At 35.2% G+C, this 144,179-nt stretch overlaps 2 protein-coding genes across 4 annotated transcripts; both read left to right on the forward strand.

Moving 5' to 3' along the window:
• The first annotated feature begins 54,224 nt into the window (after positions 1-54,224).
• Positions 54,225-107,865, forward strand: LOC131152364 (carbon catabolite repressor protein 4 homolog 6). Its single transcript, XM_058104206.1, has 15 exons — positions 54,225-54,486; positions 54,585-54,963; positions 70,503-70,669; positions 87,650-87,715; positions 92,017-92,069; positions 94,225-94,306; positions 94,432-94,481; positions 102,523-102,604; positions 104,441-104,533; positions 104,673-104,705; positions 104,808-104,896; positions 104,997-106,164; positions 106,481-106,566; positions 106,802-106,886; positions 107,385-107,865. The coding sequence occupies exons 1-15, from the start codon at positions 54,403-54,405 to the stop codon at positions 107,466-107,468; spliced, it is 2,601 nt and encodes an 866-aa protein (XP_057960189.1). The 5' UTR covers positions 54,225-54,402; the 3' UTR covers positions 107,469-107,865.
• Positions 107,866-115,734: 7,869 nt separating this feature from the next.
• On the forward strand, positions 115,735-120,414 carry LOC131152365 (3-ketoacyl-CoA synthase 11-like). 3 transcript variants are annotated; one of them, XM_058104209.1, is made up of 3 exons: positions 115,736-116,020; positions 116,261-116,493; positions 118,233-120,414. In XM_058104209.1, the coding sequence occupies exon 3, from the start codon at positions 118,465-118,467 to the stop codon at positions 120,001-120,003; it is 1,539 nt and encodes a 512-aa protein (XP_057960192.1). In that variant the 5' UTR covers positions 115,736-116,020; positions 116,261-116,493; positions 118,233-118,464; the 3' UTR covers positions 120,004-120,414. The 3 variants fall into 3 exon arrangements, with proteins under 3 accessions (XP_057960191.1, XP_057960192.1, XP_057960190.1); XM_058104207.1 differs by having other exon boundaries at positions 115,858-116,020; positions 116,361-116,493; XM_058104208.1 differs by lacking the exon at positions 116,261-116,493 and having other exon boundaries at positions 115,735-116,020.
• The last annotated feature ends 23,765 nt before the right edge of the window (positions 120,415-144,179 follow it).

The following is a 144,179-nucleotide window of genomic DNA, read 5'->3' on the forward strand; positions in this document are numbered from 1 at the left end:
CCTAATTTCAAGTTCGGTCGCTCATCTCTTGGTTCGGCAACCCGAATTAAAGTCAGTAGCATTTGTTCATAGGTTTGGGTGCCCGATCCTAGGTTCGGTTAGCCGAACCAGCCAATTTGGTTGCCCAAGCCCTATTTTGAACGTGATCGTTCGAGCACTTGGCCAGTTGATAAGGAACCTGACACAGGTTTGGGTGCCCAAGGGAGATACGCTCAAAATTTGTTCAGTTGCCCGAAGCATGGTCAAACTGTTGAGAAGTCAACAGTTTGGGCGCCCGAGGTGATTTGTTCACCTGGGGTTCGGTCGCCCGACCTCACTCATTTTATGCTTATTAAGTTCATTTTCATTTCAATTAATTCCCCTGATATGTTAAGTGATTATGGGGACTTTGTGCACAATGTGTAAGAACCTAGGATCTTTTCAAGTATGCCCAAAAACCTAGCGTCGGTCGACCGAAGGGTGCCCTAAAGTCATTCAGTCTGTATGGTCAAACTACGGTCTTTTTGAGCTTACAAATCCTACATGCATGACATGCAGAGATTATTACAAACCGTTCTTTCTTAAATATTACAGACCCAATAATAGTGAAATGAATTATACCATGAAAATAGTCTTCAGGGTCTTCAGGCTTCACTTTAGGTTGCCACATGTCATTATATGAGTATTTGCCAATAAGAACCTACACACAAACTTAGCAACCATTAAATACCAGAGTATTTGTCATAATCAAAATAGGGTATGAGCCTTGGGGTCAATAATCTCCCCATTTTTTATGATGACAAATACTTGCCTACTTCTCCTCCTTTTGGCAACAACAAAAAAGGCCTAGATATGACATTTAAGTATGTAGAAAAATAAAGGAAAATATCATTTTTATACATAATAAGTTTGGAAAGTTTTTGAAAAATTTCCGCAGTTCCATTTGAAAATAGGACTTTCCAAAACAAATCTTGTATAAAAAGGATCTGTTTGAGTTCATAAAACCTAACAATTTATCCACAACTATTCAAACATTTCAGTGTTCTCAATACATAAAATAGAAGTATAACTTTTAGTCATTCAAGAAATATAATAGCCATACAATGCAAAATGAATGACAAAGATAACTTCAGCAATTTAAGCACACAAATTGTATAACTGATCATTAAAATATTCAAGTGACATGAAAAACGGAGTTAAACCAAAAATATACACAAACCATTGCAAATGAAATATATCATAAGACCCGTGGAAGATTTAAGTTAAGGGTGACACGACATATGATACCAAAATAGTAGGTTTGAGCATAAGAATGATCTAACAAGTTTGCATGCATTTTCATGTAAGATCCATGAGCCAATTATGCAACATTCTTTGTAAATTTTAAAAAAATCTTCATGACTTAAAATTTTAAATTAAAGATAGCACAAGTCATGATAACATTTAAGGACATAAGCAAGACATAAAATATATTCTATATAAGTTCAATTCTTGTTGTTGTAAATAGATATACATATGTATATAATAAATATATATCCCCCTTTGATATTTGCAAAAAGGTATTAGGGGTGCTTGTAGAAACAGAAACTTTAATTTAAAAACTCATGCAAGCAAGCAACAAATTTTTTGGTTTGTTAATAAAGCACATACTAAAAATTAACTAGAAAACCAAAACCATAATGATCCTAAAAGTTCAACAATCACATGTAAGATCATATGGAAAATACAAAAAGTTGTGGCAATATAAACATGCTTCAAATTATGATTTTCAATAAAATCTTTTCATTCAAGTACATGCCACAATGAATTCATTCAATATCTAAGCTAAACATATGGGTAAGCAAAACAGGGTAGTAATTTAATTCTAGATGCCCCTCCTATCAATTTAAATATGTGCTTAGATTCTTTAACTACTTATACTAACCAAAGAGTAATTTCATTATGCTTAGTAGTATAAGCCATCAATCCAAATCTTTAAAATCAACTATATTGAGTATTTGTCAATTACATGTTATCATTTGATTAGTATAGTTGTCCCTATAGATCATGGATGCATCAGAGAATATATATTAAGACGTACTATAGAGTTCATGACCCAAGAGCATTCCATATCAAATCATAAAGCTTTAAGCGCAAGATATAATGTTCGGGGATTTTTAGAAGAGCCTCAATATTTCAATAGATGAAAGTGATGCATATAAGTCATTTATGTGTTTCCTATAGGGATGGATTTGAGCTCCCCTAAGTATGTGATGATGCAAGGATGAAAGTGTGTTATTTCTATTTAAGTTTTCACTCATCCTTTCAAAAACATTTTAACATTTTTATTATCATAATCATCTTTAACACAAGGTTTTGGTTTGGGAAAAATCCTGTCAAAATTTCGGCAACATGCCGTCTGGAAATTGGACATTTTCCCAAATTTTCATGCACCAAAACCTGATAGATTCAAGCAATCAATTCAAAATAATTCAATTTGAACATGCGAGAACCTATATCCACTACCAGCATGCAATACACATCACTACATCCACCATGCAGGAGGCTTTTAATAACAAGCATGCAATCAGGTAGTATAATCAACTCAAGATATTCAATATAGCTCAATAGAAGTTCGTCCTAGAAAATTATAAACTATCCATTAAAGAGATTATAACCATTCATTAAAATATGGATAGTGCTACAATGCGATACACAGAAAAACATAAAGGCATAAATAATATACGGATATGAGAGCATTTTAATTTATATAGATATGAAGAATAAAAGCTGCCCCTGAGTTCTATACTCAATGCATTTAATGCCTTTTTCATTTTCTAATTTCTTTAGCCAAGAGTAATAAGATTGTTAATGGATTAATCTTGGCATGAATGCTTTAGGCTTATTGGACCAACAGTCACAAAGAATATTCATTAAGGTGATAAGCCTATGTCTGCCTCTTTTCTTATGAATCTAATACATGTGAGAGACACAAGTTTGAATGACTTTTAAATTTAACTCATCATGCATAGGTTTCTTTCAAATTTCATTTCATAATCTATATTTGAAGTCTAGTGCAAATAATTTTAGTCATTCAACATATCTCTAAGTATATAAAGCTCTAATGGGTTTGACTTAGAGTTTAAGAGCTTTGAGTGATAAGTAAAGAATGAATACTCTTAAGGATTAAACATTTATTTAAGTTAAAGAGAGTATTCAAAAGTAGGACATTTTTCAAAAAGTATTTATGCTAATTAATTTGTTCTAGAGTGATAACTTAATGATGATTTAGGCTTTTAAGTTCAATGATGGGTTTAGGATTAAATGATATCTAGTGTGAGGTGGATTCCCTAAACCACAACCTAGTGTAATGGACAATGCATGCTTAAATTAAGATGTTTGCATTTAAGTATAAGTTAAGCATTTGAATTATTTACCAAGCAAAAATGCTTTGTCCATTTTGCAATGGATGTGTGTACAAAGCTTCTACATTTTAAACCTAAGCCACTTCCCAAGCCTATTGGTTACTAACCCCTAAACCTAGGAACTAAGGGAAGATTAAAATATTTATACAATTCGATCTTCCTTAGATCCTGAGAGATTCACCATCATGATAATCCAATTTATTTTCTTATCTAGGCCTCTAGCACTACTAGATGGACACGAAGATTGAATGTGCCATTTTCTTTTACAGTGTAAGCAGGTTTTGTAAATACGTGAAAGATTATGTTTACACATCTTTTTTTTGCTCGATGAGGCATAAAAATAGCTATTGGATTCAAGGGTTGAACCCTTCTTGAAAATGTTTTTCTTTTTAATTCTTAAGGGTTTATTATGATTATTCTTTTCATTTTCAACTTCAAGTGTAGCTCTAGAATAATCATCCATTTCTTTTTCTAAGCAGATAATTTTTAAGATCTTCTTAATATTTCTATTTTCTAAAATGGCATAATAATATTTTATTTTTCTTAATTGCTTTGCCATGCTTTTATTTTCCCTTTTCAAAATGGATTTCTGCTTAGATGTAAGCTTAGTGATGTGTATATACGTGCAAATAAAACTCAACAAAATATGATCACAATAATCTTCAAGAGTGTTCTAAACAAGCAATACTTTGCAATTTAAGCAAAGCACAAATTAATAGCACATCAGTATTCCAAAGATATCAATCAGATATTCAAACTAGTTCAAGAAGATTTTCTTAAATGAAATAGGCATACTATTAGTTTGAAAATATTTTACTTGTTTGAAAATATCTTTGCACAACCAAAAACAAAGCTATTGGACACTTGCAATAACAATGCAAATATCCTAAGCTTGCTAGTTTATCCCAACACAAGATTTATTATATTCAAATATGTGGGATAAACTTTGCTAACTCCCCAAAAATAATATCACACTCAAACAATCAAATGGGAGTATCTAGCACTATCTAATGAACACAAGGACAATCAATATACTCTCACACTATAAAGATGTATCAAGGAAGTGAATATTTGAGAGTATTATGGGCAAAATGTGATTTTTAGATAGAGAGGATTTTCGCTAATGATTTCAGCTAATCTCTATCTAATCTTGCAAATGAACCCATATTTATAGACAAGGTTAAAAATATAATTGTTTGGGACATGTTGTGAATTATTAGAAAAGATTCAAAATGTTTAAACACCATTAACCCCACATAACCCAATTTTACCACGGTTAAAAAAATTTTAACCCGCCGAAGTTTGGGTGGCTGAACCGAGGTTCGCTCGCCCAAACAAACACAGTAATAAAAGTAATTTAAATGAGTTCGGTCACCCATGTCTTGGTTCGGCAGCCCGATTCAAAGTCAGTAGCATTTGTTCGTAGGTTCAGGTGCCTGGTCCTAGGTTCGGTTAACTGAACTAGCCAATTCAGTTGCCCAAACCCTATTTTGAACGTGATCGTTTGGGCACCTAGGTAGTTGATAAGGAACCGGACACAGGTTCAGGTGCCCAAGGGAGATACACTCAAAATGTGTTCGGTCACCCGAAGCATGGTCAAACTGTTGACTTCTCAATAGTTCGAGCACCTAAGGTGATTTGTTCACCTGGGGTTCGGTTGCCCAACCTCACTCATTTTATGCCTATTAAGTTCATTTTCATTTCAATTAATTCCCCTGATATGTTAAGTGATTATGGGGACTTTGTGCACAATGTGTAGGAACCTAGGGTCTTTTCAAGTATGCCCAAAAACCTGGCATCGGTCGATCAAAGGGTGCCCTAAAGTCATTCGGTCCCTATGGTCAAACTACGATTTTTTTGAGCTTACAAATCCTATATGCATGACATGGAGAGATTATTACAAACCATTTTTACTTAAATATTACAAACCCAATAATAGTGAAATGAATTACACTATGAAAATAGTCTCCAGGGTCTTCAAGCTTCTCTTCAGGTTGCCACATGTTATTATATGAGTATTTGCCAATAAGAACCTGCACACAAACTTGGAAACCATTAAATACCTGAGTATTTGTCATAATCAAAACAGCGTATGACCCATGGGGTCAACAGACAGCTAAATTGTTCATTTCAAGGACATGTTCATTCATTCCATGGCTACCATCAAATTTCATGGTGGTAAGTTTAGCCATTAATCTCCTTCCAAAGGACTTGTCTGCTAAATGAAACCGATCTTCCACAACCTTGATTTATTCCTTTGCATTTTCAATTTGAGGAAGCATTGACTTAATATTGTTCGCAATACACATTCGCATAACACATGATGCTTAATCTGTTCGATCTTTCCCATGACTTAGAAAAAGCTTGCCGCTCTAAACTGCTTGTTTTAGTAATAACAGTCGATTTGTCAATTCGGAGTGCTAAGTCAAGATCTAGAGCACCAAGGTGAAACTGGATCTCTTCCTTCCAGTCAAAGAGTTTAGTTCCTTTAAAGATCATAACATAAGAAGCTAGCGAATGAAGCGAAATAAGAACTGACACTATAATAAAATCATCACAACATTAATGCTTTGAGAAAAATTGTTGACTTTTTGAGTTTGATCCCTATTTTGATAATGACAAAGCGCAATTTACTTATATGTGTATTCAGTATGTGAACAGGTTTATAATTTTGCACACACGTAAGGGAACGTAAAAAGGAAGCCAAGATAGAACTTAAAGCGTATACAACTTGGCATATTCCACGATGGATTGAAGAGCAAAAGAAGACACATTTGTTTTATTTCGTATATGCATTTTATTTAAATTTTGTCGATCTGTAATAATGCATCTCATGCATGATGTGAATGATAAGCTCTGAACATGACCATAGTGTCCTAATTCCAAAAAAAAAAAATAGTAATTAATTTATTAAATATTATTGAATTGGTTTAATTATATATATATATATATATATAATGTTATATCAAATAATATAATATAATGATTTAATATAATATATAATATACATATACAATGATTACTTTACTGAAGCAGAAGCTTCAGGAAAGGAAAATTATTTCCTGCATTCCAAAGAGTTAAATCTTTCTCTCACAATGCCCTCCTTCATCCTCCTTCTCTCTCTCCTCATTTTCTTGGTAAATATTTAGCTGATTGGAAAACGGAAGATATCGATGGGTGCCTATCTTCACCACAGACATTCTTACCAGAGTTGATTTGTAGTACGAGCGACATAAGCACCACTCTTCGGATAAGGTATACTCCCTCTCTTTCCTTAATTTATCCTTAAAACTTAAGTTAAATCAACGATCAGGCACAACCACGAGGTCCTAGTCTCGATCGTCGTAATTTTGGTTGGAGCAAATTTTCAATTTGGGGGTCCTAGGCACCACTCCAAAGCGAGTGTGAGATTTAGGGAATTAAGAGAATTGGTTATTTTTTGGAGTTTAATTGTTTATTTGGAATTTATGGGCCTAGGAAATGTTAAAATAGTATTCCATTTAGGGTTGATTTGATTGAACTAGGTTTATTGAATCAGGGTTTGGATGAGCGCCACATGCATCGTTTTGGGGTCCCTGCTGGAGTGGTTTTTGGAAACCAAGTAAGGGGAATAGATTAACCCAGTAGATTTGTAAACGGCACAAGTTAAAATGGAAATTTTACGTGTTTATAAATATATATGATTATCATGTGATTTTTTAAAAGAAATGCCAATTGTTTAAACTATGACTTTGACCCTAGGGCTGCATAGATATTATTTGTGAAAATAAAACGTGGAAAGTAATGAATTTTATGGATAATTGTGAAGGATATAAAATGTGTATTTTAAGTAATCTGAAAGATGAACATGGGTTTGCTTTTGTTATTTTAAATGATATGATTATGCGTATTATTTAAAGGGTGTGGCATAAGTAAAATGAAAATACCGTGATGAATTATGATATATTTATGAGATGTTGGGAATATTGAAATGTGATGAGAATATATACTACATATGTATTGTTTAATCAAAGCAGGATGTGAATGTTAAATTGCAATGTATGATTTGAGAACTCTGATGGACCATAGTGAGGCACAGTACTGGTGTGTATGATTTTTGGCAGAGATTAGTGCACCCACACATCTTAGAGAGAGTGTAGAGATGAGATGGTCGATTATGTTGTGTAGGGTAGAGATTCCCCCTGGAGTCTAGACGAGTGTGGAAAAGCCAATCTGACTTACAGACTGAAGAGGTTATTTACTGATTTAACTCTGTTGGGCTTACTAGGATTAATTCCAGCCTTCGAGCCGCACAACACGTCATGGGGGGAAGCATGACAGTGATTATCCATCTGGTAGTGAGTTCTAAATGCATAATTGTTTAATTTAACTAGTGAATAATATGAAAACGGAACATATGAATGCATACGTGAATACATAGTAGCATGAAATCAGAGTAATGTGAAATGTGAAAGATGTGAAATATGGATACGAGATTCACGTGATGTGAACTATGAAAGTGAATTATATGATATGAGATTCACGTGATCTGAGCTATGAAAGTGAACTATGTGATATGAAATACTGAGAACATGAAAAGATGAATATTACAGAGATAACAGATACACAATAAAGTAAAAATGTATTGTATATTGTTGTATCATATTTATTTGGGGCGAAGTATACACTCCGCCCAAGAGCTTTTTGTGAAAGATGAGTGCCCTGATAGGCATCAGATGTAGCCATACTGGTCTGCATAACGTATTAGGACAAAGGGAAGCTACATGTGTAGGCAGGTAATCTTCCTTATTCTCAGGAACTTCTGCTAGGTAAATATTTGTGTGAATGTGTAAGTATGAGATAAACTATCCACCTGAGGGCTTACTGAGTAAGGTAAGAACCCTGATATGCTTCAGTTGTAACTATGGGTTGCATAAGGTATTAGAGCAAAGGGGTGCTACTTGTATGGACGGGTAATCACCCCAATCCTTAAGAAATCTTGTTTTATTAAAATACGCTGCATGTATACAAGGATAGAGAATGTTTTCATAACTGTGATAATTTTATAAATGATGATTATATATTTATACACAAACCTCATGATAGTCACACACTGGTGTTAATCTATTCCGACTTACTGAGATGTGTCTCACTTGATATGGAATTTTATCTTTTTCAGAACCTTCACGTGATCGAGCTTAGTGAGCTCAGGGCTTGGGGTAGCACATTTTTTAGAGTTAGAGGGTATAGTATTTTGGATGTATAATATTTTTGGGGTTGTGTTGTATTTAAGTTTTCTAAGATGTATATATGTTTGTGAATACTGGTTGTTTAGAGGATACCTTTTGAAATTATAGATTTGAAGGAGCTCAGGTATATTATTGAGGAGTCGTTATTATATCCACCGCATAATTGGGATTATGATATCATATACAGGTGAATGAAACACGGGGCACCTGGGCCCAATTGGTGAGTTTGGGGCGTCATAAGGTGGTATTAGAGATATATTTTAAATAACACTCCGAACCCTAGTTTCGGGTTTGGAGCATTACAGTTTGATATCAGAGCATTCAATTTTGGGTTCTGCAGACTCAAGGATGATTAATACTAGAGTATAGAACTAGATGAAAATGAGTATAGGAAATAAGTAGGTTAGGTGTTGATAGTTGTTGGATTTTGTCTTGTAGCTTGGAGATGGAAGTACGTTGATGACTTTTTGTGATTTTTTTGAAGTAGTCGATAGTTTCAGACAAACCAGGACAAATCTTAGATGATTCTAATTCTTAGTCGTGGGACTAGTCCTTAACTTAGAGATTTGGGTGTATATTGGATTTTAGTTGGATGAATGTGTTAAGTAGGTTATGATAATGGAATTATTAACTCTTTTCTATATTTTTTTTTAGGATGGATCCTAGGGGTGAGGATGTAGAGGTTGAAGGAAGAGATGACTCGAAGACTTCTAGTGAGAAGGACTTTGATACCTCCACGATGCTGAAGGGTATAGCTCGTCAGGTCAGGACAGAAATGAGGAAGGAACCTAGAGAGCAAAATTGCCCAACTGCAGATCAAGGCAGTAGCATCAAGGAGTTTATGAGGTTGAACCCTCTGACTTTTAAGGGAGAACCTGATCCATTGATTGCATAGAACTGGGTTCAAAAAATTGAGGAGACAATGGAAGTACTCAGCTGCATAGACGAGCAGAAAATATGCTATGCCACGTTTAAGATGACTAGAGATGCAAAACGTTGGTGGCTTTCTGCGAAACTGCTAGAGGGACAAAGGATAGTGAAAGTTACATTGACTTGGGATTGATTTAAGGAACTGTTTTTTGATAGGTATTTTCCCTCGTTCACTAGAGAAGAAAAGGTTGATGAGTTTACCAACCTGGCCCAGGGAAATATGACTGTTGGATAGTATGCGGCAAAATTTAGGGAGCTATCTCGCTTCGCACCCTTTATAATTCCAAATGAGATAGGGAAGGCATGAATGTTCGAAAAAGGTTTGAGACAAAATATCTTTAATTGTAGTTATTGCATAAAATTTAGATCGTGTATATGCTGAATTTTATGAGATATAATATGTTAGAAAATTGTAGAAATGTGGAAATGAACAGTATGCAAATTTTTTTAGGACGAAATTTCATAAGGGGATAATGTAGTGGTAAAAAAAAATTAGTAATTAATTAATTAAATATTATTGAATTGGTTTAGTTTTATATATATATATATATATATATATATAAAAGTAAGGTTAAAGTAATAAGTATATATATATAATGTTATATAAAATAATATAATATAATAATTTAATATAATATATAATATACATATACATAGGTTAGAAAGCAAAATTGTTTCCTGCATTCCAGAGAGTTAATTCTCTCTCTCAACGCTTTCTTCCGTCTTCCTCCTCTCTCTCTTCATTTTCTCAGCAAATATTCGGCTCATTGGAAAAGGAAAGATACCACTAGGTTTTTATCTCCGCCACCGACATTCCTACAAAAGTGGATTTGACGTAGGAGCAACTTAGGCACCACTCCTGGGGTAAGCTATACTCTCTCTCTTTCCTCAATTTCTCCTGAAATCTTTAGCTATATCGACGATTGGGCACCACTACGAGGTCCTAGTCTCGATGGTCATCATTTTGGCTGGAACAAATTTTTAATTTGGGGGTCCTAGGCGCCACTCCAAAGCAAGTGTGAGATTTAGGGAATTAGGAAAATTGGTTATCTTTGGGAGTTTAATTATTTATTTGTAATTTATGGGCCTACAAAATGTAAAAATAATATTTTATTTAGGGTTGATTTGATTGAACTAGGGTCATTAAATCAGGGTTCGAGTGAGCGCCGCAGGCATCGTTTTGAGGTCTCTGCTGGCGTAGTTTTTGGAAACTAGGTAAGGGGAATAGATTAAGCCAGTAGATTTGTAAACTTCACCAATTAAAATGGAATATTTTTGTGTTTATAAATATATATGATTATCATGTGAGTTTTTAAAAGAAATGTCAACCATTTGAACTATGATTTTGAGCTTAGGGCTGCATAGATATTATTTGTGAAAATGAAATGTGGACAGTAATGAATTTTCTAGATAATTGTGAAGGATATTAAATGTGTATTTTCACTAATCTAAATGACGAACATGGGTTGGATTTTGTTATTTTAAATGATTATGCGTATTATTTAAATGGTGTGGCATGAGTAAAATGAAAATATTGTGATGAATTATGATATATTTATGAGATGTTGGGAATACTGAAATGTGATGAGAATATATATTTTATGTGTATTGTTCAATTAGAGCGGGATGTGAATGTTAAATTGCAGTGTATGATTTCAGAACTCCGATGGACCAAAGTGAGGCATAATACGGTTGCGTATGATTTTTGGCAGAGATTAGTGCACCCACACGTCTTAGAGAGAGTGTGGAGATGAGAAAGTCAATTGTGCAATGTAAGGTAGAGATTCCCCCTAATGTCTAGACCAGGGTAGGAAAGCCAATCTGACTTATAGACTAAAGAGGTTGTTTACTGATTTAACTCTGATGGGCCGACCAGGGTTAAGTCCAGCCTTCGGGCTGCATAACCCGTCATAGAGGGAAGCATGATAGTGACTATTCATCTGGTAGTGAGTTCTAAATGCATAATTATTTAATTTAACTAGTGAATAATATGAAAACATAACATGTGAATGAATACGTGAATACAGAGTAGCATGAAATAAGAGAAATGTGAAATGTGAATGTGAAATGTGAAAGATGTGAAATATGAATATGAGATTCACGTGATGTGAACTATGAAAGTGAATTATATGATATGAGATTCACGTGATTTGAACTATGAAAGTGAACTATATCATGAAAAGATGAATATTATAGAGATAACAGATACATAGTAAAGTAAAAATGTATTGTATATTGTAGTATCATATTTATTTGGGGCGAAGTATACACTCTGCCTGAGGGCTTGCTAAGAAAGTGAGTACCCTTATAGGTATCAAATGTAGTCATACCGGGCTATATAACGTATTAGAGTAAAGGGAAGCTACTTGTATGGGCGGGTAATCTTCCTTATTCTCGAGAGCTTCTTCCAGGTGAACATTTGTGTGAATGTGTGAGTACGAGATAAACAATCCACCTGAGGGCTTACTGAGTAAGGTAAGTGCCCTGATATGCTTCAGTTATAGCTATGAGTTGCATAAAGTATCAGAACAGAGGGGTGCTACTTGTATGGGTGGGTTATCACCCTAATTCTTAGGAACTCTCATTTTATTAAAATGTGCTGCATGTATGTAAGTAAGGAAAGAGAATTTTTTCATAATTGTGATAATTTTATAAATGATGATTATATATTTGCACACAAACCTCATGATAGCCACACACTAGCATTAATCTATTCTAATTTACTAAGATGTGCCTCACCCGATATGGAATTTCATCTTTTTTAGGACCTTCACGTGATTAAGCTCAGTGAGCACAAGGCTTCGTGTAGCATTTTTTAGAGTGAGAGGAGATAGACGTTTGGATGTATAATATTTTTGGGGTATTATTATATTTAAGTTTTCTGAGATGCATATATGTTTGTGAATACTAATTGTTTGGAGGATATCTTTTGAGATTATAGATACATAGAAACTCTGGTATATTATTAAGGAGTTTTTATTATATCTGCTGTGTAATTGAGATTATGATATCTAATATAGGTGAATGAAACACCGGGCACCTGGGTCCCACTTGGCGAGTTCGGGGCATCACAAGGTGGTATCAGAGATATATTTTAAATAACACTCCGAACCCTAGTTTTAGGTTCGGGGCATTACATTTTGGTATCAAAGCATTAGATTTTGGTTTCTGCAGACTTAAGGATGATTAATACTAGAGCATAGGAACAGATGACAATGAGGATAGGAAATGAATAGGTTAGGTGGTTAGAGTTGTAGGATTTTGTCTTGTAGCCTGGAGATGAAAGTATGTCGATGGCTTTCTATGATTTTTCTAAAGCAGTTGAAGGTTTTAGACAAACCATAGCAAACCTTAGATGATTATATTTTTGAGCTATGGGATTGGTCCTTAACTTAGAGATTTGGGTGTATATTGGATTTTAGTTTAATGAATGTGTTGACTAGATTATGCTAATGGAATTCTTAACTCTTTTCTGTTCTATTTTCAAGATGGATCCTAGGGGTGTGGACGTAGAGGTTGAAAGAAGTGATGACTTGGAGACTTCTAGTGAGGAGGACTTTGATACCTCCATGATGCTGAAGGGTATATCCGGTCAGGTCAGGGCAGAAATGAGGAAGAAACCTAGAGAGTAGAACTGCCCAACTGTAGATCAGGGCAGTAGCATCAAGGAGTTCATAAGGTTGAACCCTCCTAATTTTGAGGGAGGATCTGATCCAGTGATTGCACAAGAGTGGGTTCAGGAAATTGAGGAGATAATGGAAGTACTCAACTACACAGACGAACAGAAGGTCCGTTAGGCCGCATTTAAGATGATTGGAGATACAAAACGTTGGTGGCTTTCTACGAAGCTGCTAGAGGGACAGAGGGTAGTGAAAGTGGCATTGACCTAGGATCGATTTAAAGAACTATTCTTTGATAGGTATTTTCCCTCGTCCACTAGAGAAGAAAAGGTTAATGAGTTTACCAACCTGACCTAGGGAAATATGACTGTTGAGGAGTATGCGGCGAAATTTGTGGAGCTATCTCGCTTCGCACCCTTTATGATTCCGAATAAAGCAAGAAAGATCATAATGTTCGAAAAATATCAGAGAAAGAGGATATTTAAGCTTATGGTGGCATTCCAAGTCCAAAATTTCTCGGACTTGGTGGATAAGGCTTTAGTATTGGAGAAGAGTTTGCAGGGCAGTATAGAGTCATTAGAGCAGAGAAAGAGGCCTCCACCTTCTAGTTTTCAAGCTGAGGCTAGTCAGGGACCGTGGAAGAGAGAAAGGGATGCAGTGGGCCTGAGGCAGGAGACGAGGGATCGGGGCTATTTTGGTTATCATAATGAATCATCTTACCCCGTATGCCATAGATGTAATAAGAGGCATAGGGGTGAATGCCGAGCTGGGGGTCCTCTTTGCCATAGGTGTGGTAAGCCGGGGCATATTATGCAGAACTGTCGTGTGCTGCTATCTAATACACCTGCACGAAATCAAAACCGGGGAAACCAGCAAGTACCCCGAGGTGGAGGTGGTCCAGCACGTGTGTATATGATGATCCCGACCGAGGTAGATATTGCCAAGGGGGTAGGTATGAGTTTATGTTTAAGATAATAAATATTTTATTTAATTGTAGTTAATGCAAAAAATTAAGATAGTGTATATACTCAATTGTATAAGATATAAGAAGTTATAAAATAATATAATATAATAATTTAATATAATATATAATATACATATACATAAGTTAGAAAGGAAAATTGTTTCCTACATTCCAGAGAGTTAACCCTCTCTCCCTCAATGCTCTCCTCCATCATCCTCCTCTCTCTCCTCATTTTCTTAGCAAATATTTGGACGATTAAAAAATGGATGATACTGCTGGGTTCCTATCTCCGCCACTAATATTCCTATTGAAGTAGATTTGTCATAGGAGCGACATAAGCACCACTCCTGGGCTAAGGAATACTCCCTCTTATTCCTCATTTTCTCCTTAAAACTTTAGCTAAATCGATCATTGGGCACTACCATAGGGTCCTAGTTTCGATTGTCGTCATTTTGGTGGGAGCAAATTTTCAGTTTGGGGGTCGTAGGCACCACTTCAAATCAAGTGTGAGATTTAGGGAATTAAGAAAATTGGTTCTTTTTGGGAGTTTAATTATTTATTTGGAATTTATGAAGGAAATGTTAAAATAGTGTTGACCTTATAGGTCGCACCCGGTTTTGATAATGACAAATCTTGATATTTGATATTTGTTAAGTGTTTGTGCAGGTTCAAATTAATCTTCCAAGGAAGGACACTTGAAGAAACAAGAAGACCATGAAGCTTTGAAATTTTACATTGTAATATATTAGTTATATTTGTAATAAGGTCTGTAATAGTAATCTAGGATATGGTTTGTATGCTTATCACCTGCCATCATGCACACAAGATATAGTGTGAGCTCAACTTGACCATAGTAAGACCCTAGGCTCTCTCTCACACACACACACACACACATTGCATAAAATATGAGTGTGAAATAATTGTGCTTAAAATTGAATATATCTAAGCAAACCAAAAGGAGTCGGGCGACCGAACCCTAGCAGTTTAAACTGCCTCGGGCGACCGAACCTTGGAGGTCAACATGTTGACCTGTATTCGAGCAACCAAACTAAAAGTGTGCACATAGTCCTCAACCGCCCGAAAGCCTTGAAAGGAGCAACTTACCAACTCGGGCGACCGAGCATTTTAGTTCAAAAACAGACCCAGGTGACCGAACACAAGCGTTCGGGCACCTAAACCATGTACCAGGCACCTGAAGTCACGTAGCTTTGCTACTGACTTTGATTCGGGCTGCCAAACTAAGACACGGGCGACCGAATCATGTAGAAGACCTTTTATTGTTGTGTCTTCTCAGGCGAATGAACCTCAGTTCAGCCACTCGAACTCCAGTTAGTTAAAATTAAATTAACCGCGGTAAAACAGGGTTAAGACAAGCTAATTGGGTTTTAATTGTTTGGAACTTTCTTAATAATACCCATCATATCCCGAATGGTTATAATTTTTCACCTAGCTATAAATATACCTTCATTTGTAAAATTAGCCAAGGATTAGCAAAGTGATTAGCAAAGAAATTCTCTCTATCTTGAAAATCCTCTCTTTGCCCAAATACTCTCAAACTTGCCTCCTTTGATAAAATCTGAGATTGTGAGAGTTCTTCGTGTGTTATTGTGACTGCTACACTGTGCTAAAATCTCCCATTTGTATGGTTGTTTTATATATTTCTCTCGGGGAGTTTTAGCTTAGGTTTAACCCACAGATTTCTTCATTATAAATCTAGCGTGGGATTAAACCAAGGAAGCTTAGGATATTTGCATTTCATTGCAAGTGTCCAATAGCTTGATTTTTGGTGTGCAAAGATTTTTCAAACTAACAAGTATTGCTTCAAACTAGTATTGTGCATCTTTAATTGAGGAAAATCTATTTGAAGCTAGTTTGATTATCTGCTTAGTTTACTTGGAATATTGATGTGCTATTAAGATATCCTATTTAGAATTCCAAGTTGTTGCTTATGTTGAAATACTTTTGAGCATCATATTGATTATTTTGTGTTGAGCATTGATTGAGCAAAACACACTGAGCTTACATTATATTCACACCATTGATGTGTTTGTGATTGAGCGCACTACTTGGGTACAAATTTGCTTTACGTGAAAGCACTATTTCATTGTACCATTTGCTTATAATATCTTAGTGTTTCCAAGCGTGGCCTGGGGGGCGGTAATCCAGTCTGGTAAGGATTGTTGTAAAGGTTGAGGTCAGCCCTATGCTAATTGGCCTGGTTTGTATAGGTGTGGCTCCACCCGGTTAAGTGAGCAAGTGATAGTGGTAATCCTTGTTCTTGTTAGTCAAGGTGGGGACGTAGGCAATTGGCCGAACCTCGATAACATTTCTGTGTGTCATTCTTACTTTATTGTTCTTATGGTGCATGTGTTGTTGATTAAATTGCTTCATTTAATTCCTGATATATTTATATTACTCGCATTAGATTGACCATAGGGTTGTGAACATACTGCTGTTAGGAGGAATACCTAGAGGTCAAATTTTAAAAATACCAATTCAGCCCGCCTCTTGGGATCACGGTAAAGCTAACAATTGGTATCAGAGCCACGTAGCATAGACTAGTTGTTATTTTGCAAAAAGATCACATATGGCTCATAGCTCCGTGACCCCTTTCCCTGAGGGACCATCTTCCACATGACCTCCTGTTTTTAGTAATTTTAATTACACCTTCTAGAAATAGAGGATGCGCATCTACCTTCAGAATACTGATTGGAAGGTGTGGAGGATTGTCTCTAAGGGAAACTATGTCCCTATGAAAACTGAGGGTGCAGTTAGGGTTCCTAAGACTGAGGATGAATAAGATAAAGATGATATGAAAGTTGTTAGTCTTAATGCCACTGCCATGAATATTTTATACTGTAGTCTTGATGTAAATGAATTTAACAGGATTATTGCATGTTCTACTGCAAAAGAAATATAGGATAAGTTAAAGGTCACATATGAGGGTACTAGAGATGTGAAAAACAGTAGGATAGATATTTTGACTAGTGAGTATGAGGCCTTTAGGATGAATGTAGGTGAGTCCATTCAGAGCATGTACACTAGATTCACACACATCATAAACTCACTGCATGCATTAGGAAAGACCTATCCCATATATGAGATGATCAGGAAGATCCTTAAAGGCTTACCTCCTGTTTAGGAAGCCAATGCTACGACCATTGCTGAGGGTAGAGACCTTAAAGCCATGACCTTAGATGAATTGATAGGTTCCTTGATTACTTATGAATTGTCAATAAATGAAAGACTTAATGAGCATAATAGGGCTAAGAAAGTGACTGTACTGAAAGCATCTAATAACACATCTAGTGAGTGCAGTGAGTCTGACACTGATGATGAAATGACCATACTAACTAGAAAGTTTAGTAGATTTTTTAGGAAGAACATGAAGCCATTTAAAAAATATAGAGACTCCACTAATGAGAAGGGAGAGTCAAGCAAAATAAAAGAAAAATCAAATGCCCCTACGTGCTATAACTGCAACAAGGTGGGGCACATGAAACCCGACTGCCCACTGCTGAAAAAGAAGGCTAAGAAAAAGAAGAAAGCCATGAAGGCTAGGACTTCATGGGACCAATACAGCAGCAGTGACTCGGATTCATATCATAGTGACACGGAGGTCGCTAATCTATGCTTGATGGCACACGAGGATGAGGTATTGTCGTCTAGTTCATCATATTCTTATTATTCATCTGATGATTGTGATTTTGACAGCATGCCTACATTTAGAGAATTGCACTTTGTATATATTCGTGTTTCAAAATTGTTAGGCAAAATGATCAAAGAGAATAATGATATGAAAAAGAAGTGTGAAAATTGGTCAAAACTATTTAATATGGCAAAAACCTCTCATGCCTCTATTTTAAAAGAAAAGGATGCTACTATTGTTGAGCTTGAGAGGAAATTGGAGGATAGCTCCAAAATTATTTTTAAATTCACTAAGGGCAAAGAAAATTTTGAAAAATTACTTGGTGCCCAAAGAAATTCCTTGAGTAAAGAGGGTCTTGGTTTTAATGGTATTGAAAATATTAGACGACCTAATCTTTACTTAGGACACTTTACACATGAGTCAAAATCTCATATTCCTCCTAAATAACCAAAGTGTAGATTAAGATGTTTTAAATGTAAACAGATTGATCACATTCAATTTGATTGTCCACTTAGGAATAAGCATGCTAGAATTAGGAAGGTATGGGTAGTTAAGGGAGATCCTGCTACTAACCCCCGTGGACCCAACAAAATTTGGGGACCAGCATCAGTTACTTAGCTTATTTTGCAGGTATGCCTAAGATCGTCCTCCTCCAAGGACAAATGGTACTTGGATAGTGGGTGCTCGCGACACATGACCGGCAACAAGGGAAAATTCACATCAATTGTTCCCAAGGATAGAGGCTATGTAACATTTGGGGACAATGCCAAAGGACGTATCATCGGGGTAGGTAAGGTTGGTAAGGATTCCTCTCTTACCATTGATAATGTTTTGCTGGTTAATGGACTGAAACATAATCTACTTAGCATAAGTTAGCTGTGTGACATGGGATATAAAGTATCTTTTGAAAATGACAATTGCATAGTAGAAAATAAAATAGATCACAAAGTGTTCTTTACTGCTGATAGACATGAAAATATTTATACTACCTCTCTTGATAATCTAGCTTCATAACAAGTAACATGTTTCTCTGCTATAAATGAAGCTAGTTGGTTATGGCATAGGCATTTAGGACTTGCTAGCATGGATTTATTGTCTAAACTTGTTAGAAAAGAATTAGTTAAAGGCTTGCCTAAGATGTCTTTTTTAAAGGATAAAATATGTGATGCATGTCAAATGGGTAAGCAAACAAGATCTAGTTTTAAGAAAAAGAAATTCATATCTACTACTAGACCTTTGGAGATGCTTCACCTTGATCTATTTGGACCTAATTATGTGCAAAGTCTTGGTGGTAAATCTTATGTTTTTTGTAATTGTGGATGACTTTTATAGATTCACACGGGTGTTGTTTCTTGCACATAAAAATGAATCATGTGAGCAATTCACCAAACTTTGTAGGAGAATTCAGAATGAAAAAGGATATAAAATCACTCACATAAGAAGTGATAGAGGCACAGAATTCAAAAATGAAAGCATAGAAAAATATTGTGACTTAGAGTGCATATCACATAACTTCTCTGCACCTAGAACACCTCAACAAAATGGTGTAGTAGAAAGAAAGAATAGGTCACTGCAATAAATGGGTAGAACCATGTTGAATGAGCATAACTTACCTAAATACTTTTGGGCCGAAGCCATTAATATTACATGCTATGTTATGAATAGAGTGTTGATTAGACCATCAATTAATAAAACCGCTTTATGAATTGTGGAACAACTATAAGCCTAATATTTCTTATTTTCATGTGTTTGGTTGTAAATGCTTTGTGCTTAGAGATAATGAACATCTAGAAAAGTTTGATTCAAAATCTGATGAAGGTATTTTTCTTAGGATATGCATTAAATAGCAAAGCCTATAGGGTTTTCAATAAAAGAACTTTAACTATCATTGAATCTATTCATGTTGTGTTTGATGAGTCTAATCCATTTTCTAATAAAGATGATGAAGATGATATTGATATTAGAAAATGCTTAGAGAAAATGTCTATTGAAAACAATGCAAGTGAAAATCAAGAAGCAAATGAAAAATCACCTAAAGATAATAAAAATGGAAATCAGGAGGTGCCTAGAGATTCGAAATTCATTAGAAGTCATCCTATAGATCAAATCATAGGCGAACCATCCCATGGAGTAGCCATAAGATCCTCCTTGAGAAATATAGTGAATCATTCCACCTTCTTATCCCAAGAAGAACCTAAAAATATTAAAGAAGCAATAGAAGATAAGTCTTAGGTAATGTCCATGCAAGAAGAACTTAACCAATTTGAAAGAAACAAAGTGGACTCTAGTTCCTAGGCCTAATGAGCACACCATCATTGGAACTAAATGGGTATATAGAAATAAGAAAGATGAGAATGGGGTAGTAACTAGGAATAAAGCTAGACTAATTGCCCAAGGGTATAACCAACAGGAAGGGATTGACTTTGATGAAACATATGCTCCTATTGCTAGGTTAGAAACCATTCGTATGCTACTTGCCTTTGCTGCTTTTTAAAATTTTAAATTGTTTCAAATGGATGTTAAAAGCTCTTTTCTGAATGGCTACATTAATGAAGAGGTATACGTAGAACAACCACCCAGTTTTGAAAATCATAAATATCCTGATCATGTTTACCGGTTGTCTAAAGTCTTGTATGGATTGAAACAAGCTCCTAGAGCTTGGTATGAGAGGCTTACTAGTTTTCTACAAGAAAATGGGTTTACCCGTGGCAAGATTGACACTACACTCTTCATCAAATCCAAAAATGATGGTATGCTCATTGTTTAAATTTATGTGGACGATATCATTTTTTGGAGCAACTAATGATGAGTTGTGTAATGAGTTTGCCAAATGCATGCAAAGTGAATTTGAAATGAGCATGATGGGTGAACTTAGTTTCTTCTTAGGGCTACAAATAAAGCAAGCCAATTATGGAACTTTCATATGCCAATCAAAATATATCAGGGATTTGCTAAAGAAATTTAATATGGAAGATTGCAAAATTCTTGGTACACCTATGAACCCTTCCATTAAGCTTGATAAAGATGAGCAAGGAATTCATGTTGACGTAAAATTGTATCGTGGCATGATTGGGAGTCTCCTATATCTCACTGCTAGTAGGCCTGATATTATGTTTAGTGTATGTATGTGTGCTAGGTTTCAGGCTGCTCCTAAGGAATCTCACTTAAAAGCTGTCAAACGAATCCTTAGGTATCTAGTTGGGACTATAGAATTAGGCTTGTGGTACCCTGATTACGCGCCAAAACTGTGTAATTGGGCATCTTAACCCGGGTTTTATGGCTCATATTTTAATTAAATGTCCTATTACATCCAATATTTAAATAAAGTGCCGAATTTATCATTTTTGAGTTTTATTGCATAATTTATGAATTTTAGGTAATTTTTAGTCATAGAGAAATTCCTGAAAATCAAAACCGGCATCAATTCGTAATTCATGCATAACTTTTCCGTCCGAACTCCGATTAAGACAATTAAAATTTTTAAAGAAAGAAAAAAGGATTATCTACAACTTTTGTATTTTGAGTTTTGTGAGAAACAGGCTCCAGAAGGGTAAAATGTGGCTTTGAACAGAGAACAAAAAAATGAAAAAGAAAAAAAGAAATATATATATATATATATATATATATTCAAGCTGATGTGACCCGGCCACGCAGGTCGGGTGGGTTGGATAACCAGGTCAGCTTGATGGCTTCACGAGTCTAGGGCAAGCCAATTATTTTTTTTTTTCCCTTTAAATACTCTCTTGCTCTTCCTGTTGTCCTGTTGGGCGCTGCCCCTAGCCGATCTTCTCCTCTTCTTCATCTTCTCTTCTCCTTCTTTTTCCTCTTTTCTTTCCCTTAGCCTTCCTCTGCCCTTTCTCTTGCTCATTATCACGTTTTCTTCCTTTGTTTTTTTTTTTTTATTTTCTTTCATTCTCTCTCTGTTCTTTCTCTCAACTCTCTGTTCTCCCTTTGTCTCCCGAGTTCCCCTCTACTCATTCAGCAGAACACCAACAACAGCTGAGTACTTGGGCCATAATTCCAACAGTCCCACGGGCCTCCCTACAACTTGAGCACAGCACAAACATGAGGAGATACTCCGTTACAACCAGCTCTGCATAGCCACGACCGACCACCAGTAGAGTACTAGTAGTTGCAAGCAGCAACCACCGAAGCTCCACCACAACTACTCCAGCCACGAGTTCTAGCAGAACAGCCGCAGACCAGCCTTTTCCTCAAGTAGATTACCTTCTCTGTTTTGGCCACCAAAGCACCGCCACCCTCTACAGCAAACCATTGGGCTAGAACACCATTCTCTCTCTTTTCTTTCTTTTCTCTTTCTTTCTTTATTACAATGGTTATTATTCTTGCTTTGTTTATTGAAAAAATTGGATTTTTGAATGGTTATTTACTTTTAGCATTGTTAAACTTCAGTTAATTATTTGAATTCTCAAGTCTTTTTAACAGTATTTTTTTTAGTTTGAGTTCTTGATTTGATTAAAGTTTCGGTTTTTAGTGTGTGCGTTGAGTTTGATTGACATGTTTTAATTCCATGTGCTAGGTTACCATCTTTAATTAATGCTTGTTTCAGTGTTTCCCTAAGTAGTCTAAAGTTTCCATTAGTATTCTTTAATTCAATGCATGCTAGTTTTAGGATGTCAATTTACGTGTTATTTAATTCATTAAAAGTGAAATTGAACAATCTTGAGATCCCGAATCTGAACTGAGTTCAGTACCCTTTTTGTTTTCGATTGGACAAATGTAACATTTGAGATTAAAACGCATTCCCTAAGGAGACGATCTAGCCCTTGGGTTGAATATTACACAACAGAACTCCTATACTTGGGATAGCTTCCGAGCTGCTCATTTTTCGAGTGAGTCAAGTTTTTGGCACCGTTGTTGGAGAATGTCGGTTTTAGTCTCAAATTAGCATTTTTCTTGTCATTTTAATTTGGTTTATGAAAAAAAACAAAAAAAAAACAAAAAAGAGAAAAAAAATTGAGTTTTGAAAAAAATAATAAACACATAAATAGGGTTGCACCTGCACTGCACACAATAATGGACTTTTTACAACTTGAATACGCCATTGCATCCTCTTTCACTTTGCCTAATGAAAAACTTGATTTCATGAGGCAGTACGGGAGGAAGTCATTGTTACCTCAATTCTACGGGACGAAATCTGAGTGCCCTTATCGGCACCTGTCAGAGTTCGAGTTGACTTGCAATATTTTTTTCTCTTGTGCTAGAACTAATGAATCTACTAAACTACATTAATTTATTGGCTCTTTGAAGGATAGATGGCAAATGTGGTTTAATTCTTTGAGACCTCACCCTATCACTAATTGGGCTGATATGGAGGGTGAATTTCTGCATGCGTTTTGTCCCTAAGAGAAAACTCAATTTTTGCAAGAACAGATTCTTAATTTTGTGTAACATGATGACGAGACATTTTGAGCTTGTTGGAAGAGATTTAAGGATCTGCTAAGCACTTGTCCACATCACGGGTTTGACTCATAGAGGTTAACTGATTATTTTTATACTGCTCTACCCCTGATTGCAAGTACTTTGTCCAGACCATGTCTAATGGAGAGCCCGTCAGCGAGGATCCAGATCGGGTACTATAATTTTTTGACTACCCAGCTGAAAATGTCCCACAGTGGAACACACGATACACTCAAGCACCTATGACTGCACACCCTATTAGCACAATTAGTGGTAGAGAAGCATATAAGCCAACATATTATCCAGATGATCCTCCGCTTCAATACCAGCCACAACAGATCCCTCAGCGTTGTACGTCGTCATAATTTCCGGAGGATAGCATAACACAGATGGCGAACATGCTCCAACAGTTCATGCAAACTCAAGTCAATCATAATAATGAATTGCAGGATATCATTAATGCGATAAGCACGTGAAATTAGGATAGCTTCCCAAGAGGGGGGTGAATTAGGCATTTAAAAACTTTCTTTTTAATTCCTTTTAAGAATACTTAACTTCTTTTATTGTTTAACCGATTCTTTTACTTGTTTGTTTAATTTTTCAAACACACAATAACTTGGTTTCTTTTATACGATCAACAACACACACACTTAAACAACTAAATCACCAAACAACTTTTCAATCAACCACACTATCCAAACTAATCAAACACAATTTGAAAGCAAACAATCAAACCAAGATTAAGATATATAGTAATAAGAAATTAGGATGGTTGTTTGTTTATGTATGCCTTATAAATATGAATCAAACCCTGTAGTTGAATGATATGCTTGTTAAAATAAATTTGTTTCTTTTATATGATTTAAAACAACACATCCACACTCTTCCCAAAATTCAGAATTCAAGTAAAGTCTTAGTTAATTTTCTTTGGGTGTTTTAACCAAGTAACGTACTCCCGTATGGTTTCCGCAAAGTATGGTTTAATCAACGTACTCCCTTTCGGTTTTTGCAACCCAAATCAAAATTAAACTTTAAGTTTGTTTGATTTCCAAATATACGTAGTGTATATGATTTCAAATTTAAACCATCTACGCAATATAAATATGCTGAAAATAAAGAGTAAGGGAAAGAGAAAGTGAGACACAAGATTTTATGAGGTTCGGCTTCAACACAGCCTACGTCCTTGCCTTTGGCAAAACCACCAAAGGATTCACTAAACCTATTCCTTTATCGGGTGGAACAATACATTTACACACTCCTTCAGAAGGCTAGAGCAGCACCTCTCTAAGCGATAATCCCTCGCCTAGCCAACGATCCAGAAAACCTAGAATCGTCACAATCTACAAGAATATAATATAAATTATGCGTACAAAAAATACTCTCAAAATTTAGAGCAAGTTGTACAAATTGAGATGTAAATTGTACTTCAAAAAAACAAAGCAAATTAGAATATATGAAAATCTAAAGTTTTTAGAAATCATCGATGGTTCGTTTAAAAGAGAAATGGAATTGCAAATCGGAACTGAGCTTTGAACCAAAATTGTAGAATTCCTTTCCAGCAAAAGATGTGAGCAAAGAAGAACTTTAGGAGAATTTCAACACAAGATGAATTTCAAATTTTGTCGGATTTCTCTCTTTTCTTGTGTTTTCTCTTTCTTATTTTTTTCATTACCCAAAGAGGTATTTATAGGCTTTTTGAAAAAATAATGTCCTCATTAAATTAGGTAGCATTAAATTATTGAAATAATTTTGAAATTCAAAATTTTTCAAAAAAAAAATTTTCTCATTTAATTAGGTAACAATAAATTATTGAATTAATTTTGAAATTTAAAATTTTTCCAAAAGAACAATTTCCTCATTTAATTAAATGATTGAATTAATTTTGAAATTCAAAATTTTTACAAGGAACAATTTTCTCATTTAATTAGGTAGCATTAAATTATTGAATTAACTTTGAAATTTAAAATTTTTCCAAAAAACAATTTCCTCATTTAATTAAATTATTGAACTAATTTTGAAATTCAAAATTTATCCGAAGAACAATTTCCTCATTTAATTAAATTATTGAATTAAACTCTTCTTTGCTTAATTAATCTTGGAATATTAACTTGTTTAACCTTGAAAAATGTTTTCCAAGACTTAAACTAAAGTCTCTAAGTCTCTTTGCCTAATGAGCTTCAAAATTTAAAAAAAAAAAAAAAAACATATTTTAAGCTCTTTTAATAAGGTGTTTCTTAGTTTCTTTTGACTTATGAGAGCTTCACATATCTAACTAGCATTTGGCTTTAAAGCACTTACAATAGTTCTTCTAATTATGGTCTTCTTAAATTCTTCAGCCTCCTTCAGTCTTTTGAGGTTCACTTTTGACTCTGGGTTTGCTTGCCCTTAAACTTCTTCATTTGTCATTTATTGCCTTCAACATTCTGAGGAGCTTTCACTAGATTAACATTAAGCTTCAACCTATCAACCTTGGGAGTTCTTTTACCTAAAACACATCACTTAATATCATATGTTAAAGCATCCTTCATTTTGTTGTCATCAAAACAGGATTGAAAAGCCTAGTTAGGTCAACAATCTCCCCCTTTTTGATGATGACAAATGAGGAGCAAAAAATATGAATAAGCATAAAAAAAATCTCCCCCTTTATTGACCTTATAGGTCACGCCTTGGTTTTGATAATGATAAATACTCTTGTATTTAATAAATATCTAGTTTATGTGTAGGTTCATATTAGCATATCATCAATGGCACGTGAAAGCTCAAAACTTGAAGACAAACTCATGCTCTTAATTGTAATAATTTTTAGTGAAATTTTTCTATAATAGTAATTAGGGTATTCGGTTTGTAATAAGCACACACATCACATGCATGATTTATTTTGTAAGCTCAAACCAGATACAAACCAAAAATAACCATAGAAAGACCTTAGGGTTTTCCTTTTGGTCAACCGAAGGTCGATCGACACCAGACTTTTTCGGTATCTTCAAATTGGACCCCAAGTGCCCCTAGGACACTCACACTTTCACATATATTTGTTAGGCACTTGAATAGGGCTCGTTTGCTTCAATACGGGACCAAAATGCACACACGATGCACTTTCGGTCAACCAGCCAAGCTAGTTCATTTTGGCCTGGTCGACCGAGACACCCTAGGTCAAAGTTTGACCACTCGGTCGACCAGCAAAGATAGTTCAAAAGATCCTGGTCGACCGAAACTCCCTTGGGTCAAAGTTTGACCACTCGGTCGACCAGAAAAGGTAGCTCAAAAGGCTCTGGTCGACCAAAACTCCCTGGGGTCAAAAGTTTAACCAACTGGTCGACCGAAACTGGTAGTTCAAAAGGTCCTGGTCGACCGAAACCCTCCTGGGTCAACAGTCGACCATCTGGTCGACTGAGAACATTTGTTCTCCAACTACCTGGTCGACTGAAGGGTTCTCGGTAGAATTCCCAACGGTCTAGTCGACCGAACCAGGCAATTCAAAATGCCCTGGTCAACCGAAACTCGAAAAATTAGGAAATCGCCTTCTCCTGGTCGACCGTGCCCTTAGTTCAATATTTCCTGGTCAACCGAATCATTTGAGACTTGGTTAACCGAAACATTTTTGGTCGATCGGACCTCTCGGGTTGTCTTCATTTTTACCGTGGGTTAAAATTTTTAAACAGGGTTAAATTGATTTAAATGTCATTAATCTTTTCTAACAATCCCTAATAGGTCCCTAACGGTCAAAATTTTCAATATGTCTATATATACTCTTTAATCTGGTGAATTAAGCATCGATTAGCAAAAAGATTAAGAAAATCTCTCTCAAGCAAAAATACTTTCTTTTGATTCTTATTCACTCATACTCTTCCAAATACACTCTAACTTACATTCAATACTCGTAAAATCATTTGTAAGTATTCTTGAGTACTTAGATAGGAAGGTTTACTCTCTCTTGGTTGTGAGTTTGATATATTTTTATTGAAAGCTGAACCAAAAGGATTCTTAGGGTACTTAGCCAATAAGTTCATCCTAAGAAGACTTTACTAGGTCTTCTAAGATTGCATATTTGTTGCAATATCTTAAGAAGCCCATTTTTGCTTTTGGTTGCGAACTATTTTCAAAATCATTTACAAATATCTATTGCTCTTTATTTTGAAAACCATTTGAGGAGATATTTGTGTTTGAGGTGAAACATCTTTGTTGCAATATTTATTCACTCAAATATTTTTGCTGAAAACAAAGATCCTATACATTTTGCAATCTAAGCATATACATACTTCCATGATTGAGATATTCTATTGATTGATATTCTTGAGGCTTATTTGATATTCTGTGTGAACACATTTGATTGAAATACCATGAGATACACAGATTGCTTGTTTGACACTCTCACGTACTTACTACACTGATAGAAAACATAGTTGAGAGTTGAAATATTTAGACCACACAGAGCTTACATTTTAAATCATCTGTGGTGTTTGTGTTTGTGCGCATTTGTGGTACAAATCTGCTTTACGTGAAAGCACCCATATATTGTACCATTGGATTGTATATCTGAGAGATTCTAGGCGTGGCCTGAGGGGGCGGTAATCTAACCCAGTAAGGATTGGTGTAAAGGTTGAGGTTAGCCCTATGGTAATTTGACCTGGTTTGTATAGGTGCCGCTCCACCCGTTTAAGTGAACAAGTTATTGTGATAATCCTTGCGCTGGTTAGCCAAGGCGGGGACGTAGGCAGTTGGCCGAATCTCGATAACATATCTTCGTGTCATCCTCTCTTTACTGCTTTCTAGTGCTTGTGTGATTGTTTAAACTGCTTTATTTAATTTCTGGTATATTTACATTATTTGCACTAGATTGACCCTAAGCTTGTGAACATACTGCTGTTAGGAGGAATACTTAGGAGATAAATTTTAAAAATACCAATTCACCCTCCCCCCCTCTTGGGATCACGGTAAAGCTAACACCCTTACAACTTGCTTTATTCTACTCCCCCTTACAATAAGCATTTCTTTAACAATTTGTAAATTCAAGTCTAATTATGCTCATTGCTCAATTTTCTTATTGCTTAAATTTTTCATTCTAATCATACTCAACATGTTCAAGTTTCAATATCATGCTATCAATATCATGCTTTATCATGCTCAAATACTATCATGTTCAACATGCTTAACATTCAATATCATGCTCTCAATCAAGCCAAAATTAATTTTTGCTCCAAATACTACTCCCCCTTTTGACATCAATAAAAAAGGGTAAACATTTAAAAGAACATATGATCACACACTTCTCAATCATGCCAAAATTCAATATCATATTTCATATTAGGCATTCTTATTTCATATGTGTTGTGACATCTTGGAATTTTCAATCATGCATATGGTGCTCAACATTCATATTTGTGAAAAAAACTTTAAAAAAATTTGTCGTGCATAATGCATCATTCAAATACCAAGATCATAACAATATTACCAATGCTCATAATCATGTTGTATTGCTTAAAGATCAAGTTATATATTCATGGATACCAATATACATCTTAGTTATTCATATTGAAATTTTATCATGCACTTCTCATAGATTCTAATTTTTCATTCTTTCATGTGATCATAAGCATACATGGTCAAAATATTTAAAAAAATAACTTTATGCTTAGATTTTCAAAATACCAATTTCAAGATGCCAATTTTTCAAACATCCACATGTAGCATGCTGCATATCACGTATCATGAGTCTATTTTACAAGCAACAAGGAAAGCAATTCAAACTCAGTGTTGAATTATACAACACATCAAAGTATATGCCAAAACAAATTTTGATCACTTAAAAGAGACAAACCCTATGTGATCCTAGAGATTGTAGATATTTCTTTAAGTCTGGTTCCTTTTAGTTTACTTCTCTACTATGTAGTAGACCAAGTTCTCTTCCTATGGTTATAAATCTATCTTCTGAGAGTAATTTAGTAAAGATATCAGCCCAATGGTCATTTGTATTGATGAATTCTAGATTTATGTCTTCTTTTTTAATATAATCTCTTAGGAAGTGGTGTCTTATGTCAATGTGCTTTGTTCTTGAGTGTGAAATAGGATTTTTAGATATGTTAATTGGACTCGTGCTATCACACTTAATTGGTACAGTTGTGTAGTTTAAATTGAAATCTCTTAATTGTTGTTTCATGTAAAGATTTTGTGCATAACGACTACCAACTGCTACATATTCGGTCTCAACAGTTGACAAAGCCACGGAATTTTGTTTCTTAGAAAATCAAGAAACTAAAGATCTTCCTAAGAAGTGACATGTGTCACTTGTACTTTTTCTATCTATCTTACAACTGGCATAGTCCGCATCTGAATAACTGATCATTTCAAAACCAATGTCTTTAGGATACCATAGTCCTAAATCCATTGTGCCTATTAAGTATCTTAGGATTCTTTTAATGGCAATTTGGTGTGATTCCTTAGGTGCTGATTGAAAATGTACACACATACACACACTAAACTTTATATCGGGTTTACTGGCTGTTAGATATAATAGACTTCCAATCATGCCTCTATAGTGCTTTGTGTCTATGGATTTTCCCTTTTCATCTTTGTCTAGGCCGATGGAGGTACTCATTGGTGTGCCTATGGGTTTACTATTTTCCATACCAAATTTTTGTATCATATATTTTATATATGTTTGACTTATAAAAGTCCCATTTTTTGCTTGTTTAATTTGTAGTCCAAGAAAATAGTTTAATTCCCCCATCAAGCTCATTTCAAATTCTTCTTGCATACATTTTGCAAATTCTTTACACAGATGTTCATTTGTAGCACCAAATATTATATCATCTACGTAGATTTGAACTAAAAGTATACTATTTTCCTTATTTTTATTGAACAAGGTGCTATCAATTTTTCCTCTTAAAAATCTCTTCTCAATTAGAAATCCACTAAGTCTTTCATACCAAGCCCTAGGGGCCTGTTTAAGTCCATACAAAGCCTTAGTTAGTCTAAATACATGGTTAGGATTTTCAATATTCTCAAAACCAGGGGGTTGTTCAACATATACCTCTTCATTGATATATCCATTCAAGAATGCACTTTTGACATCCATTTGGTATAACTTAAACTCTTTGTAGGAAGCATAGGCTAACAACATTCTAATAGCTTCCATTCTAGCTACAGGGGCAAAGGTTTCATCATAGTCTATTCCTTCTTCTTGATTGTACCCCTTTGCTACAAGTCTAGCGTTGTTTCTAGTGATTATACCATTTTCATCATTTTTATTTCTAAATACCCATTTAGTTCCTATGATCAAATGATTTTCTGGTTTGGGTACTAATTTCCGTACTTGACTTCTTTCAAATTGGTTTAATTCTTCTTGCATTGCAACTATCCAGGATTCATCCTTAAGGGCTTCTTCAATATTTTTAGGTTCATTTTGGGATAGGAATGCATAATGATTGCAAAGTTTCTTTAGTGAAGATCTAGTAGTCACACCTCTAGATGGTTCACCTATAATTTGTTCTTGAGGGTGATCTTTCTTATATTTCCATTCTTTTGGAAATTCCATATTTTCTATGAGTTCATCTTTTGATTTTTCTTTGATTATTTCATTTTCCTCCTTGATTTCTATCTCATCCTCCTTTTTGAATACATCATCTTTTTCTTCATTTTTAACCTCTCTTGAAAGAGGGCTAGATTCATCAAAGTCTACGTGTCAACTATGGTTAGAGTTCTTTTGTTGTAAACTCTATAGGCTTTACTATTTGTGGAGTATCCTAGGAAAATGCCTTCATCCGATTTAGCATCAAATTTTCCTAAGTTGTCTTTGTCATTTAAGACGAAACACTTACATCCAAAAGTATGAAAGTACTTTATGTTAGGCTTTCTTCCTTTCCACAATTCATAGGGTGTTTTGTTTAGGTTTGATCTAATGGAGACCCTATTAATTATATAGCTAGTTGTATTTACAGCTTCGGCCCAAAAATATTTAGGTAGGTCATTTTCATTAAGCATGGTCCTTGCCATTTCTTGGAGGGTTCTATTCCACAACTCCATTTTGTTGTGGGGTTTTAGGTGCCGAAAAGTTGTGATTTATGCCATATTCATTACAAAAATTTTCAACATTTTGATTCTTAAATTCTCTTCCTTGGTCACTTCTAATATTTGAGACATAATACCCTTTCTCATTTTGAAGCTTCTTACATAAAGTGATGAATGAGTTGCAAGCTTCTTCTTTGTTAGCTAGGAACAACACCCATGTGTATCTTGAGTAGTCATCAACAATTACAAAGGCGTATTGTTTTCCTCCTAAACTTTAGGTTCTAGTAGGACCAAACAAGTATAAGTGTATGAGTTCTAAGGGTCTACTAGTTGATAATGTTTATTCTTTTTGAAACTTTTCTTGATTTGTTTTCCTAATTGACAAGCATCACACACTTTATCTTTGACAAATTTTGTTTTAGGCAAGCCTTTAACTAAATTATTTTTGGAGAGTTTGGATATAAGATCCATGCCAGCATGTCCAAACCTCCTATGCCAAAGCCAACTATTTTCACTCATGGCTACTAGGCAAGCTATGTCTTGAGAGATTAAACTATTAAAATTTATGCAATAAACATTGTTCATTCTAAGTGCAGTGAATAACGTTTTTTGATTCTTAAAATCTCGTATTATGCATTTGTCTCTCTTAAACATTATTTCACATCCTTTGTCGCTAAGTTAACTAATACTTAGTAAATTATGCTTTAGACCATCTACTAACAAGACATCATCTATAGAAAATGAAGAGTCTTTACCTATTTTACCTATTCCAATGATCTTGCCTTTTGCATTGTCACCCAAGTTTATAAATCCTCCATCCTTTGGAGTGAGAGAGGTAAACTTAGATTTATCTCTCGTCATATGGCTTGAACATCCGCTGTCCAAGTATCATTTATCCTTAGACGGAGTGGTCCTAAAGAAAACCTACAAGAAATGATTCAAGTTGTTACTTTTGGAAACCAAACCTTCTTAATTTTCTTTAAATTTTTTCTATTTTTAGCATTTATCTTCCACTCATCTTTTACTTTAGTATACTTTTTCTTAAGTGGACAATTAAACATTATGTGTCCTTTCCTTTTGCACATGTGACAAGTGGTGTGCTCATGAATATTTGTTGATGAAGTACTTGCATAATATTTAGATTGATTTACAAAAGATCCCATATACAAGTTTTTCTTTCTTTTGTTTGATGCTCCATTATATCCAATTCCTTCTTTGTTGTTTGTCATCCTTTGTTGTCCTACCATCTTTTCAAAATTATCCTTTCCTCAGGTAAAGTTGTAGATGACCTTTTCTTTCTCTAGAATTTGGTTTTTGAGATCATTCATTTCTTGCATTTTCTTGCTATCTTCATTCTCTTGAGACTTAGCTAGTTTTTGAGATAAATTATCTATTTTCTTCTCAAGTTCTTCAAATTTTAGGTCTTTTTCTTTTTCAACATGTTTTGCAGATTCAAGTTGATTTTTAAGTGCCTCGTTTTTTTGTTTCAAGCTAATGTTCCTTTTTGAGACTTTAATAAACTTGTTATGTAGAAAGAGTAATTCATTTTGAAGTTCTTGGTAAGAGGACATACTTTCACACGAATTACTACAAGATTCATTACACAAATTTTCAGAGAGGGAATAATAAGAGTTTACCTCTTCGTTATGCACCATGAAGCACATGTTTGCTATTTCTCGATCACTTGGTTCACTTTCCAATTCACTCGAACTAGTGTCATCCCAAGTTGCCTTCATTGCAGGCTTCTTCTTCTTCTTGTCCTTCTTGAGTTGTGGGCATTCCGGTTTGATGTGCCCGACCTGTTTATAATGATAGCAAGTGGGAGGATCATTTTTATTTTTGTATTCCTTTTTATTGCTTTCTCCTTTTTCAGCTTTTGATCCATTAAATTTTCTAGTGAATTTTTTGTTTCTTCTTAAGAATTTTCCAAGCCTTTTAGTTATTAAAGTTAAGTCCTTGTCTTCTAATTCACTAGATTCATTATCTTCCTCACTTGAATATTCTTTCAAAGCTTTTAGAGCTATAGACTTCTTATTTTTGTTTTCTGTGCTTCTTTCTTTCAACATCATTTCATAGGTTAGAAGAGATCCTATGAGTTCATCTAAAGAAGTTGTTTTAATATTTCTTCCTTCCGTAATGGTTGTGGCTTTTGGTTCCCAAATAGATGGAAGTGCTCTTAGAATTTTACGGATCATCTCATGGGTGGAATAAGTTTTTCCTAACGCACTAAGTGAATTTATTATATGAGTGAACCTAGTGTACATGCTTGTTATACTCTCATCGGAGTTCATTCTAAAGGCTTCATATTCACTGGTTAACATATCGATTCTACTTTCCCTAACATCTACTGTGCCTTCATAGGTTACTTCTAATTTATCCCAAATCTCTTTGGCTATTTTACATGTCATTACTCTATTGAACTCATTTGCATCAAGTGCACAGTATAAAGCGTTTATTGCACTTGAGTTAATTTGTAACATTTTATAATCTGAGTCATTTAGTTCTTTATCTTCTTTAGGTACTTCTTTTCCATCAACTAGCTCAGTGGGGAATAAATTTCCATTTGTTACAACATTCCATGCCTTCTAGTCCATAGTTTGAAGGCAGATTCTCATTTGTTGCTTCCAGAAGGTATAATTTAATCCACAAAAAATAGGTGGCCTAGTTTAGATCTTTATATAGCTGCTTGTTAGGTTTTGCTATAACTGGGCTCTGATACCAATTGAAATTAGGAGAACTTCCCGAGAAGGGGGTGAATTGGGAATTTAAAAACTTTCTTTTAAATTCTTTTTAAGAATACTTAACTTCTTTTATTGTTTAACTAATTCTTTTACTTGTTTGTTTAATTTTTCAAACACACAATAACTTGGTTTCTTTTATACAATCAATAACACAAGCACTTAAACAACTAAATCACCAAACAACCTTTCAATCAACCACACTATCCAAACTAATCAAACACAATTTGAAAGCAAACAACCAAACCAAAATTAAGATATACAGTAGTAAGAAATTAGGATGGTTGTTTGTTTATGTATGCCTTATAAATATGAATCAAACCATGTAGTTGAATGATATGCTTGTTAAAATAAATTTGCTTTGTTTATATGATTTACAACCACACATCCACACTCTTCCCAAAATTCAGAATTCAAGTAAACTATTAGTTAATTTTATTTGGGTGTTTTAATCAAGTAACGTACTCCCGTATGGTTTCCGCAAAGTATGGTTTAACCAACGTACTCCCTTTCGGTTTTTGCAACCCAAATCAAAATTAAACTTTAAGTTTGTTTGATTTCCAAATATACGTAGTGTATATGATTTCAAATTTAAACCATCCACGCAATATAAATATGCTGAAAATAAAGAGTAAGGGAAAGAGAAAGTGAGACACAAGATTTTACAAGGTTCGGCTTCAACACAGCCTACGTCCTCGCCATTGGCAAAACCACCAAAGGATTCACTAAATCTATTCCTTTACCGGGTGGAACAATACCTTTACACACTCCTTCAGAAGGCTAGAGTAGCACCTCTTTGAGCGATAATCCCTCGCCTAGCCAACGATCTAGAAAACCTAGAATCGTCACAATTTACAAAAATATAATATAAATTCTGCGTATAAAAAATACTCTCAAAATTTAGAGCAGGTTGTACAAATTGAGATGTAAATTGTACTTCAAAAAAACAAAGCAAATTAGAATATATGAAAATCTAAAGTTTTTAGAAGTCACCAATGGTTCGTTTAAAAGAGAAATGGAACTGCAAATCGGAACCGAGCTTTAAACCAAAATTGTAGAATTCATCTCCAGCAAAAGATGTGAGCAAAGAAGAACTTTAGGAGAATTTTAGTACAAGATGAATTTCAAATTTTGTCTGATTTCTCTCTTTTCTTGTGTTTTCTCTTTCTTGTTTTTTTCATTACCCAAAGAGGTATATATAGGCTTTTTCAAATAATAATGTCCTTATTAAATTAGGTAGCATTAAATTATTGAAATAATTTTGAAATTCAAAATTTTTAAAAAACAATTTTATCATTTAATTAGGTAGCAATAAATTATTGAATTAATTTTGAAATTTAAAATTTTTCCAAAAGAACAATTTCCTCATTTAATTAAATGATTGAATTGATTTTGAAATTCAAAATTTTTACAAGAAACAATTTTCTCATTTAATTAGGTAATATTAAATTATTGAATTAACTTTGAAATTCAAAATTTTTCCAAAGAACAATTTCCTCATTTAATTAAATTATTGAACTAATTTTGAAATTCAAAATTTATCCAAAGAACAATTTCCTCATTTAATTAAATTGTTGAATTAAACTCTTCTTTACTTAATTAATCTTGAAATATTAACTTGTTTAACCTTGAAAAATTTGTTCCAAGACTTAAACTAAAGTCTCTAAGTCTCTTTGCCTAATGAGCTTCAAAATTAAAAAAAAAAAAAAAACATATTTTAAGCTCTTTTAATGAGGTGTTTCTTAGTTTCTTTTGACTTATGAGAGCTTCACATATCTAACTAGCATTTGACTTTGAAGTACTTACAACAGTTCTTCTAATTATGGTCTTCTTAAATTCTTCAGCCTCCTTCAGCCTTTTGAGGTTCACTTTTGACTCTAGGTTTACTTACCCTTAAACTTCTTCATTTGTCATTCATTGCCTTCAACATTCTGAGGAGTTTTCACTAGATTAACATTGAGCTTCAACCTATCAACCTTGAGAGTTCTTTTACCTAAAACACATCACTTAATATCATATGTCCGATTTGAACATATCCTTGAACTTTGTCATTTCTAATTTGATGAGGTATACCAAGTTTAGTCTTTTGTAATGAAATCCTTTTTCATAACTTTCATATGTTTGATCTTCATGCTTCAATTATTTTCAAAAGCTTTTCTAATGTCCCTAACTCCTTATTCTTTCATTTGGACTTGATAAAGTACTCTTATTACCATAAATATATATTAGGGTTCAAGGAATGGTAAAGGAAAAGATAAATTATACAAATACAAAGTAAACTAGAAGGATAAAATTGTTTACAATAATGAACCTTTTCATTGGTTACAAGCTAAACCAAGGAAAAGTTTGTGTTTAGCAAATCACTCATGCATGGGAACATTCAACCGATGCCCCTTTTGATCAATTATTGGCTTGCCTTCAAATGATTCATGAACATTTTGAACTTGACATCTTTTTCTGGTGCAATCTTAATTACATGATTTATAACACATGTTAACTTAGGAAAGTTGTAACGCCCCGAACCCTTAAACCCGGGTCCGGCGCGTTATACCTGATAAAATTCCTGATAATCCCTAATCCAAAATATACGCAGCGGAAAACATAATCATAATCTTCATATAACATAATACCAGAGTTTACTAATTCTAACTACCAACCATAATAAATTAATCATCCACTAGTATTCAAATATATACATGTCTCCAAAACATTATCCACTAATATCAGTATGTTTCACAACCATCCATATCTTATAAAACTTAAAACATAAATTATAAAACATAAAATTTACATATCAAAATTAATATAAAAATATACCATTTTCTCTTCTATTTACCAAAAATGCTATAAAATCCCAAGTTCTCTGAGTTCGATCTCGAGGAACTCCTGAAAAAGATAATTTCATATTCAGGTAAGACACATCTCAGTAAGGGAAGAAACCATATATTAAACACAGCGTGTGGCTAACATGAGGTATATAACAACATAATATTTAACATTTAAAAATCGTTAACACAATTTTTGAAATCATTCTCTAATCCTAACCAAACACATGCAAATGTTTATTCCACGAGATTTCCTAAGGATAGGGGTGATTACCTGCCCATACAAGTAGCACCCCCCTGCTCTGATACATTTAGCAACCCGAAGGTCACAATTTAAGCATACCAGGGCACTTACCTTACTCAGTAAGCCCTTAAGTGTTAAATTGATCTCGTACTCACGCATTCAACAATAGTTTACCGGTAAAGGCCCCAAGGATAGAGAATTCTACCCACCCATACAAGTAGGTTCCCTCTGCCCTAGTGCTTTATGTAGCTACTGTCACATCTAAAGCTACTAGTGCACTCACCTTACTTAGCAAGCCCTCAGGCGAAGAGTATGTCTCGCCCAATCGTAACATGTTTTACATACATAGACACTTCTAATATCATAATACATCATTCTTTCCATCGTTATTCAATCATTCACATTCTTTTATGTTCATAACTTAACATTTCCTTGTGTTTCACTTTAAGTCCACATTTCACATTTCATGTCATTGCATTGTCATTCCTTGTCATTTCATTTCATAACATTTTCATTTCATTCCTTTGTACTAGAGCCGCTCTTTAGCCGTCATTTGTTAGTCCACATAGAAATGCGCTAGAATCTGCTAACACAGCTCCTTTTAGCTGTCATCAGTTAGTCCACATAGAAATGCACTAGAATTTGCTAACCCAACTTTCAGCTGTCGTACCTTTACATGGTTGCATTTAACATACACAGACAACATTGTCCATATCATATTTTATTCTCATTGCTTTACTTACTTAGCCTACATCTCATACATTTAACATGTAATTTGCACAGATTCTCATACCACACAATTAAGTAGTAAAATTCATACATATTTCTCATAAAATAAGTCAACCCACATTTAACATTTATGTGCTCAAAATACATTTCATTTCTTATTTAATTCATCAGAAAATTATTTTCCTTTTCATTCGTTCACTTTCATATATACATAACTATATCAACAATCCTAAGCTTAGAAAACATAAATTTCATGGCTGACATTTTAAACCCACATAAAAACATATATACATAAATAACACATATTCATTTTTAATTCATGAAAAACCTGATTTAATATATAAATTTCCCCCTTACCTAATTTCTTGAACTCCGCCAACGGGGACTCCGAAAAATACCTACGACACTCACCCGGACCCTGAATAAAAAATTCCTAACTCCAATAAATTATTCCTAAATAAAATATTATTTAAATATTTCCTAGGGCTATAATTCTTAAATAAATAGATATACCCTTAAATTTAGCTAAATTGTCAAAATTTTCAAATCTCACTCTCGCTTTGAAGTAGGGCCTAGAAAACCCCAATTGAAAAATTACCTATGCCAAAATGACGACAACGACGATTAGGACCCCATGGTGGTGCCTGATCGTCGATTTAACAACAGATTAACAGCGAAATTGAGAAAATGGGAAAAAATTACTTTTCCCTACGAGCAGTGCCTAAACCGTTCCCATGAAAAATCTACTCTAGTAGAAATGTCGGCAGCGGAACCAGGAATCCAACAGCACCTTCCGTTTCCTGATCCACCGCAAACCCGTCGAGAAATTGAGATAAGGAGAGAGACGGAGATGGAGAGCGAAGAGGGCGCAGGAACTTGCAGAGACAGAACAATGGAGAGGTGTGAATCAGGCAGAGGTAAGATTAAACATTGAATTGGATTTCAAATTGAAATCCAATTCACTTAATTCTATCTTTATATTATTTTATATTATATATATATACTTATTACTTTAACTATATATATATATATATATATACCCATTATATAATTTACTTAATTAATGTATTTAAATAACATTTAATTAATTTATTAATTCAATCAAATAATATTCAATTAATTAACTAATTAATAATTAGTCTAATTTCATTTTATTTCATATATATTTTTTTTATTTTTATTTTTATTTTTATTTTTTTCATACTATTCATTTTATCTGTTCATTTATTATTTTATTTATTATTATTTTTAATTATTTTAATCATTTTAATTTTTTTCGAGTCTTTAGAAAAGTTGTAGCAAATATTTAGGATCTCTAGTCTGGACTCATCTAAGGTTTCTCCTTTCATTTTGTCCTCCTATTTCACAATATATTTTTGTTGTGAAAATAACGCCTCTTCAAACAATGCACAGCGGAATAAACATTGTAAAGGATTAAACAATACCATATGCAATAATCTAAAATGGTGAAATACATAATTGTTCCACAACCATGGCAATATAAAGAAAGTAAAGATAAGAGCAACGCCACCAGGAGTTACTTGGTTCGGTAAAGCCCACATCCACAAGAGCAATCGGCAAGAGATTTCACTATGAAAATCAAAGGTACACACTCAATGATCTTCTTTCCTTCTCTCACCCCTTTTTTACTCTCTTACATATCAATATATGCTAGAAGAACATATATAACAAGCCCTCAGAGGCTTCCCTTCGAATCCCCAACCTTCACACCGTTTACATTAAAAATTCAAATATTTTCTCATAGTTTAGAAGTACTGGACGGCAAGTATAGGGCACTTGTTGACAAGACATAGAAGACCCCTCGTCAACTAGTCTATCCACTCATCGATGAATTTTTAAAGTCTAAGATTTTCTGGCTCTCGGTATCTCCTCGTCAACAAGCACAGAGTGCCCCCTTTGTTTATAAAATCTCGAAGTATAAGAGTCACACCATAAACAACAATCTCCACCTTGGCGATTATACGCCCCTTAAGAGAACCGAAAAACATATCTAACTACTCCACCTTCAACTCAGAACGCTCGGTTGGGACCGTCTCCCTTCTAGCACTTGGAGACATGCACCAAGTCCAAGCAACACCGCTTGAACTTGTCGATGGCAGTTTTAGCTTCTACCATCAACCCAAATACATTTGTAGATGCAATACCCAAAGACTTCACCTTAGGCTTCCAAAAATACCATCCCACAACAGTAAACACAAAAGCTGCTACGAATCTTATATCACCAAAGCCCCATGTATAGTCTTCAACAAAACTAACAACTGACGGTTCACTTTGTTGCTTGCTGAAACACCCCATTGCAATCATGGGGAACCTTTGACATATCTCGGACATCATAGCCCATCCTTGGGTACCATACGATATACATTCCATATTGATTCTCCATAGAACCCCTTTGAGACAGCAAACAAAGTCTCCTTTTGGTTCCATCCATAAACTCACCCTGAGATAACACTAATCTCCCTATAGCCCTGTCCACAAAACCACCCTGAGATAATACCAATCTCTCTGCATTTTTGTCTATACGAATCAATAAACCAAGAACCATCTTGGTCATACCCAACACTTTCATATCAAAACCTTTCAACAGAGTTCCCAACTGATCAGCCTCAATCAAAGCCTTTCTAGCAAATAACATGTTATTCACACACAACAAATACATCACTCCATGGCATTTTATCACCCTCTTCCAAACTAAAAGCCTCACTAACTCACCTGAGTAGTGGTCTGATAGTGCACATGGGCCCACTATGACTATCCTAGTCTCCCGAGCTGAAACTCATTGCAATATGAACTATGTCATCTTTGCCCTAAGTCTATTGCTCCACCTGCATCACATACCCATTCATACCGTGATACTGTTGACCCGAGATAGAACTCCCCGCATTTTTGTCATGAGTCCCTAAATCCACCTGAATAACATAATTGCTGCTACTGCAGTTTTCTAGCATTTGTTTCTCTTCCTTTACCTGAGTACGCTGCCCCATGGCTCTATCCCCAAAAGTCATATCCTTGATCACCCCTTTTTTTGCTATAGGATCACTCAGCTTACACCCACTTTTCTTATACCCTAGAAAAGTATATTATCCGAACATCACACCAAGCCTAGATCCTCCATCACTAGAATAGTGCACCAGTGGACATCCACTCACAACCAAGTAGTTTACTGCAAAACTTGCCCACAATTCATCTGCAACTTTCCTATCTAGTGATACCTTTGGCAATCGATCACATGAGAAGCTCGTCGTACTCACTGACTTCACTAAGAAGTACCCTGCAAGCCCTGTATATAACTTGCCCTGCTAAAAAAACTCCTTGAACAAAACTAGCATACTCGGCCCCAATGTTTGACTTAAGAATCTCTCTCCCGGTCTAGTTCTCCACCTCAGCCACTACATGAAGTACACCAAGACCCTTCGTGATAAACACACGAAATACATATGTTTATCCCCTGATACTATCATCATTGGTTCCCAAATATATAAATACATGTAGTCATTTATATGCTTTAACCGCATATGCCACTAGATACTTGACTCAGATTCAACAGTTGCAACTCCACCTACAACTGTAACACCCTACTGTGCATAAATATTTCTTGCTACTTTTTCCCTTTTCATCACTATCAAGTTACCTTCACACACTTTCATTTCTCCACATTCAGACTCATAACAATATCCATTACGGTCTAAAGTTCCCAATGAAATACCATTCTTCCTTAGACCCTACCATTCTTTCAACATCGCTATACATTCCGATTTTGACATTTCCAATAACAAACATTTTGCATAAAATATCATTTTCAATCAAAATACAACCAGTATAAACTGACCTGTAGATGTCAAATCATTTTTTAGGATAAAAGCATTCAATATCCAAGATCCAAAAATCACCCGTGAGCCACTCCGAACCCGATGAAACACGTAGCATATCTCTATCACTACATTCTGAGTCTTCCTTTACTACACTTGCAGATTTTGATGAACCCTTAAACATATATCGGCACTCCTGTTTTCACCAAACTAATGCCGGAGAATTCTCATCCATGACGTGATACAACATGTCCTTAGCCAAACAAAAACGAATGATTGCTCCCAATTCATTCCAAGTCGTTGCATCCAAGCTATTCGGTTGAAATTCTGTATAAACCTTTCACCATACCATGTTGCACCAAGAGATCATTCAATTCAGAGGCCACACAACATTCTATGATACCAATTGTTGTGAAAATAACGCCTCTTTAAACAATGCACAGCGGAATAAACATTGTAAAGGATCAAACAATACCATATGCAACAATCTAAAATTGTGAAATACATAATTCTTCCACAACCATAGCAATATAAAGAAAGTAAAGATAAGAGCAACGACACCGGGAGTTACGTGGTTCGGCAAAGCCTACATCTACAGGAGCAATTGGCAAGAGATTTCACTATGAAAATAAAAAATACACAGTCAATGATCTTATTTCCTTCTCTCACCCCTCTCTTACTCTCTTACATATCAACCAGAAGAACATATATAACAAGCCCTCAGAGGCTTCCCTCCGAATCCTCAATCGTTACATCATTTACATCCAAAATTCAAATATTTACTCACTGCTCAGAAGCACTCATCGACGAGAACAGGGCACTCATCGATGAGACAGAGAAGACCCCTCATCGACTAGTCTATCCACTCGTCAACGAGTCTTTAAATTCTGAGATTTTCTGGCTCTCGGCATCTCCTCGTCGATGAGCACAAAGTGCTCGTTGACAAGTCTTTGCTGCTGCCCTGCACCAAGAACACATCCATATGTTTTTCTCCTTTTATTTATAAACCCCCGAAGTATAAGAGCCACACCAGCCATGAACAATAATTTTCCACATATCATGCTAATTTTTGTAAATTTTAATTCTAAAACTTCCAAATTTTCATTGCCAATGACTAAAGATATTGCCTTTATTGTGTAGGACAATCATTGGCTTCAATCCGATATAAGGTATCACATTTGGTTGAATTGCCCCAATGTTCTCTTCTCCTTTTATGATCACCTTGAACAAATTTCAACTTTTAGTGCAACGATTATGACACCGCCCTAGCTACATGGATCCATGCTCTGCCTAATAACATATTAAAGGAAGACATAATTTCCAACACTAGGAATGCAATTGTGAAGATACAAGGACCAATCTTGATGTCAAGATCGATCTCTCTTATAACTTTTCTTATGGTTCCATCAAAGGCTTTAATTGTTGTCCTATTTTTTTCTTATTGAAGACTTTTCTATTCTTAACTTCACCAATGTTTAATATGGACATACATTAAGTGTTGACAAGATATCAACCAAAACTTGTGGTATGATCTTTTGCCCATGTTTTATAGTTATATATAAAGGACTCACATGCCCTCTTCCATCTAATGGAATTTCATCATTCATGCAACCAATGTTAATTACTACCAATATGGAATTGACTATGTTTTCAAACTGTTCAATCGATACATTTTGAGGTACATAGTGTTTCCTTTTTATTGGTTGGGGACTTTGGGCATGCCACGTGTCCCTTTGATGCCACATGTTAACCTCCATCATTGACAATTGGTAGTTTTTTGTGGTTATTTTTGAATTTAAATTTTTGAAATTTAAATTCGAAAAGGGTTTTCCCTCCTTCATTTGGAGGTCTATAAAAGGACCTCTTAATGCAGAATTTTGGGCACGTCCAATGTAGTGATTCCAAAAAAAAAAATTAAAATTAAAATTAATTAATTAAATAATATAATATAACATTATATATATATATATATATATATATATATATATATTAAGTTTCAAGAAGTCTCAGGACTTCCTGAATTCAATTAAGTAAACAGAAACCCCCCTTCTTTCATCTCTATGCACGCCCCCCCCCCCCACTGTGTCTCTCTCGCACTTCTCTCTCTCTTCTCCATCCCTCCTTCCCTCTCTCCTCGATTTCCTCGGATTAACGAGCACCAATCGGAAAATAGAAAATACCATTGGGTTCCATTCTCCACCACCAACATTTTCACCAGAGTGGATTTGTCGTAAGAGTGACTTAGACTCCACTCATGGAGTAAGGTAACCTCTCACTCTCTCCTCAATTTCTCCTTAAATTTTTATCCAAATCAACGATCGGACACCACCACGGGGTTTTAGCTTCGATCCTCATCATTTTAATCGAAGTAGATTTTTAATTTGAGTTTCTGAGGCACCACTCCAAGGCTAGTTTATGATCGTGGAATTAAATCCGTTAATTATTTTTAAAGTTTAATTAGTATTGGGAGTGTGTGAGCCTAGGAAATGTTAAAATAATTGTAATTCTGGGATGTAGTTGACTAAATTGAGGAAATGTAAATTTCAAGGTTTTGAGCTTCGAACGTCGTGGGGCGTGGATTTAGGGTTGTTAACAGGCCTCTTAGTAAGCCAGGTAAGGGGAATAAATTATAACAGTTATTTTGAAAACTACTGATTGAATTAATAAGTGAAAATGAGAATATGATATTTTGTTTGAAATTATTATGATACAAATATTAGATAAAATTGTGTGGCATATGATTTATACTGAATTGTGATGTTTTGGGATTTGAAATATGGGAAATGATGAAAAGTTCTAAATAAAATTGTTTTATTGAGAATGATGAATTATGTTATACCAACGTGTATTTTACTGGGAAGTGATGGAATATGAAATATGAATATAGAAATGTTTTCTATATTAAATAAGGAAATATGAAATGATGATATATTTTATTGAGAAATGTTGAAATACGTGAAATGGAATATATACTGAAATGTGAATACCGCAATGTGAATATTGCAATATGAATACTGAGTTGTGAATGTTGAAATGTGAACACTGAAATGTGCATATTGCAACGTGAATACTACATTATGAATACTGAATATGAATATGTGAAAATGAGAACCCTAGTGGACTGGAGTATTTCTGAAAGCATGGTACCATTGCTAGTGGGATGATAAGTGCAACCACAAGGTCTCATGGAGAGTGTGGCGTGGCAATCGATTAAGCCAGTGAGAAGGGTAGTTTTGCCACCTAACGTTCGAATGAGGCGTGGGCAAGCCAATCGTACTACAGACAGGTAGTGATTCCTTATTTTGATCTAACTGGGTAGGCCAACTGCGGTTGATATCCAGCCTTCGAGCTGCACAACCCTGACCATGGGGGGAAGCATGGCGTGGTGAATATCCTCAGGGCAGCTATGAGTTATAGACGACACATGGATGAGTTACTGTGGACACTCATGGGATAGATTTTGAGAATGAAAATGGGAAATAAAAGCTTATGAAAGCTATTGAAAAATGAATATGAGAAATGAAAGAGAGTGAATTTAATTACATAAATAGTTAGGGCGAAGTAAAACTCTCCACCCGAATGCTTACTGAGTAAGGTGAGTGTCTTGATAAGTATCCATTGTAACCACACTCGAGTTAATCGAGCAAGTTTACAAACGATATTAAATCAGATGGGCGCTACATGTATGGACACGTAATCTCCCCTATCCTTGAGAACTTTTGTTGATAAATATTGATTGCATGTGTATGAATTTAAGAAATGGAATAAAGCTTATAAAAGATTGTGTTTTATATCTATATGATTATGAATACGAATTTGTATATTTTCTCAGATGGTATTATCATTGAAATTAGTATATTATGATATAACGAAATTCATATTGCCACACACTGTAAATAATTTATTCCCTCTTACTAAGATATGTCTCACCCAAATATCTTATATTTCAGGATACCGTGATAGACCAGGTGATGAAGCTCTGTGATAGAGAGGAGTTGGTGCCCTGTTTGACAGGGTGAGTATTTTATTTAGGGATATTTGATTCCTAGTGTATAGTGTGGGTTTTTGGGGATGAGTATGGTTGTATAGAACTATGGGCATTTGTATTCTGGATGGTTTGTAAATATTGGCTTCTGTTGTTAGAAATGTGTGTATATGGTGAACTGATTATCCTATATACCACTTCAGGTCATGTTATGTTTAAATGGTATCAGAGTTTTTGACGTGACCGATATTTGATTAATATTTATTATTTATTGAAGAGGAAAAAAATGGTATGAAAATCGGGGCATCACATCCAAGGGGGGCAATGAGACACTTTTTTTCAAATGAGTTTGGGATTTCATAAGGGTTTATTTTGAAAGAAAAGAAATGGAAATTTCTTTCCTTTTTTTTTTGGGAAGCTTTTGGGGTGTGATCTAGAGAGAAAGGGGTGCTCACTCTATCTATAGAGTAATTATTTTCTACAAGGTTAGTGTCTAACCCTTCCCCTTTTCAATTTCCATTCATTTTCATGAAGGCTTGCATGCATGATACATAAGAGTATTTTTATATTTTTACTATGTTTTGCCACATTTTCAATGTTATTCCATGAAGTTAGTAATGTTTTAGAAGTGCTAGGATATTCATATTTCAGTCCTATTAGTGAGAGCATGCAAAAAGGATTGAAAATGGCATGTATAGGATTTTTTACATTTTAGGCAATTGAGCGGCCCATGTAGACAACCGACTAGTCCCTTTTGTTTTGAATAAGTAGTTGTTGGCCACCAAGCGGTCGACTGACCCTCTGCAAGTGGTTGACTATCAAATCTTGAGAGTGCATTTTTTTTTTTGCACTTTTCTCTTAATTTATTATGGGATTTTGCGAGTTTGAGTCTTTACACAAATGAGAGTGTAGTTGGTCGAGTTTTTGTTGATTATATGATGATTTTTGAGTTTTTTTTTTTCCAAAAAAAACCAAGCTTTTCATGCCTAAAGCAAATTCACTCTGTTGTGCCGGGCACCCCACTTGTGCCAAACACCAATACTACAACTATTGCTATTGAATATAAAAGAAATTAAAGCAATGCAAAAACTAATAATAAAGCAATAAAAAGAACAAGATAAGAAATTTACGAGGTTCGGTATAGAATTACCTACGTCCTCGGGCGCTGATGATCAATCCACTACTTCTTGACAAAGTACAACTTTGAGGTGTGTTTTACAAATAAAGAGTTGAGCTCTTTATATAACTTCAACTTCAAGTCTAAAAAACACTTCTCTCCAATGTGGGACAAATAATATAAAAAATTCAAAACAACCTTTTATACTAAGGTGGAAGTATTCTACCAATGTGGGACAAAAACAACAAATCTCCACCTTGACGATAAATTCAACAAATTTTTCAGTCACCAACATTTTATGGAGTTCCACATCATCGGCGCCTTCCAAAATTATTCAAACTTACAGGATATTGATCAAGTCCAAACAATGTTTGAACTTGATTGTTGTCACAATCTTGGTCAACATATCTTCAGGATTTTCAGTTGTAGCAATCTTCTGAAGAAGTATCTTCCCTCCATCAATAATATCCCGCATAAAATGAAATCGAATGTCTATGTGCTTCGTTCGTGCATGGTAGACTTGGTTCATTGCCAAGTGAATAGCACTCTAGCTATCACAGAATACAACTATGTGCTTCTGAACAACTCCCAAATTTTCAAGTAAACCCTACAACCAAATAGCTTCCTTAATAGCCTCTGAAGCTGCCATATACTCCGCTTTTGTTGTAGACAAAGCAATGGTAGACTGTAAGGTAGACCTCCAACTCACTGGACCATTAGCAAATGTAAAAATATATCTAGTAGTTGATCGACGTTTATCCAAATCACCTGCAAAATCCGAATCCACATATCCAACTTCACGTTGTTCAATAGTATCATTTTTCTCAAATACTAACCAATATCAATAGTATTCATAATATATCTCAAAATCCATTTCACAGCTTGCCAATGTCCTTTACCCGGATCATGCATATACTTGCTCACCATACTAACAGCTTAAGAAATATCAGGTCTAGTACAAACCATTGCATACATCAAACTACCAACAGCACTTGCATAAGGAACTTGTGACATATACTTACGTTCCTCATATGATTTAGGAGATAAAGCCACACTAAGTTTGAAATGAGAAGCAAGAGGAGTGCTTACTGGTTTTGACTGCTCAAACATGCCAAAACTCTGTACTACCTTTTTCAAATACTGTTTTTGAGACAAACTAACTCTTTCTCTCATTCTGTCTCTGCAAATCTCCATGCCAAGTATCTTCTTTGCTTCACTAAGATCTTTCATCTCAAACTCTTGATTTAAATGAGTTTTCAACTTGTTGATTTCTTCCCTATTCTTTAAAGCTATCAACATATCATCAACATACAAAAGTAAATATATAAAAGACCCATTTTGTAGTCTACGAAAATAAACACAATGATCATGTTTATTTCTGATGTACTTCTAACCCATTATAAACTGATGAAATTGTTTGTACCACTGTCTTGGAGACTGTTTTAAACCATACAATGATTTACCCAGTTTACATACCCAATTTTCTTTTCCAGCAACCTGAAATCCATCTGGCTGAGTCATATAGATTTCCTCTTCCAAATCACCATGTAAAAATGCAGTTTTACATCGAGTTGAACTAGTTCAAGATCAAATTGTGCTACCAAAGCCAACAAAATTCAAATGGAAGAATGTTTAACAACTAGAGAAAATACCTCATTATAATCAATGCCTTCCTTCTGTGCGTAGCCCTTAGCTACCAATCTAGCTTTGAAGCGAACATTATTTGCATCTGGAAATCCTTCTTTCTTTACATAAACCCATTTACAACCAATTGCTTTCTTACCCTTGGGCAGCTGGGCTAGCTCCCAAGTCTGATTCTGATGAAGAGACTACATTTCTTCATCCATTGCTGTTTTCCACTTGTCTGATTTAGAGTTCCTCATTACTTCTTTGAAAGTGTAAGGAACATTATCATCCACAACTAGAAGTGCATAGGCCACCATATCAGTGTACCGAGCAGGTTTTCGAATTTCTTGTCTTGGCCTTTGAGAAACAATTGATTCTTGTTGTTGTGAAGATTCTCAAATTGAAATCTCCTCTTCTTGTACATTATTCCCCACTGTAACTGGAGAGTTACCTTTTGTAGTCTCATTTCTCACTGGGTTTCCCAATATTGTCTCAACCTCCACCTGTTGTTGAGTACCACTGGTTTTCTCTTCAACTTGTGACTTCTTGCGTATTGTTTTCTTCATCATTGCAAGTTCATCAAAAGTTACATCTCTACTTAAAATCATTTTTTTCGTCTCTAGACACCAAAGACAGTATCCTTTGACTCCTGCACTTATCCCCAAGAATATTAGTTTTTTGGCTTTTGGATCCAACTTAGATTCTTTAACATGATAATAAGTCATAGTACCAAATACATGTAAAGAATCATAATCACTAGCAGGCTTTCCAGACCATACCTCATAGGGTGTTTTTCCCCTTATTGCAGATGATGGTAGACGATTAATGAGATGACACGCATATCTAACAGCCTCAGCCCAAAACCTTTTGTCTAACCCAGCATTAGACAACATACATCGAACTTTCTCCAGCAAAGTTCGATTCATGAGTTCTGCCACCCCATTCTGCTGTGGTGTATTTCGAACTGTGAAGTATCGAGCAATACCTTCATCCTGACATACCTTCATAAACGGGTCACTCGTGTATTCACCACCATTATCTGATCTGAGCCGTTTAATCTTTTTGCCATTTTGAGTTTCAACTAATTTTTTCCACTTGAGGAAAATATCACACACTTCATTTTTATGCTTCATAGAATACACCCAAACTCTTCTAGAAAAATTATCAACAAAAGTGACAAAATAATGCATACCATCCAATGAAGCCGTTTTTGTGGGCCCCCATACATCTATATGGATGTAGTTTAAAATACCTTCAGTCTGGTGGATTGCTGTGCCAAATTTCACTCTAATTTGTTTTCCTAGAATGCAATGCTCACAAAATTCAAGTTTGCAAACCTTTGCACCTTTTGACAAACCTCGCTTAGCTAATTGTTGTAAAGATTTTTCTCCTACATGTGCTAACCGTATATGCCTTAACTTGGTTGTATCTGAACCTGCATCTTTCTCAGAAACAACAGCTGCTGAGCCAATAACTGTACTACCTTGTAAATAATACAAGTTATTTTTCCTTATTCCTTTCATCACCACCAGCGCACCTAATTTAATCTTTAAGGTTCCATCTTTCAAAGTGATAGTGAACCCTTTAGATTCTAAGGCACCCAATGAAATCAGATTCTTCTTTAGGTTTGGAACATACCTAACATCAGTCAAGGTCTTAATAGTTCCATCTTGACATTTCAACTGTATTGATTCTATTCCAGTTGTTTTACAAGTATTATCATTTCCCATAAAAACAACCCCACCATCTAATTCTTCAAAATTAGAAAACCATTCCCTATTGGGACACATGTGATAGGAACAACCAGAATCCAAAATCCACTCACCAAAATAATGTGACGAAGATGTTCCAACAAGAGAAAAATCTGACTCACTTCCATCATCATTGACTATATTGGCATTAGAATATCCTTTTCCCTTATTCTTCTGCTGTAATTTAGGGCAATCTTTCTTCTAATGCCCTCTCTCACGACAAAAGGCGCATTCATCTTTAGCAGGTCTCCCACGAGATTTACTCCTCCCATAAGATTTACTCATCCTTCCAGGCATACGACTCTGAGAACGTCCCCTTATTGTTAATGCTTCTGTTGTTTCTTTATGGACCCTCTGATCCTTCTTTCTGCATTCAGTATTAATCAATGCAATACAAACAGCATCATAAGTAACTTTATCTTTCCCATACAATAAAGTGGTGGTCAAATGTTCATACTCATTAGGAGAGAATTTAGTAACAATATGACTTTATCCTCATCTTTCACCTTTTCATCCAAATTTAACAAATCAGCCAAAATTTTATTGAAAGCATTTATGTGGTCATTAATCAAAATATCTAGTTGATACTGGAAGCGAAACAATTTCTTTTTCAAATAGAGCCGATTTTCCAGACTCTTGGTCATAAATGTATCTTCCAATGTCTTCCACAATTTCTTTGTAGATGTCTCCGTCATAACACAATATTTCTGATTTTTGGCGAGACACAGACAAATCGTACCATATGCCTGACAATTGATCTTTTCCCAATCTCTGTCACCCATATCTACCGGTTTATCATCCAAAGCAATATCTAGTTCTTGTTGATACAAGATGTCCATCACCTCACATTGCCACATACCAAAATTATTGGTACCATCAAATTTCTCCACCTCAAACCGAGCATTAGCTATCGTCTTCGATGATGATGTCGAAGCCAAAGGGGTTGGACTTCGTGTGGACAGAGTTTCTTCTACTGCTGCACTAGTTTCTGCCATCTTCTATATATTCAATAGCAACCAACAAAGCAAAAGGCCTTGGATGAATAGTACGTACCAACTGTGTCTACTCTATTTTATCCTATGAAATTCCACTTTGACCAGGCCGGCCTCCAAGGAGCGACTGAGCCGCAATGGTCTCTGAGCACTCGCTTAAACAAGGTCTTTCTTAGGCATCAAACGTGGAATCAAGGATCCTAACAGAGGAATACCTCCGTATCAACACTATTCAACCTAACTCTGATACCAATTGTTGTGCCGAGCACCCCACTTGTGCCAAACACCAATACTACAACTATTGCTATTGAATATAAAAGAAATTAAAGCAATGCAGAAACTAATAATAAACAATAAAAAGAACAAGACAAGAAATTTACGAGGTTCGGTATAGAATTACCTACGTCCTTGGGCGCTGATGATCAATCCACTACTTCTTGACAAAGTACAACTTTGAGGTATGTTTTACAAATGAAGAGTTGAGCTCTTTATATAACTTCAACTTCAAGTCTAAAAAACACTTCTCTCCAATGTGGGACAAATAATATAAAAAATTCAAAACAACCTTTTATACTAAGGTGGAAGTATTCTACCAATGTGGGACAAAAACAACACACTTATGTTCTTCAAAAGTTTTCAAGTTCTTCATAAAAGTTTTCCAAAAATACTTGGAGTCATACATCCATGATGCGACTTTTAGACGCTTTTCAAGTTCTAATTGAGTTTTCAAGGTGGGTTTGTGGTTCTCACAAAAAAAATCCATAAAATTTTCAAGTTTTTTTTTTTTTTTACAATAAAAACCATTCTTTCAAAGTAATTACCTATGAAGTGGCTTGAAGATGTAAAATGATCTTTCTAAGTATTAAACTTAATTTCAATCTTTGCTTTTACAGAGTACCCATTGAAAAATGAATTTTATAATATAAAAAATAAGTGATTTTTAAATAAGGGTTTGAGTTGTTTAAGGGTTTTCAAATGTTTTCAAAAGAATTTTTCAAAACATGCATCCAAAATATTTTTTAAACTTGTTTTTTGAAAATATTTTTTGGAACTACACCTGACTTGATTCCTCCATTGGAGTATATGTAGGCAATCTACCATGGTAGATTTAGTCATAACAAAAAACCTCTATGTTTTTTTTCACTTGCGTTGTTTGTCTCTTCCTTCTTTGTATTTTTTGTATATCTTGTTTAAGGATTTGTTAGGGCAATAAGTAGTGCAGTTCTCATGTGGCTTTTACCTCTGAATGAATTCCGTGAAAGTCTTCTCAAATGGAGAAAAAGGATGAGAAGTTTCGAAGTCTAAAAAAATGAAAGGAATAAAATTCAGCACATGTTGATTGACTGCTCTTTGCAATTAGTCGACTATCAGGTGCTACAACCCCTGTTTTGGGCTATTTTTAAATTTTTTCTTCAAAAGCATCATGTTTTAAGGGAACACACACACTTGCATAGGGTAAGTGTTTCAACAATTTTTAGAATGGGTGATTTAGGGTGCTAAGACTTTCAAATCTCAAATTAAAGAGATTTGAAAGTCTATCTTTTCTCTTCACAACAGTGCTTCCAAATCTGAATTTAGACAAAAAAAGTTTTTTCTATATTTTTTACCTTTCTAAAAATAAAATAAAGTGACAATTCTATGTAAGTAAGATAACTAAGGAGGATTATGGTACTTATGTTGGTTTCATACGAGTCACCAACTATGGGCAACCCAAAATGGGTATTCAAAACTCGATGCTGACATTATATAGTCATAGATTTGTTTTTTTAAGTAAGACAATGGAAAAAACTAAAGTCATTTAAATTAATAAAATTTTAGTTGTAGATCATATATTATTTAAAAATTGCAGTAATTTCACACTCCATGGAATTTTGCAACCTTTAGTTTAGTAAATTTTGCAATTTAACAATTTTTTGTAGACCATGATTTAGAAAATTTACAATCATAGATCACTAGCAACAATTCATAGAATTTCTTTGCCAATTAATCAAAATTTCAAAACATATTTCACAGGGGAATTGTGGTATGATATCTTTTAAAGGTTTTTTTTTTTTTCTGTAAATAAATTCAAATTGTTATGACTAACCAAATTCCTCAGAAAAGAATAAACAACTCAGTTTTACATTCATCCAACAACATTTCTAGTTTGAGTAAAAACTAAGAAATTTTATATCATTTCAAAATTTATCTAAATGGGAATTATGTAAGAGGGGTTGTTTGTTTGATACCTTTGCCATATATGATGTATAATCATCATGCTAATTCCCTATCCATTTACTTCCTTGGCAATGCGTACACAAAACTTCACATATTTAATATTGAGAATAAGGAACAAACTCAAGTTAGAATATGTCCTCACCAATTATTTTGATAGCATACTTGGCATAGGATGATTATTGTGGAAGAGGGTGTGAAAATCACATTGTTGAATTCCCATCAAGTGTTAGGACTCCTTTCCCTTTGATCTTTACCCTACACGAACAGAACAACTATAAATGAAACTAATGATTCCTAAAGTATATATTGGCTGAAAAAGTTTCATGAATGAAAGTAATGTGCAAATTTGATCACACAAAGATTATTCTACAAAAGTTTAATTTTATCAAAACAATTAAATAGCTATGCACACATATCTTATAAATCATAGTTAAGCCCATGTTGCTCACAACGGATTTTATTTCAGTCAACGATAAGTATTTCAAAAACTTGAGATGGACATTATGTTTTTTCTGGCTTCCATAAAAGAAAGTGGATTGTCCCCAATGATTCGATTAGTGACACACTCTTCATTATTGTTGATTTTAAATATCTCTATCCCATTTAATAGAGTATTGTACTTCACTGTCTCCATTCAGAAGAGAGACGGGAGTGGAGGGAAAGGAATTTGGGACATATGGTGATAAAAAAATATAAATAAATTTAGAGTGAGAGATGTGAGCAATTATGTAAATGAGGAAAAAATGAGTCGATTGAGAGATGAGGAAGGAGGAGGGACTAATATGACACTTTGGAGTCATATGGAAGGATGGGAGGAAGAAGAAGCCTCAAGAAGATGGACAATAAGAATTGAAAAAGGTGGAGGAAGATAAGGGGCTAAGAAGTAGAGGAGATACGTGTAGGGGTATTGTGGGAACTTCAAAATTTGTCGCTATTACTAGATTTTGGTTATTGTGCTTTTAGAAGTATTTTGATGAAATGTTGAAGTTATTGGGCTTAAACATTCATTTCACGGTGAGATCCCTAAACTTGGGCCGAGACACTACGCTTGGACAAAGCCCAATCAGGATCAGCCCGGCACCAGCTTCGCTCCGAGAAACTACTCACCAGAATCAGAGTAAAGCTGCAGGCTGAAGCTCCAAATCAATGCGGCGCTGCTGCTCTCCCCCTTCCCTCCAACTCCTCGCCGCTGCTGCTACCGACAATCCCTCCATGTCTTCTCGCCCCATCGTACTCTCTCTCTCTCTCTCTCTCTCACACACACACACACACACACACACCCCCACTCACACAGTGACCTTGATAGTTTGGTTTTTCTTGGTTGACAGTATCGAGGAGGTAGTAATCGAGGTCGGAGAGGCTACTGCGGTCGCACAATTGGCGGCGAAGAACAGTTCGTGACCGGAGAATCGCATTTCCAGTCGGTGAGAGAAGCCAACAGAGGGTGCCGACGAGGGGAGAGAAGTAATTTTGGTGCCAGCTCTAGTTGGTTTCAGCGTCAACCGTCCAATCCGCGACAAGCTTTCAATAAAAGGCCTCATTTCAATCCAACTCCGGCGTACGATCGGAATCAGCCGTACCATCAGCGCCCGCAGTTCAATCCAAATCGACCATTCCCTCGACCTCAGATTTTCTGGCCGACATCTCCTAAGCCGTCAGATTATCGGAATTGGGAATATGCTAAATCAGAACCTCCGGCCGATTCCGGTAATTTCCTTTACCCCCTCTTGATTCTTGCATTGTTGTAATTTACTATTATTTATCTGGTGAAGCTGCTTCCAAAATTGGTTGGCATTCTGGAAGTGTTTTTTTTTTTTTTCTGGTTTTAAGAACTAAAATCAATGTCGATCTTAGTTTCGGAAGCAATGACGTATGTTAAAAATGTTCGTAGGAATTTATAATTTGCTAAAACAATTTTGAACAAAACCATACTTTGTTTTCCACTGGAAGAACTGGGGAAAGCACCTATTCACCTGCGAGTTGGAGATTATGAAGCATTGTGCAGGGCTTATGAATTCTAAGAACTGTTGAAATGAAAGAAAGTAAACTGAGTGATGCACTCAGTTTAACCCAAAGACTCATGAACTGGTTGCCCCAATGATTTCAATTTGGCAGCAGATACTGTTTGGCCATGGGCATTTATGCTATGAAGTTAATGCATGTCCGTGATTTCTTACTGCCTCAACCCATGTCCCTTTTGGTCTTATCTTTGTTTGGTCCGTTGGCCCCCATGTTAAACTTTGCTAATAGGAAAGGCCTAGCGTTGGGAGGGTGCAGTGTCTCCTGCAGCATAGTATTTTTGAGCTAGACTGTAGTGTCATCAAATTGTTGTGGGAAGTTATTTGGGGGTTTTCACTTGGGGGACTATATATATACTTATAGTCGAGGGTTGAAACCATACTTTTTGAAGAGGCTTTGTGAACATAGGTACATTGTTGAATCACATGAACCATCTTGTTCTTATTTTCTTTGTGCATAATCTGTGTTTTTACTGCATTTGGTATCAAAGCACTAGGTTTCTATTAGGGTTTTCTAGGGTTTGCATTTTGGTTGTGACAAGGATGTAGGGTGATTACCAGATTTGATAAGTTTGATGAGAAAAGAAACTTTAGTCAATGTTATATGCGGGTAATCCAGGTGTTGGTTCAATGCAAGGCTATAGGGCATTAATAGGAGATAAACTAGTGGAGATGGATAAAGATGATGGGATGAAAGTAGAGCAAATAATTTATTACTATCATAGAAGAGAAGATGACATAGGGTTTGTATGAGAGCTTGCATATGGCAAAGAACATTACCAACAAAATGCTTTTAAAGAAGTCATGAATGTTTCATTGTATGCCAATTGGTGGAGATTTGAATCGACATATGAATTAGTTTAATAAAATTCTTAGCAATTTTCTTTAGGTGGATGTGAGGATTGAACGTGAATATAAGATGTTGATGTTGTTATCTTCTCGTCTTTATTTGGACTCTTTGTTATGATGTTGCTCTATGTGAAGTGGACCCTAAGCTATGAAGAGGTCTCTAGTCTTCTTAAGTCGAATGAAGTTAGAGAGAAACTCATCAAGGAGAACCATTGAACAAGAAGGCTTGGTGTTGGATAATTGATGGAGATCCAAGGATAAGGGGAAGCAGAAGGGGAGTTCTATATCAAGAGCCTAGTTGAATGCTTCAAGTAGAAATAGAAAGGACATACAAGCAAGATTTGTTATTATTAAGAGGTTATATATGTCTTTTAGCATTATTATTATTGAGTGCTTTAGTATGTTAATTAGTGAGAGTTAGTAAGGGTATTATTTAAATTTGTATTATAAATACATGGAGAGACCTATCTTCAAGTTAGGTTATTCATTTTAATCAAATCTTAACATGGTATCAGAGCGTGATCCTATTTAAACACTATTTCCTTCAGCCGTGACCTGAAAACACCACTCCTTCCCTAATCCACCTCCATCCCATACTAAATCACACAACCAACCATATACCCATAATCATACCCCCCCTCCCACGACCCACCCCAAAAAATCCCATCGCTAGAGGGCACTCCACGTGCCCCCATGCGCCGGTGTGTGAGTGAAGTTCTAGCCACTTTTTTCCTTCTTTTTTTTTTTTCCTGCCATGCTTAGATTTCTTCTTTAGACTATATTATCAAGCTGTTAGGCCAGTTTTTTGCTGAAAAATTCAACCCTTTTTGACTATGCACTTGTGGTATTCCGTTAATTTTTGTTCAGGGTTTGTGAAGGCCTCTTTGTGAGTTTTTTGGAGCCGTGGCAGTGTTTGTATGTTCAGTTGTGAGGCTGTGGCAGTGCTATATCCGTTGTTCACCTCGTCTGTGGTTGCGTTAGTGCTTCTCATGGTTTGTGATTGTTCCCATTATTGATTGTTATTCTTGTTTTCGGTGTGGTTGCTGATTTGTGAGTGCTGTGGTAGTGCTATATCTGTCAGTGAGTTGCTCATCTCGTTTGGCGTTGTGTCGGTGCTTCACATAGTTTGTGATTTTCTCGATTAGTTTTGATTGTTCTTCTTGTTTTTGGTGTGATTGCTGATTTGTGAGTGTTGGGATGGAATCTATGAATCCCAAAAAATTGTTTCCTAGATCGCTGCAGCAAATAATGACTCAAAAGTTGGATGGAAAGAACTATGTTCAATGGTCTAAAGCTGTTCGGATTTATTTAGCAGGATTATGGAAATCTAACCACTTGCTCCAATTTGGTTCTTCTGATGAGAAGAGAAAATACGTGTGGTTCAGGAAGATGGCTTGATTGTTTCCCTTTTATGGAATTCGATGGAGCCACAGATTGCATGGATGTGTATGCATCTAGATATGTGCAAGGAGATTTGGGATGGACTTTCAAAGGGTTTTATGGTTACAAAAGGTAAACATGATGAAATAATCTATGAATCTATTGGCTACTGGGTAATACAGTTGTGGATAGTGTAGCAGCCAACAACTGTTTCATTGGATATTGACACACTTGGCACTATGCTATAATATATGTTTGTAGGTCATGAGTGAGTAGGTTATGATGGAGCTCCATGAGAGGAAATTGTTGAAAGGGTTGTAGGAGTGTAGAGTTGATTTCTACTCGTATTGTGCTTTGGTGTAAACAGTGCATGGTGAAATTCAAGTCATCCTCCCAAAAGAGTGGAGGCATTTTAGACTATGTTCACTCATATGTTTGGGCCTATGAGGGTACTAGCCAGGAATGGAGCTTAGTATTTCATTAGCTTCATCAATGATTACTCTAGTAACTTTTGAGTTTAGTTGATGAAGGAAGGTCAAGTGTTCTCCAAATTCAAGCAGTGGAAGGTAGAAAAAAATGAAGTTAGTGAAATGTCTTAGGTTAGATGATGAATCGGAGTAGGAGTTGAGTTTTTGTAAATTTTTGCAAGTTGAAAAGGGAGTTGTTAGACTTTTTATAGTGCATCAGAATCCTTAATGTGGAGAGGACAAAGCTAAGAATATGAGACTATAGGCATGATTGCCTAAGAGTTTTTGGAGATTCCACACAACTTGTTCTATTATTAATAGGTCACTTTCTGTAAAGTTGGATTATAAAGTGACTGAAGAACAGTGGTAGGTCAGTCGACTACTCTACATTGAGGATCTTTGGTTGCTTGGCATATGCTCACCTTTTGAGTGAGCTTTGATCCAACCTAAGCACTAAAAGAGGTGTTTTCATTTGCCGTGTAAAAGATGTTAAAGGTTCAAGCTGTATGAAGCATAAGAAGGTGGTGATGAATAGAGACGTGGTGTTTGAAAAGGTGTCTATGCTCAAGGACAAAGAAGATGAAAATGCAGCAAGGCCAACATAGAGAGACCTGAGGTGCATGTGGAGTCTGGTAGACAATAGGACCACTTACTATAGACATGATTGCCTAAGAGTTTTTGGAGATGCTACACAACTTTTTATATTATTAATAAGTCACTTTTTGTAAAGCTGGATTGTAAAGTGGCTGAAGAACATTGGTAGGTCTAAAGGTTGACTACTCTACATTGGGGATCTTTAGTTACTTGGTAGATGCTCTTCTAAGTGAGCTTTGATCTAAGCGAAGCCCTAAATCCAATAGGTGTTTTCATTAGCTATGTAAAAGATGTTAGAGGGTTCAAGTTGTCCAAAACACAAGAAGGTGGTGATGAAAAGAGACGTGGTGTTTGATAAGGCGTCTATGCTCAAGGACAAAGAAGATGAAAAGGCAGCAAGGCTAACAAACCTAACATAGAGAGACTTGGGGTGCATGTGGAGTTTGGTAGACAATAGGACCACTTACCAAAAGTGCCCTAGATTGTATAGTGTGAACACCAACAACAATGTGAGCACAACGTAGCTACAAATCAACCTAGATGCACCACCTGAGCATCGCAAAGATATGGTTTTGAGGATATGTTCTCTTTTGCCTTAGTCACTAGCATTGCAGATCCATACTTCTTATAGGATACAACTTTAGGTCTAGGGAAAAATAGGTGGGTGCTTGGGGGGATCCTTGTTTAACAATCAAACTTGGGAGCTGGTGGAGCTTCTTGAGGAAAGGAAAGTAATTGATGTGGATATTTAGGAAGAATGATGGTGCTTCAAAAGAGGAGGTAAACAATAGGCTAGACTAGTGACAAAGTGGTACTCTTAGAAAGAAAAGGATAGGCTACTTTACTTGTTCTCTCGAATTGTCATACCTACCTCCATTCAGATTTTATTAGCCATGACTACTCAGTAGTTAAATGTTAAGAAAACATTTCTTCATGGTGACTTGGAGGAGTAGATTTATCTAGAGTAGCCAGGTTTCAAGGAATTCGGGAAGGAGAATTATGTCTATAGGTTAAAGAAATCATCGTATGATTTGGAGCAATCACCACGGTAGTGGTACAAATGGTTTGATTCATTTTACATTAGAGTTCTATTCATCGTATGATTTGGAGCAATCACCATGGTAGTGGTACAAATGGTTTGATTCATTTTACATTAGAGTTCTATTTCGTGGTTCATTTGTCTTCCTAGTGTATATATGGGTGATATGCTGATTGTTGCAAAGAATACTAGTGATGTCAATCGTTTAAAATCTCTGTTGAGTAAGGAATTGGAGATGAAGGATCTTGCTGCTGCAAGGAAGATCTTTGGGATGAAAAATTTTTGTTTGACATAGAAGAATGGAAGCTTTAAATCTCTCAAAAGGCTTATATAGAGAAGGTATTGGAAAGGTTTATCATAAGTAATTCTAAGCAAGTGTCTACCTTGTTGGCTAATCATAATGCCAAGCAAGTGTCTACTTGTGGGATGCTTGATGTATGTTAGTTTGTATTTGTTTGCTCTTAGTATGGTAAATAAGTTCATGGAAAACTTAAGCAAGGGGTGTTGGAAAATTTTTTGAAGGGAACTACAAATTTGGCATTGGTGCAAGCTAAGATTAGCTTTACTTAAAGGGTATGTTGATGCAAACTCTGCAAGAGATTTGGATGTTAGGAGGCAAGCCCACCACTAGTTATGTTTTCACTATAACGGGCAAACCTATTTGTTTGAAATTCATGTTACAGTCAGTTATTACATTAGCTACCATTGAGGTAGAATATATGGTAAGGAAAGAGGTTGCAAAAGTGACCATATAACTCAAGGGATTAGTTACTAAACATGGCTTAGTGCAACAAGCTATTCCTAATAGTCAGAGTGCCATCCACTTAGCAATGAATCAAAGGCTATCATGTTAGGACAAAGCACATTGCAGTCAAATATCCCAAGATATGTGGAGTTGATTGCTACTGGTGAGATTTGACTTATTAAAGGGGTAACAAAGAGAATGCAAAGATATGTTAATGAACGTAGTTACTTAGATCTTGCATTGCTTGAACTTGATGTTTCTAGTTGCTGAATCAGTGATATATCACTTTATGTGGAGTTTTGACAACTCAGGAGAATATTCCCTAAGGTGGAGATTGTTGAGCTGCGGCTCATATTTAGAAGGGTTATACCCTTCAAACCTGTAAATAAGTGGGAGGTTCAGAGTCTATGTGGAGAACTTTCTTGATAGGAGGACCTAGTCATGTATAGGGGTTTGCCCCTATAGTATGGTATGGTATTTTGAGACAGGGCATTGTGTTATTGTATTGTTGTGCGAGAGTATTTTAGGGTTCTCACATACACACACACACACACACACACACACACACTTGTAGTTGAGGGTTGAAACCTTAAAGGCAGTTTTCATTGACGATATAGTGGATATTTCTTGTAGGCTTCAGGGACATAGACATCCTACCAAAGTACGTAAAAAAGTTGTTTTGTTGCTCTTGTTTTCTTTTATTTTTCTTTTGATTTGCTCTTTGTGTGCATAGCCATTTTTGCAACAATATTGTTCATTTTAATTGGTATGATTAATAGTTCCTGTGCTTGTAATAAAGCCATTTAATCAAAATTCAAGTTTTATTTTTAGTCCCCATTTGGTTTCTGCGTAACTTTCCTTGACATATTCACATCCAATTAGTTCTTTTTTTTTTTTTTAAATAATTTTTTTGCTATTCAATGCTTACTATCACAAGATCTGCACATTGACAACACTCATTTCATGAACATTAGTATATTACACTTGTTTATTAAATGTTAAATTTGGGGTGGTCTTTAAAGTTCCCCTTCAATAGGAATACAATGACTTTGTTACACTCAAAAATAGAATTGGCAAAATATATTGTTGGAGGGATGTTCTGAGTTAGGGAATGAACAAGCAACATGACATTCGGTCCCTTTTAAAGTGGTCCAAATGTGGATTTTATCTGAACGTATGAGTCTGAAACAGGATTGATATGAATTTAACAACTTGATGTGCTTGATATAGGTTTACCTTAATGCCCTAATATTTTCATGATTTGACAGGTTCAAATTATTATGCTGTAAATTTGCATACTTTTCATTTAATTTTGCTTTTTTGTGAGGAAATGCAATAAAAAAGTTAATATCTTGTTAAGTTGTGGAAACAATTTTCATTTTCTATTTTCTAAAGAATTACAAAAAATCCCTACTTATTTTTTAGTTTTCTAACATTGGTATAAAAAAGCTGAAAACAATTAAAAGTTCTAGCATGATCACTTGTGGGAAATTGTTTTTTTGTCTTTTCATTTCCAACTTTTAAAATAATTACAAAATACCCCCGTATTTTTCAATTTCTAAATTTGTATGAGACATATATTGATTTTATGGATTTTTAGTCTCCTATATAAATTTTGGAAAATTGAAGAAAAGGTGACATTTTTGTAATTATTTGGAAATCTAGAATTAAAAAATGAAAATGTTTTCCACAACTAAACAAATTATTTATTTTCTGTTTTTTTAAATACAACTTTTGGAAAACTGGAAGACAAGGTTGCATCTGGAAAATAAAACTCCACAGGTGGACAGGCCCTAAACCAAAACATAAAAGTAGGTTTGTAATTTTTTAATGAAATACTCATCAATTTTGCTGGCAGTTGAATGGAAAATAAAAATTTCTGCACCACTAATTAGCTTATCACATTTTAATGTAGTGCGCTTACCCACTTTTTATTAAATTATTATAATGATTCCATGATACATATTTTAACATAAAAATGATTTTTATGCTTTAGAATGCACACATTTTATGAATTACTTTATCAATACTCCATTTAGTTGTTGAATAGAAAATAAACATGCACCTAAAATTAACTCATTATATTTTAGTTTAATGTTATGAATAAGCTGATCTCCATTTTACTGGGTAATGGAGCGAGTGGTATTTGACATTATGGATCCCATTTTGAGTATGATGGTCATTAATCTTTATAGTTTGTCAATGAAGAGTGGATCTAACTTTATTAGTGTCTATAATTGATTTCTTTTGTGTAATACTAACTAGTAGAGCCTCATTGATAAGTGCTACAAGATCTTGCACATTGTAACTATGGTTATGGATCTGAATCCATTAGCATGGAAACTTTTCTTTTCCAAGTGAAATCCCCTATTATATGAAAAAGTGAAAAAGAGCTTTCGTTTTTGTGGAATAAGAGGCCTTTGTATCTTAATGCATGTATTTAATTTATTCGGACTTTTTAGGGAATATGAGTCAAAGTAATAATAAGAATGTTTCTAGTGGAACATCTTTCACATTCATTGGAGATACAGTGAAGGCCAAGGGATAAATCCACCTTCACATTCAGATCATGAATGTTTGGAATGCATATTATGTGAGGAGACAATGGTTTTGACATTGCTTTTGGTAAATCAAATTGAAGGGTGGTATAAAATTGGTCTATTTTTGGTATCATATCCATAGTTAATGCATTCATCACAGTTAGCAACTTTAGCTTCGTATCAAGGTCACTATCATCAATAACAAGACCTTTAGGCTTGTTAGCCAAGTCTTGTTTTGGAATACCATAATGAGAGGAGCATAGGGATTTTTTTGCTAGGTATTTGACCAAATAGGAATGTCCAATTCCTATTGAACCTATCACTAAAATACCCCTAAAGGGAGATGGGGCTAAGTGAAGCGAAAAGCTTTTCCTACGAGACGGGAAATGAAAACTATTAGCCCCGCACAAAGTTTGTGAACTAGTGATTCTCTGATAATGAGCTACTAATATATATCCTTTTGCTAAACTCCTATTTCTTGATAAATGATCACTATGTTAATTAATAAAAAATCTGGTTTGCACGCTTCTTCTCTTTGTTTCCCAATCCTTAGTAAGTTACAAACGAGTTTTGAAAAGGTCAAATCTTTGATGATTCCATCTTACGTGATTGAGTTGTGAAGACTTTTGGATAGGAAGGATACCTCTGAATTGAATCTTTTTAATTAAAAAATATCCTTCTAGTTGCTTTGGGACAATCAAGAGATTCTTTAGAAGAAATATAGGGTTTTGCTTTTGGTGGCAACATGCTACTAGGGGTGGTCCCATTTATGAGGTCATATTAATGCTCTAATAAGAAATATATGATTATCAATCTCATCGATATTCTTGATCTCATAAATGTCATACCAAATCCCAATCACCATTTACTTTTTTGCTCTTTTTCTTTTTAAATCCATGAATAGATCTCTTTGCTTGTGATTAGATATCATGTATTTCTTGAAAAATTGATTCGATTGATGGGATTTGGTATGATAGTCATGAGTTCGAGGATATCAATGAGATTGATATTCAAATATTTCTTCATAGGGTGTATTGATTAGACCCCATAAATGGGACCACTCCCCAACAGCATGTTGCCATCAAAGTTAGAAAGGCGGATGGTCAAGAAGTAGATAGGGGAGTTGGCGACCAAAGCTCTAATGAACAATGGCTGTAACTATGATGGTCCTCAGGTAGCGAAATTCCTTGTTGCGTAGGTTTCGATTTGCATGAAAGTCATAACGATCTGGGCACGGTCTTAGGGAGAGGATTGGTGACATAGACATGTTTGTGAAGATGCAGATTCCAGTTCAGCGATTAGTCTTTGAATCTAGAATCTAGACAGAAAGTAGAAATCGAATAAGTGTCCACTTTCCAATTTACATTAAATTATTATGATTTTGTGATGCATATTGTAATAAAAAAGAATGATTTTTATGTATTATTTTTTTAATTTATATTAAATATTTGAATATATGTTTTATCATATCTGGAACAAACTAAGCCAATTTGTTCAAAAAGGTACCCAGGTCCAACCAGTTTTAATGAAGACGATATGGTTTTTTCTTTGACCTAAGTTTTGGATATGGTAGACTTTTTTAGTTTGGTTTATTTTAGCAGCAACATGGATGAATTTTTTAAATAATAAGTAGTCTTCTAGTTCCTTTTGCACAAAACCCATGCTCCGGACTGGTTCCATTTAGGTTGAGAAATACAATGGTAATGGCTAGGCAAGGAGCATTGCTCCTATTATCTTATTCTGAAGTCCTCCATAATCTCTATCATCTTATGTATAACTGACTTTAGTAACAATTTTTTTTGCTTTCTTCTATTTCTTTAATATATTTCAGTTTTTTTTTTTTTGAAAATTACTTGATACACTTCGTGCTCAATCTAAATCCTAATCTTTGTTGATTGCAGAAAATCTCCACAAATGTAATATTGCAATCCCATGCTTTAGACGATTCATTAATTAAAATTATACTTACTGACCAAAAAAAGAATAGACACTGTGGACAACTTGAGCCTCTTTGGTCCTCCATCACTTTCCTACATGTTAAGATAGATTTATCTGTAATCTAAGGTGAAAAAAATGGGGTTTAGTGCTGAACCTGATGTAGGGTTGTTAGATTCAAAAATCATTTATATGTTCTCGAAATTCAAGTGCCATTTTCCTTTCTTTTTTTCTATCTTTCCAATATAATTTGTTAGTAAAATTATCCAACTCAACACATTTTAGCTGACAATTTTTTAGTTAACACTGGGAGGCCTTTGAAGGCATTATCTTTGGATGATGTGCTTTATGTTTTGATAGCTCAGAATCTGCTTTTTTTTTTTTAATTTCTCTTTTTCTTGGAGGATGTGGAACAAGTTGTTGGTTTGTTTGTAGAGAAATGGGTTTGCCTAGAGGTGACAATTACAGCTCATACCTAATAATCCACCCATACCCACCATAAGTAAATGGGTTTGGATATGCCCATATAAATATATGGATGAAAAATGGTTGACTCATTTATACCCAAAAATTAAATGGGCATATCCACTTTACCAATCAACTTGTTAAATTCCTAACCTAGTACGCAACGTATGGGTGAAAATGGATATCTATGTACATAATGTAATTATGGGCAGTTCGGTTCGAATATTTATGTATTTATGTAATTATTTACGTACTTATTGATTTTATTTGGTTATCCAAACCAATTACTATGCATGCATTATGTAATTACATAATTGGTTTGGTTTAAATATGTTCATGATTATGTAGGTATGTAATTAATTGTAGTACTGACTGCACCATCATTTGAAATTAAATTACATAATTACATAATAATACTATTATTCAGAAATCTATGTACATAATTTGGTAATTATGGACATGTGTAACTGGTTTGGTTCAATTATCTAAACCAATTAATATGCATGCATATATGTAATTACATAATTGGCTTATTTTGGATTTGTCCATAATTATGTAGGTATGCAATCATAGTATTGGCTACAATTATTATATGAAATTAAACTATATAATTACATAATTAATATTATTATTCAGAAACCTATGTATATAATTTTATAATTATGGACATTTTGGTTCGAAAATGCATGTAATTGGTTTAGTTTGGTTATAATTGGCTTATTTTGGATTTGTCCATAATTATGTAGGTATGCAATTATAGTATTGGCTACAATTATTATATGAAATTAAACTATATAATTACATAATTAATATTATTATTCAGAAACCTATGTATATAATTTTATAATTATGGACATTTTGGTTCGAAAATGTATGTAATTGGTTTAGTTTGGTTATTCAAACCAATTAATATACATGTACATAATTACATAATTGATTCAGTTTTGTATATGTCAATTATGGAAGTAGGTAATTATAGTATTGACTACACCTAGCAATTGAAATTGAATTTTACATAATTACATAATTAAAATCAATGTGCGTAATGTTACAATTCTTTTCGAATGTGTACATAATTATGCAATTATATATGTACATAATTGGCTCAGTTTGGTTTGGTTATCCAAACAAATTAATATGCTTGGATGTACATAAATTACATATTGGTTTGGGTTAGATATGTCTATAATTATTCAGGTATGTAATATTAGTAATGGCAACACTTATCATTTAAAATTAAACTATATTATGTAAGTAACTCTATTATTCAGAAAGCTATGTACATAACTTTGTAATTATGGACAAGTTGGTTTTAATATCTGCATAATTTTTTTTATGTCCGCAATTGGTTTTGTTTCATTAACCAAACCAATACATGTGTGTATGTAATTACATGTCTAATTGTGTATGTAATTATTGCATTGGCTACACCTCTCATTTGGAATTAAGCTTCATAATTACGTAATTAAAACTATTATTCAGAAATCTATATGCATAATTTTGTAATTATAGACAATTTGGTTAGAATATATATGTAATTATGCAATTATATGTGCTGCCATTGGTTTGATTAGATTATCCAAACCAATTAATATGCATGCATGTGTGTAATTACAAAACTGGTTTGGTTTAGATATGCCTATAATTATGTATTTATGTAATTATAGTAGTGGCTGCCTGCCATTTGGAATTATACCATGTACATAATTATGTAATTAATACTATAATTTGGAAATTTATATATATAATTTTGTAATTATGGATAATTCTGTTACAATATATACGTAATTACGCAATTATCTATGTAGGTAACTGATTTGGTTCTAGTATCCAAACCAATTAATATGCATATACATAGTTACATAAATGATTTAGTTTAGATTTGTATGTAATTATGTATTAAGAAACTATAGTATTGAGTACACCTATCATTTGAAATTAAACTATATGTGTAGTTAATTCTATAATTCATAAGTATATGCATAATTTTGTAATTATGGTAGTTTGGTTTTCAAATTTGTGTATATGTAATTATGCATGTACATAACTAGTTTGGTTCTGTTATCACGCCAATTAATATGCATATGCATAATTACATAATTGATTTCGTTTAGATATTTTTGTAATTATATAGGTACATAGCTATAATATTGAGTATCTATCATTTGAAATTCAATTATGTAATTACTACTATAGTTCACATATTCTTCCATCAAACAATAGCTCAAATAACCCTCAAGGATTGCGGAAAGATGCGGCGAATCTGGCGATGGTAATGTTTTGAAGCTATAAGTTTAACCAGCTGTCTAGAAATTGGCCTGGCAAGCTTAAAAATAAAATGGGTAAATGAATTGACTCATGTGTAAATGGTAGGCTCGTAATGAGTCAAATTAGTTTGTATAAATGGGTAAATGAGTCATTAATGACCTGACCCATCTTGACCCATACCCATCCATTTAACATATTTAGGTTTGCCCAAGGTCAATGGACTGGAGTTTGGGGCATTTGCATTTTGTGGGGAATTTAGTTGTAAATGGATGCATGTATCTTTACGAGGAAGAAGGTCATCCTTTCTTTTCTATGAGAAAGGATTCATTATGTGTTTTTGCAGCTGGGTGTTTGAAGGGGGTGTCTTTTTTGGATTTATAGCATGATGGGAAGGCAGTGTTCTTCTTTAACAAAATCTCTCTCTTCTTTCTTTTTATTTTTATTTTTTTATTTTTTAAATCAAAGCTAGTTACAAAGAGGAAGAAAAATTAAACATAATGAATATTAAATATAAACATAAACTTCATTTTGACCTATTAGTTTTCATCTCTTCCCTCTACATTAGAGATGAGAGTTCAAATTCTATAAGAGAATGAAGTTTTAATAGGCTTTCAGATGGCTACACATTAGAAGCATTGTGAAGGCCAACAAATCTGAATTGAAAGAGTATAAAATATATTAATGAGTATGGAAAATTCATTCAATACCAAGAAGTAAATTGGCACTTTTTATGTAGGAATTACTAAAGTTATAAAAGAAGATATAAGATTTTTTTAAGGATTCAATAAGTTTTCTTATACTATATGTTGGATGTGCACTGGAAAAAAATTAACGATTAATATTTATATATTTAACATAAAAATTTATTCATTATAAATCTTGTAAAAAACATTGTATAGAAATCTTACTTAGCATAATGAATTGTATTATTTGAACATTAAGAATGTGATAGAGTTTATTTAGAATTAAATTACTTCTTCGTCTATTTGAAATAGAATTATATTTGCTTTCTCGTATTACATGTCGATTAAATAAAATTAAGTATGAGATAAATATTGCATTATTTAAGACAAAGTCATAATACATATTCGATTTACAATTAATATTTATATATTTAACATAAAAATTTAATCACTATAAATCTTGTAAAAAACATTGTATAGAAATCTTTTTTAGCATAATGAGTTGAATTATTTGAACATTAAGAATTTGGTAAGAGTTTATTTAGAATTAAATTACTTCTTTGTCTATTTGAAATTGAATTATATTTGCTTTCTCCTAATATATGTCGATTACATAAAATTATGTATGAGATAAATATTGCAATATTTAGGACAAAATCACAAAATATATTTGATCCAAAAAAATTTCATATTAATCCATGAAAAATTATTTTAATATAAGAAATCAAGATAACAAAAAATTCAAAATGTGAAAAGAGTTTATGATTAAATTACTTTTATCTTCATTCAAGTTGGATGTGGATTTTGTAAAGACTGAAGATCATCAAATCTACTTATTGAAAAAAAAAAAGAAAAAAGAGAGATAAGCCATTTAAGAAATATTTTATAGTATTTCGATCCAAAATTTTTACACTATTCATGTTTTTATATGTATCATAAAGTTGCTGTCTAAGGGATGGAATTCAATACTTTATATTAATATATACAACAACAACAACAAACAACAACAATAAAACTAAGCCTTAGTCCCACTAGGTGGGATCAGTTATATGAATCCTTTTCCGCCAATTTATGCGATCATGGACCATTTCTTTTGATAGATTCAAGGATATTAAATCCTTACTCTATCTCTTCCCAAGTTATTTTAGGTCTACCTCTATCCCTTCTCCTACTCCCCACAGTAATTAAGTCACTCTTCCTCACAAGTGCACTATGTGGCCTACGTTGCAAGTGTCCATACTATCTTAGTCATCCCTCCCTTGTCTTATCTTCTATATAGGAGTTACATCTAATTTACCACGAATATGTTCATTCCTTAACACATGAAATTATTGTATCTAAATATTTCTAACATAGGGAATTGAATTATTTGAACATTAGGAATGTAATAAAAGATTATTTAGGATTTTTTTTTTTTTTGGAAATTGAATTACCTTTTTTTCTCAGGTTGGATTTGGTTAAGACAAAATTTAATAATTTTTATGCCTACTTATAACTTATAAGACAAATATACTATTATATTTTAGCTCATAATTGATGATATCTATTCTATCTAAAAAAGAGATTTAATATTGATTTTTGTGAAAACCTATTTGATGTAAACTATTTTAATAAAATAAATCAAGTTAACAAAACATTAGAAATATTAAAGTAGTTTATTTATGAGGAAATTGCTTTTATTAGTAATTATTAAGCCTATATATATATATATATATATTAAAAAGAATATGTCATTTAGGTAAAATTAATGGTATTGTGGTCCAAAATGATTGCGCTATTTGTACTTTTTATATTATAAATTTTGAGGTATTGATATTGCAGAATCATTGAACAGTCGTATCTGTTTTGAATGGAATTTCATCATGTGTCGCAGCCAATACAAGCTGGAAAATTGCAAAGTTATAGTTTCTAAATCACAAGTGGGCCTAGTTGTTTCATTCAACATGTAATAAAAAAGGAATAGACATCCCATGTGGGAATAGTTATTCGTTGTCTATTCCTTATTATAGACTCATAAAATGTTTCACATTGTTATTTGCTTTATAGTAACATAATTTCTTATATAACTAATTGTAACTAACCTACTAAAACTAATCTATTCCTGGGAATAGGCATTCTACAAACCAAACATAACCTATGAGTTTGAATGAAGGCTCGGTGGTTACTTTTATTTTAGGACACCTAATGTTTTTAACCATTTTATTGATTCACTATGCTGTTTCTATTTGAGTAACCTTATTGTGGCTTGTTGGCGTGGTTGCAGAGCGGTTTAAAATTCTCTCATACAATATACTTGCTGACTACCTAGCTATTAGCCATCGAAGCAAGCTTTATTCTCATATACCCGTGGACATTTTGGACTGGGAGTGGCGAAAGGGAAAAATTATTTTTGAGCTTGGTTTATGGTCAGCTGATGTAATGTGCTTTCAGGTTATTCACCTTTCTTTTCCTTTCCTTTCCATTTATTTGTTATATTCTAAAAAGATAGTGCAAACTCTCTCTCTCTCTCTCACACACACACACTCGCAAACACACACATATACAGTTTGTAGATAATATCACTCTCTTTATATCATATGATTTGGGGTGTTCTGCTAACCTGCTTGCTCTTTTGCAAGTTTTTGAGAAAATTTCTAGCTTGAAGATTAATCCTGCAATAGTAATTTAGAGGGCATTACTTAGAAGAAGGGTTTTGGATTGGCTCACAAATATGGCTGGGTATGCTGCCCATAGGTGATCTGTTTCTTATTTAGATGTTGAATTAGGTGGCAACCGAGAGCCTTGTGCTTTTAGAATCTAGATTTGGAGAAAGGGGCAAGGAGATTAGGCGCTTGGAGGGGGGTTTTCTGCCTTTCTTCGCTCTAGGAGGAGTTCTAGACTTGTTTGTCTTCTATACCTCTAACCTATGAGTGGTACAACGTACACACAGGAATTCATTTTGTTAGTTGGGATAATGTGTGCAGCCTAAGTGCGAGGATGGTTTGTATATGGGAAACTTGCCTAAGAACATTGATTTTGTGGGTGATGATCAAGGACTTAAATTTCAATTTTGATGGAAATTTCAATGGTCTCCCCTAGGTATGTGGTCAGCGTCTTTATAGTCTTTGACGCTAAGTTCTCTTCAACTTTATCCACGAATGGTTGCAAGTCTTCTACTGACATCCAACTGATTTCTTTGTCTCTAAGGCCTTTTTCATTTCACTGAGAACTTGTGTTGCTTCTTCCTTGATGATGTGAATTCTCTGTCCGCAAGGATGGCTTCAACTTCTCTTTTGTTAGGTTGTGCTGTCTTCAGTGGCATAGTAGTCAGAGGCGCGAGGCGAGCCGAGGCGCAAAGGGTCTTTGAAGCCGAGGCGCGAGGCGCGAGGCAAAGGCGCGTGCCTCACGAAGGTGAGGCGCACAATTATTAAAATGGTGTAAAATATCTATTTGGGGTAATTTATATATGAACATATGAATATCTAGTCATATTAGAATTTAAAATGTCAAAACATTCAATAAAAAAATTGGAAATTTAATAAAAATGCCAAGACAAAGCCCAAAAGCCTCAACAATTCAACATAGTTCAACATCAAAAGAAAAGAGTACAATAAAAGATTTCAAAATATAAAATCTAAAAATCCTCCTCAATCATCACTCATCACTCATCATCAACTAGGTCGGTGAAGATATCATCATCTTCCTCTTCATCATTAGAACTGTTTTCTCCAACATCTTTTTCCTCTTCCGTCTCCTCTGCACTATCCACTTGGATTTCATCCTCATCTACAAGTTCCAACATTGTGGTCCGACCCCTAGCAGTGGTTGCACTACTAGATGAAGCCCTTCCTCTTCCTTTAGACGATGATGGCATATTTATACTTATTCTTGATCTAGTGTGATGCGGGGGGTTATTTAGTCCAGTGGCTCTAGCAACAGAATCCCAAGTCAAATTATCATCTTCAAACACAAGTTCATCATCCTCATCAGAATCACCATCCATCCTACCAATCAACCACTCATTACTATCATCAATGTCCTTCAGGAGGATGGGATCAATGGTGTCACGTTTGTCGTATCGACGCCTCAGAGTTCGATTATATTTCACAAATACCAAATCATTCAAGCGTTGCTGGGATAGCCTATTTCTCCTTTTGCTATGAAGCTGCAAAAAGTTTAAAGTAATATGGTTAATAATGATTCTAAAAAGCAGTAGATTGGTAGTTCTTGTTCTTTAATAATTAATCCATGATATACTAATGACTTACATGTTGGAATATGCTCCAATTTCTTTCGCAGCCGGTAGCACTACACGTGAGGCTAAGAATTTTCACAGCAAACTTTTGCAAGTTTGGAGTTGTTGATCCATATGCCATCCACCATTGCGCTGTTATAAAATAAATTTTAAATGAATACCTACTAGGTAAATAGCAAAAATAATTTTCAAAAATGAAGAGGTAGTACAAATGCCACTTTACCTGGTGCTTTTGTCTTCCTTTGTCTCACTGCCAAACTAATTCCAAAGACGCCACTAGCGGCATTGTATTTTTCCAACTCATTTGAAACTTTATCTTGCATTTCAATAGTTGGCAGTAACCTTCCAACACATTTGTACAAACCCGTCATAATTTCTTCATCTTGCAAAATGTTGGGGTTTGAATAGAAAAATTCTGGATTCAAGTAGTGTGCAGCTGCATGCAACGGTTGATGGAGTTGGCATCCCCACCTCGTATCAATAATTTCAAATGCCTCCTTGAATTTATCCTCTCTCTCACCAAAAGCCTTAGCTATGGCTTCCTTAGCCCTATCCATTGCTTCATAAATATATCCCATTGCAGGCTTCTTTTCCCCATCAACCAAACGGAGTACAAGAACAAGTGGACCTGTTAACTTAAGAGCATAGACGATGGTACTCCAAAAAGTAGGCATCAAAACAATAGTAGCTGCTCTTTTGCCAGCCGCCTCCTTTGCCCATTTAGTAGTATTCCAATCTTCAGAAGTAAACATCTTCCTCAAGTTATTCTTTTGAAGATGGATTGAACGAAGAGTGATGAAGGCAGTTGCAAATCTTGTAACTGCAGGTCTTAGCAACTCCTTTCCTCTAGTGAATTGTCTCATCAAGTTGACAACGCCAACACGATTATAGATATAGCCATTCAAAAAAATTGCCCTTTTCAAAGTTGCATGAATTGAAGGCATCTTCCCAATATCCTCCAAAATTAAATCAATGCAATGAGCAGCACACGGTGTCCAATATAAATGTGGCCTCTTTGCTTCCAACAATCTCCCTGTTGAAAAATCAAGGAATGAAGCCATTAAAATATTAAAATAAACAATATATACACTATAGAAAGTAGTTCTAAAAATAAGTTCTTACTTGCTGCAACATAGTTTGACGCATTGTCAGTTACCACTTGAATCACATTTGATTCTCCAATTTCTTCGACCATCTCATCAAGTAATCTATACATTCTATCTGCATTCTTGACAATATTAGAAGCATCAATAGACTTGATGAATACTGATCCCCTTGGAGAGTTCACTAAAAAGTTGATTATGTCCTTATTAGCAACTGAATCTCTCCAACCATCAGACATAATTGAGCAGCCATATTTTGTCCATTCCTCCTTATGGACCTTCAACAACTCTTTCATTCGACTGACTTCCTCCTTTAGGTAAGGAACTCTCACTTCATGATAGCTAAGTGGCTTTATTCCAGGACCATATTGTCCAATCGATTCAAGTGCCACTGTAAAGCTGCTCAAACGTACAGCATTAAATGGTATCCCAGCATCATACATCCACCTAGCAAAATCTCCCATTGCCTTTTTTCTAAGTTCTTTTTTGCACGCTTCATTTATTGATGTTTGCTTCATCTTCCCCTCTTTCCTAGCTTGAATCGCTTTCTTTGGATCGGGAGTAAAAAACAAGTCTATAGGCCCCTTCTGTTTTGGTTTCTTCAAGTTGGATTGGTATGATCTTTTACTTCCATCACTAGTAAACACTCTCTTGCCACGAATGTCAATTTCTTGAACTTCATCTTCTTCATCTTCACCGTAATGATCTATATCATCAAAGTCGGGCAATAACTCATTTTCCTCCTTTTCCATATCTTTCTTCAACATATACTCTTTAATCTCCTCACGTACATGAGTAGGGCACTTAGAGCATTCTTTCACATTTCGAAATCCTCTGACAATGTGTTGTTTTGCTCGAAATATTCCTCCCCTTGTGACTTTAGCACAAAAATTGCAAGTCAAATTATTTCTATTTTTTTGATCCTCCAAATGTGCATACTTCCATGCGGGATCTTTCTTTGACGAGGCCTCACATCCAGAACTAGAATCCATTTAAGATTTTAGACTTGGTATCCCGTATCCTAACTGAAAAAACAATGCATCATATATTTATAATTTAAGACTTACATAATGCATTTCCAAACAAATTAAAAAACAGTACCTAAATTTCAATAAAAAGAATAAATATTATGTATTAGTTATAATTTATAAACTTACATTAATTAAACTAAATATTATAAATTAAAAAACAGTAGCTAAATTTCTGTAAAAAAAATAAATATCATGTATTAGTTATAATTTGTAAGCTTACATTAATTAAACTTAATATTATAAATTAAAAAACAGTAGCTAAATTTCTGTAAAAAATATACATATTATGTATTAGTTATAAATTGTAAGCTTACATTAATTGAACTTAATATTATAAATTAAAAAACAGTAGCTAAATTTCTGTGAAAAAAATAAATATTATGTTATTAGTTATAATTTATAAGCTTACATTAATTAAACTAAATATTATAAATTAAAAAACAGTAAGCTTACATATAAAGAAGAAGAAGAAGAAGAAAAAAAAAAGCAGGCAGCAGTCAGCAGTCAGCAGCACGCAGCAAGCATGCAGCAGGAAGAAGAAGAAGAAGAAGAAGAAGAGAAGCAGCAGCAGAAGAAGAAGAAGAAGAAGAAGAAGAGAAGAGAAGCAGCAGGCAGCAGGACGCAAGCAGCAGCAGCAGCAGAAGAAGAAGAAGAAGAAGAAGACTTACAAAGGTTCGAAGTGTTGAAGGCGACGTGACGAACTCACGTCGTGCTCGAAGGCAGTCAGACGAACTCACGACTGCTTCGAAGGCAGGCAGACGAACTCACGAGGGCTCCGGCTGGTTCGAAACGAAGTTGCGCAGGTTGTGCTTCTTCAAAATGTCGAAGATGAACTCACGATCCTGGTCGAAGCTCGAAGACGAAGTCGCGAAGGCTTCCGGCTGGTTCAAAGGCTCGCAAACGAACTCACGAAGGGCTTCGAAGGGTCGAAAGGGGCTAGGGCTCTGTTCATTTGAGTCGAATAAGGGATACGAGTCTGGCTTGTGCTATTTGTCTCCTTTAAATGGCTTAAAAATACACAAGGCTCGCCTCACTGCGCCTCGTCTCGCCTGGGGTCGCCTCTTGCAGGTCGCCTCGCCCCACCTGGTATGAGGCGGCGGACTCATCGCCTCACTGCGCCTTGCGCCTAGGGGCGCGCTTTTAACTACTATGTTCAGTGGTACTCTGGTTGACGATGAATGGCTTGAAGCTGCTGACTTGAAACACAGGATGCACCTTCATCCAAGCCGTATGATTAACCTTGTGAGAGGCTTTCTTGATTTTAGCTAAGATGGGAATTAGTCCTTCATATTTGTGAAGTAATCTCCTATTTTGATATTGTAGTGATTTGATCTTTTTTGAATGGATCTTAACAAGCACCAAGTCACCCAAGTTGCAGCGCAATGGTTTTCTCCTCTAATCTACCATTTTACCCACTTATTCATCCACTTGGAAGCTTTCTCTAGGTAAGTTCGGATGATTTGCAACGTTCTATCTCCATTCTCTAATGAAGATGTACGCTCTTGGACCCTTTCCTCCATACGACCCATTCACTGTGTGAGGTAACATCAAAATCAAAAGGACTGTTGTTGGTTGTTGAACTCTTTTGGGCGTTGAAATGGAATTGAGCCATGTCAAGTAGTTGCGCCAAATTCTTTTGGTTGGTGGTGATGAAATAGCAAAAGTACTCCTCAAGTGGCCTATTGATTCTTTCCATTTGCCGTCTGTTTGTGGGTGGTAGTTTGAAGAGATTTCAAGCTATGAACTAAGGATTTTGTAAAGTTTTGACTAAAAGTTCCATGTGAATCTTGAGTCTCAATCATTGATAGTGTCTCGGGGGACACCCCAATACTTTACAATATGCTTGGAGAACAAATGTGTTGTCTCCTCTGCCAAATATTACTTTGGTGCAGTTATGAAAGTAAATGCGATACAGTATTTCGAAAACCTGTCTATAACCACAAGTATAGAGCCAACTTCTCTAACTCTCTGCAAGTTGTTGATGAAGTCAAGTGAGACACTCTCCCACGGTCTTGCTGGTACTTGAAGAGGCTCCAACAACCTTGCAATCTTCTTTAGCTCCACCTTATCTTGTTGATAGGTGAGACAAGTACAAGTATACTCGACCACCTCATCACACATGTGCGGCCAATAGTTCCTTTGCTTCAACAATGCCAAAGTGTGATGCCATCCTTGGTGGCTTGCCCATATATTGTCGTGACACTTTCTTAGCAACATATTCCTTAGATATCACTAGCTTGAGGCACAAAGAGTTGGTTACCATGTATCATCAACAATCCATCGTCTAACTAGAATTGATGTGGTTTGCCCTTTTTCACCAATTTCATGAGGTTTTGGGCGTTCTCCTTAATGTGCTCCTACATTGTTGTGCTAATTTTCCTTATTGTCAAGTGGTTTACCATCTGTAGGGCTGCAAGCATGGCCTTCCTACTTTTAGTGCATCTATGACTTGGTTTGTCCCTTGTGCCTTGTTCTTGAATGAGAAATCAAACTCCGCTAGGAATTTCTTGCTAACCAGCTTGCTTGGGTGATAACTTTGGTTGTATAAAGAAGCGGTTGATAGCCTAGTTATTTGTTTTCACTGCGAAGTTTGACCTAAGTAGGTAATGCTACCACAAGCGAAGACAATGTATTATCGCTAGAATCTCCTTCTCTTGAGTTGTGTACTTCTACTCCACTTCACTAAGCTTACATCTAATAGGATGCTTACCCTATAATAAGACTCCACCAAGGGTATTGTTTGATGCATTTTTCTATACCTCAAAGAACTTCATGAAGTATGGGAAAGCAAGAACTGAATATTGCATCATGGCTTCCTTTAAGTTGTCAAAGGCTTCTTGACACTCCTCTATGTGGTTCCACCTATGACATTTCTTCAGTAGTTTTGTCGATGGGGAAGTTCTCCTTGTGCACCCCTCTACAAACTTGTGAGAATAGTTGGGGCGTCCAAGAAAGGAATGCAGTTCCTCGTGGGATCTTCAAGTCTTGAATAGCTCTCACCTTCTCCATATCCATCTGAATACAACCTTGTTCATCCACAAGACCAAGGAATATGATGCTGCTTTCAGTGAAAAAGAACTTTTCTCTCCATATAAAGGCTATTCTCCTTCAACCTGTTGAACACTTTCTGTAGATGCTCTTTATGTTCCTTCATAGTGGGACAATAAACAACAAGTTTATCCACGTATACCACGACAAACTTGTCGAGGTACTCGTGAAACACTTGGTCCGTCAATGTGCAAAATGTCATGGTGCATTCGTCAACTCGAAGGGCATGACCAAGAATTTATAGGCCTGATGCACCGTACTTCGTCATGAAGTAGTCTTTAGCCCATCGCCATCTACTATCCTCACCAGATAGTAGCCGGACTGCAAGTCAAGTTTGGGGAAGCATTTGGCATAACCTAGCTAATAGAACCAATTAGTGGTCAATAGAATGGGATACTTGTTGTGCACAACTACCTTGTTAAGCATGCGGTAGTCTATACACATCCCCATGATCTTATCATGTTTCTTTTGAAACAACACTGGTGCTACAAACGGTGCTTTGAGAGGTACATAGATAGCTTGCTTCCAATAACTCATCAAGTTGTTTCCTCAACTTTTCCAACTTTGGAGGTGCCATTTGGTATTTGCTCTTTAGTAGGAGGGTTCACTCTTAGTTACTAGTCAATTTCATGCTCCCCACTCCATCGTGGGGGCAAGTTGTACGGTAACTTAACTAGCACCGCAAGTTTGTATTCATTCAACACAGCTTGAATGGTAGTAAGTACTCGCTCTTGGCCTACCTCTTCGTTCACCACCAATGTGGTAAGACATCTCTACTCACTCTGTCTCAAATTCTTGACCTACATGGTTGAGATAAACTTCTCATTGTTTCGTTAGAGTAACTTCTGGTTCTTTTGCCTATCTCTCCAATGTGTTGAGTAACCGCATTGCATCCATCCTTGGGGTTTCCACCTCATCCTTATCATCTCCTTAGTCCCCTCTGAGTTGGAAGCTTGTAAGACATTGAGTGATAATTTGTGAGGGATATCAACAATTCTATGAGGGCCTCGACATAAGAAGCAAGGCAGCTTACCCTTACCACTAGAAGTGTTGAAAGACCAAAATAAATCTTCTTTTGAAGTTGATGCCTTGGTGTTGGCTCCCCCACTTTTGGTTGCCCTTTTTGGAAGACTTTCCGCTGTTTCCTCCTATGCTTCTTTCTTTGGACATTGTGGAACTCTCTCCAGTGTGGTCAGTCAAGAGTTTTGTAGAAGCTTGTGTAATGGGCAAGTCTTGAACTCTTTGTTAATGAAATTCTGCCCTTACCCATGGTTTCAAGCCTTCTAGGAAATAAAACAACTTGTCCTTCTATAACATATCCTGGATATCCAACATCAAAGTGGAGAAATTTTTCAAACTCCCTGACTTTACCAATGTTTTTGAGATTTCACAATTTATGCTGAGCATTGTATTCAACATTCTTAGGAAAGAATTGGGCCTTGATCTCTCTCTTCAAATCACCGCCCATTTTGTATCTTATCGTACTTGGTACACTACCAAAACTTAGTGTCATCACTCAAGTACAGTCGCCATGGATACTTTTTCCTCCTCTGAGTCGGTCCTTGCCACAGAAAATTATTGTTCCATGTCATATAAGAAGTTCTCCAATTCCTTAGCATCACGGGCTCCCCTATACTGTCAAGGTTCTGGTACCTTTGTTATTCTATACTTTTTCCTCATAGAGTTGGAATTTCCCTCAAAATGAGCCATCAAGTTCATCTTGGCAATAAGATCGCCTATCTGGATTTATAAAGCTTGTACTGTAGCATGGGAATCCTGACATTTCCACTATAGAATTCTGTTGGTGTTTTCGTGATCTCTCCAAGACGTCTACACATTCAGCAAGTTTGGCCATCTCCATGACCACATTGTTGGCTATCTCAGCCTGCGCTTCTAGTGCCTCAATTCTCTTGGTATTGGTAGGCATGGTCTCTTACTAATAGTTCACACAATCCCACAATTTGAAGGCAACCAAATTCAAGAAGCAATTAACTAGGATTTGATATCGTTATGGACCAAACATTTCACACCTTGTGAGAAGCCGTGCGACACTAGCTAAAACACTCTTGCTTAACTAGTTAGCCGAAAGTATATCGCAGTTTACCACAAAAACACATCCAGAACCATTGAATACAAAGTCAGCGGAAGCAATAAGCAATCATGTAAGCAAGTGAGAATCATGCTCATGCGGTAAACATTAAAACTATGCAATTCATTATCAACACCTCTATAGGCGACATGTGCTTAGCCAAGGAGGCAAGTATGCTAAACATGTTTTGCAAATGCTATTGAGTTTACAATGATTAATGAACACTCACCCTCCATTAAAGAGCTTTCTATGCTATTCTAGCTCTAGCACTAGGTAACATAAAACTAACCAAGGAGTCATACTTCAATTTTACACAAAGGCACAAACAGACGCAATGATTAAACCCTATACTACTATTTCCATGATGGTTACCCATCCCCTGTCATAGTTAAGTATAATGTGCTGAACAAGCTTGGCTTGTGACAGGTGGGGATGCGGTAGTAGTTTTGCACTTATAATTGTTTGATTATTCAGTTATTATTATTATTATTATTATCTAATCCTCCTTTAGTAATATTTTAACCATTCTTTTGGTTTTTGAGTTGCTTTTGGGGCTTAAGGTTACTTTGGCTGAATGTGGTTTAGGTGCTCTTAATTTGAGCATGCAGGTGACTTCTAGTTTTGCTTTGCTTGCTGGTTATGGGGTGCTGGAGTGATCTTTGACTTATTTAGGAACCCCATTGGGGGTCATCCCCTCCCATGTTGAAAGTTTTGGGATCTTGTGGCCACTAAGATTTCTAAGGGTGTCAATGGTTGGAAGAGTGGTCTTTTTAGGGAGTTTGTATTACCTTAATACAGGCTTGTCTCCCATCAGTTCCTCTTTATTTATTTTCTTTAAAATTTCAGTAAAGGTGGCTGATAGATTCTCCAATTATTAATGATTTTCTTTAGTTAGGCTTAGGAGTGGGTGGGAGGAGAAATCAACTTATGAATTGGGAAGTTGTTAGGAGGATTAAGAGTGAGGGGGGGCTTGGGTCTTGGTGTCTAAAATATTGTCCTTGTGGGTAGATGGTTATGGTGTTTTCCCTCTTATATCATGATACTTCTCTTTCCTGTTTTTTGATTGCTGTTTATGCTTTCATTTCTTGGTATTTCAATTTTTATAGAAGTATTAATCACAGGAAAATGGAGGGCCTTTCTTCACTTATTTCTTTATTGGATTTCATTACTTATTCCTTCAGGGTGAATGCTAATATTTGGTATTTGGATGCTCAAGTGTTTTCTCTTCTAGTTCTTTCTATATCCATATGACTCGGTGTGTGCATTTCCCCCTTGCTAATCATATGTGGAAGGCTAAGGTTTCTTCAAAAGTTTAATTAAAAGTCCTTGCAAGGGTTCGTCTCTCATTTGTGCATTTTGTATTGTGCTAGAAGTGAGACACGTACTCATTTGTTTCTCCATTGTTCCGTGGCCTTGTTGTTTTGGTACAAGCTTCTTGGTCTGTTTGGAGAGTGTTGCATGGGTGCTAGTACTTCAGACGATTTTCTGTTCATCGATTTTAGAGGATTTGAGAGGCAGAAGGATGTAAGGATTTTATGGTGGTGTGCAGTTCTTGTCTTGTGGGTGCTTTGACTTGAGTGGAATGCTTATATTTTCCAAAATAAGGTTTCTTTTGTTGATTTAATTTGGGATCACTTGTATTTTTGGCTTCAATGTGTCTTTTGACAGGATGCTTTAGGAGTGCAGAGTTTTTTTTGGGTATTTAGCAAGATTGGTTGTATTTTTTTTTATTTTGATTTTAACTTTATTCTCGTTTTTTGTTTCAGTTTGTAAGATTTCTTATCTTCCATCTATATTTTTTGTTTCTTAATATAGAGTTTTTTTCCCATCAATTTTTTCCCTTCTAGGATGGATAATAGTGTTTTTGAACATTAGATGCCTGTCAGTTTATTTTTATTTTTATTTTTATTTATTTTTTATTTTTTATTTTTTATTTTTTTTATTTATTTTTATATGCAAATAGTTTTAGATCATCTTTCCTGTGATTCTAAATTCTAATGGTGCTAATTCCCTTTGAAATCTCTTATTTGGGAAGCATTATATATATATATATATATATATATATATGTGTGTGTGTGTGTGTGTGTGTGTATTATGTATATTATATATTATATTTATTATTATTTAAAAAATATTAAATTTAATTGAGTTGAATTTAAGTTTTAAAAAATCATTAAGAGATTTCAAAAGGAATTGGCACCATTAAAGTTCAGAATCATGGGTAAGATGATCTAAAAATATTTGCATGAAGAAAAAACCCGATGAGGCATCTAATGTTTAAAACCACTATTATCTGATCTGGAAGGAAAAAAAGCTGATAGAAAAAAAATCTTTGTTGAGAGATAAAGAACACTCAAGGAAAACAAGAAATCTTCCAATAATTAATTAATTATAGCCATGTAATTAATTAAAACATTTTCTTTCATGTTTAACCCATCATTGGAAATTAAGGTAAAGGGTGTGGGATGAACGATGGGATCACAAAATTTGAGGGCATGGAGGGATGCCTGTGGATGAAATGAATGGCATGGATGCCTGTGTGGTGTTGTACCAAGAACCACAATTTGCATTCTCTCCATGTCCTCAAATTTTGTGATGTCATCGTTCATCCCACACCCTGTATCTAATTTCCAATAATGGGTTACATGTGAAAGAAAATGTTATTAATTAATTATGTGGCTGTAATTAATTAATTAATTCTGGAAGAATTTTTGCCATCCTTGTATGTTCTTTATTTCTTAATATTTATATTTTTTCCCCTTCCAGTTCAGATAATAGTGTTTTTGAAAATTAGATTCCTTTTGAGTCGAATTTAAATTGATTTCCTGTGCAACACATGCATGCATACCATTCATTTCATCACAGGTACCCCTCCATGTCCCCAAATTTTCTGATGCCATTGTTCATCCCACTCTTTACCTTAATTTGCAACGATGGTTAAATGTGATAGAAAATGTTATTAATTATGTGGCTATAATCCATTAATTAATTTCATAAGATTTCTAGCCTTCTTTGTACGTTCTTTATTTCTTAATATAGATTCTTTTTTCCTATCAATTTTCCCTCCTTCCAGTCAGATAATAGTCATTTTGAACATTAGATGCCTCTCAGTTTTTTTTTTTTTTTTCATGCAAATATATATTTTTTCTGAAACTGTTTACCTGTTTGCTTATTACTGACTGGAGGGTTATAGAACTTTACAGAGTGTATTTACAACTGATTACAAAAGAACAAAAAGCCCCTAATATATGTTGCTCTTCATGCAAATATTTTTAGATCATCCTACCAATGATTCTAAATTCTAATGGTGTCAATTCCCTTTGAAGTCTCTTATTTGGGAAGCCATAAGATCTTTCCAAAATCAGGACTTTTCCATGGTCTATAGTTCTTAACAGGATTAATAATAATGATTTGCTTCAGGTGATTTTTCCCTGTTATTTGCTTCAGAACTTTTCTCTGAGTCAATTGAACACGTCCTCTTGCACTGCTTGGACCGGAAATCTTTGAAACCTGGCCGTAACTTTGATTAGGAGGCAATGGGTTGCTGCCATAACAATGGAGGGATAATTAGGAGGGAAAATTATGGCCTTGGAAAGGCATTCTCTTGATCAAGTAAAGAAGGAAATCCTTGACTTTTATTCCTCTTGCCATCTTTTGCTTTGTGTGGAGGGAAAAAAAATAGAAGAGCTTTAGGAGCATTGACTATGCCCTTTCATGTTATCAGACTGATGTACTGCTACTGTAACTGTGTTCATGGTTTGAGTAACTAAACCGAACTAGTGTTTGCCGAGCCAAACTGTTGCCATGGTGATATTTTAAACTAGAGTTGAATTGAATTTATTGGATAACCAATAGTTTGGTTAACTGATTGTTCGGTTTGGTTACCTGATCTGAGCCGATTATGACTACCTTGCAGATAAAAACATTGCGGCCCCAAAATTTTCAATCCTTCAAGATCAACAGATGCCTTTATACCAGAACATTGAAAGGAAGAATCAGATGCAACAATGGTCTTTATTGAAGTAGCTTTGGGCAGCACCAGATCATAAACTTTGGAATGAGTTTACTATTTTTAATGAGAGTTAAAGGTTTACAGTTACAGAAGGAAGAAAAAACCAATGGAAAATCCTTTCCTTTTACACCACATTGCAAACATCCTATACCTTCTATGATTTAGCATTTTCATTCTCGGATATCTTTTTTTCGGAAATGAGTATATTCATCTAATGAAATTGTAAAAAAACATTGGATTGACTAATGATCTAATATCCCGTTCATTGTTACCTAGAACATGGAATGTTCTGGCTCTTGGAACGGGAACAGTATCGCAGTACGGATCTCTATGGCAGATCCGCATACGTTCTAAAATGTGGAACTTTAGGGGTACACTTAAATAGATATATTGGTGAAAAACCTGTAATGGCACTTGTATATTCTGGAGAGGATGTTGAGGTGGTTCTAAATCTTAAAGAATTTTTTTTGGGTGCTAAATAGATTGTTAATGAGAGAAATTGAAATAAAATGTGATGATTCCCCACTTTTAACTAATAAAATCATTTCATTACTCGGGAAAAAGGATCAAGCCCCTGCAACACCAGAAATACCATATGCAAATACAAGAGAATTAGATTTACATTTACATTCAAAAACTCCTAGCATCAAGCGTAGCTTTCTTTATCTTTTGTTCCACCTCTTCGTTTTCACCTTGAATCACCATCAAATTCCTTAGCTTCCAGATTTGATATGCAGCTGCAGCCCATGCTTTTTGAACTTTAATATCTTCATTCGTATTCCTCTTCCCTGCAAGCCAATGCGGAATCCCATTTAATTTTAAATCGTATATACGAACGTTCAAATCTTCTAATGCTCCTTTAAAAATCCTCCCACAATCTGACAATCAAAGAATAAATGATCTCTGGATTCCACATTCTCCTCACACAATTTACGCTTAGCATCTGACACTTTACCCCAGCAACCCAGCCTTTCTAAAGTAGGCAGTCTATTCTTAGCGGCAAGCCAGCATATGAAAGAATGACTTGGAACAATTTTCCCATTCCATAGATTTTTATGCCAATTTACCTGTTGTTTTTTTAATCTTAAGACATTATATATATTTGTATGATTATATAATAAATATTGAATATATATATATATATATATCAGTTTGGTTCGTGTACCTGTTAGTTCATGAACATTAACCGTTAACTGAAAAGTGAAAACCATAGAAAATATGAACGAAACAAATCAGTTAACTGGATTTTCCGTTTGGTTCAGATCGGTTTTTGGATTGGTTTGGCTTGTAATTGTAACTAGTTGGCATAGTGGCTTGTTATTTCTTACAATTCTTGACTTTTTGACAACCTACAATGTGGGTGATTTTCTTTTGTCTGTATGTTCATGGGTGGAACCACCTTGATATCTTTTAATGAATTTATACTTTTCTGATAAAAATAAGCATTTGTTTTTGTGCTGTTCAGTCTCCTGGAATATGTTAAGCAGCCATTTTAGCTAAAAGCTTATGCTGCTACAAAAAAGGAGGCCTTACAAAGCCCTTAGTCCAGACATTTGTATTCTGTGCAATGAGTCTAATGAGAAAATTAGTCATTTGTTCATTCATTGTATGGTAGCAAGATGCATGTGGAACAATTTGTTTTCATACTTTGATGAGGTGGCTCTAGCTACAATGCTGGATTTTTTAAACATGACGTTTTGGGATTTTGGAAGGAGGAGAGAGCAAGGATATTTTGGGACTATGCTGTTTTTACAATCTTGTGGTCGCTTTGGCTGGAAAGGAATGCTAGAGTTTTTAAAGATCAAGAGACTTCTCCAAGATTGCTTTGGGAGAAAATTATTTTTCTTGCTTCTCTTTGGGCTCATTCTCTTGGGGTTTTTGGGGGCTTCTGCTGTTTGATATCAAAGGGATCGGAAGGCAGCTTTGATGTAATTTGTTTCATTTGCGTTTTTTTTTTCTTGGGGGATTTCTTATCCTTATTTCATTGTATGTTTTCTTTTTAATAGACTTGTTTTATTATCTTGAAAAAAATAAAAAAAAGAACTTGGACTATTTGCTTGTGGAGCAACAAGGTATATCAAGCCTTAATACTCCCCCACACATGCAGCCTGGTTGCACGTAGAGAGATAAACAAACAATGAATAACACCCATATTGGGAACACGATAATTTTTTAACAAACTTACATAAATGCGTGCATCAAGAATAGAACCTAGGACCTACTAGCAACAGAATACTTGATCACAACGATATGTCTCTCCCTCAATTTATATTGTGTCAATACAAACCAATGATCATATTACCCTTACTCATGTTTATGAACATAACATTAGCACATACGAATAATGCGCAATAGGGATATATTTGAGTCGAGTCAAGTTGACACAGTGAGATACTTGAACTTGTTTGGACTTGAAAATGTTGAGTTTGAAACTCAACTTGAACTTGATTGATCTAAAGAGTGTTGAACTTGAACTCGACTTGACTACAAGTTCTTAAAACTCGAGCTTGACTTGGTTATAAATTAATGTTAAAGACATGTATAAATTATGTATAATATAATGTATATATAATGGTAAAAATATAGGTATAAAATATATATTATGTGACTTATATAATATAAAAATAATAAAATTAGAAAGCTTGATTAGGCTTACGAGTAGTATTTTAAAACTCGAACTCAAATGGAATCGAGTTAAGCTGAGTCACAGAGCAAGTTGAGTCTTGAGTAACTCACGGGTAACCTTGACTAACTCACGGGTAACCTTGACTCACTTACACCCCTAATGCTAAATGACCACAATAACCATTAACAAGCTTTTAGGTAAAGTGGTTGCTTAACATGATATCAAAGCCTTAACAGCATATTTGGAGTAGTCTTTTTGATATATTTGGGGAGCATTGGTGTGTCCTTTTGAGAACTTTCTTCCTTCAGAGATTTAAGGGGTTTTGGGTAGTGGTAAGGATTGGGGAAGATACTTGGGAGATGTGCTACTTTTGCTGGAGTGGTACATTTGGTTGGAGAGGAATTCTAGAATCTTCAGTGGGTGGGTGATGTCTTTTGACCTGATTTCGAGTAGGGCTTTCTTTTTGGCTTCCCTCTTGGTTTTTATGTTTGGATTGTTCAGAGGAATGATGCTATCTGATGTGCATAGAAGTTGGAGAGCTTTGTTATGTCAGCAGTTCGTATTATTTTATGACTTTCTTCCATTTTGTAGGACATATTGACCTCTAATTTTTGCACTCCTTTTCAATCTTAATAAATCTTCCTCCTTTGTCTAAAAACTCTCCTCTTTCCCTCCCTCCCCTCCCCTCCCCCCAAACCAGAAAGAGTGTTCATAATCCAATTTTTTTTTTTTTTTTGACTTTGTGTAGCCTGAAGCATTTATTTTTGGCTGCGTCAGTATATAGAAGCACATACAGTGAGAATTAATTTGGCCCAATTTGAGAATACATGTACCAGAAAGCCCCCTCTTCTTAGTAGTGAATTGGTGACTTCGCATGTTTCCTACGTAAAAATATGTCAATTGCTTTATTTTCTTAGCAAGATGTTTAATAAGATTCACATCTTGATTCGTATTCTCCTGGGATAAAATTGTTGATAAATCTACACTCTACAGATTATGAATTAATTGAAGCATTTTCTTTTTCTGCACATACCTCGTTTCTATTAAATGAATTTTATGTATTGCCTGTGGTAGTTATGTAATTTTTCCTTTTGTTTCTGTTGCATTTTCTTTACCATATGCAAAGAAGTTAGGATGAAAATCAGTCATGTCATGTTATCCTGTTTTGATTTGTTCTCTCTCTTGTATGGTGCAAGACTTTATTTTCTTTGTTTCTCATGGGTTCGACGTTAATTTCACTCCTGCTACAATTTCATTCCATTCACAGGAGGTTGATAGATTTCAAGATTTGGAGGAGTTGTTGAAGCTCCAAGGATACAGTGGCATCTGGAAGGTGTGCTTTGATGGACTCGATGATTGTTTGAGGCTTTGTAATTGTTTGATCTAAATACTTTTCCCCATTTTCTATTTGCTGCATGGATACATGTTCATGTTGCTGTGTAGGAATCTGTTTAAAGCATTGATGCATGCTGCTGGAACATGTTTTTTTGAACCTACATATTAGTAGAATCTTGTCTAATGGTTGCAAAAGCACTATTTTTAAACGTGCAAGGCACGATAAAGTGCAAAGGGCACCTAGTGCACCAGGCACAAGGTGCAGGCATGCGGCTGAGGAAGATGGGGCATTTATTAATGTTTGTATAACATGCTCATATTAAATAAATAATATTATTTAGTTTGTAAACAAATTATCATTAATATGCATAAAAATTTTACATGTAAACTTTACCATATGCTCTAGAACAATCAAGCCAGTGGAAACTAATAATTTGAATTAAGTTATTGATTTATAATTTAATTATATGTTTTTTCTGATTAGATATTTATTTGACTTAATTTCATGATTTTGTTACAGTATTTCAAAATTATCCATATCAAGTTAATCTTAAGGCACGTGGCTAACCATGTCCAGACTCCAGAATTTGTCTAGTGTAAGAATATATATATTTTTTAACCAAAACCTTGTGAAACTTTATTAAGAACAATTTCTTTTCCAGATGTTTTGATTTCTGAACATATTCTATATCTGAAGTTTGAGGGGAAATCTTTATACTTGAAATTGACAGGCAAGCGGTCTTGAAAATCTTTCATTTTGTTCTTAAAAGGGTGTGTCAACCTTTTAATCTTTATGGAATTTTACTTTCTAAACATTTTTATTGGATTCAAATGGGGAATATTTCCTTATCTCCATGTTCTTTAAGTAAATGAAAAAGTAAAGAATGTTATTTACTTGAATGATTTTGAGCAGCAATGAACTGCTCATTGTGCTGAAAATAGGATATATGCTGCCCATTCTGTTAGGTAGAGGATGGTATGCACTGGGCGTGCCTTTTTTGTGCCTAATGCTGAGCGCCATGGGATATGCCTCATGGAGGCTAAGAGGTGCTCTAAATGGAGAGAAAAAACTGGGGTTATTGTCCCACGCTGGAGACTGCCCATACGATCTGAATTGATAATTGTGGAGATGGGAGAGAAAACGTCCGTTTGATTGAGAGAGGATGGGGATACATTTACCAAATCTTTGTGTCGAGAGATTTGGTGGCAGCGGGAAAGGTGTTTGGAGCCTTTGAAAGCAACAAGGGTAGGAAGAGCCTTGATCATCACAGAGAGTTGTAGTGGAAGGAGATGGAGCATCTGCATGCTCTGTTAGGAGCCAACGAAATTGTGCAAGCCTCTGAAAAAAATATTTTGAAGACTTTTTCAAGGATAAGATGGTTCCCAACATGGATTGGGGTAAATCCTTTAAGCAGCAGCTAGGCTGCTATGGGCCAAAGCCAAGCTGGAACCTGGGAGAAATCCACCCCTTGGTCTGCTTTATAATCTCATTGTAGAAGGACTTCACATTAAATTTGCCTCTCCTTGTCAGTTTCAAATTAATACTATCCTCTTAAATTTATCACCTTCTTTCTATTTCTTTCCAAGAAAAAAATTCCCTCTGTCAGTTCCTCATTTTCTTCTCTTATCCCATCAAATAGAGATTAGGCATTTCTTCCTCATAGTGCTTATCTTCTGAAAAATTTGACTTCAGTATTGCTCCATGCTGCAAACATTGTCTTCTTTTTGTATCTTGAATTTCTCTTTCTTGAATAATGGGGTAATCAAACGATTCAAACCTATATTATCCAGGCTTCTTTTATTGTCACTCTTGATCACCTTTTGTTCCATTGGTTTTGTTTTTTGGTTGAAGTCCTTCAAGGAATTATTGTGATATTTTTTGAGCTTCAAGAAGTTCGCAACATCTACTACTAAACTATACTCTCATTACTTAGTCCTCATCATTTTTTTCTTCACTTGAATGGTAAATCTTGGAGGGCTTCAAAGTTAAATCTTTCTTTCCTTTTATTTGTTCATAATCTCATTTGCTCATGGTTATTTCATGTTGATCAAGGATCCTACAAACTAAAATCCTATGCTCCACTGATTATGGTCTTAAATTTCCATGAAATTGTTGAAATTTCTGATTTCCGTCATCCTTGAAATCGAAATGGCAGTCAATTTCCGTCAAAATATCAACGAATCATCCAAAATTTATCGAAATCTTGAAATTTTAGCAAAACTTGTTGAAATTTTAACTATACAATGAAATTTCTTCGGAATTCAAATGAGATATTTAGGAGTGAAGTGAAATTTCTCTTTTAATTTATTTTATTTGTTTTATCGAAACAAAAGATTATTTCAAGTTCTTTTGAAATTATATGAAAAAAAACCTTATAGCAACATTTTATTTAACCATTCATCATTATTTGTATAATAAGTAATATTCAAATGATTTATGAATTTCATTTGTATTAATTGAATATGTTTAATGTGCATTATCTGACAAATATGTTTGATACACATACTATATTACAACTTTTCCACCTCATACACAACATAGATGTATTTAATTTGTAATATATTAGTCCTAAAACTTATATTATTATGTTTTTTAACCATTTCTAAAGTTTCACAAAGAATTGCATGCTTTACTACTGATTTTCGTTATTTTTTCCAATTGAAATCAAAATTTACATCAAAATCGAAATTTCCGTCAAAATTTTTGTACTTTTGGGGCTTCGAAATTTGAGTCAAAATCGAAATTTAAGACCTTGCCACTGATTTCCATTACGTTTGATTTCCATGATTTTGGTAGGAACCTATGCACCTTTTTGACATTTTTGTGTTAAAAATTATATTTTCTAAATGCTTGCAAAGGATTAACAATGTTGGTAAATTGACTAACTGTTTTCAGAAATAGATTCTTGCTACTGATTTCCATTACGTTCAATTTCCATGATTTTCTTAGGAACTTATGCACATTTTTGACATTTTTGTGTTAAAAAATGATATTTTCTAAATGCTTGCAAAGGATTTAACAATTTTGGTAAATTGACCAACTGTTTTTAGAAATAGATTCTACTGGTTTCATCTTGGAGAGTTCATAATTATACATTAATAGGTTTACTTGTGACTTTTACTTGAGTGGTTCCTTGATAAGTGACATTCAACTCTATCTTTAATTTCTTAGAAGACTCATGAGTAGAGATTCTAATTCTATCAAACTCAAAACAATTCAAAGCACAGCATAGCTAGTCCATAGCTTTAGCTTTATGTTGTATTTTTATTTTTTTTCATTATCAGTCCGTTCATCCTCTTGCATAGTCCCTTTCATATTGTCCACAAGTCTAGAGGGTGTGGGGGGACCCCTGGTGATTAATTTCCACAAACCCATATCCATATCTTGAATGTAGGTTTTCAGTCAGGCATCCTAATATTTGAACCATTGAACAAGGTAGAGTTATCTGTGGTTGTCTCTCAGTAAGTACAATGATCACCTTGGATGCCACAGATCAAGCTTTATAGTTTAGCACCCACTCTAATACCAAAATTTAACCTGATAGACACTGAAGAAGGGAAGAGGACGAATTAGGTCTCATCAAATATTAAATGATTCAAAAATCATTGGTGATACTGCAGAAGTTACTAAATTAACTGCATCACATGACACAAACACTGCAACAATTAAAAAGGAGACTGAATGTATTTAGAGCCAAGGTTATGGGTTTGATAATGATAATTGCATCAGCAGCAGCAGCAGCACAGGGGGTGAGGTTTGGATTGTTAGCCAAGGTATGGAAGCAATGTGCCTGCGTGACGAGGCAAGAGGTGTGGGTCAAGTCTGTCAAATTGTTGTGCTTGATCTTTGTATGGTAAAAGGGGTTTGATTAGTACTCTTAACTATCATTTTTTATGTAGTGACAAGCTGTCAGTCTTACGTAGATAAACTCAAATTTCCTGTAATATTGCACATCATTTGATAAGGAATGGTTTTGGCCTGGTTGTAACCTAGCCAGGTTGAGCTGGTTTGTTAATGGTGAAAGCAAATACATTAGGTGCTGTCAGAAATTGTTAGGCTTGGTTAAGTCCAAGTCTATATACATATAAAGTTTCTTATTTTTACAAGGAATTGATGTGATTTTAAGTATATATAATTAATTCTGTTATTTTTCTTCTAAATTCAAAATTTAAATAAATGTTATCATCACTTGTTGAAAGTGAAATTCTTGAGGTGTTACAATGTATTTATAGTGAATGCCTAGCAAATTTTGAAGTGACTTTCTGTTTACGATTCTTTGGTGGATGTATCATGTATAGATACGAACTGGAGATGCAATTGATGGTTGTGCAATATTTTGGCGAGCTTCAAGGTAAATTGCTGCAGTTTTATACAGCCTTGACAACTAATTGACTTTGAACATGTTTCTTTCTGATAATTACTTCTGTTCCTATGCATGATTGTGGAAAAAATTTCCCCCAACCTCTTCATGGATTTCTCCTTTCAGAAATACCATGTTTTGTATAGAACATGCAAGATTGCATATCACCTAAGAATTTTTGTATCTGTACTTATCTCCTTAGATTAAAGTGTTGATAAATCTATTTTGCATGAATCAGGAAAACCAGTCTTGATCACTGGGTTTGTGCATTTAAAAGTTAAAACAGTTACATCTCTAAATGCACGATTCAGTTGTTGTCTCCCATGGCAGTGTACTTACTATTTTAGGTAGTTTAGCTGGTATTGGTTGCCTATTTCATCATCATTGCTCTCTGTCCATGTCCAGATATTTGTTTCTTTTTAAAACGGATTCCGGTCTGGTCTATTTAGAACCATGAATGCTGTTACTGTGTAGACCTCATGACGAAGGATTGCTTTTGCTGCCGTTGCTGACCCACATCACCTGACTTACCACTTTGCCTAAATGTCATTAGTTACTTCTGCCATCACACTTCACACCTTTGCATGTGCTATTGCTATCATTCCAGAATGAACCATTTTAATTTGCTCTGTTTTGTTATTACCTAGTGGGGCTTCCATTAGGTTCTTCAAGGACTTATTTTAATATAATTTCGTCATTGTCTTGTCCCTGATTTCTCTAACCTTGGACACATTTGTTTTGAGGTCATTTATTTTATTTTATTTTTTAAAAAATTAGGGCATATTAGTTGTGGAAAACAAGTTTCATTTTTCATTTCCAATTTTTCATGAAATTATGAAAAATGTCACCTTATTTTTGATTTTCTAACATTTATATGGAGTACTTGAAAACAATAAAAAAATAAAAAATTGTTTTTCAAGTTTCTTGTACAAATGTTGGAAAATTGGAAATAAGGTGGCATTTTTGTAGTTTCTTGAAAAATTAAAAATGGAAAATGAAAAATATTTTCTGCTATTAAACAGTCCATCTACAGGAGTGGCCCTTCAGTTACTTCATCTTGTTTAGATCAACATATTGAGTCTTCTGCTCAATCCTCATATGCCCTGTCTTCTCTCTTGCATTACCCCAAAGAAACGGTCTGATCTACCTTGAGTTGATTCCCGCACAAGCTCAGATGAATAATATTGCTTTGCATGATGAGGATTTGGTGGTTGACTCTTTTTGGGCTGTCTAACTTATAGTTATAGGCAGGTATGAACATTGTGGCAAGCATGTTCTTTGGTTGATGAGTTTTTTTGCCTGGTATTTTACTGTTATATATTTGGGTTTGGGTTGAATTTTCAATGATCCTGCTTGAGGACAGATAATCATAGGTTGGGGTTGGGTAGAGTGGGATTCGATGAGCTCATTTCCCTGAACTTCAGAGGTATCTTAGTCTGGGCAATTGCTTCTCCATAGAGCAATTATATTTAAGATGTAGAAGCTCACTTGAACTCTGTTTCATGTTGTCAAAGACAAAATGAGATGTTACCAAAGAAAATTATGAACCTTAAGTAGTTGGTTTCAACACTAAGTATCATGGAGTTGCCTTTCGTAAATTTTGTATATTCTAACGTATTTCTTCTCTTCGGGTTTTGGTTGCAAACTTGAAATAAAGGATCAGATCTGATGATGCTTTGTTAGTTCAGTTTTTCTAATATGTGTTGTAATTCTCTTCTATTATACTTAATACTTTCTTTTCGGGTTAAATAAAGAATTAGATCTGATTATGCTTCACTAGCTTACTTTCCCCAAAATATGGTTGTACTTCTCTTTTATTATAATGAGCGTTCCACCATGGATGCACACTTGTCCAAGGCGATGGAGTTTCTGCCAGCAAATGGTTTGCAGTTTGCTTTGCAATTATGCTGACTTGTAGGGTAAGCACGTAAATACATCTGTGAATCATACTCATTGATACAGCCACCCCCAGTCCTCTCACAACAATTTATTTTTGTTTTTACTGTCTTTCCTTGTTTATTATTTTCTTGATTCTTACCTTTGTTGTTCATGGTTTGGAAAATTTACCCATGTTGACACCATCTGATTTAGGCAAATTAGATCTTGAAATGTCCTCCTTTGTTCTGATGCCATACTTTTATGCCAGATTCAAGTTATTATATGAGGAAGGCATTGAATTCAATAAGCTTGGACTGAGAGATAATGTTGCTCAGATATGTGTACTGGAGGTATGTTAGATTATCAATTCATTCGTTGAAAAGTTACACGGATACATTGATATTTAAATATGATACTGTTGGTTTGATTTCCTACATTCATGTTGACAAAAGCATGGCTATTTTTTGTTGGACAGTCAATGAGTCCTAAAGGCACTAAAAATACCTCTCTTCACTCAGCCACAAGGTACTCCAGGATTTTCTTTAAATTCTACTCCGTTATATGTGATTGCTTAAATATAATGACAGTAATTGTTTTCTCCTTCAGCTGTATACTTTAATTGTTTTTCCAAGAAACATTGCTCTTATAATTAATAATCTTAATTGTATAGTGAAACAGTTTTTCAATTCTCGTTGACGAGTGATTGTCTCAGTAAGGGCAAGTCACTGAAATTAAGGTGTGACTTGAATACTAATTTCTGGAGAGTACTAATGTGGGATTGGAAACCCTCCCATTCATGCATTTATGCTCACAATATATATTGCATAGAGGAAAGGATTCATTTAGTGGACCTCACTTAGTGGGACTCAAGGCTTGTTGTTGTTGTTGTATATAATATAAAGATAATTATAAACAATATGGATTAATAATTTTATTATTATAAATATAAATATCATCATCATCACCATCACATCCGTTATTATTATTATAATCAATATATTCTATGATATTATTTTAATGATAATATTATATGTTATAATATCATCATCATCACCACCACATCCGTGATTATTGCTCTATTATATAATGATAATATTTATATTAAATAATATTATATTATTATATATATTTATATTTAATTAAATACATGGTTTTTGAAAACTGGACCAATGGCTGACCTGGTAAAGCCACTGGGTCAGTCGGACCGGGCAGATTGGTGGGTCAATGCGGTGGCCAAATCAGAAACGTCAGCTTGATACAAATCAATTTTGGGTTGAAGGGTCTTTACCCACTTAAGTTTCAGCGCAACCCCTTCTACAAACATAGGGAGATCTTTGTGAAAGCTTCTCGAAAGATAAAAATCAAACTCGTGTTTTTTGCCTATATGAGAAGTTTGTGTTCCAGCACAACACCTTATACAAACATCATAAGAAGATCTTTGTGAAAGCTTCTCAAAAGATAAAAATCAAACTCATGTTTTTGGCCTATATGAGAAGTTCTTCAAATATGACCAAGAAGTTAGGATCATTAGTGTTTATTGTAGCACTTTGAAGGGTATGTGGGAGGTACTCAACATCTATAAAGCAGTTAGCTCCGATAGTGAGATGATTAAGAGGCAGAGTTTTGGCTGCCAAGTTTTTACAGATTAAGCCCTAAGCTTCAACCTGTTCGTGATTAGATTCTTGTTAGTGAAATATCATTCATGAATGAAGCATTTTCTAGAATCCAACTTATCACCAAGATGGCTCTGAGTCATCTTCACAAGCTTCTTCCCATGATAGTCAGCCATGGTTAGAATTACCTCTAATCGTGGCAAGGGAAGTGTTGGAGGACGAGGATGGGGTTTGGAAAATGGTTGTGGCAGTGGTAGTGTATCAGGACGAATAGTTTGTTGTAGCAAGTCCCGCATTTGTGTACGTTGTGGTAAGGAAAAACATATTGTTGATCGTTGTTGGGATCGTCATAGGAAATTGACACGGGCCAATAAGTCTATTGTTAAGGGTGATTCCACTATTGGAACCTCAAGTGTACGTGGCCACTCCACTGGAGAGTTGAGTACATCATCTATCGTATCCCGTAACAATCTTGTTCGCATGGTTCAATAACCCCAAACTTAGTTTTCTAGATCTGCTACTATGGCCTGTTCAGGTACAACCAAGCTTCTTGCCTCGTCATCCTCTTCACCTAGGTTATTGATTATGGTGCTTCCTCTCATATGACAAGTAGCCCTAATTTATTTTAGTCCTTGAAACCCACTACTGTGATCTCTAAGGTTACTCTTGCTGATGGTTAAGCTACAACAATTTTTGGTTGTGGCAATATTCTTTCTTTCCTTCTATGTCTCTTTCCTAATATAATGTGACTAAATTTTCCTTGAACTTTTTATCAATTAGTCTATTAACTAACTCTCATTCCTGTTTTGTCACCTTTTGTTCTCATTGTGTTATTCAGGATCTTTAGAGGAAGAAGAGGATTGGGCGAGGGCTTGAGGAGGATGGTTTGTACTATCTTGATGGTGGTGGTTGTAGATCTAGTTCTTGTCACACTGCTTCCTCAATTTCTACTCAAGGTGTTTCTCTTGATCAATAGCACGCTCATTTGGGTCATCCATCTCTTCAAAAACTACAAGTTTTTCCCATGTTCAAGTTTGTTTCTTGTTTCAAATGTCAATTGGGAAAACATGTTCAGACATCTTTTCCATCTAGAATCAAGTTTCATAGTAAATTGTTGTTTTCTCTTATTCATTCAGGTATTTGAGGCCCACATAGAGTCAAGAATTGACTGGTCATCAATTTTTTGTGTCCTTTGTGGGTGACTTTTGTACATGAACTAGATCCATTTGTTAGGTTTGAATTTTTGAAATGTGTTTAGTTAGTTCTACCAAGAAATAGAAACTTAGTTTGGCATCAGTATTCAAATTTTTTGATTGGATAATGCACTTGAATTTGTTCAAAATGAGCTTCTGTCTTGTTATTTGTCCAAAGGAATTATTTATCAAACATCATATATGCATACCCCTCTACGAAATGGAGTAGCTGAAAGGAAAAAATAGATATTTACTTGACATGGCATGGTCTCTACTCCTTCGTATGCATTTTCCTAAAAATCCTTTGGACTGATGCACTTTTTATAGCTTGTTTTTTGTTCAGCATGATGCCCTCTAGAGTTTGAGGAGGACAAATTCCCTTCTCCGTCGTGCATCTAGAAACACCCATGTTCTCTATTGTGCCTTATGTTTTTGGGTGCACATGTTTTGTTCATGTTCCACATATTTGTTAGGACAAGTTCTCTTCTCATGGTGTTAAAGGTGTTTTTATTGGGTACTTGAGAATTGAAAAAGTTTATAGTTGTTATGATCCCTAGTTCCCTACTCTCACAGGAAATATTTTAGCAGAGATGTCACCCTTTTTCTGGGGACACCCTATTTCTCTAGTGTAGGGTCCTCCTTGGACGAATCTATTTTGAGTCCATTAATGATTTATGATCCCCTTGTGTGTGTTGATCCTTTTATTCCTACTATCCCTCTCCAAAAATCTTCTACTCTTCCAAATCCTGCAGTTACTTATCTAGAGAAACAATTAAGGGTTTATGAACAACGGAAAGCAAGCATAGACATGGCTACCACCATGCAGCCACCTCTTTCACCCATCCTTATTTCAACTTTTGGTTCTGGAGATCCATTCCAATGTGACTTGGATAGTTGAATTTACCCATTGCCTACCGAAAAGGTAGTCAAACATGTACTCAATAGTCCTTAGTTGTTTACTCTATTGCTCGTTATGTTTAAGTTCTTCACCTTCGTAATCTTATGCATTCCTTTGCCTTGTCTCTCTTATATTTCTATTCCTTCCTCACATGTTGAAGCCCTTACTAACTCTAGGGGGAAGCACACAATGGATGTTGAAATGGATGCCTTGACCACTTGAGGGACATAGGACTTGGCGGATCTTCTTCTTGGTAAGAAGTTGGTTAGGTGCCGTTGGGTCTACACTATCAAATATCTTCCTGACAGCTCTATTGAACAGCTTAAGGCTCGGTTAGTTATCAAGAGGTATACCCAAACATATGGTATTGATTATTTTGAGACCTCTTCTATTGCTCGATTAAATTATGTTCATGTATTGATGTAGTTGGTAGTTAACTTTGATTGGCTCTTTATACTAGTTGGATGTGAAGAATGCCTTTTCTTGTGGAAATTTGCAAGAAGAGGTATACATGGAGTAACCTCATGGGGATGTGTTGGCCCTAGAGTTGAGTATAGAGAGGGGGGAGGGGGAGGGGAGGTGAATGGACTCTTTTTGCGTATTTAGGCTTTCCTCTACAAAATAATAATTTTTGACAAGATACAAGCAATTATGTCACAATATAAAGAATATAAATCATGCACAAGACGTAAATTAAAGATTATAGCGAAGAGAAACTTGACAAACGATATTAATGTGGTTCAGCCTCTTGCCTACGTCCACGCCTTGAGACACAGTCAAAGATTCCACAATCCACTATAAGCCTCCTTTACCGGTGGAGAAGCCTTTACAACTGGGAACATATCCCTTTCGCTCACCAAGAGCCGCAAGGTTCACCAAGAACCTTCACACGAGAAAGAATCCCTATTGCTCACAAAGAGCCCAAACAAGGGAACCAATCCTTTTAACACTTGGTTCACAAAGAACCCTTACAAAAAAAAGAATTACAATCAAAGCTCCTTGAATGAGCGGATATTTGATACAACACATACCTCACACAAATCTCTCAAGTAATGAATCAACACAAGATTAGAGAGCAAGAGAGACTTTGAGCACTTGAGATGATGAATTAAATGCAAAGTACTTGTGAATGATATTCTAAAGATGTTAATCACTAAGATCAATCATTAAACAAGTCTTTGGACTTGTATTTATAGGCAAATTGGGCTACTAGCTGTTTTATGGCCGTTGGCTTAAAATATTAATTGATTACTTTGAAAACTAGCCATTTATAGTCGTTGGGGCTTGAATCCTGACACAAACCGTTGACTGTTTACCGGTAATTAGTCGACTGTTTCCTGGTAATCAGTCAACTATTTCATCTGGGCGACATTCTGCCCGAAACCGTTGATTGTTTACCCCAAACTGTCGACTGATTACCCAAATCAGTGAAAGTCTTCAACATGAAAGTTGTGAGATTTTTTCTTAACTTTCCGCAGATACCGAGATCACCCTTTTTGGAGTTTTCTAGCAAAAGTTATGCTCCAAATACTGAAGGGTGGTTAGGAAATTTGAGAGGTGCATAACTGAGATTTTAAACCCAACCAGGACCAAGCTTTTAAAAGATTATAACACTAATATGATTTAAAACTTGTCCCATATAAAAATTCATTTGAGTAAATGATATTTTTATAAAACTCTTTGTTTTGTCTTTGAAAACCATGAGTATTAAACTTATGTACTCTTACGAACTAGTATGCACATGCAATTTGCTCAACTCTTGCTAAATAAACTTGCTCGAATCAAAACTACAAGAGTTACAATAAACACTACCTCAAACACTCCCCTTTATACATATAACTTTACATTTGCTTTGGTGGTTGTGCTTGAGCTCTTCTGATTGATTGTTCACTCAATCTTTGCCTATGAGAATGTTTGCTTGATCTTTGCACAAAATCCGTATTTGTGTGATTTCTCCACTTATACCTGCCATAGCTTAGTATGTAAAGATTAGTTTAATTAAGAACCACTAATAGGTTGTTATCATCAAAATACGACAATTAGGATCATGTAGCCACTTAGGCTAATAGGATGTTGCTCAGGGGGAGAATGGTGAAATATAGGTTACATAAGGCCATTAATGGTCTTAAGCAGTCTCCTCGAGCTTGGTTTGACAAGTTTAGTGTGGTTGTCTTTGCATTTGGCTTTATCCAGTGTTACTCTAATCATTCAATATTTGTTCTCAAAAGGGAGATAGGAGTGCTATTTCTTGTAGTTTAGGTCGATGATATCATCATTACTTTCAGTGACCAAAGCAGGAATGCATGTGTTAAGTGGTGGCTTCAAGCCAAAATTCAAATCAAGGACTTGAAAAAAAGTAAAGGACCTGCGTACTCTGCATTTCTTTCTAGGTATTGAAATTGTATGGTGTAGGAAAGGGTTGAATCTATCTAAATGAAAATATACCTTCGACTTGCTAAGAGAGATTGATTTGTTGGTAGCTAAACCAATTGATGCTCTGATAGTCCTAACTTGAAGTTATCTAAGGATGCTTTGAATACAAACGTTGATTTAGGTAGTTGATTGGCAAGTTGATCTACTTGATTGTCACTAGACTTGACATATATTTTGCAGTGGGGCTGGTGAGTCAATTTATTAAAAATCCAACACAACTATATTGGGATGCTGTTTGTAGGATTTTTCAGTATCTCAAAGGTTCTTTCGGCGAAGGTTTGATATTTAAACATAATAAAGATTGTGATATCATGGGATGCCCTTACACAGATTGGGCTGGCAATATTGATGACTTGAAGGTCTACTATTGGATATTGTACGTTTGTGAGAGGTAATCTTGTTACCTGGTGTAGCAAGAAACAAACTTCCTATAGCAAGTACTAGTGTTGAAGTACAATATCGAGCTATGGTTCATATTGTTAGCGAGCTTATGTGGCTAAAATATTTTATAAGAGAGATATAATTCTTGGTAACAAAGCCAATAGATATGTTCTATGATAATCAAGCTGCCATTTATATTGCTAGCAATCTAGTATTTCATGAGAGGACAAAGCAAATTGAAGTTGCCATCATTTTGTGAGGGATGCCATTTTGAAGAAGGTAGTGAGGACTCTGTTTGTAAAATTTGTGGATCAGTTAGACAATATTTTCACAATGCCTTTATTCAAGCCTACCTTGTCTAATGGTTGTATCAAGTTGGATTGGGGTGTTATAGGAAAATACGTTAATTTAGTCATTAAGTTGTGTGAGTGGTGGTATTTTTGTCCTTAAAGTTCTTTATTATTTAATAAATAAGTGGGCAGACTTGGAGCTGTACGTAAGGCTCCAGGAGAAATTTCGATTGTTCTCTTTCTCCTCCTCTTCTTCTCCTCGTCTTTAACCCTGAGTGCTGTATTATCTTCTTTGATTCTTCAATTTATGTCATTTTTACAACATTGAAATCCTTGCTTCTGCCTCTCTTTTTAACGGAAGTTACAGAAGACAAGGTAATTTGATTCGATGGAAATTATTGAGGTCATTGTAGGAAAGTGACCAGTGAATGGCCGACTCACAATTAGCATTCCTCATCTCTTTGATTCTGATTCTTATGCCTGCATATTCTAAACACAACTGTGAATGTCATAACTCAAAAGTGAGGTGATTTATAAAATCCTAAAATGACCATAGAATAGAAAGTTTGTAGCAAAATAAGGTATGAAAATCTATTGGGTAGATTTCAAGTCATTGATTATTTTGGGATGGTCATGTCCTACATGGACCATGGTGACTGTGAGCAGAAGCCAAATGTATTACAGCTGCACCATGGTTTTAAATTGCGGTTGCGGGTAGCGTAACGTAACAGTAACGGGAAGCGGGAGTAGCAGATGTTACATGACGGGAAGTGGGTGTAACGGCTGTGAATTTTTTTGAAGCACGCACAACCTTCTGCATATTAGCGTACTTGCATGTTTTAAGCTTTTAGCCCATTTTAGAAAGAGTTTTAGTGTATTTTGGTTCCTTTAGTTTGAGTAACTAAGTTATTTGGTAAGGGCAATATGTTTACATTTGTTATAAACCACCATTGATAGAAAAATTATGTGTGTGTGTGTGTGTGTATTTATACTTCTCATTGTTCTTATCTGTGATAAATTCTTATGTGTGCTACATTAATTAATAGAACAAAATACATTATACACTCCATTAATCTATTAGACGCATAAGACATACAAATAATACAAATATAAAATAGCTAGAAAAGAAAGATGGTTGAAGTTGAAAAATATAGAACATAAATATCACATTACTAATATTATCAAAATAAAATATTTTCCTAACTAGTATTTTCAAATTGTTAATTGATGCATCTATTGTGAGCATTTAAAGAAATAGTAAATTTTGTATCATTGTCATCCTCATTATAATCTTTTCCCCCTCTCGCCACATGGTATATAGAGAATGATTTATGAAAGAAAGGGAAAAAGTGAAGAAAAAGCAAAAAAATAAATAAATTTTTTAGTGTAACAGTCCTATAGCGGTTATGTAATGGTTGTTGCGGCCTTTACGTAACGGTCGCAGTCCGTAATGGGTTCTACGGCCATGATTTTTCTTCTCACCGATTTTGCCGTGTGTAACAGTATCGGTGACCCAAAAAAGTGTTACGTAACGGTTGCGTCCTTTATTTAAAACCATGAGCTGCGCACTTGCACCCTTTTTGATAGTGTTATTTGATATTTCCCGGACGTTATGACTATATCTGTTCAATGATATGATAGGAGTTTTTCTCCCTACACATTTATTTGGAATTCTATAGTTTTTATTATGCATTAAACATTTTATTGGTTTATAGAATGTACTTTATCCGTGAATTAGTTACTATTGTGTATCTGCAGCTCGTCAGGTTCAAATAAAGTCGTCATATGCAACATTCATGTACTTTACAATCCTAAAAGAGGAGAGATTAAGCTTGGCCAGGTATACAGCTTCCTGTGAATTACACCATGTCCTTGCTGAGCATTGTGTTTGTATATCATGGTTGATTACTGAGTTGCTTGTTTATCCTGATTTCTATATTGATTTACTTGGTAATAACTCTTGATGTTACTAACCTGATTGCGTTCTGACTTGTGCCAGAGAATTTCCTTTTACAAGCACTATCGTTATTCTTAAATTTTGTCTGTGCAATTCTTGCATCCTGTGTGCTTGTGATGCTTTGAGCAGCCTAATGTCTTGCTGCATTGTTTCCAAATGCTTTTGAGTTGTAGGCAAATGCTGATGTATTCTGATTGTGTTCAGGTTCAGGCTTGTGTTGGAGAATTTTCATTTACAAGAACAATTGTTACTTCTGAATTTTGTCTATACTATTCTTGCTTTCTGTTTGCTTGTATGTCAGATTTTGATGCTGTGAGCCGCCAAATGTTCTTGCTGCATTGCTTCCAAATGCTTTTGAGTGATAGGCAAATGCTGATGTGTTCTGATGTAATGTTCACTTTCTTCTGCAAATGTTACTTGAGTTTTCTGTCTACTGCACCTTCTCCCCCTCTGCCATCACCATGCTATGTAGCATCAATGCTATGAGGATCACCAAGACACCTGCCATGCCACCCATTCAAGATTGTCTCCTTTTTTTTTTTTTTTCTTCAAAAAAGTGATTTAGCTTTACTAGAAAGTGCTCACACCCCAGAGAACCACATATTGATATAAACGTTGAGAAATGTGGTATGTTTTCATTTTAATTCAACACTTTTCCTGTAGCATATATATTTTTTTATCAGTTAATGTTATGGTACAATTTTACCTAAAAGCTATTAGGTTATCGGCCAACAATGTATATAAAAATTTAACACTCCCTCACTTGTATGGTCCAATTGCACATGGAGAGAAACAAACTATAAATAGCACCCATTACAGGGAATAAGTTCTAATGACCACATACTAGAACCCAGGACCTCCTGGCGACCCTAGCTTTAAGACCATGTTAAATAACCACTTCACCTAAAAGCTTAAGCTGTTAGGTTGTGAGTCTTATATTTAGTTTAACAGTTAAAAGTGGAGAATTATCACATTATAATTCTATTTACAGTCATTAATCATCTATTTCACAAAAAGACAATCTCTTCTAGATTTAGAGACACCTCATCTAGTGCCATTACATATTTTTCACCAATATATAGTATACCCCTAAGTTCCACATTTTAGAGTGTGTACAATATCAATATCCCATTGCCATTGCATGAATAGAAACATTCTATCTTCTAGATAACACTGGGGGTAGCTATGATATGTAGTCACAGGACATGTTTTCTCTTGAATTTTCTGTCATCAGTGCAGTTTTGACTGAAAAATATCTATTTATTTCTAGTTGGTCAAATAATTAATGTTACATCAAAATCTTGTTATCAAAATTATAGAACTAAAAAATAGTTCTAACTGATCTCCTAGATTTTGGTTGGGGGGTCTTTATTTTGACATTTTCTCTAGAACTGCTGGCAAACTTTATCATGTATCAATTTGTTAGCAAAGAGTTGTTGCTTGTGGCTGTTGGTATGCTTAAATGTTGATATCTTGAAGTACTTATGGCTCAGAAAATCATTGGACACTGAAGCGCTTTTCTTTCTGTAGTTATGGAGAGAGGATTTGCTTTTAATAAAAGCTAGATTCAGTAGTAATATCTTATTTGGATTTAAGTGAAATATGGTTTACTTTTTTATTTATAGATTCTTAATTGAAGCTTAATAATGCCACACTTTTAATGCTTTAGCTACAGTAGAAGTTTCACTAAAAAAAGTTCTGTTCGGTTCCTACCAACAGGTTAGGGTTCTCCTGAACAGGGCTCATGCTGTTTCTAAGATTTGGGATGGTGCTCCAGTTGTTCTTTGTGGCGATTTTAACTGCACACCAAAAGTATACTCATTTTCTTTTCTATCTTCATCATCAGCTGAGGGTTTGCGTGAAGTTCTATGCAATGATTCCTTGCTTTATTTATTTTTGAATTAAATTCTTCTTTTCTGTATTATGACTAGCACTCATACCCTTGTAACAGAGCCCGTTGTACAACTTTATATCAGAGCAGAAGGTATTCGTTTAGTTGTTTTTAAGATTTTAGATTAATGCCTATGTATAATGGCTGATGCAATGTTACCAATCAGTGTCAAATTCATTGTTCTACGTTTTGTAGATAAATTTGATTGGATTGGATCGAAATAAGGTATCAGGACAAGCTTCTTCTGAAATTCATCAACCAAGGCCATACAGCCGTAACCCAAGGTACAGATTGTACCTGTCAAAATGTTCAGCTGGTGAGCTCAGGTGGGCTTTGATCCCTGACCATAAAAAATGAGGATGGAGTGCTTTTAAAATGATGCAGGGCTCAGTCTACTGACAATTCAATTCAAGCCACAGCTACAATTGATGGCAGGGAAGTTGGCATGAAGCAAGGCAATTCTATTTTTAATATGCAGATGCAGAACAGTTATGATAGCAGTGTGAGAAATGCACCAGTTATGAACAGCTTGTCTCAGCCCATATGTGATAAACCTGTGCTTGGTATGCCTGATAATTCCTGCTGGGATGGTCATTGTGCAAATAAGAACGGGACACTAGCTAATGAAGTAACACAAGAATCACAGCCTGACACTATAGATGCCTGCAGGAATCAAAGAGACTCAATTATTTGTGTTCCAGTTGGTAGGTTGAATGAAAGCCAATCTCTTAATGACGATGGGTCTCTTACAGATATAGTGATTGATGGTAATCATAATGAAATCAAAACTCAAGCAGCTTCTTGTTATGATTGTGCTGACTTGATTGAGACAGGATATGGAGAAGAAGTTGATGTCACCTCCACTTCTATTCTTGGATCCTTTAGTCAAGAGTGTCCATCCAATATGCTGGCTCAAAATGAAACCATGAAGTGTGACAAAGCTACACTCTTATATTTGGGTGATGATTATTCAACCGAGGCCAAAGCTACAAAGCCTGTGAATACTTCTAACTCAGACTCTTCTCTGTCACAGCTGCACTGCCAGTGTTCCTTTTCCAGTGTCATTGAAGCATCTTGCTCTGGGAGCACAGGAAATTTGTCCATGTCTATAGCTAATGATAAGAAGTGTGAGCAGTCAGCTTCGTGTCTTTCCTCATCCACATCTACCAGCATCGACTTAGCCTTAGAGGGAAATCAGAAGTTATCACAATGTCATATAGATGAAGCTACAAAGGAAGATGGAAGTTTAGGTGAAGAAAGGAACACCTTTTTATCAGAATTGCATGTCGCTGGAGACCAATCTGATGTTGTGAAATTAGATCACTCTGAGAAATGTGACACCAATACCTATAGCTTACAGTTGCAACTGCCTGGTGAAGAAATTCAGGGCGACTTCTCTCCAGGCATTGGTTCTGTGCCTGTTGAGGCAGAGAAAACTACTTACGATCCATCACAATGGACTCCAATGGAGATGGAAACTGCAACGGGTAATGCAGACTGCACGCTCGTGGAACACCCTCTCAAGCTAAGAAGTGCTTACGTTGAGGCAGAGGTAGATTATGCACACACAAGCTCCTCCATATTTTTCTTCTTTTTGTCTTCTTTTCTGCCACCTGCTTTTCCATTCATAAATATACCAGGTAGATTATGCACACACAAGCTCCTCCATATTTGTCTTCTTTTTGTCTTCTTTTCTGCCACCTGCTTTTCCATTCATAAATATACCATTATTTTACATGAGAATTTGCTTCTTGATGTGCATGCCATTCTAGTTTCTTGTGGACACTTTGCAGCATGTTTAAACATGTATATTTGATTGATGGGATAGGTTAAAAACAGTTTAGCATCCTTTTTCCTCGTCTGTACAGGATTGTTCAGGGGCAAGAGATTCAAATGGAGAACCCATGGCAACCAGTTATAACAGGTGCTTTTTAGGCACGGTCGATTATATTTGGTAAGTACTCCGTATTCTGCTTTTTCCTGGTGTGGTTGTGTTAGGTGCTTATGCTCGCTGGAATTGAAATCATATTCATGAAGATCAAACAGTAATTAGATTGTATATTATTTTCTGTTCCATTATGGACACATTTAAGATGTATCTGATAAATAGTTTTTATATATGAATTTTAGGAGTTATTTTTCCTCCAGAAAAATGTGAAATATGTAAAAACAATTGGATTTGATATCAGGCATTCCGAAGGTCTCCAAACTGTGAGGGTGCTTGCTCCAATACCAACACATGTCTTGCAGTGGACTAGGGGATTTCCAACAAGGGTATGTTCGGTGTTTTAGTTTTACTGGATGCTGTCTATTAAAGCATTACCAATTAAACTATTAGTGAACTAGTATTAAATGTCATTGTAGATGAAACATTTTCAGTTGGTTTGGAAATGCTGAGGCAGCCTAGTGAGAGAATTCCATGATAAATATTGTTGGACATTCATCTCTTCGGTTGAACATTTTTTTTTCTAACAACTCTTTGCATGAACATTAACGGCATGCTTTTGAGCTTTACAAGAGAATCATATTTTTTTCACTTCATTTTAAAATAAAACTGCAATGTTTTCAATTGATTCAACAAAATTCTTTACTTTCTTTTTTGGTTTTATTTTTTTTGGGGGAACGGTTCTAACCCATTGCAGTTTCCATTTTTTAGGGTTTCTAAAAACACAGAAGCCTAAAAGCTTCAAAATCTTTGTGAAGAGTGGAAAGGCTGCAGCTATAATGTTTTTTAAAAGGCTAATCTGTTTTTTTTATAATTTTTCTTTTCAGAAATGGGGCAGTGACCATATTGCCTTGGCTTCTGAATTGGCCTTTACAAAAGGTGTGACCAGTCCTGATGCAGAAGTTCAATAGCAAGATAGGGTTTGGTGGTTTTAGATTTGTAGGCGGACGGAGCTTCCCACCTGTTCTGTCTGCGTCAATCCAAACTGCAAATTTTTCGGTACTGGAAAAATTGACTGGTAGCCCCAGATCTGTCTTGCCTTCTTGTATTCTCTTTGTACATATGAACTTGAGTTAATTTTTCTCTTATTATTTGTAGTAATAGTTTTCGACTAGGGAATTTTTTTCATAAGGCCCCGGGCTCGCATACAGTTTGTTGCTTGATTTATACTGTTGCACAAATAAGAGCTTGGTTGGGAGGCCACTGCTTAGTTTATTACTAGTTTTGTTTGATCCAATTTTTGCATATCCTGTAGTGATTTAAATCTTCACGTACTTCATTTAATGGCATGTTTCCGTTTTAATGTGACGATGATGATGATGATGATGTTTTTTTTCTTGTTAGGGTGAAAGAAAAGTTTAGTACAGAGATTACAAAAAAAATTCAGGAACCTCTGAGATTTACTACAAAGATACATATTTTTTTGAGTACCAAGTGTCCTAAAATTCAAATGTTCAAATTTTAAGGGGCCATTCTTTTTTTTTTTTTGTCATTATTGTGGTGTAAGTTTCCAACCTTGTGTGCTTGGGAGAAGTTTATGTGCGAGTTTTAAATCCATGGTTCATGGACTAGTTTAACTCAACTATTGGTTGGGTTCATGATGAGTCAATTAGGGGTATATTCGAGTTCAGTTAAGTCGATACAGTAAAATATTATAACTCGATTCAAGTTGAAAATGTTAAGCACACAATTCAATTCAAATTCAATTGATTTCATAATTATTGAACTCGGAACTTGACTCGATTACAAGTTCATAAAATTCGACCTCAACTTGATAAAGTTTAATTTGGTTAATAGATTAATATTAAATATATGTAACTATATATAATGTTCATATAATGTTAAATATATTTATAAAATATAAAATATGTGATATATATCATATGAAAATAATAAAATTAAAAGGCTCCATTGGGCTTGAAATTCATTTTAAATGCACTATTAGAGAACTTGAATTTGACTTACTAAAATATTTGAATAGTTTGAACTTGATTCGAACTTAAATAGAATCAAGTGAGTAAGTACTTGTTAGTAAGTTTGATTCACTTACATCTTCAATTCAATTGTCTATAAAAAAATTAAGTTCTTTAGTGGTCAACTTTTTCCTTTTCAATGGGAACACTCCAAATAGTATTTTTCACGGGTTTATGTATAATTAAATGGGACTCATAGTTTGTAATATTTTAATTGGTGGAAGGGTTAGGAACATGTTAATCATTTTGGAGGACTTAATTTTTTTTACTTTTTCTAGAGGAAGAGATTGGTTGAGATAATTGAGCCACCTTGACTGACTAGTTTGGTTCAAGTTTTAAAACAATTTTTAATATATATATATATATATATATATATAGAGAGAGAGAGAGAGAGAGAGAGAGAGAGAGAGAGAGAGAGAAATCGTTTTTATATTTACATGGAAGTTTCAAATAATTAGGCGTAATTAATAGAAGGGTTATAAAAAAATTAGGGTTCTAGTGTGTATCACAGAATTGGGCAGTGGGTGTGAAAAGGTGGGCTCAATGTCAGGGCGCGGAAAAGTTGCTCAGGCTGTGAAAGTGAAAGCAGCACCCCATCTGCTCACACCATGACCAGGTCCACCGCACCGCAAAGCGTCTTCTCTTTCACACCTTAATTGACGTAAGACAACTGCAGTGCATGCATGCGAGGAATAACAGCCCAAGCCATGAACCTGACTGCCATCCATCCGCATCAAATATTTCAAATGCAACACTCAAAATCCCTCTCTCTCTCTCTCTCTCTCTCTCTCTCTCCACACACTATTTGGTAGGTCCTGCTTGTTTAGTAATTAGTAGCTGTTTAATTGCTCTTCGCTCCTCCTTTAATATGCATCCATGCATAATATTGATACTTGCTGAGATTTTACCACATCACACATAAAAATATATAAATAAATAAATAAATAAATTTAAGTTGATCTTCCGCCACTTAATTCTAATGTCCTACAAATATTAAATATGTAATGTTGGAAAAATGAATCTGAAAACAGGATTCCAAAAAGTAAATTTAAGAAAATTTAATGATTAAAGTGTGGGTAATAGTGTCTTTAGGAAAAATTTTATCCCTCTAATATGATGCAGAAAATTCATTTTTGGTTAGTTTGCACGGATTAACTAAGAGATAAGAATAATATGTCTTAATTCATTCGGATAGTGCCCACAAGAAGTCACGATTGGACTAAAAATAAAAGAAAATTTTGCGAGGAAGAAGAAACAGTACTAGTTATGTGTTTCTAAATCTCTACCTTGAGATGTATTCATATATATAATTATTATAAAATAGACAAAAAATAATCACAAAAAAATACTCATAAAAATTATCACAACCATTTTACAATAGTTAGTAAACTAAATATATTTTTTTGTGACCGTTGGAGGAGAGAAATAGTAAAAGCTTTTGAAATATTGTTACAGACTATGCATCTAGAGCTAGAATCTATTAATTAATTAATCATCTCTCTTAACTGTGTCGTTACATGTAAGTTTTTCTCTAATCACTTTTAGAGCTTCGATAGGCTTTTCTAATAAAAAGATTTTAGATGATGTCAGTGGTCCTAATATAGTACTATTGTTAAATATGACTCTAAATATCCTAATGCTTTAAATTATGACACTAATATAATATATATCAAAATACTAATATGAAGGAAATGAGATTTCGCAAAGCAAACACAAATCATATACTCTTCCAACATCAATCTTTCACAATAACCAAATAAAAAATAAAAATTGAAGTACGAAGGAGGTCAGGACAAGAATGCCTTTTGTTTGCAATTGTTGAAACCCCCTCCTTTGATTCTCCTCTAATTTTCTATTTGTTTTCATCTCATCCCTCTTGTCTTCTTTCGAGGTGATGTGTGATTGTCGGTGGTGTTTGCTGTGTTGTGTTAGGCTCGTTGAACCTGTTGATGTGCCTTCCCTTCTTTGCATGTCCATATGCTTATTTGGTTTCATTTGAAAATCTTCAATTGCAAGGATGGCGCAAGTGAGTTGTTACCAGTTTCATCTCATCCCTCTTGTCTTCTTTCGAGGTGATGTGTGATTGTCGGTGGTGTTTGCTGTGTTGTGTTAGGCTCGTTGAACCTGTTGATGTGCCTTCCCTTCTTTGCATGTCCACATGCTTATTTGGTTTCATTTGAAAATCTTCAATTGCAAGGTTGGTGCAAGTGAGTTGTTACCAGTTGTTACCCACTGCCCTTAATCACATGCTCTCTCTCTCTCTCTCTCTCTCTCTCTCTCTCTCTCTCTCTCTCTCATGTACACACATTCACACACATGTATGCATGCACTCTTTTTGTTGAAAATTCCACTTGTGAGTTTGTCTCGCATTAAAAAAAGTGAGTGAATGATGGGTACTCATATACATGGTTGGACCCAAAATCCAATAGGCGTTAAGTTTTTGGGTAAGTTGTGTTAGATTATTTCCTTTCATGTGGAGGAAAGCCCAAGCGAGCTTTATTAAAAGCCCAAAACCCAGCCCTTTTAGTGTGAAAATATAAAGGAAGTTATAAAAAGAGAGGGGAGAAGGGAGGAGCCGTCACTTCTCAAAAGAAAGAGGGAAAAATGTGATTTTTCTCATGCTGCTCAGATTTCATTAAGACTCTGATCCCGCTTTGTCTATGGTCCGATCGAGCTGAAATTTGGAGGAGAGGTTCACGACTTAAGGAACGACAATCTGAACGGTGGAGATCGGATTTGGAACTCAGGAGTTGAGATTTTTGCCCGTGAACAATAACCGCAAATTTGGTATATTCTCTCCAATTTTCTTTGTATTTGCCAAGATTGTCAATATCTTGATGAGAAATATTTGTAGCCTGTAAATGAGATTAGAGAAGACTTGGTGTACCCATTATTTGATTGATAGTGGAGGTTTCAACTAAACTAGATCCCGTGGTTTTTCTTCCTCATACTAGGGAAGTTTTCCACGTAAAAAATTGATTGTATTCTTGTAGCTTGGTGTGATTGATTATTTTTCTTATTATTTTCAGCATATATAAAAGTAGAGATACACTATATTTGCTAACATATAGGGAGAAGAATTATTCCACTATGATTGTTTGTTTATATCTCTCCCAATAAGTTGGTGCTCATTCATGTGTATCAAGCACACTTAGGGACTCCTCCGGTATAACAAATGGTATTAGAGTCGACGGTTCGTAACTCTGGGTGAGCAAAAAGTCTGGAAGATGGATCCGAATAGGGTCAAGACGTGGAAGGTAGGATTAGTTCAAAGGCCCACGTGGAATACAATCCGAGATAAGTAAGATGCAGTGGTAAGGCCCACTTGAGTAAAAGAGGAAATAGTTGGAACTCACAAGTGAGGGGGAGATTGTAGAGAATTCTACTTGTGAGTTTGTCCCACATTAAAAAAAGTAGGGGAGTAATTAGAACTCACAAGTGAGGAAAAGATTGTTGAGAATTCCACTTGTGAGTTTGTTCCACATTACAAAAAGTGAGTAGATGATAGATGCTTATATATATGGTTGGACCCAAGACCTAATAAGATTAAACTTTTGGGTTAAGTTGGTGCTCATTCATGTATATTAAGCACACCTATGAACTCATTTATTGTAACACTTTTAATGTTGTGCCTCTTTATTCTATCAAATGATATCATGCTTAGGATACTTAGGAGTTAAGATCCTTTCACGTTAATTGTAGAACTCACAAATTATAAAAAATTACATTAATATTTGAATGCACTAAAATAATGTATAATTCACATTATTGGCCTTCAAAAGTTCATCAAACGATAATATGACACTTGTCATTAATGGATCTAAAATCATATATAGAGGAGTTGTTCATACTAAGTCTTTCTTCACCTGTACAAATTTTTTTACGATTGTGTCACCTGATTTTGTCAAGCGCCTTATAATTTTATTTTTTATTTAAAAAAAATTATTCAACAATGGCCCAACAAGCCATGAACACATTTTGCATTTCCATGAACACATTTTAAGATTAAAAGGAAGTTTACCATTTGCCGAACTTCTTATCTTTGTCAAGGCTCCTTGTCACATTTAATTCTATTTGTTGAAAGTGTGTGCAAGTACTTTTTTAATGATGAGGTGCATCGGGTTTAGGTAGCGTGATTGATTAAGTATATTAGCCTTCACATCATAGGCTTCTAAATTAGTACTTTATTACACAAGGATACCCTATGAAATAAGGACCGTGGGAGCGAAAAGGTCGTACGATTTGTAAAAATTATAGAAAAGAAGGAAAAAGAGAGGGAGATAAATAGAATTTCATTAGGAGGGGGGGGGGGAAGTTAGAGAGAAGATACATAGAAAGAGAGAGAGAGAGAGAGAAAAAAAATAGAGGCCTATTTAGTATTGGACTAATTGTATTAGATGTATAAGATTGGTTGAAGATTCTCTTAGAGTTACAAATATCCCAAATCATAAATTCAAGATATTTTTAAACATCAATCCAATCATAAATTCGAGACATATCTAAACATTAAAGGCTCCAATTATTATACTTGACAGAACTCAATCTCATGCCATGAATTTTGTACATGATCATGCCCAATGCTTGTCTGCTCTATCGCCTTTTGATTCGGTGACGTCTGTCACTTAATGACTGGACCGACGATCATTCAAGTTGTGTGAGAGTCGTGAGACCCTATATCCCAATGTATTTAAACTTCCTATATGCCATGTATGTATATAGTTATTTGGCCTGAATGTTACATTTTGGGGGGATGCACAAAGATTGCTCAGAGAAGTTCAAGAAATTTGTAGAATAAAATTTGGTAAAAATGAAATTGAATGAAAATTGTTTAAACGAAGAATATGAAGAAATCAAAGTCATATATTCTATTCCATTCCATTTCGCCCCATTTCATATTATTTTCATGTACTAAACATATATGTAGATATGTATCTTACATTCGAGGTGTTGTGCAAATTAATGTGCAGCGGAAGCAAATAATCTCACAATGCAGCACTTAACAATGAAATATATAGAAAACACAATCACACATATTATAATGAAAGTAATAAAATAATGACATGAAAAATCACATGGTTCGACAATGCCTACATCCACGGGAGCAAACGTCAATGAATTTTTACAATCTTGTATCTAAAGACCATAAGAGTTACAACATATAACATACATATATAACCTTCCCGGAGGTCTTCCCCCCGAAAAACCCAACCTATGTAATTTCCCAGTTCAAAATTTGAAAACAAGCGTTGAATAATCGAGGCAAACCGTCGATGGTTTAATACCAAGACCAAACAGTCGATGTAACAAATCCAAAACCATCGACCGTTTCATTGCATCCTGCCAAAATCGTCGATAGTTTCAAGGAAACAGTTGACGATTTGCTCCTACAAACCCCAACTGATGTTTTCTACCATATTTTCTCATTTGTACATGTGTTCCACTCAACACGAGGTGAACACAATTTTAGGGGACTCGGAAACGAACATAATTGCTTTTGTCGTAATTGCCAATTATAGCAATTTTTTTCGCAAAAAAACTAATAGAGCATAAAACACAAGAAAAGATAAAAGAGAGGTGAGCAGAATTTGCCTCCTCTTCGCCATGTCTCTGTTATCTTTTCATCTGCACTTGTTTGCATGCAGCAGTAGTACAGTAATTAAGGTGTGGCTCCTCTTCCTTTCAAAGCCCAAGTGGTTGGTTTCAACTTAATTTCAAGCCCACTTCAACTCGTCCCCTCTTTGCCACATCTTTTCTTAATTTTGTTATCCATTAGTATTATTAAAAAAAAAAAAATGTTCATTTGCAATCTTGCCTCATTAATTATATTTTAAGCATTAATGGCAATCTCATGGTTAAAAAATAATACATCGGAAACCAAATCGAACTTTGTTCGGTGTTTATTGAAATCAATTTCCAATCTCGCAATGTAATTAAGTATGGGCACAAATATCATATAGGTGGAAATAGGATGATAATTCATGCTTGGTTAGATAATTACTAGGCCTCTCATGTAATTTAAGTTATAAGGGTTTCAAAGTACGAGAGTTTGCTTTACCAATATATATACTAAAAAGTAAAAACCAAAAAAACATATCTACTAATTACTGAATTGATTAATACATAGGAGAATACTAGTATAGTTCGTGAATTTTTCTTAAGGTTACCAGTTTATGATTACTTATTTCAGAATGATGCGATTGTTCATTAGTTCTTGAATTCTAAATTTAATAGATGGAGCATAAAAAATATTGAATTATACTTTTCTTTGAAATTTACTTATATATAATTTGAAAAAGTTATGATTAAATGATGTTAGATTACTAGTTTACCTAAAAACCCGACAGTACGTGAAGAGACAAACACATAACAAATTTATAAATGTCACGAGTGCAAGACTAGAACCCGGGATCTCCTAGTAATAAGCTCCGATACCATATTAGATTACCACTTTACCTAAAAGTTTAAACTTTTAAGTTTTTGTACCAACAATGTATATCAAGCTTGAACAAATTACAACTTACAAGACAGATGCCGATTTTTTAAAATTGAGAATAAAAAAAATAATTAGTAAAATGATCTCCTCTTTTGTTGTATAATTAATATAACACGGGCTAATTATAAAATAAAATAAAATAAATTCTTGCCTTACATTTAGGAATGAGCATCCATTTTGATGTTTCAATTTAAATTTATGTGACTCCGAACAAAATGCTACAGAAAATTTTATCGAATTTTTTTAAGTCTAAAAAAAAAAAAAAAAAACTCCCAAATATACTACCTCAATGTCTTTTATCTTAAACTATAATTGGTTAATCCATCGCGTGTGCTAGGCAACACCAATTTTTAGTTTATTAATTAAATTATTGAAGATTTACTTGACCTATATTACATAAGAATTAAAGATTAATAGCACATTTTACATCTCATTTCCATTTCAACATGTCAAACTTGCAAGGATAATCTAAAAATAATAAGATCAAGTGGTAAGAGTGACTTGTGACTTTAATGACTCTAAGATTACGGGTTCGATTCCCCCTTAAGAGTTTACTCCGATAAATTACCAAGGGTGCGTCAATGGATAGACGGCTTTTAACCTCAGATTTGATGCCGACCATAATATCTAAAGTGACAATAATGTTCGGAGTCCCAGGTTATCTAATAGAAAAAACCTTTGCGACTTAAAGCAAAGCAATCACACAGATAAGGGGACACAGGGGCGTGGAGTGGCTGGCATACATGCTTTTCCATGCTGCAACGTGTGGGATGGCATGCAATTTTGGATTGGCTGCTTTCTCCACCCTTCTCTTTTATTTAAAGGGCAGGGCACTGCCTTCGGATTCAATTCATAGAAAACCCAGAGAGAGAGAGGGATATGATCGAGGGCCACATTAGTACAGTGCTGACCCATACAGAAAGTCAGTGAAGAACGATCTGTCCAAAGCAGAAGATTAAGGTTATATATAAAATTCCTTAGTCAAGGAATTTTTGAGGTAAAATAAATAAATTATATATATATATATATATTTCTCTCTCTCTCTCTCTCTCTCTCTCTCTCTCTCTCTCTCTCTCTCTCCATATAAACATTACTTCTTCCAAGCATTTAATTAATTTGCATTTCTTTCATTGATTTTAATTGTGATGAAGGGTATGGTGCATACCACACACTAGTAGAAAAATAATGGAGGATTGTCTTTATTTATATTGATTACTTATTTTGTCAATAACACTAGAGGTGATGGGTAAGACTGTAAACGAATTGAGCCAAGTTTTTACCAATTCCGACACGACTCAAGTACACCAAATAACGAAGCTTGGCTCACTAATTTGCAGCCCTAATGTAGTGTGAACATCGAAAGGAAATAGAGGATTCAAAATGAATATTGAAACAATCAAAAGTATAGGAGAAGAACGAGCTGTCCCAAGCAGAAGATTACTTCTTCTGCTTAGTCAAGGAATTTTGGAGGTAAAATAAATAAATCTCTCTCTCTCTCTCTCTCTCTCTCTCTCTCTCTCTCCATATAAACATTACTTCTTCCAAGCATTTAATTAATTTGCATTTCCTTCATTGATTTTAATTGTGACTGAAGGGTACTGTGCATCCCACACACTGACACTAAAAAGATAATGGAGAATTGTCTTTATATATACTTCATTATATTAATTACTTATTTTGTCGGTAACACTAGAGGTGATGGGTAAGACTGTAAACGAATTGAGTCAAGTTTTTATCAATTTTGACACGACTCAAGTACACCAAATAATGTAGCTTGGTTCATTAATTTGCAGCACTAATGTAGGGTGAACATAGAAAGGAAATAGAAAATTCAAAATGAATATTGAAATAATCAAAAGTTTTGGAGCACATAATAAAATTTTACTAAAACTTCATTAATGAAACATATGTTTCACATTTCCTTTTTAATACATTAGTTGTTGTCGCAAAAACAATATACGACTTTTTCTTTTATATTATGAGAGCTCTAAGAATGCTTGAATACATATGCATTTTTTATATACTTACATATACAGACCTACACCTACCATTATTATTACTATGTAACCATGCATACTTCAGCCAAATGTGAATGAACAAATGCAGATCGAGTACAATATATACTATTATCGAAATAATTTTTTAAAAAAATGCCTTTCGTAATTATCTGTAAAAAAAATTAAGAATTTAAAATATCAAGATTAAATAATGTGCAATACTTGAATATATATATATATATATATATATATATATTTATTTATTTATTTATTTATCTATATTATTGCATTCTACATGTCATTTGCATAGCCTTGTTTTTTTTTTTTTTTTTTGAGAAATAACAGGGATTAAGCGGTTGAGGTAATTAATGAGAGTTGCATTTTTTAACAATGAAAAATTCACTACTCATCTATTATTTTGATACTTTAAACTTGTTGTAGGAGCATTTAAGAAAAATGAGGAGAAAAAAAAAATACAAAGCTAAAAACTCTCTTTCTTTACTTAGGTTTCGTTTAGGTTAATAATTTTATTTGAAAAAAATTAAAAAAATACTTTTATCATATTTTCTCTCTATATTAAATATTATTAAAAATTATAAAATTTATTCTAGCATAATTGAATATTTTAAAAAATAGATATTAATGACCTTGTGAAATCAAATTTTTGTTAATTAATTTTACCTATATATATTTCTAAATTTTTCTTTTTCTTTAATAATCAAATATAAAAAGTTAGATTTCTGCAAATTTTTTTCTTAATATTTTTCAAGTTTTAAATAAGCCTTAGTTAATTTTGTATGTGTGTGTGTGTGTCTATATATATAGGTATGCCAACGCCTTTGCATAGATAATTAATTGGTATAGTTTTTTTTTAGAAAAAAAAAAAAAGGATACCTTAGTAAAGTATTCAGAGGATATTTATTAAACATATTTGAAGTAGACAGAAAAGTGATGAAAAAGATTATAAATCATAATGTTCACCATTGGATAACTCAAACGTGTAATGAGGTTCCGCTTTAAATTCACTTATTTCTTGCAACGCTTAAGAAACTTGTTTGACGGACGTTTGTTTGATCTTATTTTGCCTTCTTTTGGGGAAAAAATGTGTTATTTTCTCAGCATGAAAAGAGAAATCAACCTTTAGTTGTGACGAAAAGTAGAGAGAAGTTCAATTTCTGAGTTCTTCCTGATATTGGGTCCTTCATTTTGCAGGTTATTGGGTTCCGTGCGCTGCCTGCATTTTTTGATTATCCTTATTAGAGAAGTTCCCTGCTTTACATAAATAACACATTTTGGTACATCACCAAATATTCATATCCTACATTCTCATTTTCTCGGGAAACTCCAAGGAAAAGTGCTGCCTTTGATCTTAGAAACTGTTGTTTGCTTCAAGGGATTGAGTTGAGTTAAGGCTTCATCCTGAAAATTTCGAATTTCCACCAAAATGGCTGAACCAAAGCTTGACAAACCCTTGATCGCTCCATCTGCTTCGTCGAGACTTCCTGATTTCAAACAGGGTGTGAAACTGAAATATGTGAAACTGGGCTACCATTACCTCGTCACTCATGCAATGTACCTCTTCCTATCACCTCTGGCAGTCATCACTGTCGTCCAACTCTCCACATTCTCCCTCCAAGATGTTCATGACCTTTTGGGGAAACTCCGGTACAATCTCATTTCAGTAATCCTTTGCTCCAGCACCCTTGTTTTTCTATCCACTCTCTATTTCCTTACTCGCCCCCGCCCTGTTTATCTTGTTGATTTCTCGTGCTTTAAGCCTGATGATGATGATAAAAAATGCTCGTGGCAACGTTTCATAAAGTGTTCTGAATCGATAGGTACAACCACTGAGGAAAATATTGAGTTCCAAAGGAAAATTATGGTGAGATCTGGTCTTGGTGAATCAACTTACCTGCCACCAGCTATTTTGAATATTCCTCCAAATCCATCAATGGCGGAAGCGACAGAAGAAGTCAAGATGATAATGTTTGGTGCTCTTGATCACCTCTTTGAGAAAACCTCTGTGAACCCAAAAGATATCAGTATCCTTATTGTGAATTGTAGCATATTCAATCCCACACCTTCTCTATCTGCAATGGTTGTCAACCATTACAAGCTAAGAGAGAACATACGTACTTATAATTTGGGTGGGATGGGTTGTAGTGCTAGTTTGATCTCTATTGATCTTGCGAAAGACCTACTTAGAGTTAATTCAAATTCATATGCATTGGTTGTAAGCATGGAAAGCATAACTATGAATTGGTATTTTGGGAACGAGAAATCAATGATCCTCTCGAATTGCTTGTTCCGAATGGGAGGGGCTGCGGTTCTGCTTTCCAACAAGATGTCCGATCGATGGCATTCTAAGTACAAATTGGTCCACACTGTTCGGACTCACAGAGGTTCTGATGATAAGTGCTATACTTGTGCTACCCAGCGAGAGGATTCCATTGGGAAGATCGGGATTTCTTTGTCAAAGGATCTGATGGCAGTTGCTGGCGATGCCCTGAAGGCAAACATCACTACATTGGACCCTCTTGTGCTACCAATATCTAAACAGCTACTCTTCTTTGCAACATTGGTCGGGAGGAAATTTTTTAAGGTGAAGATGAAGCCTTACATCCCAGATTTGAAGCTGGCTTTTGAGCATTTCTGTATTCATGCTGGTGGAAGAGCTGTGCTGGATGAATTGCAGAAGAACTTGCAGCTTACTGATTGGCATATCGAACCTTCGAGGATGACACTTTATCGTTTTGGAAACATATTGAGTAGCTCTATCTGGTATGAATTGGCTTATACCGAAGCCAAGGGAAGGGTGAAGAAAGGAGATAGAACATGGCAGATAACACTTGGTTCCGGGTTCAAGTGTAACAGTGCAGTTTGGGAGGCTCTAAGAACTATCAACCCCGAAAAGGAGAAGAATCCCTGGATGATAGAGATCCACCAATTCCCCGTAAATGTTCCAAAAGTCTCAGCCATCTAAAGTTTGAGGGCCTCCTTGGGTGGTAAATCTGTCCTGTCTTTGTTTCACAATGGAATTTATGTTCTTAGGGGCTGTAAGATGGTCGGTTATTTCTGTGTCAGCTTTCTTTTTCCTTATGCTTTGAGTTTAGGTGTATCAAAATATGGGTCAGTAGATGTGTTGTTGCAGATGTTGGGAATGCAAAGAAAACAATAGGATCCATTGCTAGATTAAGAGTTTTTAGGTTAAAAGGGGTTCTCATCTAGAGTGTTCCACTGGATTGGATTCATTTTATGCCAGGGCATGCTGAAAGCAAACTGTCCACTTTGTGCTACGTGATAAGCTCAACGTGGCTTGGAATCTAATATAATTCGCCCAATGTTAAGTTGTTTATGAATGGAACCCAAATTGCCTGTCTGGTGTCCACTTTTAGTTAACTTGTCAACAATTTATTATTGCTCTTTGTTTGCAGCATTCTTGCTCAATGTTTGATGATAAACCTGCAGTTAAATGGACAGTGGTATTCTCACCATGTTTCATCGGGTGTGGTAAGCCTGGTCTAAAAGTTGCGTCCATATGCAATAGAAGTGTTTCTGTTACTTCAGGTTCTTATAAAGACATACTCGGTTTGGTTCATCCCTGTGCTTAACAAGAAATTTAGGTTGACCTCATTTCTGTCCTAACTTCACGCGCCATTTCTGTCCTGGTTTCACATGCCTAAGTCAAACTAGTAATAAGGAACTCGAACTTGAGTAACTTACAACTTGTGGTCTACTCAATTGCAACTTAATAGCAATTTGAGTGGTCTACTCATGTCTTAAGGACATTCTCATGACCTTTCAAGTTGTGTGAGAGTCGTGATACCCTATATCCCAATGTATGTCAACTTCCTATATTACATGTATGCATATAGTTATTTGGCCTGAACGTTGCATTTTGGGGGGATGCACAAAGATTGCTCAAACAAGTTCGTAGAATAAAATTTGGTAAAAATGAAATTGAATGAAAATTATTTAAATGGAGAATATGAAGAAATCAAAGTTATATATGTTGAAATATGTCCTACATGAAAAGGTCAATATGGACATTTTTGAGATTAACGAATTAAGGAAGTTATTGGCTTTTAAAATTCAGTAAGAGTTAATGGGAAGTGGAAGAGTTTTTCCTATTTATGCCTACTTTTATGGGGAGTGGCATAAGTGGTTTTATATTGAACGTAGGAAATTTGCCCTCTCTACCTATCTCTTCTTTTCATCAATTTTCTCCCATATGATCTGGTGAAGCATAGAAAGGCGGTTAAGCGAGAGAAACGATTTCTACAAGTCTTCTTCAAGATTGATTTACGTTATGGCTAATTCCAGTATGTTTGTTTGTGGATCTTTTATTTTCTGCATAAAGGTGATACATGCGATAATCATGATAGTTAAAGATTCCTATTTCAGCAAATAAATTAGAAAGAAAAAAAAAATTCTTACATGTGGTATCAGAGCAGGGTTGAAGCTATTATGATTTTCTTTTTAATATAGAGATAAATTTCGTTAACATCTTTCAATCTTGCTATTATTTTACGTGTAATGTTTTGCGTTCATGATGATCGTTCGTTTGATTCTGAAAAAATTCCTATGAAGTTTGCCGAATTTAATAAAATCTTGATGAAAGCATCGATGTCATCCACTATATTTTATAAAGCATATGAAAGGAGAAAACACCCAAAAAAATCATGACAAAACAACTTCTTGGAGGCATCATATACCTCCATGATATTATTATATACAAGCATGTGTTTGTAACCACTATAGGCTAACATTTTGAGTTCAATTGTAAAATGGAAGGTCTAGAATGGTAGCATCGATTTGTTTGTATGATTTTGTTGTATTGTTTGGTGAGTCTTGTTAGGAACTTGTGAGCATTCAGATCAAAGTGACACCAAGATTTTAACGTGGTTCGGTCAATAATGACCTACGTCTACGGAGCACCTACCAAAATTCACTATCTCGCCTGAAAATATTACAACTCTCTCTCTCTCTCTCTCTCTCTCTCTCTCTCTCTCTCTTCCTCGCTTCTACACTCTCTCTGTGATGTGCTATACATCTTCCACAGCCCTTCTTTTATAGGCTTGGAATTTAAATCATAATTAAATAAAATCAATAAAAATGGAAGTTTATAATGAAGAGATTAATGGAGTAATAATTCCACAGCGTTTTTGACTTAGCTCCAAGCTTGCAACGCATTGTCTCCTGACTGTCTTCTGGCTCCATCTCTAACAATCTCCCACTTGGAGATAGAGACGCCTCCTCAACCAGTATCATGAATAAATGATGTGCTCAAAATATGTCTTCAGGCATGAAGACCAACTGAAGTTGAACACAACTTCAGCTTCTCTGTAGTTGCCACCTTCCTGTCTGCTCAATTCCTGCGGACTAATCTGATGGCTGTCATCTTCACAACTGGTGTAAAAATGTCGGTGTAGTTAATCCCTTCCTTTTTCTCAAAGCCTTTGACTACCAACTGAGGCTTGTACCTTCTGGAGTTGTCATGCTCCTTTTCGATTTTGTACACCAACTTGTTGTGAAGGCTTTTGGGCAACTTTCACGTTCTATTTGAGGTGAGGGACTTCATCTCATCCTTTATCGCAAGCTCCCACTTGATCGTATCTACCACCTGACATGCTTCATCATAGCATTCAGGCTCTCCTCCATCTTTAGGAAGTAAGTAATCAATATACCTTCTGTCTAGTATATGGGACCGAGTAAATTTCCTAAGCTTTGGAGCTGGAGTAGGAGACAGTGGTGCGATGATATGCTCCACTGGTTCCTCCACCTGAGGATTCTCGGTATTCTACTGTTGTGTCCTAACATATTCTGAGTGGACCAATTCTAGTCCCTTCTTCTTTAGGGCATGGGTGTTTATCTGGAAACTAACCCTCTTCTATTTCCTAACTATACATTCCTCACACATGTCAACCTACACTGTCTGTAGACCACTTAATTTTTCCTTTGAGTGCATCACCCTGAGTCCCTTCTCACTCATATGACTAAGTCGTTGGTGCCAGATGTTATTGTCGTCATTTCCTTGAGCAACTGAAATAGACATGGAGGAATTGGAGGTTAGAAAAAGTGTTTCACTTTTCTTACCTTGCGCAATCGTTAGTACACCCTTTGAAACTTTCCATTCATCGCCAATGAATTTCGTCATGTATCCCTCATCTGCCAGCTGACCAACTGAGATCAAATTCTTTCTCGGGTCTGGAATATACCTGGCATCCTTCAACTTCTATACTGACCCGTTTATATTGACCTTCATAACTCCCTTGCCGGTTATGTCGCAAGGTTGATTGTTGCCAAGGTACACCTTACCAAAATTACCTGGTGTGTACTCCTCTAGGCAATCTTTACAGCATATGGCATGAAATGAGGCTCCGGAGTCTAAGACACAAGACTCTTACTTGCTCTCCAAAGAGCAGATCAACATCTCATCATTCTCGGAAGCAATTGCTTCTGAATTTGCCCTCGTCTCAAATTCTTTCTTCTAACTCCTGCACTGGTTCTTGTAATGACTAGTCTTTCCACAATTCCAGCACTCAATAAATTTTGTGCTCTTGGAACCTGTGTCCTGAGTACTTCTGGGATTTCTGGATTTAGACCGCCTAGGCCTAGATCTGCTGCGATTGTTTGATCGTCCATGCCTGTTTCCTCTACCTCGACTCTCCATGTTCAAGGCTGAACTCAAATTAGAGCTATGGTTCGGCTGCATTTTTATTTCCTCCATCAAAATCATGCTGACGACCTCATCGTATACAAGCTTCGATTTTCTTGCAAAGCTACTGATGGCAGTGATGACACCATTCCAATTTTTAGGCAACTGACTGAGAATCAGTAGAGCCCGAATCTCATTATCAAATATTATCCCAACTGAGGGGAGTTGATCAGATAACTCATTGAAGTTATTTAAATGCCTGCTGAAACTTTCACTTGCAGACATGTTCATCATAAATAGTTTTTTCATGAGATGTACCTTGTTTGTGGCTGAAGGCTGCTTGTATATATTAGAGAGCGCATCCATCAGAGACTTGGTGGATGTTATAAGCTTGATATTGAACACCACATATTTCGACAACATCATTCTGATGGCTCCAAGGGCTTTTCAAACAAGCAACTCCTACTCGTCCTCATTCATGGATGTTGGCTTACCCTTCAACGGTAAGTGCAATTCCTTCCCAAACAAATAATTTTCTATCTGCATCTTCCAGAAACTAAAATTGTTCCCATTAAACATTTCGATTCTTGAGCTCTTTTCATTTGATATCTCGATTCGCTAATCTAGAGATGGAATTAGCTCAAATGGATAACGCAGTTGGATCCGTAACGATTGAAAACCCTAGAAATGGTTCAAGTCGCCTAAAAAATGGGCCCAAAACGACTCTGAAAAGTTCAGTCAAAGTTTGGTCAAACTTGGTCAAGCTTGCTAACGTGGCAATGGGTTCCATTGATGACGTGGCAGAGGTGGGGCCCATTAGTGCCGCGGCAGTGCTGACGTGGTAGTGTGGGGCCCACCGGCTAACGTGGCGCTTAGGCGGAGGTCAACCCCGGATCAGGAACCGAATCTCGGGTTACCCCAGGTCTGAGTGTCTTTCTAGGTCGGATCGGGTAGTGGACCGGGTCGGGTCGAGGCGGATCGGGCGAAGAAGATGCGTGTAGCACATGGCCAGTGCGTGGAGAGGCATCTTGCTCCGACAAGGCGTGTGTGGGCTCATGCGGCCTCTTCTGGACTCCTTTGGAGCTTCGGCTAGCACCTTTGTCTTCGTCTCCACAAGCTGAATGCAATGGTGGCCTCAAAACGCAGTTTTGATCTACTGGATAGAGCTCTGAATTTTGGGATCACTTCTAACCTGACTTTTCTGCTCCAACCGAGCTTTGATACCACTTGTTAGGAACCTGTGAGCATCCAGATCAAAGTGACACCAAGATTTTAATGTGGTTTGGTCAATAATGACCTACGTCCACGGAGCACACACCAAAATTCACTATCTCGTCGGAAAATATTACAACTCTCTCTCTCTCTCTCTCTCTCTCTCTCTCTCTCTCTCTCTCTCTCTACCTCCCTTCTTCCTCTTAGCTCTCTTTGAGCTTTTCGCGCTTCTACACTCTCTCTGTGTTGTGCTATACATCTTCCACAGCCCTCCTTTTATAGGCTTGGAATTTAAGTCATAATTAAATAAAATCAATACAAATGGAAGTTTATAATGAAGAGATTAATGGAGAGATAATTCCACTGCATTTTTGACTCAGTTCCAAGCTTACAACGCATTGTCTCTTGGCTGTCTTCTAGCTCCATCTCTAACAGGGTATTAGCTGTATATTACTCTCTTAACAAATAAAATCAACCCTTAGAAACAAACCAAAATAAAAATGGGGAAAGACGCAGTATTTCAAAAACCAAAGTGTAACATCCACAACACATTAGGAAAAAAGTGGGTAACAAAAGAAACACTTATCATATCCAAATCTTCATTTGTGCTATAAGTGAAAGTAGAGTTTAGGAGTAAAATCCTAATTGGTTTTAAAGATGGTATAATATAAGTAAAAGAACACTTTGAATATAATGACCATCTCTCTATTTTTTTTATAGTCTATTGAGCTCTATTGATGGAACTTAACTTTGCTCCAAAATAATAAATAGTAATAATTGTAGACACCCAATTTTGTCCTAAATGAGATTTCTCAATTAATTGAAGAATAAGATATAGTAATTGGCCAAATAAAATTAATTGAGGCTTTTTCATCTCATCCTAAGTTATTTTGTGTGCAATTCAAAATTAGGGTGCTTAATTTCACCTTTTGGGGATTTAATTACTCTAAATGAGTTAGATGTGGGGTTATCCTCAATTGAGTTAAGTTTTCTTCCTTCAGATGGAAGAAAACTTGTTTCCAAGTGCCTTTATAGGACAAGGAAGGGGGTTTCTTGTTTTAAAAGGGTATTTTTGGAGAGGGGGATATTAGAGCAACCTTTATTCTTTTATTTCTCTATAAAAAAAAAAAAAGGATGTTAAAGCCCCTTGGAGAGAAATGCATACTCACAAGAGGCTACATAAGTTGAGTTGAAGAGAGGAGACACTCCAATTGGAAGAAGAAAAGCAAGTAAAAGATACAAGAAAAGATAGTGCTTCAAGAATATAAAAAAAAAAAAAGGAAGAGGAAAAGCCGCAAGAAGAAAAGATACAAGGTATGGTCTCTAAATCCCTCTTTCGTAATCCTTGATTACTCATTATAGTTGTCATCCATATAACATGCTAGAACCAAGTTTCACTTTTTCCTCCATTCATGGTGCAAAATAGGTTCTTTTATTATTTAACATGATTAATATCATAGTTTTTGTGTGCTTTAATCCTATGGATCTATTTATACTTTAGTAGAACTTGTTCTGGTCTTAAAGTGCAACAATCACGAGCATAAGGCATGTGAGATTCGATTTTTGTGAGCTTCAAAGTGAAGAGATAAAATAAAATTAAAATACCTACTTTACTTTTGCAAGGTCATGTTTAAGAGGAAAGGTATGGTTAGAACATGTTTAAGGGTGTTAAAGATGACTTTAGTTGGCCAAAACACCCTCAAATAAGGGAAACTGAGGTTCGACACCTATTTCACTGGTAGCGATGATTCCTCTTGAAATAGAGTGATTTATATGTGTTTAAGAAGTGAATAGGATCATCCGTGAACTTAGAAGAGGGTCTAGGGTCGAAAGACCATGACTTGAAGGACAAAACACTCTCAAGAAGTCAAAATAGGGTGTTGTCACCATTATCGTTGTCACCATTATCGTCGGTGACGACATAAGATGGTTGTATAAATATAGTTTAGTGAGTGTTAGGTAGTATTATAGGCACAAAGGAGGTCACAAGGTCGGAGGGCTTGAGTGCTGATGAAAAAAGGGGTCAGTGGCATCTAGCTGGTTACTATGAAGGTGGGTGCTTGTTAGGGTGCCGGCGTTTTAACCGAGGAAGATGATCAGAGTTCCCTTAGATTCAGTTTGTCCATGCTCTCATGTGGAGCACGTTGTGTTTTAAAAATGGCTTTGGACTAGTCGACTAGTTCGCTTGAGTTGGCCATCTTGTTTTCTTATTTATTTATTTATTATTTTCATTTAATCTACTACTATCAATTTAAAATAGTTTTTAAATTGTTAAAAATTACAAAATTTTGGGGAAAAGTTAGGAAAAAAATCCTTTTTCATTTTGGGATAAGTTTTTATAAAATTTTCCATTTAATTAAGTTTAGTTTATATTTTCTTTGATTTAATTTATTTTAGTTAAAAATTTGTTATTTTGAGTAGTTTAAAACAGTTTGGTCTATATAATAACATGGTTTTGGAGTTCTCCTTTTTAGCTTAGGATTTATTATATTTAGTTAATGCTTAGTTAATTGAATTTTTTTTTTTAAAAATTTTTTTGAAATTTTCCTTATTTTTATTTGTTCTTAATTGGTTAAAAATAATTTAAAATTGTAAAATTTTAAATAAAATGCTAAACCTTTATTGCAAAAATTTAAATAAAGTGCCAAAAATTTTCTACTTGTTTTTTTGAAGTATCTTTTTTGAGTTTTTGGACTGTTTTGGGACTTAGGCATGACCTTAAAATGACTTCAAAGAATGGAAAATATAAACAAAAGGGGTTTTAAAGGTAGGTATAGTCTCGTAATTTGTTCATGTGGTTTATTCTCATTCTATGAACATGATGTACTAAGGTGAGTATGAATTCATTTAATTCTGAAATTAGGTTTTGGATTGCTTTGGTTGAATGGTATGCATGTTTGCTTATTCACCTCGTGTTGCTTCCATGGGATGCGTTATTTCATGGTATACTTGGATTCATGGCATAACGAACTTTGAGATTGTATTTGAGTTGCACATGAATTGAAATGGGTGAAAAAAGAAGCAAATTATGATTAATGAATCTGGCATAGATGCCATAAGGGGATGCAATAGCATTCTCTATGAGTTTTCTTAAGATGAGGGAAATCTTACATCTAAATCTCAATATTGTGAGGATGTAAGATGAATAATATTAAATGGAAAGCTAACGTTAGTAGAAGTAAAGGAGAATTAATGTAAATTGCTGATTAAGCTTCGTTTAGTAGATATTGTTCATAGAACGGGCATATAAGGAGTACTACTTAAGAGAAAAAGAAACTACTTAAATTGAGCAAATCGAAAATGAACAATCTCTTATTAACCCCTTGAAAACTATGCACCCACAAGATTTTACTTAACTTTGACTCAATTTTCAATTTTATTAAAATTTAAGGTTTTGAAAATTTTGGTAAATGAAAAATGAATAGAAACAAGACGTTTTGTTCTATATTAATGCCCCAAATAAAAATATATGTTACTATAATTGTAAACTTTTTGAAAATCTTTATGACTTTACATTGTCACACTAACTTCCATTATCTCCTAAAAAAACAATATATTTAAAGACAAAATACATTAATTAAGTCTTGAAATTTTCATAGACATAATTATGTGTTGGGAGAGATATCAACAAACAACCACAATGGAATAATTCTTCTCCCTATATGCAACCAAATATAGTGTATCTCTACTTTTATACGTGCTAAAAATAATAGGAAAAATAATCAACCACACCAAACCACAAGAACACAAATAATTTTTTACGTGAAAAACTTCCCCAATGTAAGGAAGGAAAACCACGGAAACTAGTTTAGTTGAAATCTCCACTGTCAACCATATAGTGTATAACAACCCCAAAAATATTTGTATGAGATTAGTGTAATAATCTTTAAAAAAATTTATTATTATTATTATTATTGTATTAAATTAAATAAATAAAATAATATTACAATAATAAGATAATACTTATGTCTAAGTAGATATATATACTTGAAGTAAAGGACAAACTAACATATATATATATATATATATCTATATCTACTTAGACATAACTATTATCTTATTATTATAATATTATTTTATTTTATTTTATTTATTATATATATATGTGATAATATAATCATAATATTTATACACTTATTAAAGCATAGGAATGCTCTTCTATAAGCATCTAGAGAACCAAATTGATTTTAGATTCCCCTAGCGCTCACTCCAACTCTCTTTCTCATCGCCTCCCTCTCTCTCTCTCTCCTCAATTTTCTTGGCAAAACAAGCGCCAATTGAAGAAAGGAAAATATCTCTGGGTTCCATTTTCAGTCACCAACGTTTTAATTGGGGAGATTTCGTGATTTGGGCATAGTAGGCACCACCCTTGGCATAAGGTAAAGGGAATAGATTATGTAAGATATTTTTAAAAATTTAATCGATTAAATTATAAAATGTGATTACAGAAATTATTTATAGTTTTTCTGGATATTTTGGTATATGGAAATGGGGTTTCTGGATTATAATTGTTATAAGTATATTGTTGACCTTATAGGTCACGCTCAGTTTTGATTATGACAAATACTCATTGTATCTAATGAGTGTTTGAGACTTTGTACATTAACTTCAATTGTCAAGATCATAATGCACATGGAACAAATGAAGTTTGAAGACCAATTCATGTTTATAATTGTAATATATATATATATATATATATATATATATATATATATATATATATATATTCAACTGTGTAATTGGTCTGTAATAGTTAATTAGAGTCTTTGGTTTGTAATAAACTCACACACATCACATGCATGATATATTACGTAAGCTCAAACCAAGTATAACTAAAATGATCTTAGAAAGACCCTAGGACACTCACCCTTGCATTTATTTGTGATAGGCACTTGAATAGGGTGTTTGTGAATCAAAACAAGACCGAAATGCACACTTTGTACACTTTCGGTCGACCAACCATGGAAGCTCATTCTGCCCTGGCCTATCAAAATCGATCTGAGTCAACATTTTGACCTCAGTCCGGTCAACTGAACCATTACAGTTCAAATACCCCCAATTGACCAAAACCTCTTGAGGTCAACATTTTGACCACCTGGTTGACCAAGCCCAAATTGCATTGCAACTATCTGGTCAACCGAGGGTCCTCAAGAGAAATCTCAACTGTCTGGTCGACCAAATCGCCCAGTTCAAAATAGCCTGGTCGACCAAGTCTCGGTAAAACTAAAAAATCGCCTCGAGCATGCACTTCTAGTCGACCGAGTCCCAAGTTCAAAAATAGGTCGGTCGATCGAGCTATATGAACTTTGGTCGACCGAAAGTGTTTTGGTTGACCGGGCCTCTCGGGTTACCCTGAATTTTTTACCGTGGTTAAATTTTTAAAACAGGGTTAAATTAATTAAAAAGCTATTAAACTTTTCTAATAATACCAGCCTTGTCCCCAACGATCATAATTCATGGGGTGTCTATATATACCCCTTCATTTAGGAAAATTAGCAACTTGATTAGCAAACAAAATCCAAAATTTTCTCTTAAGCAAAATATTTTCTACTACTCATACTCGTTCTCAAAATCACTCAAACTTACCTTCTCTAGCTCCTAAATCCTTTATAAGTGTCTTGAGTGTTTTTGTAGTTAGGTTTACTCTCTCATTGCTTGTGATTGAATTGATTTTTCATTGAGAGCTAAACCTAAGTGTTCTTAGGGGGCTTTGCTCATAAGTCTATCCTAAGAAGACTTGTCTAAGCTTCTGAGTGTTACACTCGTATTGCAATATCTTAGGAAGCTTGTATTTGTTCTTGGGTTGCAAAATCGTTTTCAAACTTACTCAAATATCTTGTGGGATTTACATTGATATATTTGTGAAAAGATATTTGTGTTGGTGATATTAATCTTTGTGCAATATTTATTCGCTCACATATTAGTTATTGCATACAAAGATTGCATATCTTTTTGCAAACCAAGCATGTACACTATTTGCGTGATTGACATATTCTGTTCTTTGGAATATTTGAAACTTGCGTGATATCTTTGTTTGAGCACCTTGATTAAGAACATCTTGAAATACAAAGATTGTTTTTTGACACTCTCACGTACACATCACACTGATAGAAAATATATTTGAGAGTTAAACTATTTAGACCACATTGAGCTTACGTATTAAATCATTTGTGATGCATGTGATTGAACACACTTGGGTACAAATCTACTTTATGTGAAAGCACTTTTCTGTTGTACCATTTGATTGTAAAATCTAAGTGATTCCAAGCATGGCCTAAGAGGGCGGTAATCCAGCCCGGTAAGGATTGGTGTAAAGGTTGAGGTTAACCTTGTACTAATTGACTTGGTTTGTATCAGTGCCGCTCCACTCGTTTAAGTGAGCAAGTTATTGCGGTAATCTTTGTACTTGTTAGCTAAGGCGGGGATGTAGGCAATTGGCCGAACCTCGATAACGTATCTGCATGTCACCCTCTTTTTACTGCTTTCTGGTGCTTGTGTGATTGATTAATTGTAGTATTTACTTTCTAGTATACATTTACTTTACTTGCACTAAATTGACCATAGGGTTGTGAATATACTGGTGTTAGGAGATTGACTTAGGGATTAAATTTTAAAAATACCAATTCACCCCCCCCCCCTTTCTGGGATCACGGTAAAGCTAACATATATTTTTGGGAAAATGAGTATATTGAGTTGATTAAACCCTAAAGGATGATGATCCATTTTATTTTTAGTAAAATGTATGTACTTCCCAGGCGTTTTGGAAATTAACTGATTAATTTAAAGCATGAGAATAAGAAAATATTGTATATGATTTTCTAACTTATCGAGCATATGAAAATAGTGGTTTTGGGTTATCATGTATTTTTCTAGACAATTATTATATTATAAAATATTACTTAAAATTTGTGTAACATAAGAAATGGTTTTGTTACTATACAATAAACATGCGGGAATATTTTATGGTGAAATGTGATTTATATTGATTTATGGGAAATATTGAAAATATGCTAGATATTGTGAAATGATGAAATATGATTTTATATTAGAATATGTGATGACGGTTTTATACCAAAATACATACATGATATTTTTTATACTGAGATATGTGATGGTATTATACCGGGAAATGAAATGACAGAAATGATAGTTTTTATAATAAGATGTGGAAATGAGAACCCTGATGGACCAGTGATGTACATGAGGACACGGTACCGTTGCTAGTGAATAAGTTAGTGCAACCACACTACTCGAGGAGAGTGTTGGTATTGGAAATCGATTGGGCTTACGGAGAGATGTTGATCGCCCCTAGGTTCGGACCAAGCTGCGGTAGGTCAATCGTACGATAGACGCATACAATTTGACTTAGCCTGGTAGGCCAGCCATGGTTAAATCCTGCCTTCAGGCCGCACAACCCGATCATGTGTGGTTATTACATGACAATGATATAAGAATATCCACTTAGGTTGGTTCCTCATTATAGACATGATGATTTTACATTAATATACATGTTATGTTTCGTACATAGAGAAACTTATTGAGCATGAGCATTTATGGTTGTAAATGTGTGTGTGTGTGTGTGTGTGTGTATATTGTCTTCATGATTTCTTAGTTAAATTAATTATTAAATGGATGTGTTATGAAACATTAAAACTCATGTTGCCACACACTGGTAATAATTTATTCCTTTTTACTGAGAGGTGTCTCACCCCATGATTACATAACATTTTTCAGATGCCATGAGAATATTAGCCAAAATTAAAGTAGCACAATAGAAGCGTGGGTGGGATAGAAGGTTTTATTTAGAATAGATCTTTATCAAATTATGTTTTTGATGTATTTAGAATTTTAGGGGTGTTAATTTTGATATTGGAAATGATATTGTTATATTGGGTTAATTAGTTTGGTAATTTTTATTTGAGGTCTTCCATTGTATGAAAATATTATTACAGATGGTATTAGAGTAGTGAAATTTTCGGGTCGCTACAGTTGGTATTAGAGCTTAGGATACATATTCTGTAGACTCTAGGAATGATTATTACCAGAGTATAGGTATGAAGTAGGATGAGGATAGGAATGGATAGGGTGGGTGTTGTAGGAGCGATCGGATATAGGATGCATGGCGAAGTAAAGTACAACAAGCGAATTGGAATTTGAAGTTTTGTGTCATAACTGAAAGTAGAAATTCATCGAGGGTTTACGATGATTTTTTTTGGAACAGTCGATGGTTCCAGAAAAGTTACGACAAATCATTGATATTTTTCTTCCAGAATGTTGCACTATGACTTGGTCTTGTGTAAATAGTCACTGTAAGGAATGGGCTTCCATATGCAATATTGGAATATATGAAATAGAATTTTGTACTTTTTTGAAATGTGTGTACCTTTGCACATTAGAGTACACTCCTAGCTCTCTATGGTTCCCTTATGGTTTAGTGTGCGTGAATCTGAGAGCAATTGAATGAATGTTAGTGGCTATCCTCTGATTAAGATGCTTAGAAATCCCAAGAGTTCTTTAATGGTGAAGTCCTTGTGGATATTGATTATCCTAAGGTTTCATGAAAAGTTATGGTTCTTTGGTGTATGTTAATCTCCCTCATATTTCTTGTGCTTAAAGAAAGTATTCAATCTTCCATATTCTTATAAGTCAACCATGGGTCTTGAGAATAGCTTTCCAAAGGGACAGTGGCTTGTCAATTGACTGAGACAGAGTCCTTAGTTGCGTGATGTATTATAATTCAGGATTTTGGGGTGTTTGTAATGCCTCAAAAAAATAATATGCATGGAAATGTAAAAAAATAATAATAATATTATATTAAATTAATTAATTAAATACACAAATAAAATGAATAGTATTATAATGATAAAAAAACTTATTGGTACATATATATATATATATATATATATAGGAATATGAATGATAAGTAATATATATATTTATATACATATAAAATAGTAATATAACATAGTAATATATATGTAAGGAAGTCTCTTCCAGAGACTTCTTGATGATTTGAGAATCCCCCACCCAAATTGATTCTCAATCCAAGTGCTCTCTTTGGCCAAATTGCTCTCCCTCACGACTCTCTCTTTCCGTCCCAACTTTCTCTTTCTCTCTCCTCAAGTTCTTTCTCTCTCTTTAATTTCTTCGACGAATCGTGCACCGATTGAACAATGGAAAATACCCCAGAATTCTATTCTCTACCATCATCAATTTAACCAAAGTGAATTTTTCATATGAGCGTTGTAGGCACCACTCTTGGGGTAAGGTAAACCCACTCTTTCTCTTCAATTTTTCTCAAATCTTCAGTCTAATTAATGATTAGACACCCTTTCTAGGGCCTAGCATCGATCCTTGTCAATTTAACTGGAGCATATTTTTGAATTGGGCTTTCCAGGCACCACTCCAAGACTAAGGTGAGGAGTACAAATTATGTGAGTTGTTTTAAAAATTTAACCGATTAAGTTGTAGTATTTAATTATATCATATTTTTGGGTGTGTTTTGGGAATAAGGTAAATTGTAGGGAATGGATTATATTGGTTTTTTGGAGATATTCTTGGGATTAAATTAAATTGTAGGAATTTGATTAAATAAAATTTTTGGGGAACATTTTAAAAATAAGTTAAACTGCGAGGATTTGATCATATTGGTATTTTTTTTAATATGTTGGAGATTAAATTTAAATATGGGAAGTGGATCATACCCCATTTTTAGAATTTAACTAGTTAACGGGTGTCACACCCCAAACCCGCAGATGGGACCCAGGGTGCGATTTAGTAACCTAACCTGGATCTGTATCATTTAAAACATACATGATACTATACTAAATAAGGGTTCATCCCCGTTTGGTACACCTACCCTATGCACATTCACATACACATACACATCACATAGGCAGCGAAAATGTTCTTTCTAATACATACGACGTACCATACCAAAGTCTATACATAACTAGAGTCTACACTTCAAAATACAGTACATACCCTGGGTGTCTACAAAATGCAACAATGACAATCCGGTTACAAAATTCGTACTTACACAAGTACTATACGCAGGAAAATCGATAATCACGCTCCTGAACGCTAGGACACTAGTTTCGGCTACTCGAAGGATCTGAAACACATTTATATATTCGGGGTGAGACACCTCTTAGTAAGGAAGAAACATGTTATATCAGTGTGTGACATACAAGTGTTATTTTGACATAAAACATAACATGATACAGTTTCAGTATTTTCACAAAACAATTGTAGTATACATCTCACAAAACATACAGTCAGTGTCGTCACACTTTTTGGCCGAAATCAGCTGCATTACGTAGAGCACCCGATAACCTTAATACGGTGTCAACTCACACCCATCAGTGACCAACCAGTATACAAGTGATATTTGACACCCTCAGATATAGAATCGGACACTCTCGCACACGGTATTTAGTCGAAACATGGCATTTGCCCATAGTATTTAGCCGAGACTTGGCAATTTCACAAAACCTGGAACATTTTGGAACTCATGTTTCTATACCTCTCAGCTTACGGTAATTAGTCGTCATGGTTGCTTCATAAACCTGGAATATTTTATATACAACAGTTCATTCCACACTTATATGGGTATACAACAAAATCATATCATTTTCAATTCGAGAATACAGTTTAATACAAATACAGGTACGGTCATATCAATACCACAGTTTTAAACAACATACGATTTTCCAATAGAAATAGAGATGATACCCGAAACCCCCAAATTTTCCCAAAACTATAACCCGAAATCTCATATTCTCGCCCAATAGTTTTCCCCAAATAAGTATCCAAAACATACGTACAATCGTAAACTACAGGTTTACCGATCCCGATTTCAAAAATAACTGATATAAACAGAATCCCCTTACCTTTCCCCAAATACCAAAACACGAACTCTACAGCTCCAAAACTACGAACCGAGTTCCCAAAACCTAAACATCAAAAAACTATACTTTACTATAATTCTTACTACTGCATATATACTGAAACGAAAATGAAATTGGACCCTTACCTCGATTTTGGGTCAAAACCCAAAAATCCTAAAAACGAAATTCCAATATGCTATACTCGAAGAGATTCTCCTCCTAATCCATGTAGCAACGTCGGATTTTGATTCAGGTAACAAACGGCCAGAAATATTAGAGAGAGAGGGAGAGAGAGAGAAAGAGAGAGAGAGAGAGAGAGAGAGAGATAGAGAGAGAGAGAGAGAGAGAGAGAGAGAGAGAGAGAGAGTGAGTGAGTGAGTGAGTGAGTGAGAGAGAGTGTTTGAGTTCTAGAGATAGATAGATAGAAAAAAAGAAAGAGAGAGAATTTTGGTTTCTTCTTCATTAAGCAAGTGATTTAAATATTTATCACTTGGTTGACCCAGCCAGACTCGTCTACGAGATAGCATCCTCGTCGACGAGCTGCAGAAGGAAGTTCGTCGACGTCAAGGTGGACTCATAGATGAGCCTGAGATTTCAAAATTTCTATAAATCCCTCGATATTACCTCATCGACAAACCACTAAATTTAATTGCTAAGCTGCACAAGAGACTTCATCGATGAGAAAAGAAGCCTTGTCGACGAGCCTCGCTGATTTTTACCATTTTTTATTTTTTCCTTCTCTTTTCTTATTTATTTAATACACCTATCTTGGGTCAGGTTCTTACAATGGGAGTGTGTGAGCCTAAGGATATTAAAATAATTATTATTCTAGGATGTAGTTGATTATACTGAAATATGTGGTTACAGGGTTTGTACTCTGAACGTCGTAGGCGTCGGTTTAGGAATCTTGCAGGCACAATCTTCGTGAATAAGGTAAGGGGAATAGATTAAGCCAGTTGTTTTGTAAATTCTTCTGGTTAAAATGGAAATTATATGTATATGCATATGATTATCATGTAAGTTTTGAAAGCCAATCGTTTAAAGTGAGGGTTTTGAGCCTAGGGTTGTGTTAATAGTTATTATTGTCGAAAATGAATTGATTAAAGTAAAGAAAAAGGTTACAGGATTTATGTAATGGATTCTCTGGATAATTTTACTGATTTAAATGATTGGTTGGAATTGTTTTACATTTTCTATAATTGGTCAAGGTGAGTAAGGTTAATTATCTCCGTTTTTCTTACTAATGCTTTTTTTGAGTATTAGATAAATTGTGGAGATAATTTAACCTATATTTTCAGTAAAGCAAATAATGAACATGATTTGACTTATTATTTCAGTAGTTATATAAATGTGCGTATTATTAAAATCGTGTGGCATGAGGAAAAATGAAAATACTATGTTGAGTTATGAAATATGTATAATATGTTGAAATACTGAAATGTGTTGAGATTATATTGTATTTAGAATTGTTTAATCAGAGCAGAGTATTAATATTAAATTGCAATGTATGGTTTTAGAACTCCGGTGGACCATAGTACGCATGATACCATTGCGAGAGTTTTGGAGAGCTTAGTGCAACCACACGTCTTAGAGAGAGTTTTGGTATGGGATAGTCGATTGAGCTGTGAATGGTAGAGTTCCTTTTAGAGTCTAGACCAGCATGGGAAAGCCAATCGGACTGACAGATAGAAGAGGTGGAAATTGATTTAACTCTAGTGGGCTGACAAGGGTTAAGTTCAGCCTATAGGCCGCACAACCCGTCATGGGGGGGGGAGCATATCGATTTTTATCAATCTAGCATTGAGTTCTAAATTCATAATTGTAGATTTAACTCGAGTATAATAGAACAGTGCATGTAAATACAAAACAGTGTATGTGAATACATAATATATGAAAATAGAGGATGTGAAATGTGAAAACCTATGTGATAAGAAAACAGAGTAGAGTATATGAAAACAGAGCATATGAAGAGCCGGATAATATATGAAAGAAAAAGATTATGAAGAGTTGGGATTTTACAGAGATAATAGCATACAGAGTAAAGTAACAACGTATTAAATATATTAAATATAGTAGTATTACATGTATTTGGGGTGAAGTAAACTCTCCGTCCAAGGGCTTGCTGAGAAAGGTGAGTGCCCTAGTATTATAGTCTGGTACCAGAGCAGAGGGAAGTTACATATATGGGTGTGTAATATTACATATTCTTCGGAGACTTCGCTTATAAACATAACCCCGATGGTTTACTGAGTAAGGTGAGTGCCCTGGTAGTTGTAATGGTATTGGAGCAGAGAGAATCCTCGAGACCTTTCACTTATAAATAATTGTGTGTGTGTGTGTGTGTGTGTGAGAGAGAAAGAGAAAGAGAGAGAGAGAGAGAGTATGGGGTAAGAATGATTTTATAACTGTGGTTAATTAATAACTGATGATATTTTGTATACACTAAACTCATGATAGCCACACACTAGTCTTAATCTAACCCGTCTTACTGAGATATGTCTCACCCGTTATATAATTCATCTTTTTCAAGACCTCCGCGTGATTAAGCTTAGTGAGCTCGGGGCTGGGTTTATTGGCATAGCATTTTTGTGAGAGGGTACAGATCTTGGTTGTGTTTTTGGGTTTATGTTTTTTTTTTTTTTTTTTTTTTTTTTTATGAGATGTATTGTAAGAACCTAACCTGAGAAATTTGAATTAAATAAATAAGAAAAGGGGAAGGAAATTTAAAAAGAGAAAATTAGCAGGGCTCGTCGTCAAGGCTCCTTCTCTCATCGACGAAGTCCCTTCTACAGTTGGGCAACAAAATTCATAGGTTCGTTGACAAGTGAATACCAAAATATTTTGAAAATTTTGAAATATCAGGCTCGTCGACGAGATCACGCCATCATTGACGAACTCCCTTCTTCTGATCGTCAACGAGCTCTCCACTTCGTCGACGATTCTGACCTAGTCAAAGGTCTATAAGTTGAATTTTTGATTGTTTCATTGCTAAGAAACATAAAAATCCTCTCTCTCTCTCTCTCTCTCTCTCTCTCTCTCTCTCTAGGGTTTCGAGCCGTCTATCACCCGAATCAACAATCCAACAATACCACATGGATCAGGAGAAGAATCTCTATGTTTATAGCATATCAGAATTTTGTTTCGAGGACTTTCGGGTTTTATCCCAAAATCGAGGTAAGGGTCCGATTTCATTTTTGGTTCAGTAGATATGTAGTAGATAGGATTATATTGAAGTTGTGTTCTCTGATTTTTAGGTTTTGGGAACTTGATTCATTGTTTTGAAGCTGTTTAGTTCATGTTTTGGTTTTCTAGGAAAGGTAAGGGATTTCTGTTTATATCAGTTATATTTGTAATATGAATAGGTAAAACTATGATTTGCAATTTTGCAGATATTTTGGTTACTTATTTGGGAAAATCTATCGGGTGAAATTTCAGGATTTTTGGGTTACTATTTTTTTGGAAAAATTGGGGGTTTCAGGTATCATCTATGTTTCTGTTGGAAAACTATATATTTGGTTAAACTATTATATGGAGATGACCTTACCTTTGATTATTTTAAATTGTATTTTTGGAATAACTGATATGAGATTGTTTGTTTACCCAAATAAGTGTGGAATAAGCTGAAATAAATTGAATGATATGTTTTGTAGAAAAGTGTGTCGGTTAGCTACCATAGGCTGTGAATGATGTATTTTGTGGAAAAGCGTGCTGCTTAACTACCGTAGGTTATGTGCAATTGAAATGAGATATAGGAACTTGAGTTCCAAAATGTTCCAGGTTTTGTGAAAATGCCGATTTGGGATAAAACTGAAGGCCTGGACAATTGAGGCATGCCGGTTAACAACCGAAGACTGAGATATGAAGCGTGCTGGAATAATACCGTAGGTGGCGATATCCGGCTTGAGGCCGAGGGTGTGCAATACCACCTATGATTTCGGTTGGTCACCAAAGGGTATGATTTTGTACCATGTTTGCATTTGTTAAACGCTGTGGGGCTTAGGCTATGCCAGGTTATCGGGGGTGCCATGTCGTGCGGCTGGCTTAGGCTAAAGAGTGTGATGACACTAGACCGAGGTGTTTTGGTGAGCTGTATACTGGAATTGTTTGGTGAAAATACTGGAATTGTGAGATGTTTATGTTTTACTATTGAAATAACACTCATATGCCACACACTGATATAACCTGTTTCTCCCTTACTGAGAGGTGTCTCACCCCTATCATACAAATTTTTTTTAGGTCCTTCGAGTAGCCGACACTAGCGTCCTAGCGGTTCAATAGCGTGGTGGTTGGTTAGCTGTGTAGATTTACTTTGTGTAAGTACAAGTCCTTTTCCGGGTAGTCAATTTGGGTTATGTAGACACCCAGGGTATGTTATGTATTTTGGTGAAACTAGATCCTGTTTTGCCTAGACTCTAGTATGGTTTTATGGATGTATTAGGTTGGATTTTCGGCTGTGTATATACTATGTATGTGATGATGGATACGGTATATGTGAACCCTAATAAGGTCAAACCCTTATATTGTTTAGTATCATGGTCTATTGTATGATATAGGGAGCAAGTTAGGTTACTAAACCACACCCTAGGGCCCATTTCTATGTTCGGGGCATGACAGTTTGGTATCATAGCTAACTAGGTCGTTAGGTCTTGTAGACTTGGTTTGGCATTATTTTGTGAACATACCAGAGTATAGGAATGTAAGGAATGGGTAGAGTAGGTCAAGGGTTGTCTTATAGCTAGACAAGGATTCATTGACGGTATTTTATGTTTTTTCCTGGAATGACGATTTCAATAATTCCACGGCAAACCGTTAATGGTTTCGTGTTTGTGCGGTAGGTTAGACCTAGGCTTGATAATCTAGAGTTTAACCTAATTATTCTGCAATGATTGTGTTAACTGTGCTATGATATAAGAATTCTAATTTATTCCTATACTATTTCAGTATGGAGCCCAAAGATAGAAATTGGGATAGTAGCTCAGAGGGGACTACGAGTGAAGGGTCACCTTCCGTGCCTCGGGGCTTCACCAGGCATATTATGCAAGAGATCGGGTAAAGTGTTAGGGGACGAGAGCATCCACCTACGGCTGTGGGCTACACTATTGAGAAGTTTACCCGCATACATCCTCCAACATTTACTAGGGGATTCAACCCGATTGTAGCAGAGAACTGGGTGCAAAAGACAGAAAAGATACTGAAAGTTCTGCATTGCATCAACGAGCAGAAAGTTCTCTATGCTACGTTTCAGCTAGTAAGAGAAGTTGAGAGGTGGTGGATGGTTGTGAGTCTGCTTGAGGAACAAAGAACTAATTCATCAGGGATGACATCGGGCCACTTTAAAGAGGTGTTCTTTAAGAGATACTTCCTGACTTCTATCTATTACGCAAAGGCAAACGAGTTCTCGAGTCTAACTCAGGGGACCCTGACAATGCAGAGTTACACAACTAGATACATCGAGCTATCTTGCTTTGCACCGTGTATGATCTCAAACGAGTATGAAAAGGCTCAGAGGTTTGAGAAGGGTCTGAGGAAGGATATCCATAGGCTGGTTGGAATGCTGCAAATTCGGGAGTTTTCAGTTCTAGTGGAGAAAGCCGCCGTAGTTGAGGCTAGTCTCCAGGAGGATAAGGTGGCACAAGATCAGAAGAAGAGACCGGTACCTTCTGGTTATCAGACTAGTTCTACATAGGGACAATGGAAGAAGAGGAACTATAGTTCAAGTAATCGCTAGGGTACGAAACTGTGGGGTCCATAGGAAAACCAATCTCACGAGCGTTGTATCAGGTGCCACAAATGGCATGATGGTGAATGCCAGCTGTTTGGGGGTAACTGTTACAACTATGGCAAATCAAGCCACAAAGCTCGAGACTATCGTATGCAGATTACTAGTATGCCTGCACAGAGTCAAAACCGGGGATAGAACTAGGTGCCTCAGGGAAACACAGCTCAGACGAGGGTGTACTCGCTTACTCTAGTGGATGCGGAATACACTGGCAACATGGTGACAGGTACCATGATATTGCTTTCAAATAGAGCTCTTGTCTTATTTGATTTAGAAGCAACCCACTCCTTTATATTTTCCAATTTTGTGAAACTGTGTGGGGCTGAAACCCAAGTGATGAATGAGGGGTTGTCTGTGGCTACACCGTCTGGGAGTGTGTTGATCTGCAGGAAGATGTTAGGAGATTGCCCAGTGGTAATTCAAGGAAGGTCGCTACCAGTGGATCTGGTAGTATATGACATGTACGGGTTTGATGTTATACTGGGGATGGATTGGTTATCCTCCAGTTTTGCGATGATTGACTGTTGTAGAAAAGTGGTGGTGTTCAGACCTCCTGGGGAGCAGGAATATGAATTCATGGGATGTGTGTGCATTCGACACCATAGATTCTATAGACTATGCGGGGGAGAAGGTTACTCTTGGACAGTTGTTAGGGGTGCCTAACTTGTGTGAAAAACCACCACGGGTAATCTGAAACTTGAAGATATCCAGGTGGTTAACGAATTTCTGGATGTATTCTTGGAAGACTTACCCGATTTATCTCCTGATTGTGAGGTGGAGTTCACTACTGAATTTCTGCTAGGCAAGGCGCCGATTTCTAATGCTCCATACTGGATGGCTCCAGCTAAACTTAGAGAGTTAAAGGAGCAGTTGCAGGAACTAATGGATAAGGGCTTTATCATACCTAGTGTTTTGCCTTCGGGAGCTATAGTATTGTTCGTGAAGAAGAAGGACGATTCATTGATTACCATGAGATCAACAAGGTAACAGTGAAGAACCGATACCCGTTGCCTCATATAGATGATCTATTTAACCAACTGCAGGGAATGCGGGTCTTTTCGAATATCAATCTACAATCAGGGTATCATCAGGTGAAATTCAGGACTGAAGATGCTACGAAGACTACTTTCTAAACCAGATATCGTCACTACAAGTTTCTGGTCATGCCTTTTGGGTTAACTAATGCTCCGGCGGTATTTATGGAACTAATGAACCGGATTTTTCAAGAATACCTAGACCAGTTCGTAGTTGTATTAATCGAAGTTATTCTGGTATATCCTAAGAGTTCGGAAGAGCCCGAAAACCATCTGAGGTTGGTGCTTCAGGTACTACGGGAAAAGAAGTGGTATGCCAAGTTGAAGAAATGTGAGTTCTGGCTGAAGCAGGTTGCATTTCTTGGCCACATCGTGTCGGGAGGTGGTATCTTAGTTGATCCAGGTAAGATAGAAGCAGTGGTTAACTGGGTGAAACCAAAGAGCGTGCAGGACGTTTAGAGTTTCTTAGGACTGGCTGGGTATTACTAATGGTTCATGGAGGGATTCTCTAGATTATTTGGCCCTTTGACATAGTTAACGAGGAAGGATGTGAGATTTTACTGGACCGACGAGTGTGAGCAGAGTTTCTAGGAGTTGAAACATCAACTAGTCACTGCTCCGATTTTAACCATCCCATCTAGGGAAAATGGTTTTTTGATTTACATCGACGCATTTTGAAGGGTTTGGGATGTGTGCTGATGCAGCAGGGGAAAGTAATTGCTTATGATTCTTGGCAACTCAAGGAGTATGAGAAGAATTACCCCATGCATGATTTGGAGTTGATGGCAGTGGTATATATGCTAAAAAATCTAGAGACACTACTTGTACGGTAAACAGTGTGAGATCGTCACGGACCACAAGAGCCTCAAATACTTTTTCACGCAGAAGGAGTTGAACATGAGGTAGAGAAGGTGATTGGAATTAATCAAGGACTATGATTGCACCATTAGCTATCATCCGGGGAAAGTTAATGTGGTAGCTGATGCGTTGAGTCGAAAATCAAAGCACGTGTCAGTATCTGCAGTGGTAGGTTAGCATCATATCATATGAGATCTGAAGGGGCTTGGCGTGGAGTTGGTGGATGGTAATCATCAGGTTTTCATTACTAGCTTGGTTATCCAGTCGACATTATTAGAGAGAATTAAAGCTACGCAAGCTAATGATGAAGAGTTAGTCGAGGTGGTAGAGAAGGTGAAGTAGGGGCTAACCATAGATTTTAATATCTCCAAGGGAGGTGTATTGAGATTTGGAAATAAACTGTGTGTTCTAAACGATGAGGGGATAAGGAGGACGACTATGTAGGAGGCACATCATTTTTTGTATACGGTACATCCGGGTAACATAAAGATATATCAGGATTTGCGCAAATCTTTCTGGGGGAGTGGCATGAAAAGAGAGATTGCTCGATTTGTGGAACGGTTTGGTTAAGTAGGTGATGTATCTGTTGTTTAGAGTATTAATGTATGGTTAGTCTCTGGGAGCGTTTTGTGATAAATGTGAACTACCGAGACCCTGTGTATGTAACCACGGTATTTCTCTGCCATAAGTGAGGGTATGTAATAAATTTGGGATGAGGCTTCTATGTGG

Source organism: Malania oleifera, chromosome 3, assembly GCF_029873635.1.
Source record: "Malania oleifera isolate guangnan ecotype guangnan chromosome 3, ASM2987363v1, whole genome shotgun sequence".
In the NCBI taxonomy this organism is placed as follows: Eukaryota; Viridiplantae; Streptophyta; class Magnoliopsida; order Santalales; family Ximeniaceae; genus Malania; species Malania oleifera.

Coding starts and splice junctions, on each gene's coding strand:
- LOC131152364 (XM_058104206.1), top strand. CDS start 54,403: ATGCGGCGCTGCTGCTCTCCCCCTTCCCTCCAACTCCTCGCCGCTGCT. Junction 104,897..104,996: donor CCATACAGCCGTAACCCAAG/GTACAGATTGTA, acceptor AAAATGATGCAG/GGCTCAGTCTACTGACAATT. Junction 106,165..106,480: donor GTGCTTACGTTGAGGCAGAG/GTAGATTATGCA, acceptor TCGTCTGTACAG/GATTGTTCAGGGGCAAGAGA.
- LOC131152365 (XM_058104208.1), top strand. CDS start 118,465: ATGGCTGAACCAAAGCTTGACAAACCCTTGATCGCTCCATCTGCTTCG.